This window comes from Plectropomus leopardus, chromosome 3 (assembly GCF_008729295.1).
Source record: "Plectropomus leopardus isolate mb chromosome 3, YSFRI_Pleo_2.0, whole genome shotgun sequence".
NCBI classification, from domain to species: Eukaryota; Metazoa; Chordata; class Actinopteri; order Perciformes; family Serranidae; genus Plectropomus; species Plectropomus leopardus.
The window spans coordinates 14687798-14804216 of record NC_056465.1 but is presented as its reverse complement, the minus strand read 5'-3'; the positions used below and the strand labels follow the sequence as shown (position 1 = coordinate 14804216).

Sequence of the window (116419 nt, the reverse complement as noted above, 5' to 3'; positions counted from 1 at the left end):
CATTGAGCCCCAGTCTTGCACTGGGTGACATTTTCCCCTATTACAATGAACATGGACAATGTATGTAAGTTTGAAGAGTTGATTCCACACACACTAACCAGTAACCAGAAATGCCAAAAATACTCTATAACAAAAGATACCACATTGGTGTACTGAACATTGTGTTAATGGATGAAAGCAGATTCAAAATAATATAGCACTGTGTACAGTATAAATTTAAAGTTTGTTCCTTATTTTGCGGCTCGTCTTTATCTGCAAGCTTAATTTCTGATATCAACCCAGTACAAGATCATATCAGCTGTTGCATCATCTTGTAAGACTGTTGCTTTTTAGTATCATAAATTTCAAGGGATTAGGGCTTATGTGAAATGGGTCCAGTATTGACTTCAGTGACGATTGGTAGAAAGAATCCGACATAATTTGTGCCCACGTTCACTTCTCCTGTCGGAATGAATAGACTGGACTGCTGCTAATCCCCTAAAAGCGCGGAGCAGTGGTAAAACCCACGTCATGTTACAGGAAATCGAAAGTGTGATCTCTCGGTTCATCAGTGGTCTCTGGAAATACATATGGAAAACTCTGGCAAGACTCTGTCTCTCTAGATGTGCCGCAGTGGAGCAGCGCTGCTCACGGCAGCACTGTGGCTGCTCTAACCTGTTAACAAGGGCGGCAATATACAAAAAACGACTCACGCAGGCAGTGTGGCCCTGGCATTGGCAGCTATGGGCAAGAGAGAAGACCCAAAAATATTCAGGGAATAATTTTTAATAAATCTCAGATTTATGAAATATATGTGGTAGGCGGTCCCTGCTGTGCCTCTCTTTTAAGACGTTGAAGAACCCAGGCCTAGAGTATCAAATGTATATTAATCTGCTGCTAAAAATAGTCCCCAACAAATGCACTATTTACTTCTGTTTGAGTCATGCTCCTGTTAAAGCTACAGTGCCCAGCTGTTAAGGGGAATTATTTAGCCTTTTTATAGGGGCATTTTGGTAAACCATATTCAAACATTTATATTTTTTAGGCAGAATAAATATGTACTTGTAGAGGTATAAAGGGTATAGGGAAATGTAAACATATTGAAAAATAGACAAACATATTGTTAGTTTTTGTTTTTTCATTGGATTTATTGACAAGAAGAAAACGTGAAATATCGAAAGCTCATTCTTTAACATTCATGTTGGTTTTTAAGTCCCCAAACTATCCCCAAACTACATTATTAACACAACATATCTTATTCTTTGGGAAGTGAAACACTATGAGCTGTGTTCCAGTATTCTGTCTTAAACCCTAAATCTTTTTTGTGATTTTTTATTTTATACTGTTAATATTTATACAGTTCCTTCTTGCCTTTTGTGCTTAAACACTCTTGAATTGAGCCAAATTTGATGCTAAATCAGATCAGTGACACCACTGTCCCTCAGGCACCAATGTCACTTTAAAAATGCCACGTGCCTACCAGGATCATTGTTCAGAGATTAGTGAACAAAAATGAAAACAAGCCCTCAATGAATATGTTACAGTAAAAGGGAATTTTTAAGTAGAATGTATAGTAAGCATTTTGCAAAAGACTCAAAAATATTTTATCATCTCATGGGGCATCTGGTGAGTATGCCTCCGCTGTCTCTGTATGTGTGTGTGTGTGTGTCTATGTGTGTATATGTGTGTGTGTTTTCCTCAAGTCTCAGAAATGGTAATGCCCTTAACCCCAATGCAGGGAAGACTTAACAGTTGGTATTGACTTTGTGAACATTTACCATTGAGGATTCAGACTATTCAATTCTATTTCAACTGAGGGCTGCAGACGGAGAGGGAGGAAGTCCCTAGGCTCCATGTTGCTCACACACAAACACACACACTCTCGCATACACAAGCACACAGCTGCACACACACTCAGACTGCGTGTTGAATGTGCTATTCTCCAGTGATATCGACTCAATCGGATTTTAACCCCTCTCTGCTGAAGCCGTACAGAGACAAACGCTCTCAACATAACAAAGGCTGTGTGTGTGTTTGTGTCTGTGTGTTTGTGTGTGTGTGTGTGTGTGTGTGTGTTCTGCCTGTATGTGTGTACTTTTTGAATTGTTGTTTTAGATGTGTAGCCCTTTGAATAGCCGCCACACAGGGGAGTACAAATGTGCCACTTCTGTCATCGTCATTCAAAATAAAATTATAATTACCTTAATTTTTACACCTTGAAATCCAGTCGGTCTGTTAAAGGAATGGTTCAGCATTTAGGAAAAATTTTATGGGTGGATTGATACCACTTTCATATCTATATCCATTAAATATATGGGTTTTGCCAGCAGCCTGCATAGTTAAGCTTAGCTTAACTTAGTTTAGCTTAGTTTAGCATAAAGAATAGAAATATTGGAAATGACCAACCTGGGTCTGCTGGACTACTTTGGGGGGGGATCAGTATTTTCCATGGATGTATAAAGAGACCTGGATACAGCACTGGAGGCAGGACACCATTCATTCCTATGAAAGTAGCTTAGCAGCACACAAAGCCAGAAAAGCTTAATCGCTGCGATGTGTAACTACTTGAATTTTCTGGGGCCAAGCGCACTCGAGACGAGCTGCAGCTGAGTGTCTAACTTCCAGTTTTGCACTCCACTAATCGCAATAAGAATTATTTAATCATGCATCGCTTCCAGACCTTAAAAATGTTATGGAACCACATGCATCAAATCCCGATAGTGAAACAAGTCATTTTGTGGAGGTTGTGACACAAGAAAAAAATGTAATCACTGATTCATACATGTCTCTTTCATGATGTAGTGGTCTACGGGGAAGGTGTTTTGGGCCCCAATGTATCATGTGGTGCACCCGGACATTGTAATTCTACATTTGGCAACTTTGTGATATTGGCTTCAAAGCCTGGTGCTGTCCCTGGGGGCTTGGTAACTTCCTGGAGCCTTCCTGATGGCAGCCGGTCCTGGCGAAGAAGAATATAACACTCTGTAAAATGGGTATGTTCTTTGTTTTTCATAGATAATTAAGCAGATTTTGTTTTCATTGGGCAGATAAATGTATCCTCATAAAACAATTCACATGATATACTACAAGAATGGTTCATATGTACAGGTTGTACATTTTTTTAAATTTATTTTTTAATTTTTTATTCTCCATGTATAGGAATATGTTGTTAAGATTTCACTTTATGTACTTTAAGTCCTTGTGAATTTGTTGTATATTAATATGCCATTTAAAATGGTTGAATAAGAGTATGGATAATGTTGATGCATATTATGTATGAGATCAAAAGATTGTTAGTTATACTTTTCTGATTTTTAGTTTTGTTTGTTTTGTCTGTAAGTGTCTACTCTATTATCATGTCGTTTATGTTTTGTGTGGACCCCAGGAAGAGTTGCTGAGGTTAAGCAAAACTTGATGGGGTTCCTAATAAAATTATTAATTTTATGGTATCCTACCAATTAGCACTCCATGTATCACATTAAGTTACTGTGGTTAGGTTTAGGAAAGAAACATGGTGATGGCATAACTTAAAATGACTCAAACAGTCACACAGTTCCAAACACTGGTCTCCTGGGGAAAGTCTCGTGTTTTGTGACTAATCCATCACCCCAACATGTCTCCTTACAAGACTGCTTCCCTCTTCATTTTTTTTTCTCCGTCAGTGCATTGGTCACATGATTGCAGCTTTCCAAAATATGTGGGTTTTACACGAATTACTGGCTCTAAATTATATGGGATATTTACAAATTTTGTTGCATTTCTTTCTGTTGGAAAACATATGAGTAGTCCATGGGAACAGCCTGTACAGATCCAGAGTAATGGATTCTCCCTGTTTCCAGACTTTGTGCTGAGCTAAGCTAATTGACTGAAGCCTAATATTGAAGTGTGAGAGTGCTGTAGCTTACTTCCCAGAAATCAAATGAGCATATTTCCTAAAATGTCAAAATATGTGTGACTAATTTTACTGTGCAACTATATTAATTTTTACACTTTCAAAGCTCCTTTAGCCATTCTGTCTTCTTTTTTTTCTTTTTTTTTGCTCCTCTCACTTTTCTCATAGTCGATACTGTGGTTTTCTGTTCTCAACCATTTTCCAGTCTCTTGCCTGGTTTTATACCCGTCCCAATCTCTCTGAGGATTGATTCCACACAGCCACACATCCTACTAGGACACCCCCCGTTCAGCCACCCACCCACATCATTTATACATGTGAGCATTAAGACTTGTCACAGCCTCTCAGTCAGGCCCTTTATCAGTGCAGGCCATAGATTCTCATTAAACGGGTGAATCCCCAGTCCCTGACACTTTAGCCATCACACGTCCACTCTGCCATCTCTCCACCACTGACCATTTGTCCAATCCAACTGGACACATATTAGCGGAAAGGCTGTGCAATTGTTTGCTTCTCAGAGTGCTAGTGTGGCATTTCTTCACCTCTATCATATCATGCTGGTAAGCATGCACTTTTAAACTGCTGCAAGCAAACCAATACCTCACATTCCAATATTAGTCAAAAATCCCATCTGGAGCCAAAAAAGTGTATTACATGTGCATCAGCGTATCTCTGCTTACTGTAACTTGACTGGATGATTGGCTAATCAGTTTAACCAGTGGTCAAACACGGTCAGGAGATATCCAGCGCTGTGTGGCCACTAGATAAGAGGCGCTACTCCTCGCAGGCTGGGCTAGCAACCTCGTTAGTGCTGGGTCAGTGAACTGCCGTTCAGATTTCTAAATGGCCACTCAGAGCCCAGAACTGGATTTTTGTGAGTGTGTGTGTGGGACCGGTGCTGTCTCTCTGGACTTTCTCACCGAAGGCTCACTGTTTACTGCAGTTAACCACGTCCCCTCAGCGTGTCTTCGCAGGGGGAAATGTTTAATAGGGATGTTTGTATACCTGTGCTGTTGCTGACTTGAGATTAGAGTTGAGCTGTTGAATTTTTCCCCCTACTGCTGGGGAGGCACACACACACACGCTCCTAAGGGGCTTTGTTGTAATATTGAAGCAGGTAAATATCAGCGGCATACAGTATTTAGTAGGCCTCTTCCAGCCCCTTGACCCTGCGTCTTTCTCTGCACGCACACACACACACACACACACACACACACACACACACATCTCCAGCCCCTGACCCCCACAACCGAGAGGCAATGAGGTCTGTACTGAGCTGCTGCTGGATTTGACTGGCAGTTCATGTGTCCATAGAGAGACAGAGCCTCTGTGTGTGTGTGTGTGTGTGTGTGTGTGTGTGTGTGTGTGTGTGTGTGCGTGTGCGTGCGTGCGTGCGTGCGTGCTATACAGGCCCAGTCTGGCAGCAGAAAGCAGGATCTCCTGGGAGGGCCGGATGTTGGGTCAGGAAAAGAGGAAAACAAGAGCGGAGGAAGAGAAGAGGGGTTGGAAGGAGATATACATGGAAGACATGAATGTGTGTGTGTGTGTGTGTGTGTGTGAAATGTAAAAAATGGATGCATCCTCCACCTAGTGCTGCATGAGGAATTTGTTTGGCATATGGGAATCTCTCCCAGCTACATACAAACATATAGCATATGTATGTACGTGGGGTGAATCCGCGGTACATTTTGATTTATACATACGTCTTCATGCTATATATATGTATTTGATATTATACATCAACATTTAATGGCAGCAGGAGGGCAGGATCCACCACATTTTTCCACCAAGGTTTGAATGCACCAGATCTGTCACCACACGGGGGGTAGAGAGAATGTCATGGAGGAGGTATGTCTTTCTTCATCGTATCCATCCACATAGTATTTTAATTGGGTTTTCTCCTCCGCCGAAAAAAAAGAAAGGGAACAGAGGTGAGAGGTGGAATGAATCATGAAGGGGTGGAGGGGAGGAGAAAACATGCTGCTCTGGGTTTCCATCTCACCTCCCAGCTATGCCGTCTCACCATTGTGGCCCTCACAATGACTACACACTGACACACACATCTGTGCGCATGCACTTCAGCTAGCCCTTGGTGGTGTTGCGTGGTGTTGTAATGCGTTTGTATTGAGCCTTATTGAACAATGGTGCAGCTGACATTCCTTCTGTGCTGGATAAGGCGGCCTCATAGAAACATAATAATACTGCTGAACCCAAACAGTCTCCCAGTGACTGTCAAACACTCCCTCAGCAATGGACAAACTGATTGAGCCGAGGAAATGGGACAGAGAATGTCTGCAGATAGTAAGCATGTGTGGATGGTGTGTGTGTGTATATAAATATGGGCGTGCATGAGTGTGTGCGTGCGTTGTATGTTGATGGTTGATGTACAGGCCTGGAGGGCAAACGCTCCAGGCTGCTCTCGTTAAGAACCTGTCAGTCATCGGCAGAGAGGAACCAAAAGCAGTCCAAATCGCAACACTGAGTGTGTGTGTATACGTGTTTGTGTGTGTATAAAATGCATTCAGCCACTTGGCTATTCCCAAAAACAAGTGAGGAGAGAAATGTGTGTGTGAAAAGGGGAACGGCTGTAGTGCAACATGAAGCCACACTGCCCTCCAGTGGCTCTCAGTTGCTTCACCACCACAGACGGGTTGTGACACTGGTGGTGGATTGTCGATAACACAACACAAGGCCTTCTGGTTCATGCTGGCGATTTGGGAATGATAAGAAATATGAAATATTGATCTGAGACAAAACTGAAAGGTTTAACTTCATGTAGCAGTGTAGCTAGTAAAGTGGATCTGTAAATAAAGCTGGATAGTGTTCAAGTGTCCAATGACGCACTGCAATACAGAGTGCAGACAGGAAGGAAAAAGAGGAAGTGTAAAAGAGGTTGTTCTCACTCTAATCTTTAACTCTCTTCACTGCCCTTCTGATGCATATGTAATATACATACGGGAGGTTTTATGTCTCCATTTAGTTCCACTAAAGATCTCATAGCAGAAATCAAAGGCCTGTGTGTCGATTTTGTTGTATGTTTTTCCAGATTTGTGACATGGGATGGTTTTGATTATTATGCAACTTACATTGAGAACTGACAATACATGTCACTCTCTCCATTTTTATCGTTTAACCCTTTGAAATCTGAGCAAATGGCTTGAGGAGGACAATGAGCAAGGAAAGAAAAAAACATATCAAAAAAATAGTGAACAAAACAAAACAACACAACACAAAACAAAAACAAGAAAATGACCTGAAAAAAGTACTTAAAAATTAAATTATTTTGTAATTAATTTTAAACATATATTCGTGATAATAATACATTCAGTTTTCCCCTACCTTTTTTTTCCTATACATATAGCTTTTTTGTTTTGTTTTTTTTTATTGTAAATCTACAAATGTCTTGCAATTTGAGGAACATTTCTTGCAAAGCTGCCCATTGACTTTTTTTTCCAATGTTGCTGAAAAACATTGCAAGTTTTTAATACTTGTGAAAGGCATCTGAGAGCACAAGAAAAATAATGTTGATGCAGGTTTTAAAGGGATAAGCATAAGTGGTATTTTAAAGACTGTGCTGGGGTTATGTGAATTTCAAGTGGCTTTTTGTACTGCATGTTTCTTGAATCAGTCAGAAGAGCCGGATATTCAGGGTTACCAGCAGTAATAACCACCAAAATCACGTGCAACCTTTGACATCACATGTTATCAGTGTTGGGAAGTTATGTGAATAAATTATAAAGTTTAATCTGTTGCAGTTACTGAAGAAGAAAAAGTTTTCTCTCACGTACAGTTACTTATCAAAATGTTGGCTCACAAAGAGGTTACATCTGAATATATTCCTTTCAGTGAAAAGCTAGTATGAAGAATATAATATTCATTTAGTTGCTTTGTAGCTTTTTGCCATATAAGAATGCTGGAGGTAACATCAAAATCTGTGATCCAGTGTCAGACTCCATCAAAAAATTGTTGAGTTTTGCGAGTTGCTGAGTGTTAAGGGTAAAGGGGCTGGGTTACTGATTCTGACAGGTCACAGATTTCAATATAATATCTTCTTTTTGCCTATATTTTGGGAAAATGTTCTGCTTTATTGCCTAGTTTAAAGCATTTGAAAAAAAAGTGATCAAAAATTAATAAAATGTCATAAGTAACATTACTTTGAAATAGCCATGTTAGTTATTCCATTTTTTTCCAGGGTAATCTGTAACTTATTACAGTTCAAAAGTAATCTCCCTCGTAAGTCTAGTCCAAACTTGTTTTCTTATAACAAAGGTTTGTTCATAAAAGATTGTATTCTAGGTTAACAGTGAAACACAGCAGAATTGCCATTGATTAAATTATAGTTGTTTCACATTTGGCTCCAGTCTCTACAATTTCCATAAAAGCTACTTTAAACAATATTTAAGGTGTTTAAACCTTTTCTTGAGCGAACAACAGGCACATGTTGATATGCAGAATTACAATACTTGAAACCAGTAACCCACATACAAAGTGTAGGTGCACAGTGCAAAGAGTGGGGGGAGAATTGCATGCATCTGAGTGTAGCGTGCACACACACATTAACAGGCAGAAGCATGCATTGTCTGCAATCCATTTTTATCACACCTCCATGTGGTCACAGCTGCGACTGCACAGAGGAACTAACTGCACAATCTTCAATAGATACTCTGCGACCTCCTCCGCTGTGCTCACTGGCTCTTGTAAGGAGCTTTAGTCACAAGAGGAAGCTGAATGAAACTTTTGAGTAGCAACCCAAAATTCTAGAAATTGAAGAAGAATAAAGAAATTGGGGAAGCTGTGACACAGTTTCTCATCCAAACCACACCCCTCTCCTCGGAGCCTACATAAACATCCAGATCTTGAAATAGACGACAGAGACACTTTCACTGTTAACACCAACAATTACATTAATACACATTAGGTAGTAGCTGGAAGTCAGTGAAAACTACCTGCCCTCACTCATGTGACATTTACATTAGATGTAGGCATGAGGAAGTTTCTGTTTTACTTTCAGCCTGATACTTTTTATGTCTTTACACACTTGTAATAGCATTGGGAATGTACCTAATCTAAGGTAATATCAGTATTTCCCCCTGAAGTCTTGCCAAACAAAGAGTTTGATATGTAGGAGGAAAGACATTGTCTAGTTTCCCTTCACCTCACAGGCTTGTGTCTGATGGATCTGAAACAGGGGGCTGCTTAAAGAGAGCTCATCTCAGACTAGCCTGGGTTACTGTAGGTCAAATAGACAATGTGAATAACAATAATAATGTAACATAGTATGAAAAGCTTGTTTTTTCTGAAGTGTAAGTTGTGATTCCGTCAGTTCATCGCAAACATGTATATGTTTTTATGGGTTTTCACCCTACCACATACTGAGGGGCTTTATGCAAAATTCACAGCATATGCACACTTTCTTGCCTTTTTCTTCTTTTTACTAAATTCTTGCTAATTTTTGGGTCTCTTCTTTCGTCGCTCTTGCATAATCAGTTTGCTCAGGATTCAAAGTTTTAATTTATGGTTATCACCACTGACTCTAGTCTGCAGAGCAGTTGCATCGTCATGAATAATTATCAAATGAAAGTTCTCGCTTTTGCATCTTATCTCTATTGTAATCTCTCTCTCTCTTTCTCTTAAAAATGTTTTAATGTCAGCATCATTAAATTCCCCTACAAAGCTGCTTTCACATTTACCTTATGAAGGTGGGGAAAGTTACATTAAATCTCAGTTTAGGATGAGCAGGATTTTGTGACATCACAACCACAATTTGGGAGCAAATCATGGTCCAATTAAGCAACATTACACAAGAGGGTGTGCTTTATCATTTCATTTGAGCAGGACATTGATGTTGTCAGGACCGAGGCACTGGTGCTGAGGTCTGCAAGCAAGCAAGCAGCTAGTAAGCTATGTTGGTAAAAAAGGTTTTTCGAGAGCGGTGAATCATAAACTAGTGTATAGTAATGAGGCAGGTGTGCTATCATGCAAATTTGAGCATGTTATAAATGTCTTGTGGACCAATCAGATTTCTTGGTTGTAGCTACTAGTTGTATTATTGAAAACTTGAAGCATCCAGCACACAAGCAGGAAACATCACATGTCTAGCAGTGAACAATATTTGCATTTTTGTAGATTCTGGGTTTTTCAGTGAAGGAAGAGGAGAAGATTTTAAGAAAAAAGATGCAACTGGTCACGAGAGCCTGGCATCGAAACCCAGGCCAACAGGAGGTTCTGCAACTCAACTAAAAGGCAATGCAAACCACTTGGTTAAAGTTTGGAAAAGATTATAAGATAACCACAACTTTTCCATCATCATGGAACATTATGGTCATTGTTGAATAATAAAATTGTCAAAAGTGACTAATAGTATGAGACAGAACGTAAACCCAAGCCACAAACGTTACAGACATATGCTTAGACACCCATGCACAGTGCCAAACTCCACATATGAACATCACACAGCACTGTCACCAAATAATGCAATGGAATGGTATTTGTGTATGAATGTAATTCATAGGAGGCTTGTGTTTAAAGTAAATGATGGGAGGATTTTTTTTCCTTTTTCTTTTTCAAGTTTGATTGACATTTTGATAAAATGTGGTAATGTGATGCAAACAAACCAAAGATTTCCTGATTCAGTAGATACTGAGGAGTCTTCAACTTGTACAGCATGACAGGGGCCATTTGTGTCACTCTATTTCTGTGTCTTTTTTTTTTTTTAATCTTTGCCAAATGACGCACAGCTAATACCCATATTCAGCTATTTCTAAAGAAAAATGATCTTAGTTTTAATTTAAGCAAACCACATAGTATGTGGAGATATAGCGGTTAGCTGACAGTGTCCAGCGAGTGAGTCATTTGTCAGGCTGTGTGACTTCTGTTTTCAATTTGTGGCTGGTTTGTGAAAAGATGGCGAGAGGCTCAAATGGGCAACATTGTGTCATTTTATTGTGTGATCCAGACCAAAGAAAAACTCTTTGATTCACTGTGTCAACTTGTGGTTGTTGTGGGGTATGATAACAACTAGTAATTATGCCCTAAACTCATGTTTGTGTTTTGAAATACAGTTTCCATGACAAAACCGTAAATCAGGAAATAATAATGTAGAAAAAAAGCAAACAAAAAATATATTTATGTTCACTATGTCATGGGGTTATGACCAGTTTCTCTGTTTGTCAGTGGCACATTTCTGTTCAGTTTGAGCTTGTTTTGTATGATGGAAACTGGGCAAAAGTCTGTAAATATTTGTGGTTGGCCTATATTTGTTATGGAGTGACTGTTACAGGAAGGGGTTACCTTGACACTAACCTTATACACTATTGTCACACACACACACACACACACACACACACACACACACACACACACACTCACACACACTGTCAGACTGTATGATCATATGACTTTGTTGGAGGAAACTTCCAATCATGGCGCTCTACATGAGAATAAAGGCTGATGAAAGACTGCAGTAGGAGGTTTTCAGTAATCATGTTATTTGGTAAAGTCATGACAGAAGATGTGTGATAGATAAAAAATTTCCTGGGGGAAATCCTGGCTAGTGATGGTTTGTATTTTAACTCAGTGGCATGCAAACAGACAAGTACTGTGACAACCAGCAGTGACAGATGGGCATGTGTTGTACTGTGTGGCATCGCAAAGTGACTGCACAAGACAGGATGAGATGAGATAAGATGAGATAAGCCTTTATTGATCCCCAGAGAGGTAATTCAGGTGCTGCTACAGCACAAGTACAAAAATAAGTACAGATACAGACAGAAAGTAAAAAAAAATCATACAAGTATAAGTTGAAATGTGTTGATATAGTATGAAGTGATATACAATATAGCACATCAATATAGCACAGAGATTAATGATAATAATAATAATCACAATAATAATAATTACAACCGCAATAGTAGTTTAATATCATTCTGGCATATCCCCTGATATTCTATCATTGCTTTATTGTAATCGCTCTGATAAAAACTTTTCTAAGCTGACATTTCTAAAGCCTCTCTTGAAGTGCTGGAAATTGAGCGGGTTCATTCTCTGGGGAGCATGCAAATTTTTACTGCAATGTGATTAAAATTTTTATATTTTTTGCATGCAAATGTTGGCCTGACTCTAGTGAAAGAGTAATCCCTGGGGACCATGATTATCCTTATTGAAAAATAATAAAATGTTGCCATTTTAGTCAATTATGAACCCCATCAATGATTGGTTAACAGCAGGTCTGGGCAGGTTCTTATTTCCTTTTTCTTTAGAAGTGATGCTAATGTAAACAATTTTCTTTTAGACATAACATTTAAGTTTTGATTGCTGTACACTCAAAAAAATTAACCAGGGTAGCCTTTGTGTTTGATGAGTAAATTGGAAATATGTTTGAATCAAAAGAATGAATTGTGTTTATGCTCATTAAATTATGGGTTCTTGTTTGATGTACATGTTTTTTTGTTTTTTTTTAAATCGGATTAATCAAATTCACACATACTGTATCAATCCAATGAGAATGAGGTTCATGGGGGCAATGACGCTCTTGACCGGATGCAGATGAGTAAGACGCGGGAGCAGAGACTTCTGGGAAGTATGTAGACCAAGACCACATTAACATTAAGGCAGTTTATATGTTATTTAAATAGCTATGCATGTTTTTTTTTCATTAAAATGGGGTGAGTGATAAATAGTAGTCATTAGACATTTGTGAGACAATTCACTGTTGGATAGTTTTCTCTCATTTAGAAAGTTAGGTCATGAAAGAAATGTTTTTCACAGTCAATGCTAGCTAGCACAGACTTTACTATGAATATGTATGTAGGCAGGTGTATAATTTGTCAGAATTGCTGTGTTTGTGCTTCATGTAAAAAACTCCTGCTACTGAAACGCAGTGAGGAAAAATGAACCTACAGCCATGCTTGTTAACAGCTTCGCCATGTGTGGGGGACAGTGATAGGGACTGCCAGCACATAGTCGTAGCCGCGGTGTCTCGGATGGTTAACATTAGCATCACTTTTGGTGAGTGTCCAGAGAAGCTCAAGCTGTAGCACAAGATTTATCGGCGGACTCTTGCTTTGTACACTGCCTGTTGTTTATCTAAGAGGGCGACGACATCTTTCTACCGGCGTTTGTGTTGTGTCGCTAAGTTTTCCATCACGTGACCAGGCTAAATAATGTTAGCTTAAAACCGGAAGACAGCGGTTTGGAGCTGCAGCTCTGGGAAGGTAAAGTTTTCGGGTAAAAGGGTAACATTAAATCCCGTTTTACGCCATCATGCCATGCAGACTCAACTGTTAATACATGTACAAACCTGATAGCTGCGGTTACTAAGTCATTGCAGACTAATGCGTGTTGTTTTTTTCAGGGGTAGCAGTAAGAAAAGTATGTAAAGTTAAAAACGTTAGCATGTGCCCTTTCTGCATCTGTAACATTACATGACTCCATGAATAGAATCTAGGCCATGATATTTGCTTTTTTTTCTGGCCAATTATAAAAATCATGCTTGCACGTACTGCCATACTGTTTATTCTGCTCTTTGCTCCTCTAAATGACAGTCAAGTAGCAAGTCTTTACAATTCAGTGCAGGATCCTAATTGAACTTTCTGACTCACTGGGCAAAGGTGGTGGATAGATGAAAAAGTCCACCGGTTAAGCTTTTTTTTTCACGGGCCAAGATAATAAATTGTGTTTTTGTGTCGCATCCACATTCCTTTGCGTACATTTTATTGACATAGTAGCTAGCAGCAGGGTAGCAGAGCCCCCTGTAGTAAACAGTGGTGGTGACTGCTGCTCCTGTGTGTCATTGTCGCCCAGCCCCGAAGCTCACTGCAGACAGCAGAGGAGAAGGAAGCTGCAGCTATACCTAAACCAAAACTCAATCATTATTTACGTGACTGTGTTTCCTAAAAACAATCACCCCCCATGTGGCAGATAGCCCTATGCATTTTACTGACCAAGTGGATAATGTATCTGCATTTGGTGCTTGGCGGGTGTTATTTTCAGACCCTGGTTCAGTGTATGTAATTAAAGATATTGAAATGCTTATTCACAATATAAATGTAACTTCTGTTGTATATGTTGGACATTTTAAAGCAAATTCTATTTTTTCGTATGTTTTACAGGAAATTGATCACAAAGCAGTGTCCCTATGCGCTGATATTTGTATGCACCCCCTCTACTATACATGGTAAGTTATTAATATTTTTGTTATGTTATTTATATGTTGTTTGTACATACATGTAAAATTTTAACTATTAGTGATTTAAAAATTAGATGAAGCCTATTGACGTCATCTAATATTTAAAAATGAATTGCAAAACATTGCACTTAATTGCAACATTAACATTGCAATTAATTAAAATTAAAATACATAAAATATATATATTATCCAATTCAAAATTTGTTTACTTGTTGGTACTCTACTTGAGGATACAGTAATTTGTACATGTAATTACATTATTCTTAAGGATGTTGTAATGCTAACAGCATTTTACAGCCTCAACTTATTTAAAACGGAGCTGACTGGCTTCAGAATATATTTTGGGTTGCATCATGCCACAATGAAGCACTTTCATGCTCCTATTCTTGTCACAGAAGCACATAGAGGCAGCAGCTAAAGGTGCAATCATGCTGCAATTTATCCTCCATTTCTGAATATACTGTCCGTCATTACAATAATAAGTTAGTAACAGTAGCAGTTAGGAAGCATCTTGGTAGCGTTAATCTTATCTATACTTAGTGGTGTCAAATCTGGCAACTTGACAGCATTTAAGCACAGTTACATGGTTGCGTGACTTATCTGCATTTATGAACTCACATATCAAACAGAAAAAAAGCCCAGTGAATAGAGTTTCAATTGGATTGCATTAGCATGATGCTGCTTGCTTAAGAACCACTTCCTGATTACGAGAATCTATACTCTCAGAAGTGGAAATAACCAAATACCATGTGTTTCACTGGTCTAGGAGGAAATCCATATTTAGATCTTCATGCTAAAAATGTGAGCTCTTTGTTGGAAACACAGGGCATTTCTGTTGGGTTTCAGGTTCAAACTTATTTCCACAGAAATATACTATAATTCAGAAAGAAAGCAACCATTGTGTGAGCGCATTAATCTCTTCAGAATAAACACAAATGTTATTCAAAAGTTTGACTCAGTTGATGTGTAGATATTCAAATCTTCCTTTCCATGCAAAATACAATTAAAGCTTCATCCACTGTAAATACAGGTTATTGAAAGCCTCTACAAGCTCTGTATCCTATCCGATAACTGTCTTAACTTGAAAATGGTCCGTCTTAGTTGTATTATTTTCATACAGCTGCATGAAATAGCTGACTATGTTTCATCCAGATTCACATCAGCTCACCACCCAGTGTGTGAGTCTCGCTCCCCGGAGAGTTTCTCTACTCCTCTTCTTCCTCTTTTATCCCCCATTTTCTTGTGTATGTAAACAGAAGTAAAGCATTTTGGGCTCCAAGGCAGAGCACGATGATCAAACACCGTGCACGATCAATGACTTTGAAGAGATCTAACATCCCTTATAAATGTATTTCACACAGAAGGAACAGCAGAAATGAAGAAATTCACTTCTGGAGCCAATGGCCACATGTTTTCTCTCTTAAGACTCAGAGAGAGGGGGAAAAAACGGAGAGCAAAGTTTAAGAAAGGAAAGAGTGCATCTTTTTTTCCCCTTGCACACTGCGTGCTAGCTCCTCGTGAGTTTTTGATTACATGGCCGAGCGACTGTAGGCCTGTGAGAGCAGGGAGGAGTCAGTGAGAAAGAAAAGGAGCTCTGAGAAGTTTCACTAGTGTATCTCAGATGTAAAATGTTCTTATCGTGTCAGATTTTGAAGAGAAGCCAATAAACAGAGGACAGTTGAAGCCTCAATGTGTCTTAACATCACTGTTTACTTTCATTTCTCTGTCTGTTGATGTGGAGGCTAAACTGTGGCTTTAAAAACAGTCATGTTTTAAGCATGTATCTAAAAATCCCAACATGTCAAAACACAAGCCTTAAGTTATACAGAAAAGCATTCACACTAAAGCTAAACTTCACTCCTTTTTTTCACAAGTCAGAGGGTTTTCACACTTGAGCAAAAGCAAGTGAAGATTAGATGAGAGAGGACTTCCTGTTCTTGGTGGCGTCGCTAAAATGAAGCTTCCTGTCATCAAACGTTAAGGTAAAGGCAGCCTCTTTCAGTGTGACATCACTGCCACTTGCTTGACTTGTAACCAGAGGCGAGGTTTAGGGTTTGGGGAACAAGTCCAGGAAGCTGCGTCCACTGATAAGACAGAAAACTTATGTAGTTTAAAATAAATTTTTACGTATTTCTCACTAAGAGTTGCGTTCAGAATTGGACAGCTTCAGTTTGGTGTGCGAGTATCTGCCTGTTGGTCCCTACTAGGACTATACTGTATGGTGTGCGGCTGTACACACCATAACTCCTGGATATGGCAGATCTCAAGATTCTGCTGCTCTGGGCTGGGATCATCAGTTTAGCCAGCTGTAAGTAACCATCTTTATCTTCTTTATGAAAGAAAGGAAAAGAAATAGTGTTTTCTGAAGTTGCGTCTTCGTGTCTGTCATCTAAAAGTCTTCTAGGTGGAAAAAACAATCTGTGAATGGTGCAAAAACACGAGCGATAGCCAACTGTAGGTGAAGAGGTCTCTTATTCTAAACTCCTAACTTAGCTGTTTTTGAAATGATAACATATGGTTGATCGTGTTTATGAGAAAAGGTGAAACACTTTCCTGCCTCAGATAGAGACATGAATCTGTCAGCGCAAAAGCTTGACAATTTACTTGTTGTTTTTTTTTTTTTACTGGAAAACATCAGCGCACAAAATAAAATCATTTAAAGTAAAAAACTGAGGGCAGAAATGACAAGCTACAGTATATCATGTCTTTGAGTTGCGCCTCCGTTTGTGCTACTTCACGTTTTTTAAACTTTCCAAACCCGAGAACACAAGACATTACACCGCACACTTGTGATGTGAGAAGCTGAAAAGTGACAGGTTTGTGAGCCCCTTTGGCAAAAGAATAAACAGTTATGTTCAATCAAAGACGGCTGTTAATAAGAAGACTCTTAAAAACGTGTTCTTTCATTTGGTACAAAGCAGTGGGAATTTTTGCAATCATGTTTCTGTTCTGCTTTGACATTGTGTGATGGTGCGAGTGTGTGTGGTGTGTGTGTGTGTGTGTGTGGTGGTATACATCTGTGTGTGTGTGTGTGTGTGTGTGTGGTGCATATGTGTGTGTGTGTGTGTTAAGTCAGACCCACCTTACCGCCTCTTGCATCAGTCAGAGTTCTGCTACTGTTCAGCACATCAAATAATTTCTGCTATTTTCAGCTCAGATGTCTGTACACACACGAGCTGAAATAAACCCTTCACTCTATTTATTTCACTCTGCCGTTTTTTTTTTTGGCAGTCTGGGTCAGTATTTGTCATTTGTCTCTAACATACAGTATCTCTCACGTCGCGTGCGAGGTGAGTCATCACGGGACACCGCATCAACAGTCATTTTTTATTTTTATATGTCTTCACTTTTCCATTGATCAAGCATCAGTTTTCATACAACATAGTGTATCAAGTATCAATTTAGTTATCTTCACCTTATAAATCTGCAGTAGATAGTAAGTAAGTACCGATACTCAACTACCATACTTTAGTGCTATCCTGATGTACCTTATTAGGTACAAATTTTCCTGTAAAATAGGGAAACTACCTGCAGCTAGTTGCCTACTGTTATTTATTTATTTTTTTTTAAAAGTTTTATTTATTATTCTTTATTCTAAATTACTTACAATGTATTACCCTTAATTTTATTATAGTAATTTACAGTAGATTGTGAGGTTTATATTGTTATTTTGGATCCAAATTGCAACAGGATTTATGGTGTTTTACTTTATTTTGGAGAAACTACATTCCTGTTAGAATTTGGCTGTAATTTTTACAGCAATTTTACAGTGTGGTACTTTATGTCTGAATGCTACTACAGTTGTAAGTTGCTTTGCAGATTAAAGCCTATATTGAGCACATAAAATTAAACAACCAGCAGTATACAAAAATGCATGCAATGAGCTCCAACTCAACCAACAACATTAAATCGCTATCTACAGTTAGTTTGCAAGTATTTTTTTATTTTTTGTGTCATGCCAAACATTTGGCCGATCCCACATGGGATTGCAAGACACCAATACTTTTAATACATATTGCACATATATAAAACATGCCCAGCTGGCATTGGACATCTATATGACATCAGAAAGACGTTGGACTGGGGCACTTGCTCATTTGGTAAAGCGGGCGTCCCATGTCCCAAGGTTGTGTCCTTGCTTCAGTGACCATGGGTTTGACTTCAATCTGCAGGTCTACATGTCTAAATAATAATAAGAAGAAGAAGAAGAAAAGAAAGACTTTGGACTCTTACATCAGACAGTCATTAAATTATTATTTGTAATCAAATCAGTTGATAATATTTTAAATATCTAATGATGTTTGATGTTGTGTAGACATTTATTTTATTTTGCAGATGTCAGGGTTTGTTCTCCGTACCTTTTTGACTAAATGTAATTTTTCAACATTAAGATGACATTGGCATGAGATGTTTGCATTCCGTTTTATTTAAGTTTCTTAACAACACCGCTTAAAATCAACAAAATATCAACAGCATCTGTCCTCAGTATTCAACATCAAATTGATGTTGGCATTAAACCTTTTCCTGACATAGGATTTTGGTCATCCAACATCATAATCTTAATCAAACTAAACATCGCCTAATGTTGTCTGATGCCTAGTGGAAAAGGAAAAAAATGAACACAGGCAAACTAAAAGCAAGCAAAAACAAAATCCTGAATGATCTGTTCACACAAGGAACTATGAAATATCTACAGATTATCCCCATACGGAGCTTTTTTCTCTTCTTCAAGGTTTTCTCCGGATAACTGTCTAATTAATACATTTCATAAGTGACCAGCCAACTGAGACTTCCACATTTATTAAACTGTTATCTTTGTTTATCTTTCTAAACAAATTACGACTAAAAAAAGGGAAAGTAGAAAACAAAATTGAACTTATTTTCTATATCATTTAGAAACACATGGAACACATCCGCTTTTCTTCTTCTCTATTTGCATGTGAATGCATCAATAATATCAAAAGTGTAATATACTGTGCTATAACAGAGGACATTCTGCCTGAAAATCATGTACTTTTATACTTTATGTAAATGTTACAGATAATGCTTCTACTTAGTTAGGCCTGCAGTTTTGAATGCGAAGTTTTTATTTGTAATGGAGGATTTTCACAGATATGGCTTTAGAATGGGAGCTTTAAATACTTAAATAAAAGTAGAGATACCGGAGTATGAAAATACTCCATTTTGTCCTACATTCAAAATCCTACTCAAGTAATAGTAAGTTTTATCAGCAAAATGTACTTAAATTTACAAAAGTCACAATAAATAAATAAAATAAAATACCGGTCCTACAGAAAAAAGCCCCCTCCGGGAAATATTGTTTATGAAAACAGTGAATATTACTCATATATATACTGTACTTTTGAAACATCAAAATAGCCCAAATGTGAGAGGAACTTTCTACCAACACACAAACTAGTCAAAATCAAATTGTCCTTCTTAACTATTTTTTCCTTATTATTGTTAAAGTGTCCTTGGATCCCATGAAATGCGCTATATCATTCCGAGCTACTATTAAAAATCACCAAATACATTTATTTAAACCAACTAGATGAGGGTGACTGTGCTCCATCAAAATGCAAAGTTGTCAAGTTTCCCTTAGTGGCAGCAGGACGGAGTTGTATGATCAAAACGTTGACCACTTCCGTGTTCCATTCTAAGCTGCCTTTATTTCCTGGCAGAGCCGAGCCGAGCACCACACTGACTGAGACAGAGCGCAAGTAGATGACTTGAGAATTCATGAAAAAAAGGGGAAGTGCAGTCTTCTAAAATGAAGAAGTGAGGTCAGAAATGTTAAGCACGCTGCTCGACTAAAGCTGTTTCTTGCAAGAGGGGGAGCGTGCTTGTCAATGCAAAATATGAGAAGAAAGTAGAGGCGGATGGAAAAAAAAGAACAACCTGATGATGTACAATGATAGAGAGAAGTGACACATGAGCAACAGGTTTCTTTACTGAAATGTTAGGCCAGTATTTGGATTTAGGGACAGGAGTGTGTGTGTGTGTGTGGGGGGGGGGGGCTCTAATTGTCACTGAAAAAGAAAGTACCCAAAAAAACCAAGGAGCCTTTGCTTAAAAACACATTATAAAAACAACGAAAAACTGCAATTACAATGCTGAATGCTGAAACAAACTTAGTCATGATAAAGCCAGTGTTTGGATAAAGTTTACTAATCAGCTACCTGAAACATTCATTGAGCAAAGTCATGTCTCTCCAACCTTTAACTGAAACAGTTCAAATCAGTCACCACAGAGCACAAAGTGGTGAAATGTCACTGCAGAGAGCATGCATCTCTGCTCGATATAGTGAAACAACAACGCGCCAAACCACATCCTGAGACTCATTGTTTGACTGCCCCCATCACCTCATCACTCTCTGCTCACTGCTATTTTATAAAGAACAAATGAACAAGACAGCCAAGACGTATTTACAGTAAATTCATTCTTAAATGAGAGATAAAGTGCAGCCAAACTTAATGCAGGAGCAGTGTTTTTAAAATTCCAGAACTAAAAACAATAAATGTGTGAGTCTGTATATGTATTTCCTGCATGAAGAATAAACAACATTAGAGGATGCTGTCATTTCTAATAACTAAGAATGAGGATATAAGAGAAACAGTCTGTTGTGAAAATCAGTTTGAGCTTCAATACGAGCTAGTTATCTCTCCAAACTGACACTAATTTTGTAAGTACGGGAGGTTCAGTGCAAAGCAGGAAATAGCGGTTTGCTTTCTGAAATAGCAAGTGTGGTTTTTGCCGCATTGCCATAGCAACCAGGTTGTACAGCGCTGCCTCATGCAGAACTTCAAATGAAAAATGGTCGCTTTCCTCTTTTTGACCTGATAATGCTTTTGGCCCTACAGGAAGAGTTTTATTTATCAGATAAGCAGAGACTTATATTTTTGTGTATATTACAGGCAATACACTGTACTGTTTTATGAAAAAAGCAGCAATGATTTACACATCTTTTGTCTTTTCCAGGTCAGAGTTCAGGTCCATCAAATGACAGTGAGTGGCAATCTATGTTTCCTATTATATAACTTTTAATTGTTATAAAATGAATGCAGTGTTCTAAATATGTTATCATCTGTGCTCTACCTTGTGAAATACCTTCACTTCAACCTCGCACTTTCCTTACGCTTCTCTTCATGGCCACAGCAGCGCCAATGCCAACAGAATGCCATGATATGAATATGCTCCTCAAATATAAAAAAATGTGCTCTATGTATAATGAGCGGCATATTTTCTTGCTCTTAGTTAGTGGTTTGGTTGGCATTGGCCTCCATTATAGTGACCTAGTCAACTAATTGTAGAAAGCATTAGTATTTGCTTGGTGGAGGAATGTCAGGACAGCAATTATTTTTACCTAGTTTGTGCTAATTTCAGAACATTTTGTTTTTCTAAAGCAGCATGAAACATTAGCAACTTATCTGTAATGGTGATTTTCATTCACATTCAAGTCTAGTGCAAGACTTAGTGCAACATATATATAAAGTGGTTCATGGAAAAGAAAAGGCCCCTTTCAGGTCACCCTTTAGTCATATGTATATGCCCTTTAATTTCTTCTAAATGGCTTGCTTTTAAGATGAGCTAAAGCAAACTAACAATAACTGTCTGCATGGTATCTAATATATAAAAGTACTCTGGTGAGGCTGTGTTTATGCATATCATATTCATAAATTATTGTTATGATCCATTGCTTGCTTACACAGTGAAGTATTTTGACATTTTTTCTTTCTCGTATGATGTGGCTGCAAAGTGAGTTACGAGCATGTCGGATTTCTATATTTATTATTTATTTTTATTTTCCAAGCTGTCTGATACTTATTCTCCAATAAATGGAGTCTGGAGAATTCACAGCATAAGAGTTATGCTGCGTTCCATTGCAAGTCGGAAGTCAATAATTCCATGTCGGTTTTTCCGACTTCCGATCTAAATGCGTTCCTGTGCATCTACTCGGGAAAACATGGAAGCATGCAGGAAAGTCATGTTTCTTTACGTTGCTATTGAACATCAGAAGCATGTACTGAGGATCTACATGAGCTACCACAGCACCAGACACCCCACCACCCATCGAAAACTTTTTGGTGATTTTTAGATCTTATGTAGATTTGTTGATGTAGGTAGCTAACAGAAACAGGAGGAGCAGGCTTGGAGGCTACTAAATGCCGTCATTCAAACACAAATAAACTAAGTGGAAATTGAAATGCCACAACAAAGTTGTTATAGCAATTTTTACAACACAAACACACCATGTAAGTTAAAATTGACGACCAGGTAATTCTGATCTCCATTCACTGTGTGTGCTGCCATATCGCTGTGACATAATTTCTACGCACTTGGTCTACATGGATCTTGCCTGAGTGTCCATCTTGGAATCCCGACTTGCATGACCGCTCCATTCCGATTCGGAGGTCGTTTTTTTCCCGAGTTCCGAGTACAATGGAATGCAGCATTAGAATCAGAGAACAGCAGTTCTGTGTCGAGTGTTGTTAGGATTTAGATGAGTCAAACTTTTCAAGTGCTCGGCATGGTGCGGATGCAATTTTTTATTTTTTCCAATATAGTCACTTTTTATCAGCCAGTGAAACATGAATCCTAATATATACTAATAGTGTGTGTTCTGCAGTCATCAGTGATGGGTAAAATAATTCATTTGAATTGTGACATTGTCTGAAAAATTCTAAAAACAACTTGTTTCCATCTTATCCACTGATCCTGACTTTCTGGTAATGAATTGTGAGAGTTTATGCAACAGTTTCTCAGAAAACTTTAGAAACTTGTCATCAGAGTTGAGGTAAAACTTCAAATCAGACTTCTGTTCAACTCTGTTTTAATAATTGATTATTACAAACTTAATTTGTGAAGAAGCTACGCTAGCTGGCTGTTGATGCAATGTAATGCCTCTGCATCACTGCTGACACAGCCCTGTTACCACTCCAGTGTGTAAGATTTAGAGGACTTTTGGAGACATCTAGTGGTGAGGATTGCGGATTGCAACCAGCTGAAACTGACTCCCGGTTAGGATTCCTTCATCATCTCTATGTAGTGTTCCCGAAAGCGTCCTTGGGTCCCATGAAAGGCGCTATATAAATCCAAGCTATTATTATTATTATTATTATTCATTCTGAGGTAACAAGAACACTACGAGTCTTATTTTCAGGTGATTATACACCAAAGAAAACATACTATTACACTGTTTTCTATTTCTGCCAATATATCCCCCTAAATCCTACACACTGGATGATTAAAGTTAGCCACCTTTAATTTACCTTTTTAGTGTTTTTCCAAAGGAAGACAGCATAAAGTCCAAAAACAGGAAGTATTTGAACTCACAGCTACACTGTTTCCACTGTTGTATCTGTAAAGACCTACTGACACGTCATACTGCCACTTCACCTCTAAACATACATTTGCTCTTGCGTAGTGCTACTATGTTCTTTTATCACATCTTCTTTTCTAATTAAAACAAATGTGTGGTGAGAGTAAATGAGAGGAATGACTGATGAGTAGCAACATCATCTCTGTAACAAGAGGAAACAGAAGTTATGTGTGTTACATGAAGCACCTTTTAAGACAGTCAGAACTCGCAATGTGATTTAGTGCTTGGCCTGATTTTTGTTTCCTTGGAACGCAGATATTTCAACTCCCTTACCTCCACGCACTGCCACAAATTCCAATTTACCTCCAGGAACTGGTTTATCTGTCACCACCTCAACTCCACGCACCATGACAGTCGCCACTGTCATGCCTTCAGACAGGCCAACAACTCCACGCACCATGACAGTCGCCACTGTCATGCCTTCAGACAGGCCAACAACTCCACGCACCATGACAGTCGCCACTGTCAAGCCTTCAGACACCCAAAAAACTACCCACAAACTTCCACTCACTTCGCCATCAAACTCCCCAATTACAGCACTCAGTTCAACTACCATATCTGGTAATGTATTCAGCTGCAGTTTACAAGTTGTTTTTTTTTTTTTATGTGTGTGTGTGCGTGTGTGTGTGTGTGTGTGTGTGGGTGGGGGGGGGCATTAATGTTGCATTCAGGCTTGCTGATATGTGAATCATATAAGGTAAGACTGTTGGCAGAACATATTTCTTCTTGAAAGTGACCTCCACCATGCTCTTCATTCGACAGCCACTCCTGCAAGCACCCCACCCTCAAACGCAATCAGCAATCAACAAGACTCTCAGACAAACACCTCTCAAAACCAGACTCAACCTCCAATCACCACACCCACTACCACAATGAGCCTCACTACCAACGGTTGGAACATTCACCTTTATAAGTCATCTATTCTTTCTTAGACAGGACTGAGATAAAGCTGTTTTTAACACCAGCACTGCTGCTGCTCCCAGCTGCCACCAGAAATCACTATGACGTCAAGAACACATTGGCTTCTTAATCAAATTGGGGTTACAATATTTTAAATGTCTAATGATGTTAGAATTTCACATTGTGTGGATGTTACCATTTTACCATACGACTAAATATCGTCAACGATAACATTGGCATAAGATGTGTGGAAGACACACACTTCAGTTACTTAAACCCAACAAAATATGAACGCCATCTGTGTTCGGCATTCTACATTAAGTTGACATTAACGTCAGATGTTAATCTTAAGATCCTTAAGTGCACAGTAAGGGGGATGCTAAGGGTGCTGCAGAATCCGCTTTTGACAAGGAATGCATCAACACTGTATATAGCTGGCTATTTTACGGTAACTAATGGGCCATCTGTACATTTGTTTTACATTTTGAAGCAAACCACGGCTATTTAATATTTTACCTCACTATGTAGTGGATATGTTGAAACTACTTGTATATGTATCAAAAATGCTGTGTTTACCGTGGTTACGTTTAGGCACAAAATCACTTGTTATTGCTAGAAAAGTAAGTGTTATGGCCTAAAATACCCCCCATTGTGGCAAAATCACAGCTGGACATGCCACCAATGTCTTGCTAAAAACCACCCGCTTATGGTAACACGGTACGTGCTGTACATGCAGCTGATGTGACGCTAAAAAACAACATGCTTCGTTGTTTGTTGGTGTCAAACAATGGTCTGCAGCTGGCAGCCGTAAGTGCATGCACATACACAGACATGCACACACCTTTACTGTGCAGCAGCCCTTAACAAAAATGACTTCCCAAGCACATGTTGGCCTGGATTTTGAATATTGGTCACCTGATATCACAACATAAATTCAACCAAATATCAATGTGTAGCAATGTCTGGTGCCAGCTTGGTTGCTATGGAAAATTATTTCAAAGTTTTATAATCATATATTAATAATTTGTTGTTTCCTTTTCTAATCCAATTTGAATCTGCTCTCCAGCCTCAACACAAGGTCCCTCATCTGGAAAGTGTGAGTATTTAACTTTTTTTTAAAAATTTGTTCAGTTCAATTTTATTTATAAAGTCTATTATCACAAATCAAAATTTGCCTCAGAGGACTTTACAGCATACGACATCCCTCTGTCTCATGGACCCTCAGAGTGACTAAGGAAAAACTCCTTCAAAAAAAAAACCTTTAACAATATAATACATGTCACCTTTACATGTGTGTTAATTATTTTGGTTTCCAGTATTTTTCTCCGTCTATTAAGGTAATTTATACAGTGAATGTATACAGTGTTTGGATTCTCAGCAGCACATTCAGTGTCTGCATGAACAAACTGTCTGAGATTTAAAGGTGGTTTATATTTAATATGAGATTGTAAAACTGTTGATTTCATTTTGCAGGTTCTTACACTGTCACACCCATAAAGACTGGCTTCGGGATTAAGATGATAAACTTTACTGATGGCAACTACATCATAAAGTATAACGAAAAGGGACAAAGCAAATCAACCCGGCAGAACTTCAGTGAAAGCTCTTATGAGATTAAACACCTGAAGCCGTGCACTGAATATGAGCTTAGTGTTGCGTTTATTAACACTACTAACAACGAGGCGTCTTGTATTAGTAGCGCTGAGAGTAAAAATAGGACAACTGGAATAAGTGAGTAATAATCATTCACACTGTTCATTTCCATCTGACTATCTTTTAATTTAAGAAATGAGACAGACTGATTCATGCATTTCATTTCACTTGTGTATTTCAGGTAAAGATGACATTACAGAAGTTGACTGCATGCGTGGATATGTTTGTTACCAGAGTGATTGGGACATCAGCTCTTCCCTGTCAATATCTAATAATATCTCAGCTGAACCTTGTAAAAGTGACAAGAAGAAAGTCTGCTTTAAACCTGGTTACAACGACATTTGCACGACTTTGACTGCAACCTTCACTTCAGAAAACTGTACTGATCCATTTAGCGTCTCCAGTAAAATCACTGTTGGTATGTACAGTCCTTGTGCAGTTTGAATTGAATGTGGTGTGGACCTTATTTCATCATGTTTAATTTATGTGCTGTTTTCTTTATTCAGCAAAGTTTTTAAATCCAAGCGAAATACCTCAGACAGCTCCAACTGGACTTCCTTCAAAAATACAAAGACAATTACCGCCAAAGTGCAGCAATCTCACTATTGATTACACCTGTCGGGGTAAGTGGAAAGACTAGAAGTAAAGAGACTTTGTCTGTTAACAACATTATGAATGAATCGTCATGGAAATTGATGGAGGCAGTGTGCCACATTACATTCTCACACGGCAGTAAAACAAAAATCACACTGAAAATCATTTCAATTTGAAACTGAATCTGAATTATCTTTTGGTGTGAGAGGAAGTCGAAGTATTTCTTTGTGTATTTTGTGAATCAGTTCTGAATATAGTATTTAATTGTTTAATGTGAATGTGTCCACATTTGAATCTAAGTGCTTATTTTGCACTAACATACAAACTGTTGAAGAAATGCTGTCATCCTTGTGTCTCCTCAAAAGCTGAACTCAGTAACACCAAGAATGACACCAAGCTGGAGCCCTTCACAAAATACAACTGTACGGGTCAGATCAAGAAAAACGATGTCCTCATTAATCTCAACACCAGTATCGAGGTCGAGATTGTCTGTGGTATGTTGGTAATCATTGTAGCTCAGTGCATTGATAAGAACAAAACGCCTGTATCCTCAGATAATCATGGAGAAAAGAGCAGCTTCAGATGCTCAGCTCAGTGTTACAGATGTCTGATGTGTTTCAACAGATTTTGAAATAAATATCATCAACGCAACTCCAACCAACACCTCCATTAATCTGACATGGACCAACAGCAGCAAGAACTGTCCAGGTCTTTCTGAACTTCCACAGTTTTCATATGACTGCAGTTGTTCCCCCGAAGACAAATCCACACACAAACGCGCTGGTAAGTAAATGTAATTACATCAAATCTCTCATTTTACAGATTTTACAGGACTGCACTTTTGAAAGTCTGTGGGGATTTGTTTACTGGTCAGTTTATCTAAAGAGTGAAATGTAAATACATATAAATATACTATACCAACAAAACAGTTGTATATTCCTGTTATTTAGTCTTTGTTGTTATTTGGTCAAACACAACACAGTTAATGAAACTATTTTACAGGTTCAGCTACCAGTACTCCAACAGGAGGAAGCTGTCACATTGAAGGACTGAAACCGTACATCGACTATACTTGTGAAGTCCAACCAAAATACAACAACAAGAACGTTGGCTCACACAATCCAGTTACACAAAAGACTGAACCTGGAAGTAAGTGTCCAAAACTGTATCATTTGGAGAAGGTTATAGTCAACACCTGTAAGAAACAAAAAAATGGACTATTTGTCTTTGACATTTATTTTGCATGTTGTTGAATATCCAGTAAAGATAATTCTGTGACATTAAAAGTAAATATCTTTTTGAAAGACTGTCTTTAGATCACACAGCATTAAAACTGTATATGAGAAAACTCATGGGACACACTTTGACACTTATAAGAAATAAAGTACTTTAATGACTGTTTTAATTTGGAATATCAACACAAGATTTAGTATTATCAATTATTTTTTTCAAATATTATTTAAGCTAATTACAATAGTTAAAATTCTTAGTCAAATGCAGTCCATTAATATCATTATATTATATAATCGAGTGATTTAACTGAGTCTTTTTCCTGTAATTCCCTGTTATTAATACCAATATACACTGTGTGTTTAAGACATGATAATATGCAGCACATTGTAACTCCAAAAGTGAAGTACAGTGCTTATTTTCAGTGTTATTCTCTATGAAATCTAACCACAACGCTGCCAAAAGTCAGTTCTGACCTCCTCATTTATTACAGGTGGTGAAAGTCCAGAGTCATAATAGACTTCAGTGTTAAATTGTAATGTATTAGTACAATGATAATTGTGTTTTTTAAAAAACAAAACATTTATGTTGTTTAGTTGAATTTATATTCCTTTTAAAGATATGTGTTTTTGGGCTTTTTCAATGCCTTTAATTCATAGGACAGATATAGCGTGAAAGGGGGAGAGAGAAGGGATGACATGCAGCAAAGGGCTGAAATCGGATTCCAACCTGCGCCGCTGCGGCGAGGACACAGCCTCTGTACATGGGGTGCCTGCTCTACCAACTGAACCACCAGGCGCCCCAAATTTATATTCACTTTAAATGCTGTTTTTAGACGATTAAGTGAAAAAGCAATCTTTAATTCAAGTTGAACAAGTTTTTTAAAAAGTGCTTTGCTTCCTATCATATGCCGTGCCATGATTCATTTCCTGCTCTATGCCTACAGTTACTATTTCGTGATGGCGTTATTCTAAAAACAACTCTGTTTAATGTAAACATATTAGGTCCAATCTACCAACCAATCGCTCTCATAACATCACAGCTGTGTGGGGAAAAATGGAATAAGTAAAAAGTTGAATTTCCTATTGAATTTCTAATTTTAAGTTTTTTTCCTTTGCGTTATAATAAATTGCTTTGTTCACACTAATGATGCTAATCGTGTAAAAACTGCTGTTAGAGCAAACTCAAATATCACCTTAGCCGTGAGTAAACGTATTGTTGTATCTGAAGGAAAGTGTGGTGTCTTTTTTCTTTGTTTTACAGAACCAGATGATGTTACTAATCTGAAAGGGATTATTATAGACAATAATGTCATTAGAGTAACCTGTACTCAAAAAGAGTTTAATGGACCTGACGGGAAAATCGAAGCAAGCCTTTATTATAATGGTAAACCTCAGGAGAATAAGCCTGAAAAACCAGACCCATGCACTTTTGAATTTAAAGACCTGAGCTACTTAACAACATATGAAGTGGAGGTTTGTATAATCCTAATTTTCTTCTTTCACAAAATCATTTCAGATTTATTCTCATATTACTTTGAATGCTGTGATTCCTGATGAAGGGATGTTCTGTGCTTACAGGTGATTGCTTACAACGGACATTTTATCAGCAACCCGAAGAGAATAACTGTTGTCACTTCATGTACGTGCTGTTTGATTCAAGCCACACATTTTCTCACCTTGCTCGGTTAAATACTTTGACACATTTTCTTTTGAGATGCAAACATCAGCTTTTAGATATTGTGTCTTTAACAGAAATGCCAGCACTTTGATATTGTTTTTTTCCTTTCCTTTGCAGATAATGACAAAGCTCTCATTGGGTTTCTGGTCTTCCTCATCATCCTCACGTCTGTCGCTCTGGTTTTGGTCATCTACAAGATTTACGTTCTGAAGCGCAGGAATTCCCAGTAAGGGTCATTCTGTCATCTATTCATCCATTCATCACGTTGCTTTTTGGTTTTTATTTATTTGTGGGACTCTCTGGTTTTCCAAAAATACACCAACAGGTTTTTGGTTGATAAGGCGATATATTTTCATGTGCAGTACACGAATAATATTGTTGCATTTGGATTGCATTTTTGTCAGGAACATCATTACTGTTATTCTATGCATTCACTTCATTCTTAATGCCATACCTCATATCATTTAAAGACTTTAAAGCCAACCTTGGGTGTTTTCGTTTGTTTGTTTTCTTGCAGTAACCATGGTGAAGACATAATGCTTATAACAAAAGGCAAGTGACTGGACTTTCTTGTTCTTTTCCTGGATTTTCACTCAAACCAGATGATTACAGTAAATGTAACTCATCTGTAGCAGCTGCTGTTGATTTCATGAACGTTAGTAACAATCCAAATGTACTGATGTCATACTTTAATCCTTGTTGGATAATGTAGAAGCAAGAGAAATAATTCATTAAAATCACAGTACTGTAAGTTGTAGTGATAGCTAGTGATTAGTTAGTGTTATTATAGTATTGAGTTGTTTCTGTTTCTTATCTGCTGGATTTTTGCTGTTGCAGATGATGAGGAGAACCTGATGTTTGTCGAGCCGATTGCAGCAGAGGAGCTGCTGGAAGCCTACAAGAGGAAGCTCGCAGATGAGGGAAGACTTTTCCTGGCTGAGTTTCAGGTACATTTATAACTGTGATGGTTTACAGTAAAAGTCCAAGACTGAACTTGAACCAAGGACGTTGGATGGGCATACTGATGGCCCTGGGCAAATATAGATTAGAGAGAATGTGAAAAGTACTCTAGTATTGCTGCTTGGTTTTTGGTAAATGACCTGATTTTGTTTCTGCTTTCAGAGCATCCCCAGAATCTTCTCAAGGTTCACTGTCAAAGAGGCCAAAAAGCCCTGCAATGCCCCCAAGAACCGCTATGTGGACATCCTGCCATGTGAGTCTGTCCAACAACACATGCAGCTTTTTAAACAGAAGAGATCAAATCTCAGATGTTTAATGTGTAATATTCTTTTAAGATTCACCTACAAAGAGTACACGACTACGATCAGTTACTATAGCACCCTGTAACTTGGTTTGTCTATTCTCAGATGTTGCCATACTGGATATACAGCTACTTTAATATTTCTAGATGTATTACAACTATTGTGGGAAAAGTTCTGCTCAAATCAATGAGCAGAACTTTGTTGCAAAGTTGACTTCACAGGTTTGTACATCAGTGTGAGATAAACGTATTACCTTTCAGGTTATATCTCCATAAAGATCCCCTTAATTGAATTTCCAGAGAATGTATTCACACACATTGTTTAGGGTTGTTTTAAGGTTGTTAAGGTATCTTCTGTGATATTTTGATAAAATCCATTTATGTCTGTCTTCAACCAGATGATCATAACCGTGTCCAGCTGACCACTGGGAACGGAGAGGCAGGATGTGACTACATCAATGCAAGCTTCATTGATGTATGAAAAACACCCAGATCATACTCTTACAACTTTTACTGCTTTTGCTGCAGTCCTAAAAATTATGCAGCTTTATCAGACCACTTACAAATTTTAAAACTTTTGTAAGAATATTTGTGTTAAAGGAACACTTCAAAATGATCTTTTTATGGTGAATTGCTCACCAGTATTGCAATGAATTTGTGAGGAAAATGTGTATCTCGCATGCCTCCATGGTAAACAAAGAATCCAAAAATAAAGAAAATTCTTGATGAAGGGGAGTAAAAGGGGGCCGTCTTTTATAACAGCAAAAATATATCAAAACATCCGTTTACAAACTGTCACACAACTCATGCTGTATAATGCAAGTCTCCATTGAAAACACTTTAGCGTCTGAGTAGCGCTTCTGGGCAAGCATGCGTGTGGATGTGTTTTGTGTTTGGGCAGTTCTAATCATGCAACTGGATAAACGTATTATATGGCACAAGTTGTGCAAATAAATATTCTGATATAGTTTTGCTGTATTAAACGTGGCCCCCTTTTATTCCAATTCATTAAGAATTTTTTTTTTATTCTTCATCCATCATGGAGGCATGAGAGAAAAACAAAGTTTTCTTCACAAATTCAATGTAACGGGTTGATTAATCAATATACGGATGATCTTTTTGTTGGTGAAATATTCCTTGAAGGGTTAAATTTTGGCTTTATCCATCTTTCTGACAATACACACCTTATTAATTGTCTTTGTTTTCTTCCTGCAGGGGTACAAGGAATCCAAAAAGTACATTGCAGCTCAAGGTAAAGTTCTCATGTTGTTTAAACACTCAGTCACTGCACCTTTGCTCTTGTTTCTGGCTGATTCATCAAGTGTCTGCCTGTGTGTATACAGTATATACATCCTGCGTGTCTTGTAGGGCCTAAGGATGAGACTGTGAGTGACTTCTGGAGGATGGTCTGGGAGCAGCAGTCCTCTATCATCGTCATGGTAACGCGCTGTGAAGAGGGAAACAGGGTAAGTACAGGACTAACTAATTGTCTCATAACTGACTGACTTGAGTCAGTCTGTCACTTTATCACCCCCGCATCATAGCTACTCTGCCACACATACGCAGTATCTGATATAATCAAGCCTAAAATTCACACTTATGCGCACACTGAGGTCTCATTTTGTTGGAGAATGTTGTCTTCTTGTTTAAGCTATTGCAGTCTTTCAACATACATTGACTGCGTATTTGACTTTTAGGTTTTTTCAGTAGTGTTACTGATGTGCTGCTGATAAGCAAACTTGTTTTATCACTCACTCCTTTCCTCTCACATGTATCACAGGCAAAGTGTGCCCAGTACTGGCCGTCTCCAGAACGAGAGACAGAGATCTTTGAGGAGTTTATAGTGAAGCTGAGCTCAGAGGACTGCTGTCCAGATTACACCATCCGCCACCTCAGCCTAACTAATGTGAGTCCCCATCAAATGTTTTATAGATAAAACAGTTGAAATGTACAAGGTTGTAGGCTTTGTTTCAACATTAAGGAGAACACATATGAAATGAGAGTTTGGGGAGTCCTCAGCCAGAACATTTGGCGCATCAAACACTAAATTTCCTGCATTGTGATGATTTTTATGCACCAATTTGTGTCTTTTCTACATCAATTCATCATGAAAATGCCTTAATTTTTGCCAAAATAAAGTCATCTACTATTTTAGTGTTTGGGGAGACAAATGCATATGTTCTAAATATTGAGGGTTTTGTAACTTTTAACTTGTGTGTGTATACATGTGTCTGTGTATATGTGACAGCCAGTGTATCTTTACTGTATATCAATAAATATATTTGATTAAATGTTAATTGTTGCACAACAATCTTTATTTGTCTGCAGAAGAGGGAGAAGAACTCAGAGAGGGAGGTGACCCACATCCAGTTCATGAGTTGGCCAGACCACGGTGTCCCTGGGGAGCCTCATCTCCTCCTGAAGCTGAGGCGGCGTGTGAATGCCTTCAAGAATTTCTTCAGCGGCCCCATCGTCATTCACTGCAGGTAAACACAAGCTCTCATTCAGGCTCAGTTAACATTTTCCTCTGTTTGTTCCAAATATAAAAAAGAACAGGACTTTAATCTGCTAATAGTGGGAGAAAATTGTGCATTTGGTTTGCAAAGAGTACAAGCGTATTGTTTTATTCATTTTGTGTGTATCACAGTCATAACCCCTTTTACTATTACTACCTTTTAATTTATTGTTTATTCTGTACCTTTGTTTATCTGTATATAAAAGTGTTTATCTTTATGAACGTCCGCTACTGTTGCATCTGGTTAATTAGTTCAGTTTTTCTTACTGTGTGCAATGACACCAAAGTTCACTTTAATAAAGCCAAACTGGACTCTTTACTGGGGAAAATCTTACTGCATCACTTAACCAAAGTCCTTAAACCTTTTAGTGCACTCAGTAGGTTTGTTCAAGTGTGTTTTCAGTCAGGCCTCTGAACTTTCATTGCTTCTATGACTTGCAACTGATAGATATGTATGCGCAAATATTAACACTGTGTTATTATCTCGTGTGTAGTGCGGGAGTCGGCAGGACAGGCACCTACATTGGCATCGATGCCATGATGGAAGGCCTGGAGGCGGAGGGCAGAGTGGACATCTACGGTTACGTAGTCAGGCTCCGCAGACAGAGGTGTCTCATGGTTCAAGTAGAGGTAAAGTATAAAATATCAATCTATATTGTATTTTAGACATAGTGTGTGCATAGTCTGCGAAGGGGAGATGAAAATTAGGTGATGCCGTGACAGCAAATTTACATGCCTGTGTGTGTGCGCCTGTGCATGCGGGTCTCATTACGTTAATTGGCTGAGTATGTTGACCCCTACAGGGAATTTGACTCCAGTTTTCATTGTGCGTACTGACAGGAAGTAAAGCATCGTGAACATGTAGCTAAACAAAGATCAGTAAACAAGACAAGGTTATATAAGCTGTAATGTACAGCAAACAGCCAGAAGAAAGAAAACAAACATACTGTGTAAATGGAGGTTAAATGACTTGATTCAATTTTGAAATTCAATTATGAATTCATCCATTAAGACAAAATATGGAAATTAAATAATGAATTGGACAACACAATCTTTTTTCCTCTTGTTCATTTATTAATGTAGTATTTAAAAGCAAACGTAATTGATAAATTTGCCTTTTATAATCAATGTATTGATTGATTATAACAACACACTGAAAGTGTTTAGTCATGTTTGTGGCGCACTTCAGGTTCTATCTTTCTATTGTTTATTAGCAGCCTTTTCACAATACATTTTGAATGTGTTTCGCTATGATAAAGTGAAACTATCCAGCATATAATATACATGACTGTTATGGATTGTGAGGTGAAACGTTGCGCTCTCTAGCACCTACCAGAATGTGTTATTTGTACAGTGAGTGCACAACACATTTGACATGCTAACTCTTTTCATGAAGAGCAGCTGGTTAAGTTAACACAGAACAAAAGCAGAATTGTGTTTATTAAATCTAAACCAGCCACAGAGAAAGAGGCAGAGGTAACAAGTTGTGGATGAATTAGATTTAAAGGGATTTGTAATTGTGGAGAAATATGAGACATTGATTGCGTAGCTCAATAGCAGTTTGTCTTATGTGCACCTGTTCTAACCCCAAACTATATATCCTTTCCTAATTCAGCGCATTTGTCCTTATGCAGGCGCAGTACATCCTGATTCACCAGGCACTGCTGGAGCACAATCAGTTCGGAGAAACTGAGGTCATGCTGTCTGAGCTCCACAGCACACTGAGCACTCTCACTGAGAAAACCTCCAGCAGTGAACCCACCCTGATGGAGGAGGAGTTTCAGGTAAAGCACTTCACACCATAAGTTTTTCTGATCCCTTTCAGATGTATGTAAAAATATAGTCTTGTCCTCTCCCTCTTACTCCTGCACACCTCTTTTTGATTAACGTGGAAGAAAGCACAGGCCCTCAATGTGTTTATCTATAATGAAAAGTATCTGTCTTGTAATTCAGAGACTCCCCAGCTATAAAAACTGGAGGACATCGAACACCGGGATCACAGAGGAGAACAAGAAGAAGAATCGCTCCTCATCTGTCATCCCATGTGAGCATCATCCTAAAACACGGACAAATTTCATTTTACACTACAGAATGGAAGCTGTAATATATTAGTGTATGAGCACTGTGTTTGTATGTGAATAATAGTGTGCGTATATTCATAAACCAGTATGGACAGATTATGACACAATGGACCCCTGGGCACAGATATGCAAAAGGTCACATCACCTCTCCTACATAGGACAAGACACACAGACTTTGTTTTGATTTTGTGTGTCTTTCGATTCTTTTTGCAGAAGTGGTCTGCGTCTTTTTGGTCATTTTGTGGCTCTTCAAGGTCATTTTGCATGCCCTTGTGTCTTTTCTGGTTAATTTTGAGTCTCCTTGTGGCTCAGTGTGTTTTTGTAGTCATTTTGTGTCTCTTTGCGATTTTTTTCAATCTTTGAGGTATTTTTTTCTTTTTGAGGTAATTTTGTGGCTCTTTCAGATAATTTTGTATCTTTCTTGGTTGTTTTGTGTGCCCCCTCAGTAATCTATCCATGTACACAAGAGTAAATATGTTTCCATTTCCCTCCTGCCTCAGATGACTACAACCGAGTGTTGCTGAAGCTCGATGAAGGACGTAGTCACGATAGTGACCCCGATGAGGAGGAAGAAGAAGACTCATCAGATGAGGAGGATGAGGAGTCCACTAAATACATCAATGCCAGCCATATAGATGTGCGTTACTCCACTGACACTTTTTAGCTTATTTACTAACCTGTTTTTGTGCGACTCCAACATTAACCCAGACACCAGGACAAAAATAAGTGTTTTGTTTGATTTAAGCATAAAAAACTGTGCTCCTGTTGCCATCCTTCCCGATGTAGCAGGTGTTATCTCATTAACTCTGAATGAATTCCATCTTTCATGCAGCCAGCTGAATTTTAAAACCAGTCTAATTAAATTTACAAACATCCCATTTGTTTGGATTGTGTACAACAATAGACGGATGTGTTTCTTGCCCACACAGGGATACTGGGGCCCACGCACCTTAATCGCAGCACAAACTCCAGTGCCAGACACCATGGCTGATTTCTGGACGATGGTTTACCAGAAGAGAGTATCTGCTATTGTCATGCTCTCAGACTGCAGTGAAGGAGACAAGGTAAAGTAATGTGCACATGTGATAATATATAATGTATGTAACCTTACATATAGAATACGCTATACAGGCTCTTGGCACGTACAGTAATACACTTGTTTTCTTGTGTGTCTTCTTGGTCACAGGAGTCAGACTGTGTCTACTGGGATAATGACAAGAAAACATTTGGAGATTTTGAGGTGGAGGTAGCAAGCACGGACACCTCCCCAACTTTCATCATCCGCAACATGCTGATCCGCCACGTTAAAGTAAACACTTCTAACTACCACAAACTCTGCTCTCTTCCCATATTTATCACCATCGGCCTTTGTTGTGACTGGTCATTTCAACGTCCAAAGCCGTTTTAACCCCACACATCACTTTCTGTCAACAGAGGAAAGAGAGTCGGCCGGTGAAACAGTTCCAGTTCCTGAAGTGGGCGAGCGGGGAGCTGCCGGAGAAACCTCAAGATTTCACAGACATGATCAAGGACATAAAGCACAGCAGTGGCAGCAGCAAAGCACAGAGGAACACGCCTGTTGTGGTCCACTGCAAGTAAGACAGCCCCACAGAAAATGTCCCCTAGAATCTTAAAGGGGAAGTACTTATATAGCCATAACATAATCATTTTGTTCTTGAAGAGATTTCAGAGCTCAATTTCAAGCCTTTAATTTCTTTTGAAAGACAAAGCCTTCCCAATGATGTGAGTTTTGGTGCAGTTGTAAGCTGTGATTCCGACAAGGTGCATCTACTTTAGTTTATTAAAGTAGATGCACTTTACTTTACTTTTTTTTTTTTTTAAATTAAAGTGTAAAGTAAAGAAAAATGCTATCATAATTGTGATTTTAACCCCTAAAATTTATCAGATCATAGTAGGGGACATCAGGCTTGTTTCATTTGAAGATCATCAATCTCTTAACAACCTTTTTCTTTGTAAATACAATATCTTCCTAAAAATATGCTTTATCTGAGTAGCACATGGTTTATGTTGTGCCTCATTACATGGAGGATTTGGATATGATTCTTTTCTGTGTGGAGTTTGCATTTATTTTAGACTACAGACACTAAGTCATTTATAGGTGTTAACATGACTGTATAATTGAGCCCATATTTCTCAAACGTCTTAGAAATACACTCAGGGATGCTTTAAAAAGCAGACTTTGGAGTAAAAAAAATGTGCAACAATTATGAGGCGCTTTTATGGTGAATCACGTGGATAAACAGAATGGGAATAGCCAATCAACATTTCAATCAGTGATGTTTTTCTGCAAAATAGTATCTTTTTGCAAGTTTATTTTTGTGAAATCATTAACATATCCAGTAACAATTACAGCAATCTTACATAGTCTAGTAATAATTAACATTGGGATGATGCTGCAGTCCACTATGACCTAGAACAAGTGTATTTAAAGGGTTTAGTGGGGAAATGATTAAGTGCAATCTTTGTTATGTATGTGTGCTCCCTCTCCCCAGTGATGGCTCATCCCGTTCAGGGGTTTTCTGCGCGCTGTGGAACCTGCTAGACAGTGCTGAGACCGAGAAGCTGGTGGATGTTTTCCAGGTGGTCAAAACCCTTCGCAAAGAGAGACAGGGCATGCTCTCCAATCTGGTAAGTAAGAGGAACTCATTATCTGTCAGCACATAGTTTCAAGGCTTCAACTACCAGCAGCACTTGGCTGACAAGTGATGATGCTCTTTATTTACCTCCTAGTATCTGTTTATAGGTCTACCATGGCTGCTTTTACCAAGAGGTAAAGGTGCTGTCAGTGTATTTGGCTAACGCCACACTTTGGCCTTGATGACTTTGAATGCTGTAGAAAATAATCTCTCCTTCAGTTTCAGTTTCTTCGCTTATGATGTTGTTTTGAAGAACTGAAGGATAAGTGAGCTTTTTAGTGAGTATTAACAGCAGCAGGGACAGTGTATGTGTGATCGACTCAAAATAGAGCTCCCATGTTCATCATAATGGGAACGTGTCAAGCAGTGAAACAGTGACTCATTAATCATTTTTTAAAATTTTATTTTGGACAGCAGTGGAGGTTTATTGACAAAGAAGAATCTGTTACAATGTATTTGGCTTTGGCAACACTGGAAATAATGTCAGATCAATTCATTGTTAACAACAACATATATATAGAATATCACCAGATGTACCGTTTAAAGCTGCTATCTGGTGCTCATATGTGTTTGTTGATTAGAAAAATGCATGATAGGGTGAGTTTAAAGTTTACTGTCATTAGAGGCTACAGCACAGCAACTTATATTTATGTTTCCACTCAAATCTATCTGTGTCTCTTAAAGGAACAGTACCAGTTCTTGTATAATGCCCTGGAGGGAGTCTTCCCTGTCCAGAATGGGGAAGTGAAAGCAGCACACGCCCCTGCAGCCGACTCCATTCAAGTGGTCAATGAAACCAACGCAGCAGAGGAAGAGGCTGAGCAGCCAGCCAGCACTACCAGTAACAACCAGCAGGGGGCGGCAGCAGAGAGCACTCCTCTGGTGGCTGATGGAGAGAAGGAAAATAAAAAAGAGGAGCCTGAAAAAGTTTCCAGTCCCACAGAGACGACACCGTTGGAGGGCAGCGACAACAGTGCCACTGTCACTGTGGAGGTGTGAGGGCCCTGGAAGGTGGATGTCTGTCTTTTACAGTTGAGAATAAGCGCTTTGGTTAAATGCTTTTCTTTTAATTATTTTATGATTGTATGAACATTGTAAAGCTTTAACATGGTGTTATTTTTGGTTGAGATTTGTCAGAGAATTTGAGCAAATATTTTGATGTCAATTTCCAAAAAGAAATATCTGATTTTTACTAAGTTATAAATATTTTAGAATTAAAAGTGTATGGATACAAATACTTTTTGAACTGCAGTTTACAAGACATGCTGTTGTCAAACTAGGTGCCATGGTGAGAGACTCAATTTTAAACAGATGCCTTCTTGTTTTGTATTCTTCTATGAGTGCATGTTGAGTTTTCATTAGTTTCAGTATTCTTTCTCCCTTAATAAACAGATGATGTCATCTACATTTATATACCCATGGCATATTTTTATAATTAAGTTGTTAAGTTCAAAATTTGTGAGACAGTGTCTTTTCATTAAAATGGACTTATATTGAGAGTCTTTTTTACACTGAGTATTTGCTTTTTAACGTTGTCACTTTAAAGTATTTATTTTTAGCATAGATGATTTTCCTAAATGTTAACATCTTCAACTGCCCCCCAGAAGCCCATTTTCTTAATCAGTTTCTCACTCTACACAACGGGCTCCTACTTAAACATTTTCTGCTAGTTTCACTGGCATTTCCTCACCAATCATTATTAATGGCAATATTTTAGTCAAATTCTGATGACAGTTGTGGGTTTGTTAGCAGTGATGGAAAAAGTATATAGCTCTTTTACCTAAGCATAAGTTGCAATACTACAGTCCTCAGCACTGCATAGGTGCCAATTTCGTTTGCTGAGCATTACTAAAAGTATTTGTGAGTACTGATGACTTTACTTGCTTATTTAGTGATTTTGTTTTGGTCAACACCCATTCTACTCTAAAGACACTGTAGCTGAGCATGCCAGTGCTTTTCTTTGACAAGTAAAATTACTGCATTCAAACTCTTACTTACATAAAAATACTCAGTTTGCAGAATGGACCATTTCAGAATCACATGCATTATATAACTGGATTAGTGTTAGTACTGGTGATGCATTAATGTGTTCATTAGTTTAATGTTGCAGCTGGAGCTGATTTTAATTACTCTATATACTGTAGCTTAATCCATAATAAATCATTCATTATTTATTTATTTTTATTTTGTATTAGTGATCTGAATCTACAAAGAATATAAAGCTTTAAAATAAATATATGGAGTAAAAAGCACAATATTTGTCTCAAGAATTTAGCAGGTAATAGTTTGAATTAGTATAAGATGAAATACTTCAGTAGTACATGCACATCAGAACTGTACTTGAAGTTCTTGTGTAAATCAACAAACACTACAGTGTTTATCAAAGATGTGACAGGAAGGAAAAAAGTGCAGTAAAGTTAAAAAGGAGGGCCTCTGGTCAAAGGTTGTGTGTTAAGTCCCTTGAGCAAAGGAGTTAACACACAGCTGCTACCAGACTGTGTTTCACCTGATAACCAGATGTTCAGCTGTTTCTGACAAAAAGAGGTCAAACTCAGGAAACCACTCCAGCCAAATAAAGGTTGAAATATTTATTAATTTTTTCCCCCCGTAACCGTGTAGGGGTCACAGGGGTGCTGGAGGCTTTCCCAGCAGACACTGGGTGAGAGGCGGGGCACACCCTAAACAGGTCGCTAGACTGTCACACGGCTGACACATAGAGACAGACAACCATTCACACCTACAAAGTTGAAACAAAATGTGTGAAAATGTCACTGAAAAGTTAACCAATTAAAGTTTAAACATTACAAAAAAATAATATAAAAGACAGAAGACGTAACTTGAAAGCTCTCAATAATTTACTTTGATACATTTTTAAATCGGCAGTTTATATAATCATTGTCAAAGGCAAACAGTTAGAAAATTTAAGACACAAGATACAACATTTCCCATAAATTCAGGACAATCATAATCAAATCCTCCATATACGCCACATGGAAATGAGCTTTTGTGAGCTCAAGTCTAAATACAAATCCGACACATTTCTCCGAACAGAGCTGCATCTTTAGCTGAGTCAGTGAATTCCCTGCTACAGTTTCTTTTGAATCTCTAAATATTCATCACAAATAGAAATACAACATATAAAAAGAGTAATCTATGTATAAAAAAACCATCAGATACTGCTGAGTCAGATCAAATCTGTACTTCATTCACACCGTTATACAAATCAAACTTCTAATTCAGCGTTCGGGGCTCAGAGGTTTGTGATCTATTGCAACGCAGACAACATGTTGGCTAAGGTTGAAACATATACACATTATTGTTGTGGTCAAAAAAACAGTCACAAAGGGTTTTAATAGCTTCCTCTGCTGCTGGCTGTCTGCACTGTTACAGAGTTACAGCTCTGACGTTAAACAGAAACAGTGTTCTGATATGATGATGATGATGATGATGCAGTCAAAGCATTGTGCATACATCAACTCAACAATACTGAAAGATATGTTAAAATGCTGTTTTTTTGGAATATGCTAATTTATTAGAGCTTAGCTTCACTTGTCCGGATACGAAACATTGAAAATGGCATAGTTTTGGTGATAAATAAATGCCCAACATTTATTTGTAACAATGAAAAAAATCTATTCAAATCTTCTAGCAGAGACAGTCTGCTATCCTGAAATTTGTGCAGAAAATACCACATGGAAGTTAATCATCCAGTATGTCTGGGACTTTCAGTCAGTCATTGTCATAATAAGGATTTGAATTATTACAGGTGCTATAGTATAGCACATGGCTACATGTTAAAAGGATATCTTCAAATGTTCAAATGTTCAAATGGTACTAAACACACTGTGGTGTGATGGGGTGAATTTCTGTTGACATATTTCCATGATGCATCTCAATACAAGTCTAAGTTTGTGATTTATTGCTGAGCTTCAGCTATTGCCACATTAAGCTGGACACACTTGACTGAACGCACATTTCCCTGGATTCTGGGAAGCAACACATTTACTTTCACTTCTGTCTTTAACATTCTTCCCGTTAGGCTTCACAACTCAGTCACTCACAACACACCCTTTTCTGTTTAACACTAGAGGCGGCTAGTTCAATTTCATAACTAGGGCGAGCGCTGTCAAGCTTCTTCTAATGCACTGTGCAAAAAAATAATATTCTGGCACACCTCTTAGAGGAAGAACGTAATCAATGGCCAAAATACTGAATGTACATTTTTGATCAAGAATCACTCTGTTTTCAGTGCCATTTTGTGTGTACCATTAAACACTGTGCTCATTTAAACACCTCGCTTCTACAAGGGGTGAGGTTTGAAATCTACCGTTATGTACAATAGAAAAATCGAGCTACAAAACACCCACTGACACACAGACAGACGTTTCGCAGCTTGAGCAGCATGTCGCAGTTCGACATTAAACCTCAAGTAGGCGAATAAATTAGGCTAATTTACCCTCCAGTTAGTGTCCATGAGGTTCAGGCTCTGCTGCAGCGTAGTACAGAGTCATCCTGGAGCATGTTTCGTACCAGCCCATCAAGTGTTATCTTTTCTACAATGAAACGGTCAATGAGGCAGTTTACACTTTCTTATTGGTCCACAAAAGTCAATTGTAGTACTTTTGCAGCTTGAGAACTTGACTATTTCCCCCCTCAACCTCATGGCTATATGGTACCATTTAAGCCTTTTGCCCCGCCTATCCCATCATCACCACCCTTAACTTAAAGGCACAGCTACATCTGCTCCGCTGTGTGTTAAGGAGCTGTCATCTGAAGAATAGACCTTCAGGATCCTTTAGTGGAGCTCCTTTTTCCTCTGCCCTTCAGCTCGACAGCTGATATAACCGCACTCAGACTTGAGTTTTCTGCATTGTGTCACATCATCACCTCTCCAGCATTCAGCTGGATCATTTCAGATAAACTGGCTCTATTTGGCTCAGCATCAGGTTCAGCATGTACGACTGGCTCAGATGATAAGGACCCCAGTGCACGGCCAGACGTGATATCGTGCGTTATCCCCTGGAAGCTTAAATGTTAAGTCATTTCTTGGCCTTGCTGTCTGGCCTCTCGACTGAGGTCTGCCTCGCCGTTGCAGGTCGGACCTTGGTGGGGTCAGATGTAGCCTTGGTGTTGTCACATTGGGCTTTGGCAGTTTCTGGACGTGCTTTGGAGTCTTTCTTTGGCGGTGGAGGGGCGGCCGGCTCCCAGAGGATGAACTCGTGCAGGAGTGTGTTGACAGCGTCGGGACACTCCATCATGATCATGTGACTGCCGTCCTCCAGGACCTTCAGAAAGGCCATTAGTAGGATCTGACAGAGAGTTGAGAGCAAAAAGTTAGATACAATTTCGAACAAATCACTGACACTTTGTTTTGTGACAAGGAACTGTCCTGCTCCCAGACCTCTGAATCATGGCCCACATCCACAACTTTTTCAGTGATTAAAAATATAAATATAAAATCGTATTGCAGACATTTTAAAACCTAAAGTGCCGATTACTGAATTTCAAACTTTTTAAGAAACAGCGGATCCCCTCTTCTCATAAAATAGGACCTTTAAAAATATATGTATTTTATTATTTTATAGACCCATTACAATCACACAACAGACCACTAGGGGTCCTCGGACCCCAGTTGAGAAAAAGCCTTCACCACAGTCCCTAGAGCTCAGGTAGTTGTAGGTTGTTGCAATGTTTAATCCATTAACTACAACTTTGCCATACTTAACACAACTGTTGACCATTGATATCCTAAGCTCACCTTAAACCTGCATAACATTTTGATCAATGGGTGGCTGCAGAAACAAGCTGCAAAAACAACACTGACCTACAGTATCACCATATACAGTTTATGTGACAACCTTCTCAGCACACGTTTGCTTTTTTCCACACACACAACACACAGATGTGTTTCATTGTTCTCCTTTTAGCTCAGTTTTGGTCTCCACAAACTGCTGCAGGAAATATATGGCTTTTCAGCACTACATGCTCCACAATGTTCACAAGCTAGTAGCTTATTTTGTCTGTGTGCTGCTTGGCGCCTTGCAGGGAGCGTGCAATGGATCACAGCTGAAAACAGCTGCCCTCTTCATCTGAATCCAACATGGAAGAGAGCAGAGACAGTGATCCACAACAGGCCATAGAACCATTTCACTGTTTAAATTTACACATAGTTCTCATTATGATCCATTATTAATTGTTAATAATTTTTTAATGCATTTTCTTAATTGAAAAAGAACATATATCTTCTGGGAGGTATTCCAAAGTTTGTGAAAAGATCAAATTAATTTAACTATCCAAAAATGTAAATGTCTTTGTTCCATTTTATAATTAATTCTCATGATGTGGACAAAAAACCCATGACTCATTTTGAACGTCTGGTTCTCTCAGTTCACTCTAGCTAAACTTTTGGCTCACAGTATGACAGCAGTGTATTTAGTAGGGTCAGTTTCCCAGTTTGAATCCTGGAGTTTGGAGGTCAAAGAGGCCCACTCACCTCGGCCATGCGCTGGTCTTCTTCGACAGGGACGAACTTGTCGTGCATGCCGTGAACTAGCAGGATGGGCACTGTGAGTTCAGCATGGTAGACCTCGTCTCCCTCAGGCCAGTACTGTCCACTCATCATGGCTCGCAGCACAAAGGATGACACGTTGAAGGCATTGTTGTCTTTCAGCAGCTGCTTCTCCTTGGCGCCCTGTCGAGCAAAGCCAGCCCTGAAGGGGGCAGAGCAGAAGAGATTTACCTGAATTACAAATGGCTTAAAAACACAAAAACAGGATTGTGAAGACAAATCACACTCAACTGTAGCCAGCAACATAAACGTTTGGTTATCTCAGTTGGACCAGTTCTTATTTGTTTGATTACCGCTGTGAGGTTTGTTTAGCAGGTTAAAGATCTCCTTCACATATTTCACTTTGACATAGAGAACAGAGTGATCTAGGGATAACGTTTTTCTGTTGGCCAAACCAGAAGCTAATGTTACCCTGGTTCTCTCATCAAAAAAGCCTATGGGACTTTTTCCATTGGATTCTGGATCACTGCAGAAAATAAGCTCTGTGGTAAACAAACGTCTCATTAAGCCACTTATTAGCAACCACCTTTTTAAGACACATAAACGCTTCAAAGTTTGCTAGTGGGGTGTTCATTTTATGCCACAGACCTTATTTCAGGGTTCTAAACAAAAGCCCATTCAAAAAACCTAATGACTGAGATGCGGGAACCAGAGGTGCTGAAATGCTAATTAAATTCTGGGTGTTAGAACTCATTAATGTGGTTCGCTATACTACAGCATGTTTATGATGCTCACTGTTCATTTTTGTACTCCAAATAAAATGATTTATCTCCATTACCTCTAAATAAATGTTAATCCATGAGAGCTACCTGCTGCAGCTTTAAGTTACATTAAACTATATTTCATAACACCCTAGAACAACCTATTATGCAATATTCTGATAAGACTCTGCACAAAAAATTGCAAAGGAGGGCGATTATATGATTTTAGGGAAATCAATGGTAAAATTGTTAATGTTGCTGTTGTAATGTTGTCTGTCTTACTTGAGAAAGCTCCAGGCGAGCAGTGGGGAGAGGCAGTGGAGCACACAGGTGGGCAGATTGAAGATGGAGCAGAGGCTGGGCTCCAGAGCTGTGGGACCTCCTCCATTGATCATCACCATCTTGTGGATCTGATCCGGATACTCATGGGCCAAGAAGGTACAGAACGACACACTAGGAGAACAGAAAAGACAGCTAATTACAGGCAGTGTTGGGAAGTAACAAGTTACATGAAGGAAATTACAATAAAATGTAAATGTAATCAGTTACGGAAAAAAATGTAATTAAATGGCAGTTACTAATCAGAAATGTTTGTGACTACAAAGGGGTTACACACTAGAACTTTCACTCTGTTGCTTTGCATCTTTTTGGCATGTAAGAATGCATTCTTTTGGCAGAGCCTATTTTCAGATATTATCCTGCTTTATTGTCCAGTTTGAAACATTTGTTAGAAAGTTACTAGAAAAGTAACAAGTTACATTAGTTTAATGAGGTAATTAAAATAGTTACGTTACCTGTTAAGTTTTTAACAGGGTAACTAGTAATCTGTGACCTCTTGCATTTCAAAAGTTACCTTCATCAATGATCACAGGACAGGCTTGAGGAATCTGTGTAACCATGCTGTTTGTTTTGTGGTTGTTGACTTTAGTTACAATGTTCACATCATGGAAAGTGTTTGGGGACTGACAATTCTGGTATTTCAGCATGCAGGTTTTTGGAGAATATAAAATAAAAGCACTGTAACACTATGTTTAATAGATGTAAAGTCGACTAGTTCAGGTAAGTAACACATCTGTCAATTAAGTTGATCACATTAATCAAATTTTTTTCAGTCTATATGATGTCAGACATAGTACAAATACACATCAACAAAGAAGTAACTTCTCAAAATTCCTTGATTTATGTGACCAACAGAAAACCTCAAGCAACTGTAGCTTTTGGAAAACTGATCACTGTGGCTACTAGTTGCACCTATGAGACGATGGTCAATTCTAAAACGAAAGAAATTTGTTACATATCACCATCTGTCTAAACATTAGCCACCATAAGATATTGTACATATCACACCAAGTGCAGCTATAAAGGCAAAACTTCTAAATGAGTTAAAATGAGCAATGTTGCATCTCATTGTGTATCAGTCCAAATTTTCATTTGGAAAAGAGGGAGATTGTGTTATTTCTTCTTTTAAATCTTAAATAGTCTCCCTTTATGTCAATATATATTTAAACAATCATAAGCAACTGAAAAGGCAGCAAATGACCTTGAGAAGTTTTTGACACTTTGATAATTAAATTACCCAAATGATTAATTGATTTAATTAATAATCAAACTTAAAACTGCAATAAACTATGTCAATCTTAAGTTCACTGATACTGTACGTGATGTAATCACATGATATGTAACTGACAAACGCTGACATGCTCACACTGCTTGTCTGGGCCTCCCTCTTGTTCTTGTTAGTTATGAGGGTGGGGGGTTGATTAAGCTTGCCTATAGGGTGCTGCATGTGCTAGATCCGGCACTGCATAGATACATATGTAGTTAGGTGGCTTTTGCTTTCACACTTTTTTCCACTTATAATCCTCCTCTCTTTCAATATAGCTGTGTGTTACATGAAAGCTGAGATCTTATATTTACCCATAAGAATGTCCTATGAGAATATTCCTCTTGCGTGCATATCTCTTGAAGATAAGTCTCATGTCCTCTGCCAGGGCGTAGAAAGTGTACGCAGCAGCTATCTGTGGTGCTGAGCTGGCTCCGTGACCTGCCAGGTCCGGAGCGATCACCTCATAGCCCAGCCTGGAAAAGAAATCCAACTGGCTTCCCCATATGTCCAGTGAGCCTCCCACTCCATGGATGAAGAACAGAGCCACATCTGCATGTGTCCCTTTGCAGGCTGTTATCTTCCTCTCACAGTCGATCACCACTGTGCGCTTGGGCCTCCGCCTGCGCTTTCTTGGTTGCTGCGACTGGTCAGTCTGTCCAGGAGCAGGTGCCTCTCCTCCTGCTCCTGTCTCAGCTGTCCCATCTTTTACAGCGGTGACAGAGTCAGACCTGGGCTCAGGGATGCTGACGGGCGGTGAGGAGTTACCACAGTCTGTCAGTTCAACCTCTACACTGATGTTTGGCTCTGTCTCCCCATTCTGGCAGTTTTTCAGCTCTGCGCTCGCCCTGTCACCCAAGTTCTCAATGAATAGCTGTCCATTACGGTATACTGTGATCTTTCGCTTGCAGCTGACGCTCCCACCTGGTCCAGTGGGTTCCTCCACCACCGGCCGGTCAGGGATAATATGTCGAACCCGCAGAACTCGGCCTGGTTTTACCTCCACAAACTCGTAGCCGTCAGCTGGTTCTGAGGTTTCTACAGGAACCACGATGTTTGCCGACTTTGAGGTCAGGCAGCAGAGAAGACCCTCCATAAAGCTGGTCAGCATGGCTGCCAGTCTGTAGGGAATACGTTCATACACATGTAAATCAGCACACATGCAAACATGAATAAGTAAGGTCACAGGCACATAAATTCTAAAAGGAACCACAAGCAAGTACTTCACTTATATAGACTATAAGGTCAGTAAAAACCACTAAAAAATATCTTTAAGTGAAGTAAAACAATCTAGATGAGCTATATAAATCAACTGTATTTCTATTAATTATTAAGCCTAAATCAGATCTAAATACATCAACACCCTCATTCACTGGTAAAGTGAATTTTTGTATCTTGGAGACCCACTAACAGATATACTGTATCTAAGATCTCTTATCAATGACCAGTATTGGCATATCACAAAAATATCAAAATGTATTGCGGCTACCCTTGTAATCTTTGCATGCATTATATCAAAACGAATTGAAGTTGAAGCACATTTAGACTAAAGACGACTAAAGACAATACAGAGAACAATCAAGTTGCAGTGACTGTTTACATATATGTCTGACTCATATATAGCCATAACAGATGACAGTACTTCAAGTATGTATGTTGTTGCAAGAAGCTACAAATACTTTAACATGGATGCTTCACAAACATCTTCAACCCAGCAGCAAAGAAGATCTATACAATCAGCACAGTTTCAAGTTGGACAACAAAGATAAGGGGCATCAATTCAGTATCTGACCAAATGTCTCCCCTTCTTTTCCTGAGGTATGACATGAAAAGTGTTTTTGCAGAACATTTTGATGTCACAGTGAAGTTAACCTTTGACCCTTTGGATATAAAATGTCATCATTTCAACCTACTCAATATTTTTTTGTGAATTTGTGACATAATTACCATATGTATCCTTGAGTTATGGCCAAAACACGTTTTTTGAGGTCACAGTGACCTTCACCAAAATCTACACAGTTCATCGTAGAGTCCTAGAGGACATTTGTACCAAATTTGAAGAAATTCTCTCAAGGTGTTCTTGAGCTATCACATTCACGATAATGAGACAGATACAAGGTCACAGTGACTGTGACCTTTGATGACCAAAATCTAATCAGTTCATCCCTGAGTTCAATTGCACATTTGTGCCAAATTTGAAGTTATTACCTCAAGGCGCTCTTGAGATAAGGTGCTCACAAGAATGAGACAGAGAACCCAGCTGAAGCATAAAAATTAGTGATACGTGAAATTTTAAAATATCGGCAATATGTATCAGAACTCGTGTTAATCAATATGCAGTTTAGCCGATGATGGAATCTTTCCAGAGGAAGAGAAGTTGATATTGTACTTACCTTTGTTGTAATTCCTTGATAACACAACCAGTGAGATTTTTAAATTGGGTCAAGTTGGGACAAGTTTTACATTATACTACAGTATTTACACTTATTTTAATAAGAAGACCACAAAATACATTGTTGCCACAATGTTCTCACTCCCAAATATCAGTGTAAGCATCTGCTCCATAATTTTCACTCTATTGTCATGTGCCATTTTTAACATGTTTTCTTATTTATCTTCAGAAATCTTTACATCTCTACACCAACGGAGCACCTGGAAACCTTAAATGCACCATTCAAAGAGGTAAACAAGCTCCTCTGCCTTTACAATCTGTCGTCTAATTACCACTGAAACCCTTGAGACTTTCTGTCAGACGTAACTGAACAGCATCCTCCCTCAGTGCAGACTTTCAGGGTATTAATAGCCGGGACCAGTAATAGCTCCCTGAGTTAAAGCTGTCCACCATGTGATCACTCTGCACCAATGTATACTGCCATACTGCCTGTCAAAACCACAAAAACACCAACAGTGGCACTTTTTTATTAAGTGTTTCAAGGAGAGAAGGGTTAGATTTCTTTGGTGTAGAAACATTTAAACGCATGTACACACACATTCAAATGATCAAAGTCACTGCAGTCTTCACATGTTATGATAATGCAGAGAAATAGTAAATATGCACATTAAAAGTTAAGTATTTAATAAGTACTCCATATTGCAACAACTTACAAAAACAAATTGGCTTCTTCATGATGAGCTCCAAACGTTTCAACGAAGCTTGAACAATTTACTATCAGCAATAAATATCCAAAAAATAGATGAAACTCTGTATAATGCATGCCCCATACACACTACAGATACAGTATACAGTGCATGTTAGTTTTATCAACCATTGCAACAGCACAGCAGCCGAGCAGGGTCTGCAAGTCTCTCCTCTGGTGGCATTATCCTATCGCCCTGTTGCTCCCCTCCCTGCTAGAGAGGATTATACTCTCTGTCTGTCTAAGTCCAAACAACACAATCTGTTTATCTCCTCTCTTGGTGAAAACAGTGACACTGTGTGGCAACACTATTACCTTCTGTGTGATTTGTTGCATCTTTTTCTGCTCTTGCAACTCATCAGTGACCGCTTTCATCTGGGGATTATGGACACAATGCAATACAGCATTCCTGCTTCGCTGGCTATTCCCGTGCCCTTTCTGCTTATACTTGCACATCCTTTATCCCAACTGCAGTTCTGTACAGTGCTGTGAGCAGACTGAGTGGAGGAGACTGAGCAGGCCGTTATTAGAGGGACACATTTGTCTCTAATATTTTTTTTTCACATCAAAGAGCATCCATTATCCAGGCACAATATGTGTCCTGTCATATGAAATTGGTTTTTTTTAATGCTGCTCTTTTACTGACAGCTTTTGACTTAGTGTCTATGTAAATAAAACATTGATACTAGAATAGACATAGGCTATCTTTTACTGTTATGGACTAAACAAATCCAAAAACCTTTCCCACCATTAAAACATAAAAACTCCCATTCATTCACCAAGCCCCCTTTTGAAAGTTGCAGATTCCCCTCATCTACATTAGATATTGGACCTCAACTTTAAGAGCATTTTTTTTTTCATCACAGTCTCCCCTTCTCATTGTAATCTAGCCTATGTGATGTACATTATTTGATGGGCAGAGCATAGATGGTACTGGTTTTCATAAGGAAAAACTAGCACAAGCACCTGTGAGAAAACATCAGTGACTGAAAAATAACTGAGCAAAAGACTCTTCAATATAGCAGCAAAATCTGTCCGATTTGTCCATTAACCCTTTGAAACCTGGATTGACATCCCTTTTCTTGAGCTGCATTTAGACACCTTTCACAAGTATTTAAACCTTTTAGGCCTGAGCAGATTGGTTGGTTCAAAAGTTGAAAAAGGATAGTTATACACACATCGCATAGGTGCAAGGCTATAAAAAACAACTTTCATGAGGGCAAAAAGGGTACGCCTGCACACTTACTCCATGCCACACAAGTCTGTTGAAGACAACGTTTTGATCCTGCCTGGATCTTCGTCAGGTCAAATGTTTGAAAAGATGTTTGAAAAGTTGTTCAAACATTGTCTTCAACAAACTTGTGTGGTATGGAGTAAGTGTGCAGGCGTTACCTTGAATTCTTTCAAAAACATGGGAGGAAAAGGCAACCAGCAACTTGGCAAGAAATGAGTGAGAAATAAGAGGATTTAGAAATTTATTTTTAAAAAGTAAGAGGAAAATTTCCAGAGAACAACTTTTATACAAATAATAACTAGATATTTTAAATTATTTTACAGAATTATTATGATTTTACAAAGTTTTATTTATTCTCTTCTTTGTTTTTTACTTTCACATTTCTTGTTTTTGTCTTTGATTTTAAACTAATTACCAGGAAATTTTCTAGTACTTTTATCTAATTTCTTGCTAATTTCTGAGTAATTACCTCTAAAGTTGCTCATTTTTTGAAATAAATTAAGCCAATTTGCCCAGGTTTTGAAAGGTAAATTGATGCTATGAGAAAAGAGCATGGTAAACATGTATGATTCACTTCTCATGTGTAGTGCATATCATAATTTGTTTAGTTTGGTGGAATTCACATACTTTAAACATATCTGTGATAGTAGTGATCACAAAGCACATTATATCTGGTACAGCATTAGGGACTCCCTCGAAAGAAGGGCACTGTCACTTTGCTCTTTATAAGCAAAGTTACAATCACACCTGAGCGTGCCTGCCCAGTCATACCTCTTTCTACTGTTGGTCACCAGAGCAGTCAGATGTTATCTGCTTTATAAAACGACAACTCATGACAGTAAGGAGTGAAATTCAAGAGCCACTATTTTACCTGCGTCCAGTTTATCAAGCTGACCACCTCACAGTCACAATAGTGTTCCCTAATGGATGGAACAGACTGTTATATTATGGTGGGGAAAGCACTTTATTACAGTATGTCCCAGTGTTGTGTCTTATTAGTGTTTGTGCATGATTTCTTGTGCTTGATCCATTTGGACATATTGCATGATGAAGCACTGCAGTGTGTTCCTCTTGTGGTCACTACTGTAGGTGGCCTCTGTTGACTGCAGGAGGGTGTTATATAACGATTTACGCAGGTCAGACACACACAGTGGGGACTGGTGCCAAGAAAACAGCAGAGACTGTCATAGGGATTAAAAACAACTACAGTAGGTTCACCCCATGAATTCTGATCCTTAAAGCTTTCCATCATGGGCCACAATTTCATCAATAAATAGTGATTTTTTTTTTTATCTTTAGTATATATCTTTCTTATGTACTTATGTAATTTATGTCTGCAAGACAAATGATCAAAGTAAAACTAAAGAGAAACTCAGTAATAATGTTCAGAAAATTAGAATAAATTAAAAAATAAACATAGTTTGAGTCATTTGTGTATGTTTTCCCTTTTCCAAGTCGGACAGTTAAAACACTATTGGCCTTAGAGCAAGAACATCTCTTTCTCATATTGATTGAGCGGGTCATGATTTTACACCAGTTTGAGCAACAAGAAAAATAACTGGTCACACAATAGATACCATGAAGGCGTCATTGCATAGCTTTTGCGGGTGTTAGTGTAATAAAAATGTTTACAGGGTGTTTAGTGAAGCTAATGGTTCCCATCTATTCACTAATAAAAACAGAGCGTTTTGAGTAGGCCAAATATGCAGCAAATAAGGCGTGTGTTAGAGCGTTTTTTCCCCTTTTAGCCAACTCTATCGATAAATAAAATGTATTAGAAGAATTTTATGACACTAATTTAGCCGTTTTTCTCGGTTAACTGCAACGCCACTTGAAATGCAGCGCCCTCTCTCTGGTGTGATGGATTTATATAAAGTATGGGCTAATATAACAAAATACAGACCAAGTAAAAAGAGAAGTGGGTGATATGAAAAAACAAACGCTTACCTTTATTTTCCCAAAAACTCCGCGTGAAATATGATCAGATTAATGTGGTTTTCTTTTGAAGCATCGAAGAAGTAGGAGAGCTGTAATCTGTTGCAGTCAATCCAATAATCTAATTTATTTGGATTGTGTTGTCCTGTAGGTAGCCTCCACATGGCGGACAGTATTAGCCTACTGACAGCATATTTCTCCGTATTGCTCACAGGTAAATCCAATACATGTGCGTCTTCCAGCACTCCACTAACATTTCCATGGTGAAATATTGGTGACGGCGCTTTGGAGGCGCGCCGGAGCTGCGCGGCAGGATAGCCGACTGTTTTTAATCCATCAACTGTCAGTGCGACTGAACCACTGAAACCTTCTGCTTCACTTTGTGGATGTGAGGAGCTGCCCCCTGCCGCGTGACGTGAGACAACCAGCGGATACATTCCTGAATAAAAACAACAAAAATCACAGTATAAAAATGTAAATCTAACTTTTATGGTTTAACAGTTGTCTAATTTATTCATTTTATTTCATTTTTTATTGAAAGCAACTTTTGCCTTATCCAAAATAATCTTTCTCTATGTTCACTAATACCAATAGACCGAAGGACTATTTGTTATTTTAAGGTATATATAAATATAAATATTTAAATATGCATTATAAATTTCCTCTGATTTTACTTTGCAACTAAGATGCTTAGGGGAAATGCAATAGAGTAAAAGTAAACATTTTATTTAGGAAATGTAGTGGAGGGAAGGTTGAAAGAAACTCACACAAAATACTTAAGTGGTGTGACAAAGTATTATTACTTAACACCACTAGTCAATATTACACATACATAAACAGATCATTTGTGCTACTATCCTCTAACATGGTTTTAAAGCTATTGTTATCCACTTTCAGATGGTTGTTTACACCCCCCCCCCCCCCCCCCCCCCCCCCCAGGAAAGCTCAGTTTTTTTTTTTGGACCTCCGTATTTCTAAAACCCTGCATCCGGCCCTGTCCCAGTCCACCCCTGCTTGTGAGCAGTGTTGTGTTGAGAAAGTTACTTGTAACTAGTTACAGTATTTAAATTACAAAATAAATATAATTGTGATCAGTTACAGTTACTGAGATAATATATGTAATTCAATTATAGTTACTAATCAAAATTTTGGTGATTACAAAGGGGTTAGGCTACATAGCCTGTTTAAAAATATATATATTTTCAGTAAAAAGTTTAAATGTTAACTAACATTCATTCTGTTGTTTTGCATCTTTTTGCCATGCCCGCTTTTGGCATATTTTTGGACAATGCCAGGCAGCATAGCCGTTGAGACAAATTTGAGTGCAGCATTTATGCACTTATGTCTTTTTAGCTGTATTGCCGTGTTTAATACATTTGTTAGAAAAGTAATCAAAAAGTGATTTTAATAAGTTGCATTATCTTGATAGAGTAATTTAAAAAGTTACAAAACATATTACATTTTAACAGGGTAACTATCTGTAACCTATTACATTTCCGAGTAACCTTTTCAACACTGTTTGTGGGAGGGGAGGGGTGATGAAAAAAAACATAAAATAAAATTTTAAGCACTGTGGAGGAACTTTTTTTTAAAATTTGTCTTAGGGGAGGGAAATTCAACTTTATATGGTTGTATTTATTCTAAATACCCCCATAACCTCAAAACCTGCAAGATCACAGCATTTATCATGGCTGGAAAATGTGAAATATTGTTATTTATGGTAAATGGAGGGTTCCAATCACTCAGGGAGGCTTCAGGGAAAATATTTATTAGCTCTGGAGAGGGTCATGACAAAAAACAAAAAATAAAAAAAGGGAGTCACACCCCAGCCCCTTCCCTACTCTAATAGGTCTAAATAAAGCTATTCAAATAATGGCAGAATCCTATCAGATGGTTGTTTACATATTTCAAGTTTGTAAACTGATTAACTGTTCCACCAGTTATTTTTATTGGCTTTCACTCATGTAATGTCTAGATGTGTAATAGGCTACCTAAATGGGATGTAGGCCTGACACTTAAAGTTGTTTCACAGATGATCTCCATCAGCGCCACAACCAACCTGAGGAAATCGAGTTAGCAACTGCAAGCCACTTATTTCCTTTAGATTTGCTTGGCTTGTTAAATATGTTAAGTCTGGTTAAATCTGTTATACCAAATACTTATTCATTTTCATTATTTTAATACTTTAAAAAGTAGGCTGTTGACATTTGACTGTTCATTCATTTTGGCACTATTCTGAATTTCAAAATGTCCCCAAGTTACCATTGAAAAATATTCCACAATAGCAAAGAATATTTCCTCCATCTTATCAATATCCAGCTCTCCAGCACCATAAGGAGCTGATGCTGTGGCTGTTTCCATGGCTGTTGTTGCTAGGTAACTAAGGAGTCCAAGAGGCAGGTGCCAGTGAGGTGTGAGGAGGACCACACAAATCAAGACCCAGCAAACCCACTGAGCTAATTATAATGTAGGTCTCCCTCAGCTGTTACAAACAAGGGCTGATGCAAAGATATACTATATCTCTTCATATGCTGATGGACAAAAAGCAGGATATAGTATTGTAGTATTGTGTTTCAAGAGACGCTAAAAAGCACACACCTGGGCACCAAAAAACATCAAAGAAGTATAGATTCACTCCGTTAGAAAGGACCAAAGCATTATTGCAGCTTTAACCACGTTAAAGTAGACCAAAAGCTTGAAACTGCAAGAATGTCTCTCAATACTTTTTTTTTTAAAACAGACTTCAACTCTTTTTTTTTTAATAACCTGGTACTGACTGAGATTATATTTCATCCAGCTGTATCTTTTATAGGTATATTTTATAAATAAACTAAAAGTGGATAATAGGATAGTTAACTGCCCCATGGGTGTCACTGTCCACAGATAAAGATCAGCACATATAAGAACACATGTACTTAAATTATGGATGTATTAAGGAGGACCATGGAGATGTTATTTGTGTGAACACATCGGCAATCCGTGTGTTAGGCTAATATATAATCTGTAAATGTAAAACACCTTCCAAACACACACACACACACACACACACACACACACAATTTTAACTGACAAAACTATTTTGCAAATATAAAATGCTCTAATAAATACACTACAAATTACGCAACTAAAAAAAGTATCTATGAATCGATTTGATCAATTTACAAATTTCTCATTTATAGCTTTTGAACAGATATTTGTGAATCAAGTTTTATTTGTAAATATAAGTTCTGTGTTTGTGGAATTGCATTTTATGCACAGTGATTCTTTTCTTTACTTTTCTTTCATTTTTTCCCCTTTTTTTGCGTATATGCAGCTCTGTTTTATATTTGAAAAATATTTTTGTGAATTCAAAAATCTCTTTTTGTATTTGTAGAAGGTGTTTTATATTTACAGATTACACATTTACACAGGGACTGACAAACTACTCACAGTGGTAATACTGACACAAATCTATCTCTGTAGAGAACTACATACTCTGTTGGGTGAATGTCTGGTGATGTTTTTGATAATGAAGCTCATCATGTGGGAAAGCAGGATTTCCCAGTCAATGTTTTAGGGAGGGGCTTAACGCCTTTGTGTTTATTGATTGGCTGTTATGTCAAGCTATGACCACGTGGGAGCAACAGTAGGCCAATAGGCGCTTTGGGGGCGTGGCTAAGAAAGCATCGCTATCATCCAACCATCATGCTAGCTGAAGAAGTCCAGTGCAACTAGCCTTGCTAAATCATGCAATGATATGTTGGGTTATTTTACCCGTGTGTTGTATTATTTCTTTATGGACACTGGGGTCTAGAATGGAATCAACAACTGGTGTGTGAAGGTCGTTGTTTTTTTTTGCCAGGAGGACTCAAAAGGACAGGCGTCTCGGTTGACTAACGCTAGCCTGTTAGCTAGCACGGCTAACCGTAGCATACTCACACTGCCTGCCATCACGACCAGCACAAGCCAAGTCCACGAGTCGGCGTTTCAACGTTGGAAATTACTATCATCATGGAGAAGGTACTTATTTCACATACGCCATGCTAGCGTTAGCTTAAGCTGCTCTACAGTCCTCAGAGGGCATGTGGTAATACCGAGCTAGTAACAGATAGCTGTTAGCCACCCCTGCTTCCCCTGTTGGCATTCATTCACCGAGGCCAAGCCGGCTGTTTTGTGCTCTGGAGTTCTGACTTGCTAATTTGAAACCACTTGCTGTACACTATCAGATATCATCACCTTCAGTTGGGAGGTTGCTGGGGACATTGCAGGGAGAGGAGGCCCGTTAGCGTGCACGGGCTGCAAAAATGAGGGAACGCCCAGCACTGACTCAGTGACTGATGGCCTGATCTACTGTCATTTACAAGGACTCCTCAGCTGTGTTTTCGACCCTCTCTGCACATCTAACATCTGTACTAGAAGACCCTTGACACACACTGATGCCAATCAAAAATTTGGACTGTAATGAAATGCCACAGGTGAACGACTGGACTGCTAAAAGTAGAATATTTGTGGGCAGATAGACAGATGACTTGCAGTGCTCAGGGTCAGATTAAATGCAAGATGAAAGACATTCACTAAACCAGAGCTGTAGGGTATAATCATCACCTCACCTTCTTCCCACAGGCTGATTTCTTGAAAGGACTTCCTGTCTACAATAAGAGTAACTTCAGCAGGTTCCATGCAGACTCTGTTTGTAAAGCGTCTGTAAGTAGCCTATTATATTATCTATGTTGTCACTATTATTTCTAATCACAATTCAATATGGATAAGTTGCATAACAGTTTAAAATATTTGCTCTAACATGGTCAAAATTCTTGGGTTGTTCCTTAACTAAAATAAATACACAACTCTCATTTTCTAACCTTTTCTGTCCATCATTACAGAATCGGAGGCCCTCTGTGTACCTTCCAACACGAGAATACCCATCTGAACAGAGTAAGCAACAAACTCACAGCATAGTCAAAACTCTGGGCGAAACACAAAGATGAGGGAGTAGAAGCGATGCTGGGTCTTTGAAATGGGCATTAATAGGTGGTCTTTGGATAATTCAGGTGTACTTTGTTTATTCCATCTTGTGAAGGTCCCATTGCATGGGTGAAGTATACTCTCAATCCAAAAATGTAAAATGCATGTCTCAAAAACAAGCCAAGGCACACTGTAAGGTTTGTTCAAAAATTAAAATGTCTTATGGGAGAAACATCTTTGAACAAACAGAAACAAGCAGCTTTGAACGTAACTTTTCAGTAATGTGCTGACTGTGTTTGCTCTACAGTTATTGTAACAGAGAAAACCAACATCCTTTTGCGTTATCTCCATCAGCAGTGGGACAAAAAGGTGAGTGTGTGCAGTTCTTTGGAGTTAATTTCAGCAATTTGGCATCACTTATTGATTGTCTGAGTCTTTGTTAGATCTTGCTTAATCATGAGCCTCATAATATTTGGTAGCTTGATTATTATTATTATTATTATTAAAAAGACACTGTTTGATTTTACTGACTTTGGTGTAATCCTTTATGTCACACAGAATGCAGCAAAGAAAAGGGAACAGGAGCAAGGTGAGGGTGACAGTCCGGCACCCCCAAGGAAGATCGCTAGGACAGATAGCCAAGAGATGAACGAGGACTCATAAGTTTGTGTATATTTGTGTGTGTGTTTGAGAGAGTGTGAATGAATGTGTGTGTGTTTGCATATACAGGGTATAGCCAGCATAAACTAACAAAACTGAGGATAATCCAACCTGAATAAATACTTCTGGTCATTCTGCATTATGGCAGAATGACCAGAAATGACTTCTAAAACTTGGAAATGAGTTGGCATTTTTGCCCTCCCTGCTCCCTCATCTTGAAGTCAATGAGTCTATTGAAATTTTTTTGATTCACACACACTTAAAGGTACACTGTGCAGGTTTTTCAGTTACTGTTTGCAAACATGCTCACCACCAAAAGTGAAAGTAAAAGCCAGATTCGTTTAAGTTTATCATTTCACCTCACTATTTGCACTTTTTCAGCACTCTGTCTCTTGGATGCTCGTTGCTAATGTTATTACTCCTGGTTGTCACCTTTTTATAAAGCCCCGACCTCACCTGAGCGCCATTGGGGGTTCATACCCATAAATATCCCAAACAAAAAAAATAAGAGGAAAAATAGAGGCAGAGGGCAGAGGCTCTGCAGAAAAATACACCGTCACACATTTCTAATAGGCCAAAAGCGATGATTGAGATGGATCACTTTTGTGTGAGTCTTTACACTGTTAAATCCCTCATAATATATCTTAAAAATTAAAAAATTTCATGTTTTGCTCTCTGACATAAAATACATCAGTAATTTCCCACTTTGAATTTTCATGCTTTTGTCTAAAAAAAATCATTATTAACAAGTGGCTAAATGTGATAGAAGTTGGCGACTTTGAACATCCTTGCGCAGCACACGCCTTTTACAGCCTCATTATGATTGTGATGTTGAAGTCATGGGACTGTGGTGTACTTTGTTTGTAGTCTAATATTAGTGTTTTACATTTGCTGATTGCAATTACGCTCCAAATGTCCGAAGATTATCTTGCTAAACAAGTTATGCAAGTGTCATAAACTTTTGTTTGTCGCAGTATTTTCTGAAAAGTACTTGATTTTTATCGAGGGAACCACAGCGACGTAAACGTTTGGGCTGGCATACAGAAAAACTTCATCCCTGCAACACTCAATTTTGTTACTCTTATATATGTTGCCTATTCCCTGTGTAGGTTAGCAACCGTGTATATGTATGCATGCTGAGGTGTGAGTGTGTGTTGTACTGTGTGTGTGCAGTGAATGAATAGTTGAAAAAGTGTAGATTTAAGATCAGAGGGACTTGACACATAAAGTCAGACACTACCCTTAAAAACAGTCTCATAAACTGGTACATGACTTGTGTAGCCTTCTTCTGCCACCCAGAGAGTCTGTCCTGATTTGTGCAAAGATACATTTTTGTTACTGTTTTAACTTTATTATAACTATTATTTTTTATGTATGGCAATGAGCTTCCTGCCAGCCACAGTGCCCACCCTCTCAGTTTCACTGCCCACTCTGCAACCACATGGGGGCATTGCGACATTTCTCCACACTGTTTGAATCAAGAGAATCAAGTCTGCACTGTGAAGAACAGCACAACGTAGAGGCAACTCTTCCAGAATCCCCCGTAGATGTGTATTTATGGTGAATATGCATATCTCCATTCTATTCTGGGACTTGTGCTTTTAGGATAAATGTGGTGTTGGTGTTTCTGAGAAATATTTTTTGCATCTAGCACCACCTGCTGGCTGATCCAGGCTTGTAAGAATGAGTAAGGTTTAGCTGATCTTTATCAAAGGATGTACAAGACAAAAAGAACAAAAAACATGACCTTAAATATGGAGATTTTGATGTTGGATTTTCAGGTGCACAACAGGGTAACAGCACAGATAGTGAAGAAAAAAATGTAATGTCTGGAAAAGGGAAAAAAAAAAAAAATTATGATATGTGTAAATAATTGCCAGTACCACAATTAGTTCATCCAATGGAGTATCTTTGTGTCTGCCTTTTTGTAAAATAATACTTACCCATGGATACGATAGAAAATGACCCTTGGGACAGTAAAGAAAGAGCCCTGGTGCCCAGTGGATGTTGCCTTGCATGTTGATGTTTTCACAGCTGGGTGTTATGTTCCTGGCCCATTAATACAACGTAAGGGGTGTTGGGGTTGTGGTGTTATCTTGTGTGACTGGAAGGTTTTAGCCTAGAGGCCTTACAACCCGTCATCATGGTTCGGACCCTTTCGCTCCCCCAGGTCAGGGCCCGGGCAGCTGTACTGTTCTCCCTGTCTTTGTGACAGTGCTGAATGGTTTGTGTCTGAGAGCTGGCTTAGATGAACACGGGGGTTTAAAGCGGTGTTATAATTTCAGCCATAGAATGCACAATAAGCATGCACAGCAAAGTGCAGTTGCCATCCTGCCTTGTTCCTGAGATTCAGTTTGTATTGGTGTCATATACTGTACAACACTGATTAAAGCTTTTTTCTTCTTTTTTAATATCACTGCCCAGCAGTCACGTCAAACCCTCCAGCCCCTCTTGTCTTTTTTTTTTCAGTCAATGCTGCAATGTTGGTTGACAGTGTGGTCAGTCATCTTTTGACCCACAGTGTAAATACTGTCTGTTTCTGAAGTGTAATACCACATTATACTTCTGCTCGGATAGACTGTTGTACAACACCCTAAGCCTTGCCCCATCTCATGTGTGTTAGATCAAATGTTCTTTTTAGCTTTGCAGAAATAAAACTGGATTAAAAATGTTTTTTTGTCATGTGGTACTTTTGATAGATGATTTTGTGTCCTTGTGTTAAAGGAACAGTGTGAGATTTAAGGGGGATTTAGTGGCATCTAGTGGACCGCAGATTGCAGCCAGCTTAAATGTCTCCCAGTTACAATTTCTTCAGGGTTCTTTGTCCAGGAGGTTCTTTGTTCAGGAATGATTTACTGGGGTCCCTTCGTTTCCAAAACAAACAAGCCTGGTGATTAAAACCGATAGAAACACTGAATAAGCAGTTTTCTATTAAAAATCACTGTTTCTCCTATGCTGTTTGGCACATCATATACTGGCAGTTTCAGCACTTGCTAATGTGTGTTCCCCTTTTTTCTTTGATTACTTAATATATGCTCACCTTACTTTTGACGGTGAGGATGTATTTACCAGTAACTGACTTATCAGCAGAGGTCTCGTCCTCCTCCATTAAACAAATGTAAACAGTGATTTAAATCGGTAAAAACACTGAATGAAACAGTTTCATGCTAAAAAATCTGTTTTTCATATGCACACATTTCAGGGGGGAGTTAACTGTGATGACTGATGCAAAAGATGAATGGCCCCATCTGGAGACACGGTCTGTTTTATCCATTCTGGGCTACTGTAGAAACATGGCGGTGCTCTATGGTTATGTCCATGGACAAGGACCCACTCCCTGTGTAAATATTAACGGCTCACTCTAAAGGAAAACAAAACACGATTGTCATTTTCAGGCGATTACAAACCAAAGAAAATTTTATATCCCATTTTATATCCCATTTACAATCAGTACTTTCCTCTAAATCTTACACATTGATTTTGACCCCTAGTATTGAAATCAGCATTAGTGAGAAAGTGCAGTTGTCAATTAGCAGGAAAAAGATTATCAGAACACATCAAATGCATTTGAAATAGTTTTATTAACTATTTTTCAGGTCTTACAAAAATATGACAAAATAAATTAAAAGAAATAAATAATCCCATTTCCCAGTATTTCTCTTTAAAAGATCTTTTTTTTGTACAGTGGTACATTGGAAGAGCATATGATGTTCAGTAAGTGAGGCTTCCATGAGGATGTCTTATCTTAAACTCTTAAAGTTAGAGTCGGGTTTCAATGTAGCTGTGGTGAGAACCTCACCTGTTCACATCCACCTTTAAAAATCCAAAAGAAGACAGTACATTTACTAAACTTAGTCCTCTCATACTGGTTTCACATTAGAGTGTCTAGATAAGCCCAAATCCTTTAAAGAACCGCTGTTGCTTTATTAGTGAATTACAGACGGCTGATGAGCTGTCTGAGCTGCTGTCCTTACACAAGGGACGCCTGTGCTTGGCGTGGTGCTGTCTGGGTGATGAAGCTTTCCATGATATCTGTTAGTTTACTTCAACCAGTGCTTATTTAAAAACCTCCATATTAACAATGTGCTGAATTTGATGCTGCTGCTAAGAGTGCAAGGATAAAACATGTTGGTTAATGCTATCCATTTCTATCAAATGAACTGTGAGTTTTCCCTGAATAAGGAGGAACTACATACATGGAGGCATGCCCTAAACTGTTGCTGTTATCTCTGCCTTCTAATCTTTGAAACTGGTTTCTCATTTTCTACAGAAGCTTTCAAATGACAATATGAGGACTCTATTGCATCATGGTGTCACTCATCCCTGAAATCCAAATGCTGCAAGGATTTGATGAGACTGAGCTCAGCTACACTTACCATCCTGATCTCTATCATGTGTCCTGCTAACAATGACCACCCTGTGATACACAAAGACACCAAAGATATTAAATTCCCCTCAGCCCTGCACTTCTCATTTTACATTTATAATGAACAATGACTTCCAAATACATAAAAAAGGACAGACTGTAGGTTGACAGTCAAACAAAACCGTGACCACACAATTTGATATCCTGTCCATACCCTTATTGCGTTTAATGTCAGAAAGTTATTTTGCCGGAAGTACATTTTTGTGTTTTCTTTAGTAATGTGACTGAAAGGAGGAAATATTGTGAGATTCTCACAATTTGACACATGAAAGCAGCAACCAAATATATAAAAAAAAAATCCTGTTTGAAGCTCAATGTCATCGTCACCCCTAGAATAGACAGATTCTGTCAACACAAAGCGAAAGATGGATGACATTATTGTTATTTTAATTGTGCGTCAGGGGAGATTCCTAACATTAAATGTGAGACGGGAAAGAGCTGACATTGAAAACTGAGCTAACACAAAGGAAAGATACATAGAGTCTTGCAGGGGATAATGCAGTAGGATGGGTGCTGCAGGTGGAGGAGTAAGTGTCGACTTATAGTGATACATGTAAGCTTCCTACAACTCTGTTATTGCCAAAATCCTTGCCAGGGGTGATGATGTGAAAATGCATAGTTAATGTTTCTGTCTCTCAACCTTCAGTGTGATGGCTCTGAACTTTCAATCATTACTTGTGAACATGAGCCATGATGTCACTGGGTGTAAAGTCCAGGGCTGCTGCAAGACAATGACCGAAGCCTGATTTTTTAGGGGGGATGTTTTGAATGAATGTTTGTCTGCTTCTTTTAATACCCAACTGAGCTTTATTCTTTTGTAATATTCTCAGTTCTGAAACAGCAAATGTACCCATAACCCATAACTCAGAGCATTCCCCTCAGGACTCTCAGTGTCATCTGGTGGATCATGGTCCAAAAGTGGATAGTTGGTCAATTCTGAATGGACCACAAGTGACACGTGAACTTTGTGTGTTTTGAAGTGCAGTGAATTTCTGGCACAGTGCTATTATTTTGAAGTGCCGATTCTATTTATTCTTGCAATATGTTTTATTTCTTTGTGTTCTAAGCCAACGTGTTGTTTGCATTTTGTGAAATAAAATTGAATATGTGGTAATTCATGGCCCTTATACTTATGACAAAGGAGAAATCTGTACCCCATGACTGGACCACTGAGAAACCACTAACCGAGAACATGTTTTACAATTCACCGTCTACAGAGTAGCTCCAGACTTTCTACCCAGTGACATCACAAGGTTGAGTTTAGTACTCTTGTTTCACGTTTACTAATGTTTTTGGACTGTCTTAGATCATGAGAACATTATGGGTGAATTTTGAAAATGGGCATAGTTCCTCTGTAAGGATCCGTCAGACCAAGCTGTTCAAAAACACATTTTTCTGTGCAAAGTATCTCTGGCGCCACCTTCTGTAGACCCCAAAGAAGTATAATGGTATATGATGGGCTTGTTTACAAGAGTAGCATAATGTATACCCTAAACAGCGCTGATGTAGATAACAAACAGAACAAACAGTACTTAAATTTTGAGTTAACAGTTTTATCCAAAAAATACCAATTTGGTTAAAAAAAGGAAATCCCCATCATGAGCACTGCAGTAACGCAATGCAGTAAATGGTGCATATAAAAAGATATGGAGCTCAACACAAATAAGAGCAACTATTGTTAAAAGAAAATCTGAATATTTAGGAAATCTCATGTTTACTGAGTGCAGGGGCAGGTGAGTAGACGGCATGTACTGTGTAAGACAACCCAGCTTTTGCATAATGTCATGAGGCAGGCTGGTGTCGCTCCTCTCTCCTGCAGAGGGAGATATGTTTCTATGGAGGGCGTCAGGGTTTTAGTGCAAATGTTACTTCTTTAACTCTATACTTGTTTGCCAAGTCTGGTTAGAGTGTGTGGAATGAAGCACCATCTGTGTTTACATGGCGCTCTACGGGCTTGGATGGAGAACAGCACATGATAGCCTCCCATGCTCCATTTTCTCCAAATCACCTTTATCTACTTGTTTTTTTTTGCTTTTTCTTGTCTCTCTTCCACTTGCTCCCTCGGGGAAAATACTGGTACGTGACAGCTCGACTCACTAAGCTCTTTTACTTCCTTTTTTTCCAACCAAATCTGCTACTGTCACAGAAGAAGAAGAAGTGTTCAAAGCTCAGACGTCACCTCTGCTTTGAAAATAAAGCTGGTGATACATCAGGGATGCTGATTAATCGAGGGGGGTTTTGTGTGATGATTGATAATTAAAACACTGATTGATATTGCTTTTCCATTTTTCCCACTTCAGTATAAAAGTGAAGGGCCCAAGAATTCCTCACAGTTAAAAATGAGACAATATCTAATGATCACTTGTGTTGTGACGGCTAAAAACACTCTCGGAAGTTATTTGATGTACAACCTGTGATCCTTTCATACCACTGTATACATTTTTTTTTTGAAAGTCTTTTTCCTCCATGACAGGCTGTTCTGTCCTAGTCGGAGGCCAACAAGATGCTTACAATTTATGACTAGAAGAAATCAAGAAACACAGCTCTCTGCTTTAAAGGCTTAAAAATATTAGAAACGCAGCTCATGCATTTCTTTATGTATTGCAGACAAGGAAGGATTTGTATGTGTGTGTGTGTGTGTGTGTGTGTGTGTGTGTGTGTGTGTAAGGGTGTGTGTTTTTATTCATGATAAGAGGGCTTACGTCTTTCTTATAAAGCCTGTTTTTTGTCTCTCAGCAAAAAAGCAAACCAAAACAACAGTCACCTCTCATCAGTTTCTCCTCTCTCTGCTTCAAGTACTTCTACACACAGCCTGTGATAGCACAGAAGGTAGGTCAGGCCTCTCCCCACAGTAAGCACATCGCTTCTTCGGTTGAGATGTAACCAACAGCAAGTTTCTCTATGGAGCTACTAGACTTTAGAGCCGGCCGGGTCCAAGTCTGTTGCATGTCCGTTCTCTGAGCCTTCCCCTCCAGGCGAGGGGATCTCGTCTGGAACGCCGTTCAGGTCAGACCTGGATGGTTGTCTATCTGACGTCTGTGATGAGGATCCTTCCCCGGGTCTGGGCAGCGGAGCCCCGTTCACACATGTCCCCCCCTCAGATTTCCCAAAGTTAAAGAGTTTCCCAGGGTTGAAGGCTTTGCTGGGTGACTGAGAACGCTCCTGAGAGCTGCTACCTGATGATGAAGATGATGATGATGCTGTCGCTGTGGCATTAGTGGCTGTGGAGGCAGCCGCAGAGGCCGCAGCACCTTCCTTCTTATTCTCAGGTGACTTGAGGAATTTGAAGCTCAGAAACCCGGGCAACTTGGGCTCACTTCCAGTGGGCGACTGAGGAGAGCGGGCACCGCTCGAGGAAAACTTGCTCTGCAGCGGGATGATCTGTTTGAGCTTCATCACGTTGTTGTTGGCCAGCAGAGAGCTGGGCCTCTTGGGTTTGTCCGACCCGCTGCCCCCTCCTCCTCCTCCACTCCCGGGACGTGATTTGCTGCTGTGACTTTTGTCGTGGTGGTGATCCCCAGAAGAGTCGCCCTTGCTGTCATCCCGCTCCCTTTCCCTGCGGGCCATGTGCTCCACCTGCCTCTGCCTCTCCTCCTCCTCCCTCTTCCTCCTCTGCAGCTGCTGGTAATGCTGCTGCGCCTGCCGCTCATGCTTCTGCAGAGGAAGGGAAACATTTGCACAATGTATTTACTAGAATCAGCTAACCATTCCAATACTGCAGTGTTACCCATCGAACAAATTCCTGACTAAGAACACTGCATTGGTTCTGCAGCCTAATCTCATTTCTATGCTCTACAAATTGTGTTTCTCAAAAGTATCACCTCTCAAATATCATCAGGAGTTTAAAAGAAGCTATTTAGCCCCAAGAAGAAAGCTGCAGTGTAGCAGTACAGCTTTTTTTGCAGCAGCAGAAAGTTCAGCTTCTCTGATGGCTAGTTACTATATTACAGTACTCTACATATCACAAGGTAGTAGATAGTGAAGTGGGTTTGTATGGGGTACTTACCCATAGTTAGTATATGAACTACAGTAGATGGGAGTCAGTACTCCCAGTTTGGAGAAGCAGGCTATAGTCAAACACAGAAGCTAAGCAATGTACTAATGTGGAGGGGTTTTCAACAAAACATATTTCAGCCACCGAAATATTTTGAATATTTTTGCTGCTTTAACAAGGCTGAACACAAGAGCTTCTGGCCTACCACTGCTTCAAACAGTTATTTTGTTAAGTTATTGTGTGACTTTGGCATTTAAAAGGGTTAGTTTAGATTCACCAAAGAAATGCATTAACACTTAAAAACTAACTAATCGCAGCAGTCATAGACCAGCAGCTCCTGTGTTTGGTGAGCTAAAATGACTTGTTTTGTCAGTGGAGTTTGGTGGCTTTGACAGGAGCATAGATCAAAAACTGAAACTTCTCTCTCAAAACTGGCTGTCTGATGGAAAGGTAAAGCTGTAAAATACTTTTAGTATTGCTTACACTTAAAGTGATATTGATATGTTTAGGTGGGACTTTTTTTCAGGTGATAAAATTTTTTAAAAAATTGCATCCCCATCCACAGCAGTATATTGCTTAGCTTAGCTGTGTTGGACTCCAGCGTGCTTCTTCAAACTGGGGGCATGTCGACTGACATCTGCTGTATGTCATATACTGACTATGGATAAATACCTCATACAACCCCACTTCAAAAATGTTGAACTTTCCCTTTAAACCACCTGAATACTTATTGAACTTCATCCATCTCATGCAGCTTCTCCATGACAAACAACATTATCTCACGCTGTCATGATTTACCTTAAAGGCCTCCCTGCGCTGATAATCCAGTTTAGCCATCTCCTCTCGGACCCATGTAGGAATGTCAGGGATGGCCACATGGATGACGTACTTCAGGAGGATGGCAAAATGCTGCAGGTGGTTAGGGATGAAACAAAAATAATTCACTAAAAGTACAATTCTAATCAGATATAAGGCACAAAGCTTCAGAGCACCCTTTAGGGGTATGTTACTCGAACTAATTCTTGCACATCATCTAGGCCGTGAAATCTTCCTCCTGATAGGCCTGACTTCTTTATCAGGCCAAGACAGAGCTGCAGGCTGTTTACCTTTTTCCGAATCTAGGCAGGCATAGAGTGCAGAGCTAACAGAACAGCTATTAAAATATGTTGCAAGTAACAGGAGGACCATGAGAAGAGCTTCAGCTCATGTATTTATGCAATGTTGTTGTGCTTCTTTCATCATAAATAGCCATAGACACCTTTCTGTCTGGACCTCACAACTGCAGAGGGACACAACACAATATGTGTGGTATACGTACATAGTATTTCCAACCACTACATCTTCCTCTAAACTATATCTTTCATCTCCTGGGTCACTATATAATTACAATGTGTTCTGTAATTATTATAGAGTAACATGTTTCTTTGCAAACATCTTTGAATGCATATTCTGCCAAACCCTTCAAGGTCTCTGCAGGTAGAGAGATACAGACAGTAGTAAACTTGTTTGCAGCTTAAATTTCTGGCACATTTTCTGATTACCATACATTTTGTGCTAGGTCACAAAATACTGGCGACTCGAGAAAAAGTTTGAAAAAGCACTGCTCTAAGCACTTCAGACAGACCCTCAGGAATGAGCTGCGGTACCTCGAGGATGACGATGGAGATGATGGCCATCTCGGGGCTGAGCCATGGGAACAGACGCTGTAGCTGACCGCACTGACCAATCAGGTAGCAATTCACTATGATGGCAATCAGGCCCATGGCTTCCATCGCAGTCTGTGAAGGAAAAGAAAAAAAAGGGAAACTTGGTGGTTTCTTAACACTAGCGTTGTTTCTTTGAATCACTTCAATTCAGCTCAATTCAGTTCTATTCAGCTATTCCATCCAGTTATTAGTAATAATTCAATTTAATGTGATTACTACACAGTTACATATCATCAACTTTCTGAATGTTTGTTAAATGTGACACCATTTCTTTAATTCTTTCATTGACCCTGTCTTCAGGTGACAATGAATTTGATTACAACCACAGTAGAAAAACCTCATGAGCTCCTTTTAACTTTAACTAGATTGTATTTCTGACCTGCCATTGGCCGATGCTCTCCACTCTGATTCCAAAGGGCCTCTGCAGACCGGTGCAGAGCTTAAAGGCATCGCTGCGGATCTCAATGATGTTGTTGATGAGAGCGCACATGGCAGCCAGAGGGAAGGCCGAGGAGAAGAGCACCACGTAGCCAAACTGGACAAACATCTCTTGGTAGTCCTGAAAGGTGTCCTGAGAGAGGCAGAGTGAATCATTAAACCACAGCTCTATCATTTAAGTGCAGTCTAAATGCTACTATTTAGCAGTGACAAAACAAAAGTGCATTTCTGTAGAACAAATCAATGGTACTAAATAACAAAGGAAGTTAATATGTCCCTGTTTTAATAAATAATAAATACATACATTAAAAAAAGAAAAGAAAAATTAAAAAACATATTTAAAAAATAATAATCTCTCTCCACATGAACGGGCTTTCTCCCAGTGGCTCTAGAGGCTGATCAGGATGGACGAAGGGGCAACAAAATACAGCCAGCTTCCTCTGTAGGGCTGAGTGGTGGCTAAAGAAAGGTATGCAACTTTACTAGCAAAGTGAAAATAAAAAACATAAGCACACACAGGAGCCTACACAACGGACTGCCCTCCTCCTTGGCAAACACACATACACCCTTAACCATAAGACCTAATATTGCGCTTTATTTATTTTGACTGGTTTGTTTGTTTGAGGTTCTGTCATATCACCAAATGTATTGAATCCTGTCTTTGTCTAGTCTCACCGCTCGTGTCTTGCAGAAAAAAAGAAGATGTTGTTAGCTTTGATAAGCCATCATATGATCAGTTATGACCTTTTGGAACATCACCCAGCGTTATTCACAGCACACTCAGGATGAGTCCGGGGTGTCGTGTAACTGTGAAGGCTGAGGGATCGGATCCATGTTGCAGTGCTTGTTTATCAAATGCATGAAACCTGAGCTAAGTATGAGGAACATGAGTGGAGAGGGGAGTTGAGGCTGAAACATGTATACTATGTACACTGTACTATATGGCTAAGTCGGTTACCTGCTGTGACACAACATTTTACAGTTATTTTCTATCTATTTGTTTTGAATGAAACTGCAACCGTTGTAAATTATTCTACGGAGGGAGGAACTTTTCATGATCTTAGTTTCATGGAAAACCTCAAAGAGAATTTTGGCAACATGGGTCTTAGTTTCATGTTTTTGTCTGTTTTTCAATAATGATAAAAATCTACTCATCCACTGTAGAGATTTGAAAAAGAAGAATTCCTGCAACAATGATGTCAATCAGGATAATGATGAATGAGTCACCTACAGCTTTCCAAATCACAGAAATAATCTCAAATACATTTTTGAACACAGAGAGTCTCTAGCTGTTGCAGTAAGCTTCACATAGAGGTGGATTTACTTCCTGGTCAGCTTGTCTGCGGATATATTTATGCACACATGCCAGTTTATCTGACAAGAGTGCAAAGGTCGTGGCTCAGTTTCTATTTAGCTGGTGTGCAGACTAGAGAGGAAGTAGCAAATGGAGATGGTTTGCAAGTTTTTGAATCCATAAAAATAAAATGACATGTTGCACATCGCTCAGTTTTATTTGTCTGCCACTTAACAATATAGAGATGCTCCAGCTGGCTAACTGCTTTACAGACTCAAAGATGTGTTTTGGTTGAACTGAAGTTTTTTTTGGAAAGCTGTAGGATGACATCATTCTTTCCTGAGTTCACACATCTCAAATCTCTACAACAGACCAGTAAACAAATGCTCGTGATAACCATTAGACATACTATGAGAATAATACAACCCAATGTGACAAGCTCTTAATTTGCCTTTAAATGTTTGAAAGGATGCAAAGTGCCATCCTTTAGAACTGTGTGCAGAATTAGAGAGTGAGTTCAGTATACAGTCCTACTTACAGCATAAGTTTGCATGCAGCTCTCCATCTCAGCCTGAGTGAGTGTGTTGCTCTCTCTATCCTCAGGGGGGTCAATCCATGATTCCCTTTTTGTTCTCGGCTCGGGTCTCTCGGTGCTCCTGCCTCTTCTTCTGTGTCGCAGTGACGTGCTGCTCTCAGACCCAGAGGGCAGCGGGGCGGCGCTGGCAGCAGCACCAGCCGCAGCACCAGTCGTAGCATTAATTCCCTCTGCCACACCTGTCGCTCCCCCAACTGACTCCTTCACATCATGGATGCCATTATCGTCGTCATCATCACACATCTCAAACACAGAGGCAGGGTCCATTCCTTTTTCCACCATAGTGGGACTTCCCTCTTCCAGGAAACTGGTGTCCATGGGGGGCCCACTGCAGACTGGCCTTCTGTCCACCTTAACATCAACAATACAGATGAGTACTTCAGCATCAACTTACAGCAATACTTCACCCAAAATGTGATCATGTGTATATCAGTTTTTCACCCTGTGTTACATTGAATTCATGAAGAACATGCCTCCAAAATGAATCCAAAACAGAGAAAAATCTTCATGAATTGGAGTGATAGGGGGCCATATTTAACTACAGGAAAACTTTATCAGAATGTCCATTTACAAACTCTCACACAACTCACAACAAGTCTCAGTGCTTCCCAAACACATGCACTTCTACTAAAATCTTACTGTTTAAAATATGAGTGGTAAACCTGGCAGGTGTGTACATTTACTCAGTGGAATGCAAAGTTCAAACACACATGCATGCCAAGGTACCCTACTCATATGCGCAAGTGTTAGTAAGTAGGAATGTTTTAGCAACAATGCATGTGTTTAGGAAGTTCTGAGCATATGACTGGATAAATGAGACTTGGATTATACTGGAAAAGTTGTGTGACAGTTTGTAAATAGATATTTTGGCATAGTTCTGCTGTTGTTAAATGCAGCCACCACTGACTGCACTTCATCAAGAATTTTTGTCCATTTTTGGATTCTTTGTTAACCTTGGAAGCATGTCAGAAAAGCAAAAGTTTTCAAGACCAATTCAGCCTACCGTGGGGTGAGTTAAACTAGTCATCATTTTGTCGGTGAGGTATTCCTTTTACTCTTCATAAATTAACATTATCACACAGCGTATACCTTTTCTATGAAGCTGACTTTCCTCAGCTTCAAACCGCAGTCGATCAGACTTTCCTCCTCCGTCTCTCCTTCACTGAACCTCCCGCTGTCAGCCTCGTCCCTCTCACCTCCCTCCTCCTCATCAGGCACCCCGCATCCTCCGTTCAAACACTTCTTTTCCCTGAGAGAAGTTGAAGGAACAGATAGACATCAGACAAAATGTGTGTGTGTGTGTGTGTGTGTTTTACTGCTCACAGTGGTGTTCTGTCCATTTCCTCAGTGTCCGACTGGCATGAATCATTACCGCACGCAGTGTTCAGACAGTGTCAAGTGCAGATAAAGTGGCTTTTAATTTGAACCCGAGCGCGTCTGTTTGTTGTGACTAATACTTTGAGTGTTGGTGTGGATGACAACTACAAACACTTAAACGTCACTCTTCATCACCCTGATCTTGTGATAAAGTGTCAGTTTCTCTTACTGCATACTTCAAATTGCACTGGTGAAAGATTCATTTCAATCCTTTTTTTGGCATCCCAGTGTTAATACTTGAAAATGCATGTTACTGCAATAACTGATTGAATAAGAGATCCAATAATGAGTTTGACCTTCTGTCTGGTTGCCCCAGCCCAGGCCTGGTGCCCCTCAGTCCAGGTCCTGGCATGGCCTGGTCCGTGGGAGAGGCCTGAGCTTTTCCAGCTGCCAGCCGGGCATATTTCAGCAGCACAGACTGCAGCAGGTCCCACACAGCTCGCAACGTGAGCTCGCCCAGCTTGTGGCGCTCATACAGGTAAGGCTGCAGAACCTCCTTCACATTTTGAAGGAACTGGCGTATGATGAGCAGAGTGGCCAGCATCTGACAAGGACAGACAGAAACATTTGGAAAAAATGAAGCTGCCCCATCGGGTGAACAAACTGTGAATAAACTGTCCAACTAATAACAGCATTTATATGCAAGGGGGATGGAAATGGTTGGGCAGAGACAAAGAGGACCAGCAAGATGGAAGGAGGCATAGTAACAGGCTGAGAAAGCAGTGGGATAAACCCTCATGGAACAAATGCACAAATCAATCACAACACGATGTATGCAGACTTTATCATCAAGCAAAATAAACAAGGCAGAAAACTGTTGCTGAACAGCTCTTTATAAATTAAAAACAGCATCTGTCACTGACTGGGGTCCAAAGTGTTTGAAAGAACCAACAAGGAGCAGTGCAGCCGCAGTTTTCCAAACCATGTGATCCACTGTGGATGTGCACTTTATGATCATCGAAACATTTCAATGATGTTCAGAGGCCAAAGACTGTTGAACACTTGAGGCCTTTCAGTAATACTCATACCAAACACACCAAACAAATCCAAATCATATGCAACAGCAAGTACAAATTGTCCTGACTTTAAGGATAATTCAGGTTTGTCACAACTTGATTTAGACTTTGTTACTATATTCCTGTACAGTGTACTCAACAAGTTAATCACGGATGTGAGATCACAGTGTTATCATTAAAGAGAGGTCCAACAGGGCAAGTAACTTAAGCAGTCAGACCATCATACAGGTTTTAAACATGCCCTCAGGATAGCAAAACTTACTTTTTTTCGAAAAAAGTATATAAATAAATAAAGGGTAATATTTGAAAAAAAGTATATAAATAAATAAAGGGTTATATTAGGCCTACTATAATCAAACTTACTTTTTGTTGTGCAATAAAGAATTATTCCCACAATTTTGAGGAGGCTGATTCTATTTTTTATGTCGAAATAAAGAGCTGTTGATTTCTATAACCTCTGTGACTGTCTCACTTTAGGCTGGGCAACTGGCCTATGTTGAAAATCAAATTGCTTATTCTTTATCATATATTATTTATGATAATATTATGATATTTTTGAACAAAAACCTCGATATTGATAGTGCGACAATATTGCAGGGTTCACTATCAGTGCTATCCAGAATATTTACTCAATGGGATTTTTTTATTAACAACTATTAATGAAGAAGTAGGTAAAGGCAAATAATTGAACAGATAGAACATTTTGGTAAGTTCAAAATTTTTCTTTAGTTAGTTAGTTTAGGTTTTTTTTTAAAAAAACTGAAATACAGATTTCAAAACAAAGCCAATACTTACAATATTACAATATCCAAAAATAAAAAATATTTCTTATCTCATATTAAGATTTGAATAGATTATAATATCGATATATTGTCATGCAGCACCCCCGACTGACAATGTAACAACGCAGGCTGTTTATAGTTGGCTATTTTTTTCATAACTTCTAATATATATATATTTTTTTTTTACAGTATAAGGTGCTGGTAAAAAGATATATGCAAAAAGACATTTAAAATGTGCGAATTAAATGAACCCCTCTCTTCTCTGGCGTGACGTCATTACGTCAGGTCAAAGCGCAAAGGTCAGGGTTAGCTCATGGTGCAGCTAGCTAAACTTCGTGAGAGGCTAACGGAAGCGGGGGCTCCTCAGCGTGCACAGACTGACCAGGCGAAGAAAGACCAGAAACTTTGACGCTGCTCTTTCAATCAGTGAACATGTTGGACACGAGGGACTTCCACTGCAGGGGCAAAAACGCTGGGATGCAGCTGGTTTTCAAGCAGCTAATAATGGTGTGAACGATGTAACCCAAGGGGACGTGAGTGGCTTCAGTGGACAGACAAGTGGATGTCCGACACCGACACAGTTCAAAAGGAAATATCAGACATCTTGGCTCATCCAGTCTACAAAGAAATTGTGTCTTAAGGCGAGGAAGGGTGTTTTCTTTGGACTAATGGAGCCACTGATGTAAGTAACATGATGTCTGTGCAGTTTTCCTGCAGCTTATCAAGCTAAATGCGAGAATGTTTATTTGTATGTATCTGCAATCCTTCAGAATATGTTGCATTATTAGGTATTTTGATACTTTACGTTTTAATAATATTGTGGTTAACTTGTGGTTATGTTATGCTCAAAAATCACTTGGTTATGTGCAGGAGGAAATCATGTTTTGGCCTAAAATACCCACTTTAGGGGGCACAGGTACGGCCGACGTTTCGCTAAAAACATCCGGTACTGGTAGCATAGTCTCCGTTGTAAAAGCCGCAGATATCTCTTTTACATTTTTGTTTATGTGCTGGCTTTGAACAGTGATCTGCAGCTGCCTGGTTGCACAAACATAATCATTCGCTTATATTTATGCTGCGCAGCACCACTCAGCGAAAATACTTTCCTGGTATTGCCCTGTTAAAGTCTATGACATTGCCACATAGACACATCTATATCTATGTATTACCCAGCCCCAGCCTTACTGCTCGTTTCCTGATCTATCAAACTTTACTGCAGTAATGTTACTTTGTTTTCAGATCTCAGCCAAGAAAACTATAAAATCTATAAATAGTCATAATTTCCTTGATCTCAGCAAGTAGGATAGCTTATTTTCAAAATGTCTTGAAATATTGGCCCAAACTATTAAAATTAAACTCAAGTTGTAAGAAATCAGAATTATACTTTAAAACACTCTAAACCAAGCAGGGAGCATGTCTTCAGCCTTTTAATATTATACAACCAGAGAAACTCATGCTAAGAATTGCAGCATCTCAATCTGCTATTGGTTTTTATCTAAATGCAATTGTTTCCAAGTCAAATAATGCTGATGCACAATATCTTATAGCCGCTAGCTGCAGCACAGAATGCAAACACAAAGCCACAAAGACTTCCTGACAAGAACATGGACAGAATGTTATTTTCAGTCAATGATGGGAGACCTCAGAAATGCAGAAAATGAGATACTGTTCTTCCACTGTTACCTACGTGAACAGTCTGCACAGATCCGTCAGAGTCAGACACTGGCAGAATCAAGCTGACAACACCAGATGGTTTTCATTTCAGACACTTAAAGGTTTTTGCATGTTTTCGCCATTTTTTCTATTCATTTCACTACCGTATGAAAATTAATTAAAACATATTATTTAATGTTATTTTACGTGTGTTGTAATGAAGTTGTGGGTTGAATGATTGTCTCGGCACAAAAGTAAATATAGTGTGACCAATATTTGCAGAAGTTCGTCTGTACTGGCTTGTAATCATAAATGGGAAAACAAATAAAGTCAGGTGATGTTGACAAAATATGACAAGCTCAATGAGGTGGCACTCCGGCTGAGATTGTAACAGAAACTGACAGACGGAGTGAGAAATTGAGGTACGAGTGGTGAGAGTTGTATCGGAAAAACAATTCACACTAACTGCATGGAAGGAAATGGCCAATATAAGAATCCACATTGACTCCACATCCCCATGTTGAGAAATAAAACGGCAAAACCACACAACTATTGAAACCAGGAATGATGCTCATAGATGCAGGTGAAGAGGCACCATTCCTGACTTGATGAGTCAGAAATAAAAACACCAATCATTTAAACATCATCTTCTGTCTACATTTTAAATTCTCCACCACATGAAACCGCTCATCTGTCTCTGTCTGGTGAAAGCCACGTGTCTCCGAAACTTAACAAAAACATAAAATAGATTTTGAATTTTTTTGCTAGGTTTTCACCAGACAAGCACAATCAAAACAAACACACAGTCGGTCAAAAATGGACCTTTGACCTCTCGCCCAGACAGTGGATGTACAGGGAGCATACTTTGGACCTGAGTAAAGCCCTGAAGAACCAGGGAACAGAGACCACAAGCATCTGGATCTTGAGGAAGAGGGAGGGCAGCACATTGACCCGGACCTGCCGCTGCAGACTCCTTAACAGAGACAACACCAGCAGCATCTTCCACAGATGGACAAATGGATGAGATGTGTGGATGGATGGTTATGGAAATCAATGCATGTAAGCAGAGAGAGCAAGCATTTAAGGATGGGAGAACGACAGACGTTGGAGGCCAAATGAATTACTGGAGCTAATGCGTGACGGAGGAGCATTAGAGCTGGGGTTTTGCTTACCTCTTTCAGACGCTCCATGTCTTTGAGGTAGAATCCAATGTAAAAAAGGCTGAGATAAGAATTTACAAACTGAAACTGCAAGAGAAAAAATGCTATTAAGGAAAAGTTGCGCAGAAAGGACTGTTTAAAAAAAAGAGACATTAAATTACTTAGATAAGATGTAATGAAAAGCAACTCACAAGAACCATTTTGATGATGAGATTTTTCTCATAGGCACTCTGGAGTCTATAGTTTTCTGTAGAAAAACAAGACAAATCATCCCTTATCCTGTATAAAAAATGGAATACACTGTACTGTAAAATTGTAATTCAGCTAATTACAGCTTTCACGGTATTTTGGTTTTCTGTAAATTGGTTTTGTGTTGCAAGTCTGCTGCATGTTTCTTGTATGTAATTTTTTTATGCTGCTTGTTTTAACTTTTTGCTGTTTTGTTTTTAGTTTTTTTGTATATCAAACTTTAAACTGGGCATACACTATACGATTTGAGCCAATTTCTGACCCAAGTTTTGAGCCGCACAACTCATAATCTGACAGAATTTCAGCTTTGTGGAAAGTCGTTTCCCTTGCAGCGTAAACAGGGAGGCGAGGACCGACCAACTGCTGCCACCAGCTGTTGGATGTCTGGATGAATTTTTGACATGTCAGATATTTTGGCCAGCCGTTTTTTTAGCACTCGATCAATTGTACAGCTAGTTTGTTGGTGTTGCTTACGTTCTAACTTATGTGTGAGAGATCGAGAGAAAGAGAGAGGGGGGGTGGATCCAGAGAAGGAAGGGAATCAAAACCAGGACTGACTGTTTTTTGCAAAAGTGGACTTTTATGGGTTTTTTTGGGATGTCTGTCTCGATATTATTGTGAATCGTTCCAAACTAGCAAACAAACTTCTGCCTGTCCGCAGTCCTGGAGCTTGTAAATCTTTGTCTTTATTTACAATCATTGCTAGTCAGGACAGTCCACAGAGACCGACAGGCTGTTTTATTTTCCAGTTTACAAGTACAGTGCAAGCACTCAGGTTGTGGTTTGAAAATTGGACCACACGTTGTCTGCACATAAATCTTGAGCTTTGGTTTTACAACAGAGATGACTTGCTCGTACAGTGGGAGTTGGAATTAAACAACAACATTTCTAAAAACAGGCTGAACTCGTACAGTGTATGCCCATTTTTAGGCTGCTGTTTTGACTCCCTACCAGAGGAGATGTTGGATCTCAATGAGAATATTCCTGGTAAAATAAAGGTAAAAAACAATACTAAAAATCAAAGAGGAGTGTTAAAGAATGTTAGAAGAAGCATTTTTATTTGACGCTCTGCTCGCGGCGTGAATGTAGATCAGAAAAATCTGGAAGATGGACTCTCACCCATGTCATTGAGCCAGCAGGCGATTTTCCTGTACACCTCGTCACATGCAGTCACAGTGATAGCCAGCATGATTTTGGGGATGAAGCGAGCTAACCGAGGCATTTCCTTGATCCCCATCACAAACTCCTGCAGAGACACAATCACGGCTCTTTACTTGTCACAGCCATCAAAAAATGTTGACGCTTACCAGGCTTGCTGCATCATTACATCCACCGTTAAAATGAATTCAACGAAACTAAAGACTGAGGAGGAGTGAGGAGAATTTTTTTATCCAAAACTATTATTGCGACATTTATACAAGCGGATCTAAAACATAGATGCTGACAGATGACTGACCTGCAGCTCAAAGCAGATGAGCATGACCAGGAAGACAAAGCAGAGACAGAGGAGACAGATGGGCAAGCTGACCAGCCACCTGAATACACGCCTCCGCCACGGAGGGTAGTAAAACTCCTCACATCCTGTTATGGGACTGCAGCGCTTTACTCCCTGCCAAGAGAGAGAGAAAGAGCATGAAACGGCCCGAAAGAAGAGAGAAGAGAAGAAGATGGAAGGAGTGAGGGTTTTTGTTTCTCTCACTCGGAACTGAGGCCGCGGTTCCTCCAGGGATTCAGACGGCGTATCCAGTGTTCCCCACTTGAATGCCAGCTCAGCCCCCCTCCTCTTCCACCGCTCCAGAAACAGAGTGGCCCACACCACGTTGAACAGTGCAAACACCACACAGCAGATGTCACGGCTCGTCTGAAACATACCAAAAACACAAACGGGCAGACTATGATGACCATTTTCTCAACTGCGTGATTTAAGTTGTTCTAGGCTATAACAGCTTCTCTCTTCACCTGATCTGACTCAGTGAGCATCCACAGCACGAAGCCGATCACAGCAGGATATAACATAGAAGTGGTGTAAAATCCCAGCCAGGCAAAATACATGGCAATCTTCACGCCAAAGTAGTCACAGATGTCATCTGTAAAAAATAACAGTGAAGAAGAAGGATAATATGACACAGTTATAATGACTGTTAGACAGCGATGGAAGAAGTATTTAAGTAAAAGTAGCAATACCACCTTGCAGAAATACTCTTTTCCAAGTAAATGTACTGAAGTACAAAAGTATTAGCACCAAAATATACTTAAAGTACAAAAAGTAAAAGTACTCTCTGTGCAGAATGGCCAGTTTCACAATAATACAAACATGACTGGATTGTAATTACTGATGCAAAAATGTCTTCATCACCTAAATGTTGCAGCTGGTAAAGGTGGCACTCATTTTAATTATTTTATATACAGCTGGCTACCTTAACATATGACAATATCTTATCATGTATCAGTTGATTTATATTTTGCATTAACATTATGAATCCACAAGGTAACTAATAACTTAACCCGTCAAAAAATTGAAGGTGTTTCCCATATATTTCTGTGTTAATTTATTCCTCTTATCCACAATATTGTTTCCAGTAGATTTTATTTCCAAAGTCTAGTTTTGACTTTTTTTTTTTCAGTTCACTGAAATGTTTAGTTTTAGTTAACTATGTTAACTTTGCTTTCTTGTGGTGTTACTTTTGTGTTATGTATACAGATATCTATGTAATTCTATTCTTCCACTGACCTAGGGGCTGTTTTTCACAAACTGCCTGAACCCAAGACTTCATCAGCTGACTGAGGATCCTCTGCTCATGGAGAGGAAATACCTGCTGGATCACACCTCGCGCACTCAGCTCTGGGACTGCAGAGAAAAAAAAAAGCAAAAAGTAAGTTAAAATTTCTGTACTTTAAATTTGGGAGAGATAGGAACATAGAAACATAGGAGATGATAAACTATCTGCTACAGTAAACCATCAAATCCATCACAATTAAGCCTCTAATAATTTTAAACCCAAAGCAACTGAGGGATTATTTCCAAAGCCTGCCAAAGAACTGCCTTCTCTTTAATGAAGACAAATATCACAGCCCGTTTAGCAACACCATGCCTATAAATGATGCAGCTTACTGATTGGCTGGCCCTCCAGAAAGTTGATATTATGGAGCACCTCCCCATGTTTGGCACGTAGATTGTCCAGCCAGTATTTAATGATGCTCTGCCTCTCCTGCAGCGAACATGAGGAAGGGAAAGTAAAATCAGGTGATGCCACAACAGCAGGTTTACATGCATATGTGTGTGATTGTGTGCTCGCTGACACTGACCTGTGAAGTAAAGAAACACAGCTCGCTCTCGATGTTCTCGTAGATGTAGTCCTCCTCACAGGAGAAATTTCGTGTTCCTCCACCAAACTCGGGCTTCACCGCTTTCCTCAGTCCCATCTCCTCAGCACCTCGCAACAAACTGAAGGACCACAAAGAGTATAATGTGCCTAACAGAGTATTATATCGTCTTCTCGCAGTATGATTGTTGAACGTTGGTGCAAAACGTTTAATTTTTAATAACCTTGTTCTTTCACAATGAGGGACGCGTACCTAAAGATCCACACGCACCAAACCAACATCAAAGCCACAAAGCAGACTGATGCATGTGTGAACTTGAACACACTGCAAAGACTACAATCAACGACCAACCAGTACGTACATTATATGCATGCGCGAATGGAAATACTCGCCATAACAACACATGGTGGAATTAGGTAATTGCCAAAGCAAAGATATTTACCCTGCACCAGTGACAATAACACAAACCATCAGGAAACATTTCTGCTAAAGATCTCAGTGGCTAAAGAAAAACAATCGGACCTTATAAAACCAGTTTGTTCGATTTTACTCCCTCTTGCTTTAGCTCGTTTTTCACGTTCCTTACTTCTGTTTCTCTTCTTGCGCTCTGACCTGAACAGCCAATCAGAGTGATTCCATTTTCCAATGTGCTGTGGCGTCACGGACACGAATTCAACATGCCAAACTGGCAGAAATAAAGCTGAAAACGGTCGATGAGGTCCAGCTGTGCAGGACATACCACAGCAACTAGGGTGACAGAAGCTCACCAAGCGTCAGGATCTGAAAAACCTGACATTTCCTTTATAATGTTCTTTTTTATCAACAATAATTTGCTAATTGATTAAGTAATTTATTCAGCAAAAATGCCAGATCTTCTGTAGGTCCAGCTGCGTAACTGTAGGATTTGCTCCTTTTCTCTGTTGTAAATCACAATTAATTAAATCCTTTTGGCTCTTGAACTGTTACAAGCAATTGGAAGATTAAACTTTTTTGCTCTAGAAAATTGTCATCTTTCACAATTTTTGGACAGTTGACAGAATACAAATAGATGAAACAATAATGAAAATGATACTTAGTTGCAGTCCTATTGTGGATAGCTCAACAAATTTCAACGAAACTCCATTTAGGCTGCATAAACAAACATTTTACTGGAAATGACCACAGTGAATTTGGCAAGTTTTTTAATGGGATTACAAAAAACAACCGCAAACAATAACATTAGCAGAGATGGATTGTCCTTCATAGTGTTAAAGTCATGTGAACTCTCCTCTAATGCTTTAACCTCATCAATCTCTCTCATCATCTCATTTCCCATCAGCCCTTCCTCTACGTCGCCACTCTTTCTCCCTCCTCCTCCTTTCCACTCTGTCTACTCTCCCCTCCTCTTTCCAGCCACCTTTCTCTCTTCATCCTTTTATCTCCCAGTCCTCTCCTTTGCCCCCCCCCCCCCCCTTCCTTTATCCCATCATCCCCTTCTCCTCTTCCTTCTGTCCTTCCCGACGGCTTTGTGCTGAAATCGTAGTAACAATGCAGCACTACGCCCTCTGTTCCCTCCAGGCAGGCAGCTCACCTCTGCTTGTCACATGTACATGTATCTATAGTTTATACACACACATACAGGAGCACAGCGTAGGTGGGCCTGTAACATCCATCCATCATGCAGCTCCGGGCACTTTGCAGAGCAGTCCAGTGAAGTACGCTCAGCACCATGATGGATTACAGCAGAAATGTGAGGTGTAAGCTTCTGTATCACCGCTGAATACTGCTTAGTGTGCAGCATCATCACAATAAAGGTCCTTGTCTAAGAAAAAAAGGGCTGTATCTATTTAAACCAACTGTTTAGTAATCGAAGCCAATGACTGCAAGGCCTTTCAGAGGTGCGCAGCTCCTGCTGCTGCCAGGAATCCTGATGAGAATCCCCCCTTTTAATTAATCAGAAACATTATTGCCTTTTACACTCTTTCTCCCAAATACAAGGAGTCTTAATTTAGAGACATAGTCAAAGGGAATGCGTGGACGAAGCTAACCTTGTATAAGAACAGAATACTGCTGAGGGAGAGCACTGCACGTACGGTTTATGCTAATATAGCAAATATCTATCAGACGTAATGTAGAAGCTCAGCAGAACAGGACAGCATGCTATAAAATTGCCCAGTCAGAGCTGTGAAATGAGTAATGGTTGGTATGTCAGCTATGAAAAGGGGAGGAGGAGGAGGACATTTACTGTACGTCTCACTGAGTATGTTAATTGCATCAATTGCACTTTCTGCCAGGGGTTGTTGTGTCTTTCAAAGCTAAATTTTAGAAAAACTGCCATAGTGAAAAGAACAAAGCGCCATCAGAACAGCAAAATCTGTATTTGTATTTATCAAAAGCCCTGCAACATGCAACATCATAGCACTACATTTTGTGCAGTCTTGGTAAAGGAGTTAACATTTGCCTATATCAGAAAAAAAGTGCTTGCAGGATTCTTTAGGCGAGTGTTACTCAATCTATAGCCTGCAGGCCAAATCTAGTCCGTGATAGGATGCCAGGTCTCCCCAACCATTTTAAGACCACAATAAAGTTAAAGTGAAATAGATTGGGGATTTTTTTATACTGTTAATGTAAACAAGGTACCATAGTTTATTAAAAAAACATCTAGATAGAGCTTGTTTATTGATAACTGTGCCAGGGAAGGATCCCCCCCTCCCAAAAACAGAGGTCGTCAAATCCCAGAAACACCCCTGCATACACCTGACCTGAAAACTGTAAACAGTTAAAAAAAAAAGGTTATTATTTTTAAAAATCAATACATTTTCACAAAACAAAATATCATGATACTTAAGTGTGTTTATGTCTTTTTTTACAACCCTACTTTATGCTTAAATTGCTTTCCAAGTTATAAATGTAGATTTTCTAAAAAAAAAAAAAAAAAAGCACAAATAACAGCACCGAATCTGTGACCCCAGCTGTTTTGATCTCCTAACCAGATTTTTTACACTGGTAACCCCTCTCTTTAAACACAAACACGAAGCAGAAAGAGCAGTGCCATTTCAGTTGACAGAATGATATAAAACAAGCAAAGTTGACAAAAAGCACGCCAGGAGCTCTCAGCCAATGTTCTCACATAGGAGGAGATGAAAGGAAAATTCTCACCGCTTTAGTATGTAAAGAGAATGACTGTTCAAGGTTAGTTTGAGAGGATGAGATACTTTCTGGGTTATTACTTCTATCACATGAAATGTAGGTCAATGTATCTAACAGCAGGTACGTGTGCAGAGAGAGAGGAGAGTGCACTTCATGTCACACAGCAATCATTTTCCTTGAGCATTTCATCTAAAACCCACTGGCACACATTCAGAAAGCACTCTCTCCATCCTCCTACTACATTAACCTCCCTGTTGTTTTCTCTTTGTCTTTCTGCTTCACTCCCTTCTCTGTTTCTCTTGTTCTCTCTTTGCATCTGTCTCTATCAGGCTCTCTTTCTTCATTACTCACGGCCATCTGTCTATTCCCATTCCATTCATCGGTAAAAGGTTTGGTTGAGACTCTGAGGGTTTTTCTTTTTTTTCGAGGAGCTCGTTGTCAAATGCACAGTCAGCAAAAGGACTCTCCATTTGTCAAGAGGTGAAATGCAGTATGGAACAGCGAGTGCCACCCTGATCTCCTGGATTATATTTCTCAAATGACCCTGTGCTTATTCCCAACTGCCCTAAAGATATTTTCAAAGCGAGAGACTTTGTCTGTGCAGTGTAATCAGAGCGAATACAATCTATACTGTTTAGTCTGACTACAACCTTCTGCGAAACTTTAAATAACCTGCAGCCAGAGGCAGAGCAGCGGTGCTGATACAGGAAACCAGGCATCACTAATGATTCGCTGTGTATGAGCTAAACTGCTGTGCCTACTATAGCTGCAGCTAAATATAATACCACAGTAAATGAAGGGACAATTTTACACCAGCACAGAACTGCAGGGATATTTTTGTCATTAACATCCCAACTCCAGTTGCTTTAAAAATAACTAAATAAACTAAACCTCAAACTACCAGAGGAAGCAGTGATATATACTGTATTATTCATCTGGCAGTTTGTTCATTTCCTGTCTCTGTCGAGAAAGTCACCGCGGTGTTTTCTTGTCTGGTCTGTTTTCTTTCTACAGTGACTAATTCACACAGCTACAATAACAAGAACAGTAACAGCACTCTGTACCTGTAACATGACAGCAAGAATGAAATTACACAGAAGGCTTGTATACAGATTTGTTCCTCAGCAAAGTTGGAAAATTGTTCAGTTAAAGAAAGTATCTTCATAAATGTGGTAAAATTCAATAGAGCTTGAAGTAATAATATGAAATTAGGGAAACACGGTATTCATTTACATTCTTGCCAAGAGTTTGATGAGAGGACCGATGTACCACTCTCATATCCGAGGGTGTAGGTTTCAATTCAGCATTGGAGGAGACACATATGCAATGTGTGCATATCTGTATGCGAAATATGAAAGAACAGAAGCCAAGTTGGAAGTTTTTGTAGAGATTAAAGAAATAAATAATTTGTCAAATAGTGAGTTTTAGGCCGAGTTTGTTAACTGCAGTAAGAGCTGAGCCGAACAGCATCGGAACACATTGATTTTTAGCGTGTACTGTTTTATCATGTATTAGCATGTGCTAGGCAAACAGCCCCTCTGCGACAAGCTGAACAGAAATTGTGATTTGTAACATGAAATTGCTTTATTTAGTGTTTTTACCTGTTTAAATTACCCGGTCCATTTGTTTTACAGAGGAAGAAACCTCTGTGAATAATTTTGTTCCTGGTAAAAAACCTCCTGAACAGTGAACTCTGAAGTAATTCTAATTAGAAGAAGTTTCAGATGTTAGCAATCTGTAGTCTTCACAGCTAGATGCCACTAAATCCCCCTAAATCCCATTAAATCTTGCACACTAAACCTTTAAATGAGAGTCAGTACATGCCAGTGACCCTTGGCTGTCAAATGGAGGTCAAAACTATTTGGCAAATTAGTCTGTCGACAGAAAATTAACTGGTGACAATTTTGGCTAATTAATCATTGTTTTGAGTCATTTATCAGGTAAAAATTACAAACAAACTTGTTCAGGCTTGTCCAATATGAATATTTTCTGCTTTCTCTGTTTTGTGGCATTTTATAGACAAAAGAAATTATCAATAATGAAAATTTTCTTCAGATAAATCCATGCTGTCAATAAAAAGCACACACGAAATGAATGACTAAATACACTCCTACAAAAATGCGTTGCTAACAATAGACAACCTTTATGATAGTCCTTACTTTTCATATGTAGCAGTGACAAAGAATGCGTAGACTCGTGTGTGCTTGTGATGTCGTATTTGGATGATGAGCTCTGGGATTCCCAGCCGGATGTGGTTCAGTAGCCATAGCAACGTGTGGTCATCTGTAGTGTCTGTGGCAGGAAATGAAAAACAGAAATACATTTTCAACCGTACCCACGCATCACTGTACACGGAGCTGCCGGGAGTACTCCCACAGTCTTATACTATTTATTGCTGAGCAGCAGCTGGAGGTTAAGAGTCGTACTAACAAACACTTGAGAATGACTCTTCTTCTCTGCTTTCTTAGTTGGTCATAAAAAGGTTTCTTCGACCTTCAGGCTATGGCTTAGAAAGTTAAATGAGGTAGAATGATCAATGTAACAGTCACGAACCTCATCTTTACTATCAGCAGTATGTAACTGTATTGATTCCTGCTGTTTCAGAGACTATTCTCTGCTGCTCAGTGGTAGGCTGGGATCTCTGTGTTCTTTAAAAGGCAAATAATAGTCTAAAATGAATTGAAATGGGATGAACAAAAAGGAATAAAAGAAAATTGTTTTCTTCCTTTCCTGGAGAATATCAGCATAAATTTACAGCTTGGTATTTATAGCACTATTTCAGAATTAAATTATGGATTAAAATCACATTTTGAATTTTTTTTTTTTGGAGCGGCAGTGAAAGCTGGTGCGTTGAAATAAAATTAAATGAAATAAAATTTTTGTTATCACATAATGAAAATGTGTGTGCTCTTGTACTTTTATGTGAGGACCAGTATCTGGATCTTTAAAATGAAGACACTGTAAAGTTAGGACATTACAGTCCATCCTTACTCTTTCAAAGGGCCATTTGAGGGTTAAGACTTGGTGTTATGGTTTAGTAGATATGAAATTATTAGCTGATTAGACAGAAGATAATTTGGCAGTTATTTTGTATAATGTATAAACTGTTTGAGTCACCTTTTTAAGCAAAAATACCAAACATTTTCTGGTTCCAGGTTCTCAAAAGTGAGGATTTGCTGCTTTTCTTTGTCTCATATGATAGTATATTGAATATCTTTTTTTGTTTTGCACAGTTAATTGTACAAAACAAACAATCTGAATTTATTACTTTGGGAAAATGATAAATATCTGTTAGTTGCCCATACCTATAGGTGAGGGATGACCTGAGGCATGTTGTTGAGATGGTGAAGGTCAGGAATATTTCACAAACAAAATGATCACTGATATATCAATTCCTCTCCTTGTGTTACATTGACTTTGTGAAGACATTCGTTGTTTTTTACTTGTATGCCTCCACACTGAACAAGAATCAGAAAACCAAAAACTTCTTATGAATTTGAGTAAAAGGGAGCCGCATTCAAAAACAGCAAAACTATATCAAAACATCAGTTTACAAACTCTTACACAACTAATGCACTATAATCCAAGTCTCATATATATCGAGTCCTATGCTTAGTACTTGCCATAATCATTGATTTTAACTAAAACACCGTAGCATTTAAACGGTTGAGCAAGTGTGTTCATTTTAACTGTGCTCATGTATTTCATTGCGCACCGTTGACTTCAAACTTACCTGCTTGCTCAGGCATATTATTCATCTGTGAGTTAAACTGTTTAACCGAAAGTTTTTTTAAATAATAACCCTCAGTGGAAATGCATGTGTTTGGGAAGTACTGATCATATGACTAGATAAATGAGACATGGATTACACTGCACGAATTGTGTCGAGTTCTGTAATCAATAGTTCTGATATGGTTTTGCTGTTGTTAAACTTGGTCTCACATGACTTCAGTCCATTTTTCTGCATTTTTGGGTTCTTTGTTTTCCATGAAAGAAAAACAGTTTTCTTCAGGATTTCAAAGTAAAACGTGGTGACTGAAAAGGTGGTTAATTGATAAATAAATGATAATTTCGTGGGTGAAGTATTGCTTTAAGGTAAGCGTTGCATTATGTCAACGAGGTTCCTCACAAAAATAGAACTACAAACGTAAGCATGTGTGAGCACCTGACCTGCAAATGTCATGAGGACGTCACAGTTCTCCGTGGGCACCGTCTTCATCCAAGACTTATGAGACATGATGTGTCTCCCAGCCTGCAGCAGCCGCTTTCCAAACAACTTATCTGAGAGACAGACAGACAGAGGGGGACAGGAAGAGAGAGAGACAGTCACCTTTTCAAAGTGAAACAGTGTAAGGAGCAATGACATTTCTAACATTCTCGGCAACCCCCCTCCAAAACTCTTACCCTGCTGCCCCAACACACACACAGACACACAAAAAAATGGACCTTCTTGACAGGAACGATTTAAATGTCACGCTGCCCCTTTGCCTCACAACATGAGACTGACAGAGCTCATCCTGCCCTGCCAAGACCAGAGGCCACACATTGTCCACACTCTCTGAATTGTTCCATACGCACACAGACACTCCTTTCAGTCAACTCAACACGTGGACGTGCGGCTATCTTTCACTCTTGTCGTATGTCCTAAGTGTCGTGGACACCCACATCGGCGTTGCATAATAAAAGAACACGGTATGTAGAGATTTTGGGGTTACCTTATCTCTATCCCTGAAGTTACCAGTGCACCACAAATAGCTCTCCTGCAGCCAAACAGTTATGTCACATCACAACACAGTCGCCTTTAATGCAGCATTTTCTAAAGGAAAATACCACACCATATATATTTCTTCTAGGCTGAACAGACACTGTTTCATCTTGGAAACATTTTTAGATTAACAGCAGTCCAGTCTCAAATGAAACTTATCTTTGGCACCTCATTTATCTGTCATTGACCCACTAGATTCTCATATTCCCACTGATATATTCATCAGATGGCCAGCAGTGCCAAGCGACTCTGTAACCAGTTTAACCCCAGTCACTGCTCAGTTGTCAGAGGACAGTTTGTGAAAATCATTTCCCGGGTCCTGAATAATAATGACAGCAGCCTGGAGAGAATGCCCGTCCAACAACACCATGATCACTGAGGCATGGAGTGTCAGAGAAGTGGGGCACTTTCCAGAGATTACACACAGGCAAGTTTAGTATTGCAACATTTATCCAAGATTATTTGCTTATCCTTATGTATTTGAAAGCCAAAATATGAAAGCTGCATATCATCTTAAACACGTACATCCTATCCAACTATTTTGCTCTCATGGTTACAAAAGTGAATGCACACACATGCACTCTTACAAAGGTCAAGGTCATAGCAGGCTGTAAATTTAACCATGATATCACCACCAAGAGCATGACGCTTTAAATCACACTGTAGCTCTTACTGTTCTGTGGATCCAATAAACACCTGTCACATAAAAACGTCATTGTGCTGCTGGTTGGTGTGTCCCTCTCATTCCTGGAACAGAGGGACACACAGAGTGTCTTCCCAGAAACAAGCCTCATGGTCTTTTCTAAAGACTATATTTGCTTTTTGTGTTTACAGTAGGCTACTTTCACAGTAAGCGCTGCTCCAACATGTAGTGTGCTGGCATAGGTCCTGCTATTACAGCTGCCCTAATCAATATTTTTATATAACCAATGGGGCAAATTATTACATGTAATTAGGTTAGGTTAGAAATGATTAGAATTACCTAAAGGACAGGTCTCAGTAATCTATAGTGCTTTATTAGAACACACACACAACCTCCGATGAGTTGGAATAAAATCTGCTTCGAATCATCAATAGATTGGACTAGAGTTCGGTGAAATGTATCCTGTTCTTCACAAAGCTTAAATCATAAATTAACAAATCTCAATTTTATTTACAAAACATATGTGACCCCAAAGCGACGATATATAATGAATATTTCTATTTCTCCAAATTGTACCCTGTGTGATTTAAATCAGTTAGGGACTTTCTTGCATATCATGTGGGAGTGTCCTTTAGTTAAAATTTTTTGGGAACAAATTACAAATCATCTATGTGGAACTTTGGGTGTAAAAACGGGTGATTGTTCTCCAGTATGTCTGCTGCTCAATAATTATTCAAAATAGACCTTTAACTGTACTCAAAGGCTCCTATGGTTATCTGCATGCACTGCTGCTAAAAAGATGTTGGTGGTCCGGTGGCAACCACCACACAATCTTTCTGTTCAACAGTGGATTTATTCTTTAATTGAGATTTTATCTCTGGAGCTCTCTGTTGCTAGGATGGATGGTGCTGGACATGGTATGCTTGATGCAAGGGAGGAGGCACTCAGCTTAGCTAGAAATATGCTTTTCTTCACACTTTGGTGCTTAAAGCACCAGAAGCCGAGTGCCATCCGTTATATTAAAGAGAAGGCAGACATCTTTACGCCGGATATCTCCAGCACTCGGCAAATCATAGCAAAACAATTGAGATGAATAAATAGCACTACAGGTAAGAGGAATAATATGTAGTTTGATTTGAGGTTGAACTGTTCCTTTAAGAGCCAGATATTTCCCTCAGGAGTTTGTGGAGACCAAACCGGAGCCACAGTAAAAGAGGAGCGAAATTTGACAAGAAGCACGACCCAAAATTAATGCAAATGTTGTCTGCCTGCTGGATAAGCAGATATTAATAGGCAATAGGCAGTTCACAGCTCACAAATCAACCAAGACAATTTTATTTTGTGATGATGTGTTAGTGCTGTGTTTTGCTGCTCCTAAATGAAAAAAACCCAGCTTAAATATTTGCCTCAAAACCCATTTGTGTAAATTTGCTTAATAGCTTTTTTGGGCCTCAGATATTGCATTACTCCAGACTAAATGAGAAATTAATATTTTAGCATCTTCTTTAACTCAGTTTTTATTGTTTAGTCTGTGGCAAAGTTATAGTACTGCTGTTAATAATATTTATTATACTTTTTTTGTGATTTTGATATACTGTTTTATAATCCGTTTTTAGCATTCCTATCTCCCCATCTTGTCGTTCTTTTTGTTCCCTAGGTCGTCTGTGGAAAACACCTTCACCTAAAGATTTAATATAAATTAAAAAAAAGTACAAAAATGAAGTAGAGCCATTAGAGACATGGAGAGCTTGCTGGCAAAATAGCTTTTGGTAAATCTAAGGACTTGTCTACAAACTCTTAAAATTCAACCTAACTTATTTTGCAGAAAGGGATATTCCCTGTCAAGATAAATCAAAACGTATCAAAGTTACACCCTAGTAGCAGCTAACAGACACTGACCTAGAGGTAGCATTACTATTTAAAGGATCCCTCTTCAGTACTTACAAAGGGGTTCTGACAACTTAATCTGGTTCCACACCGCTCTTCCCCTCTGAAGAACATTTGCAAACATCATAACCGCCCGAACAGGAAACAGAGTGAGGTATTTCTGACTTTTTAATCTCGAGTGGTGCTCCTGGATACTGAAATCTGACTGGCCGCTCCACTGTGCTTAAGATGAAATGCTGCAGGCAGAGCTGCGACATGACAGCAATTCTAATGAGTCCTGTATTCATCGCTGAGGGCAACACACACACACGCACGCACGCACGCACGCACGCACGCACGCACACACACACACACACACACTCACTCTCTCTCTCTCTCTCTCTCTCTCCCTCCTGAAACAGCCAGCAGATTGGTTTCAGCACTTCCACAAAGCTTCAATTTATAAGCCCTGATTTTGAGCATGTGTTTAGGTGGTTTTCGTGCATTTGTGTGTTTGTTCCTCGGTCACACATGGACAGTTATTCATACATCGGCCATCGAGGCGTCACTGCACAGACTTGGCCAGTCTGACAGGTTTGTGTCTGCATGTGTTTTTGGACTATGCAAACAAACCACCTCTGAAGTGCCATGGAAAAGGTTTTTGTCACTCTGAGTGAAGTAGCTCCCTGAAAGCAGCACACCTGAGACCACAGCCAGCTGAGCAGAGCACTAGGTTGTTTAGCAACATGATCAGCACAACTTTTCTGGGTAACCATTAATTAAAACAAGGGTCAGATATTTGAGGTAAAGTTTTAAAGATAAAATTTGTAACTTTTTTTGCATTCAAATGTCTACTAACAACTAGACCAATGTTATTTTGTTGAGTTGCGTACTTACATTATCTCCAATGTTTCCAGCAATGTTCAAACCTAGGGAAATCTGTAATCAAAAATGGACCCAGTGCATGTTTGTTGGTTGATGTTGCCTGTCAGTGGCATCGTATTTCCTTTACGCATGCATCAGGGTTGTGGGTGTCTGCCAGAAGTTGTCCTGAATATCCTTTTTATCCAAAAAAGTGGTATAAGGGATAGTTGATTTTTTTTTTTTTACTGTATTACAAATCTGCATTTGAAACACATATATATTTATATCACCACTAATGTTTGTTGCTGCTTAAGAGAAGCAGAAACAGACAAATTATCAAATTTTAAGTTGATATGGCAATTAACAATGATTTTGCAATATTTTTGCTGATAATGCTATTTTTTAAACACATCCAAACAACATCAGCAATCATCTGGAATTCTGTTCCTGTACATGTCATTAATATAATCTGATATTCACTCTCTTTTAGCTCTGTTTTTGGTCTTCACAATCTCCTAGAGGAAATATCTGGTTCTTTAGATGCAAAATGCTCCATTATGTTGCTCTCTACCTGCGTCTGTCTGCTGTTTGGAGCTGGAGTTAGCAGAGCCTTTCTGATAAAAATGGTGACCTGCTGCGGCTGAAAAAACCTCATAGAGCTGGTGATAATTCTCTCATGGATTGTCACTTAAAAAAAAACCCAACTTATTTTTATTGCATGTATGCTACATGAATTCATTGAATACACAAAATATCAGGGACCTAGCTATCTTGATTATAAGTCAGTCCATTATTTATTATTCTGTCCCCCCTTTAAACTCATTTGTGTCTCATTGTCTCCATCACCCCCTCTGTTGACTGATTTAACAAGGGCAATCAATTGACACTGTTGACCTTTAACCAGTTCTACCTCATCATTGTACTTCATTAATTAAATAGGTGGCACAGATATTGTGTAAATGCATGTAAATAAGTGTTGGTTTTAGCAGTTAAATTACTGTTAAAGTTTAGTAAGAAGTTTAAAACAGTTTTTAAAAAGCACCCAGTTTTCTAAATATTTTAATTACAGCTCAACAATGTAATCCTCAAATAATATACTAGCAATTACATAACAAGATGATCCCAAAAGTCATTTCTGTTGGCAAAATAAAAGAAGTTCTGCGTTTAAAAGCCCCTTTTGGCCCTGTAGCAGAAACCAGAGCACTGTTGAGCAGGTTGGCCCTGGATGAGCAGTGATACAGATGAAGCCTTATTACTCACGGCCTTCACAATGAGACGGCTGTTTCGGGGCTAACGCTTATCAGACAGCAGCCAGGCAGGTGTAACAAGCAGGGTGTCTTTCTGTCATCTGAGTTGCTCTCTGAAGCATTTCTGTGGGGTGTTAATGTGTGTGTGCGTGTCTGTGTGAGTGTTTTCCACACAAGTGTTTGTCTGTGTGCATGTGTGAGCCTGAGATATAAAGTGCCAGATTAATGGGGTGTAAGTCAGTTATGAAACTGAGTCAAAGCTCTAAAATGAAGGTCACAGACACTGAAGGAAACACCTGATGATGCATTCACTGTCTTCGCTGCCTGTGTAAGTTTGATAACTCACCGGTCTTAACACTGAACTGGAAGCCAACGTTGAAGATTTCCCTCAGTCATATAGGGGTAAATGTTTTTGGGTCAGTCTTTCAGCAGTTGGAACAAAAGTTTGGGTCAACACAAAGAAGAAGACACAAAAATACGTACAGTAAAAGAGATAGTAATCAGGTCACTGGGTAAACAGTGTAGTTGAGGATTTAGACTTGACATATAGTTCCCTTTCTTGTTTAACTAAGTATGCAATCAAGAGACAGTAACATGTTTGCTCAGTCACCATCAATCGTCTATAGTCACAGGTGTGATCAGGTGATTGTTTTACCTGATGAAAGCCTGTCAGTTATTGTATAAACAGCATTACTGTGAGGGAAACTAGAAGTACCACCTCACTGTTGTATGCCTCCAACAACCAGTCAAGTTGCAGTTTACATCCATGTCTGTCCAGACTCATAATATATGTAGTGAAGAATTTAAAGGAATTTAACAAAGGGTATTATATTCTTGGGAAAATGTGAATGTTTCACACACATCTTCAGCTAGAAAGCACAGATAATCTATACAGTAGGCAAAGTTTCAAGGTGGGCTTGTAGTGTCATCACTTCAGCATCTTCCCAAATGTCTCCCCGTCTGTTGCTGAGTTTTGACGTTGGCCAGAAAAGAACATTATTATGTCACAGTGAAACTTACATTTGACCTTTTGGATATAAAATACCATTACTTTATTATTTTATTCTCTAAGACATTTGTAAGGAATTTTGTCATAATTGGCAAGTTATGGTCAAAAAACATGTTTTGTAGGGTCACAGTGATCTTTGACTAGGGCTGTGACATTGTGGATTTTTTTCTTACCATGGTGAAAAAACAATGTATCACCACAGTTTGGTGGTTGATATTTAAAAATAATAACATTAAAATATCTGCTGTCTTACATTTGACGCACAGTTCAGAATCTGCATGCTAACTGGAGCAGCTCCAGTCTGTGTTCTTTGCTGTCTTTGGCATGGCGGCCCTCAGTGTTGGTAGGCTATTACTTGTGACATGTAATCAATCAGATAGTGCTGTGGGTGGAACATAAAGCAAAGCTACACAGTTGTGACTGCACAGAGAGAATCTGCATCAGAGCCAAGTAGCTCATTTTTTAGATGAATTTGTTATATCAGCTCAAAAATAGTATGTTGATGATGGCGAAGACCTCATCACCACGCTAGTGTCACATGCTTCAGTTACTGTCACAGCCTTACCTTTGACAGTAGACCAACAATAGAACAATTTTAAGTTTATCATTGAGTCTAAGTGTACATTTTTGCCAGATGTAATGAAATTCCCTCCAGGTGTTCCTGAGACATCACATTCATGAGAATGGGACAAACCTGAGTTCACAGTGACCTTGAACTTTGACCTTTGATTACTCAAATCTCATCTGTTCAGAGTCCAAGTAGACGTTGAAGAAATTTCATCAATGTGTCCTTGAGTTATTGGGTTCACAAGAAGGACGGATTGACAGCCCAATAACACAATGCCTTTGTTACTGTTGCCAGTGCAGAGCATTAAAGAGAACGCAAAAGAAGTATGTGGGTAGAACAAGAGACATGGAATTGATTTTTACTTCCACTTGGGTTTACATCACATAAAAAAATACTTTTCCTGTGTTGCCTGCCGTAGACCAGCTGTTAACGGCTTAATGCCTACCTGCAGCTGGCATCATTTAGTAAGTAAATGTTCTTCCTTTCTCACTTTTTGGGCCTATGGAGCAGATTTACCGCACTGAGGTGATGCTGGGGAATTGTACTTTCAAATGCACCTCTAGAAGAAGATGCCTTTGCTAAATATGCCTGGCAACAGAGTGTATTTCCTAGGAGGCTGGAGGGTAGGGCAGGATTTATATTTTCTTAGCAGCAAGTCATTTCTACTCTTATATAGCCAGTCTAGAAGTTAGATAGACAGATGCAAACATAATGTAATAAAAGGCAGAGATACTGAGCTTCAAGGAGACTCAGAGGGAATGTAGCAAACAAAATGAGAAGGCAGAAAACATTTCTGTTGTCACATCTGCTAAGTGTGTGAATGAAACAAATGACCCTATTAGAACGATTACAGCAGTAAGTGGGACAGAGAGCCTAATCCAATTCAAACATCCAATAATTTCCTTGATTAGAATCCTTTCCATTCCTGATTCTGTTTGTTGCCATCCTGTGCAAACAAGTCCACACCCAGCCAGACTGGATCATAAAGCAGCATTACTCTGAGACAGCACGCTCTCAAACCTGTTTCCAACTCGTCACACACACACACACGCGTTAATAGGGGCGGTAAAATACACACAGACAAGGCCCAAAAAAAACATCACATTTCTGCGTATGTACATACAGAGAAGTGAAACAATGCCATGCACACTGAGTCATCAAATCATGCATCTGAAATAAATGCCAAATCAGACCATTCTACCTGTGAAAATTATGTGAATCAAGCTGTGGAATCTGCATCTGCAGCCTACATGTCTTGAGGGAAAGCGGCAAATCATAATAACCCACCTCTTCTCCTATATGTCCCTTTTTCTGTCTTCCACTTCTCCCTCCCTCCTGCTTTCTCCTACTTCTAAACACTGACTTGCTCTATTGCTTGTCGCAACAGCCACCTCACCAGAACCTTGCACCCTCTCAGTGCAAGGTACACAGTCTGCATACATTTTGGCACCAATTACACAAACACTCCCAATTCCACATTACATCTTTCTTCTCCACTGGCAGCAGCACACACAGATGTGTTTTAGATGATATGAAAGCCCCCTCTTCCCGTTGCAGCAGAGCACTCCCCCTCTCTTTTCTTTCACCTCAGTCTGCTCCTCTCTTCCAAAACATGGAACTCTCTCTCTCCTCTCTATATCTTTTTGTTGCTACTATCCCTGCCTCCTCCTCTCATCCAAATCCTCTCTCTTAGCCCCCCTGGGCAAAATCTCTCAGTCCATCCTTCTCTTCATGCCTTCACTTTATCTCTCTCTCTCAGCTCTCCTGCCTTTCCTCTCACTCAGGCTGTCTCAGGAGGTATTTGTCATCTTCGTGTACATGGAGCTCCTATAGATGATGCCTTCAAACTAGGCGAGGGAAATAGTGATAGTGATACAAACCTGAGTAAACAAGGTGCAGATGCTTTGGTGGCCAAGCACTTGCAAAAGTTTAATTTCTGCAATTAGCAGTAACATGACCGAACCGATCTCTCATCACTCAGTAAATATCAACACTAAAAAGGACTGAGAGAACATAGAGTAAAGCGTGCTGCAAGTTTCCTTTCAAAGACAAGTGACAGCCACTAGTTGAAACAGCATTTAATGAAAACTGGTTTCCTGTAAGTTTCAAAGCTGTACTGCTATCAGACTGTAGTCCGGCCTGCTGCTAATTAACAAACTTCTTTTTAAGCCATTAATAAATACTGCTGACACAGTCTTAGCATCTCATTTATCCCAATTACAACAGACACAGGACAGCTACAGCATAGTCCAAAGGAAACTTTTAAATTTAGAACTGTAAAAGAAAGGGAAACAAGACTATAGCTGTGCTAAAACTGCTGACCTTAATCTATTTTTGGTATATCCATTTTGCATTTCATCTGAACGCGAGTTTGAACGACTAAAAAATCACATGAAATGCGATTTTTGCAAATCCAAAGCACATTTGGAGGTGGTTTGAAAGCAGTTCCAATCGGATTTAAACATGAAAAACACTGATTGGCCATTCAGCTCAGCTCATGAGAAGACCAATGTAAGGTTAGCCTGTCAACAAACAGCTAAAGTTAAGGGGGAGGTAAGTCAAAACAGACTTGTTTAGATTGTTTTTCTTAAACCATTGAGCACTTAACAGAAATGTTTCCTGATGGGTTTTGTTCAGTGGCGCACGGTAAATATGCTTCGTTCTGTCAGAATTGGGTTGTGTTGTTAATGTGCTAACTGGCTATATAGCATCATGGCTGTGTTTTGGTTTCCTGTTTTGAATGACTATTACAGACGATCGCTGTCTGCTGGTATAGAGGGGTATCCTCTTGTGCAGGCGCAGAATGTACGTGCTGGTTGGCAGTTGGATTGATGTGTTTTTGTGCAACTGTTTGGCCAAGACACGGCAACATGAGGGCCACGCAGCAGGGGGCTTTTGTTGATGCTAGTTCTCTAATGTCAGCTTGGTGTGTCATAGCCTTAACATTTATCCTGAGGGTGACGTGCATGTCTGTACAAAATAATAGCTGTCCTGACATTTTACTCAAAAACAAAATGTCAACCTCATGGGGGAGAAACAAACAGTCAGGGGATCACCAAAGTCATCCTCTGGGGATCATGACTGCCAATGCATCAAGGTCTGAGAGTATTTTAGTCTGGACCAAACTGTGGTCATACCTTGAGCCATGCTGCTAGAGTGGCTAAAAACATAGCTGTACTATAACTAATGTGGATATGATGTAACTGAGATAAGGACTGTCTGTCATCAGGAGGGAGACAGAAGGTGTCTTTTCCACCTTTGTGATAAATGGGATGAAGATGTCAGTGCTGGTGGATGTCACAACTCTGGTTTCCTCATTAACAGCAGGAGGGAGGATAATAGGGACTCGTCCTTGGCTTCAAAATAACAATGATTACATGTGATACTGGAGCCACCCGTGGCTGCGGGCCAAGAGAACATTGAGGCAAGACCATGTAGGAGAAAAAAGCCACGCAGCAGAATAGCTGAAGTATCACTTTTCCCCCATCCCATCTTCTCTCCCCTATGTACATTACATCACTTTTTGTCTCTGCTTCTCACATAATCTGCCTCCTTCATTACCCACTCTCACTCTCTTTCTGCCAAGTCGGCTAATCATTAGTTCATTCTGGGTTAGCTGGTCAATTTGGATGAGCTACTGTTTGTCAGTGAAGAGGAACAGAAGCAGGGATTGAGCTACTGTATCTGTTATAGAGTTGGGGTTAAATGAGGAAAATGATGCAGTCTACTATTCAGTCAGGTAACAATCATGAACGAGAGCCAGCGTTGAATTGCTTTCATGCCTGGTTGATGCAGACTACTTCATCAGACAACCACAGACTGGTTATCTAACGGGCTGAATTGAGCATTGTCAAGGGGGGATTACGAATTATGAATAAGCGAGTGGTGATGATGAATATAGTGGAGTGAATGGCAGCCTTTGTGGAGCAAACAGACCTCCTTGTTGAGTAGTAGGCAACTGCCAGAGTGGAGGAAGGGCTTTCTGATTAACACACAGAACAAAGGAACATGGATTACACACAGCAACAATGCAAACACACATTAGTGGTCAATTCTGTGTTTTGGGGAGATGGTTGAGAGTCACTGCAGCACAATGGCATTTTTTGACGTTACCAGGATGGGTGTTAGGAATCAGCGTGGCGAAATACCTTTGAGTAAATTGAAATGAAGATTGAATTTAAAAAATGGTTTTAAAGACATACTTGAGGCTTATTTGCTTCTTTGCCGACAATTAGATGAGAAGATTAATACCGCCTCAGGTCTAGATTTCAGGGTGGGAATTAGAAGACATGTCCCCCTCATTAAATAAAATATGCATTTGTCTCCCCCCAGTAACACCCTGAAATTAACCGAGGACTGTAATTTTGACAAAATTAAAGACATTTACACTAGGGTTGGGGATCACCAAAGACCCCATGGTATGGTATTATCACAATACTTATGTCACATTACAATATTATTGGGATTTTAAATGTGTTGTGACATGCTGAGTATTGTTATAACATATGATTGCATATATTACATTGGTGCACGGCAATGCAGTTTTAATCACCAGGACACAAACATGTTTCTTATTCAGAGCACACACAGGGTCATATGGAGGACCTAACAACTCAGGCGTTCAGAGAAAACAAGCTCATACATTTTTAAGGAGCTTTAACACAAGGCATTAGTGTCTAATGTAGGCTTGTTACTGTACATCTGACTGACTATGCCAGACTCAAACCTGGCAACGTTCATCCAGAAAGTTCTTTAATGGAGATTAATTGAATTATGGGAAGAAATATAGAAATTGAGAGGATTCACTTTGTGCCAGCGTCTCAGGAGGTCATTCATAATTATAATCATTCAGGCAGTCCGGTGTAGAGAGAGACGTTCCAGTAAGCGTCAGGAAAACTGGGTATTTCTATTCACATCAGAAATTATGCTGGGCACTATGGCATTAGAAGAAGAAAGGATAATAAAAGAGTGAATTTAGAGGAGAGATTCTGTAGCAGTGAGGCAGTCTAATGGCTTATCTGTATGATGGTGCGATAATCTATTCCTGGACAGGAAAGATGGGAGGGAGGCTTCAAGTCTGATCAATACCCAGAGGAACCAGTGATTACTGTACATTACTACACCATTCCTCCTATTTCCTTTCCAGTTCAATGACAAGCAGTGAAAGACATCTTTAATGACCGACACAGTCGGGTTTGATTTCTAATGTCTGTCAAAAAAGAGGTTGAGGAAGATCTGTGCAGCATTTCGTTCTGATTTAGGTAGCTTTGTGTCTATAGAGGGATGTTACAGAAGTGTTGCACTGTAGAAGCAGCATAGGAAGTGTAAGATGGTTGTTTGATTAAAATACATAATGACTGGTTAATCGAAAGCTAATGGGAATTGAGCAAATTAGATGCATATTTTAGTTTGCGAAGCCTCCTCAGTTTAAAAAAGAAGCAAATTAATTACTCCTCTGTATGTGCTTGGAGACCGCCATACTCAAAGACCTTCATACAAACAACAGGCTGTTGACTCGCATGCTTCAATAAACACTGATCAGGAGGAAAGCGAAAAACTGGAGATATTTCACTCTCAAATGCAAATATGCATGTTACAGTAGTGGCAATGCTGTTTATTTTCCTTGACAGCCAATTTCTTCAGGCATCATCAGAAACACTGCAATCGCAGCCTTCCTGTGGCACTTTTCTAAAGGAAATGACAGGAGTAAACGCTGTAGCAAGCAGAAAACAGTGCACCAGAATCATGATTCTCTGACCATATGAGAAAAATATGTGTCGCCAACAAAACAGGCATGTTTCTGCAGATGGCACATAGAGTATATGTTCTTAAATATGTGATAGCGAGGGCTGAACAGTAAAATAAAAGGCAAAGCGTAAACAGAAAATAGAGGGGTAAATTCAAAGGAAATGTATGGGAATGAAGCTTGATGAAAGTCTGTAGTTTACAATTGACAGCTTTCGTCAGTCAGCATTGACAATGTGCAAATATATGAGCTAGAACAGAATGTCACCCGTCAGCTGTGAAAAGACTGTTTACCACATTCAAACTTGTACTAAAGGCACGGGCCAGAATCTGCCTGGACTTTTCACACAAGGAACAAAAGATGCAAAACTAAACAAAAAGGAGAGGGCTGAAAATTACCTCAGTACTCATCATACACTTCAAACTCTTGAAACCCACTGACCCTTCAGTGGACCCCTCAGTGGAGCAGCAATGCTTTGTTTACACCAGCACAAAGCTTCCAGAAATGTCAGGTGTAATTTTGAAAACTGTGTATAAAATGATGCTCAAGACATTATGAATATTTACACTGAATAGAGTGGTGCAGTCTTGGGTTTAAATACTTCATTCTATGTAAATAGCAAGTGGCTTCAAAGAAGGGCTGGAACAAGCCTATGCAGAATTTATCTGTAATACTGTTAGACAGTTGGGAATTTTTTTTTTCCAAACTAAAAGCTACTTCATGGTAATGAAAAAAATCAACTAGAATTTATGGGGTTAACCTTAAGTGTAGCAAACTCCTTAAAGCTTTTAGCAGCATCCCTCATGTCAGTTCTCAAAGTAGCTTTAACATAATAAAAATGTAAAACTTGTATTTTAAAGTGGCTATAATTAATATTTCCATAGTAATAATAATAGGGCAACATGAAAACAATGTGACAATGTAAAAAGTGACATACACATGACATAAAACCCTCTAACACCTGGCTTTGTACTTATTGAAAAGTTCACTCACTCCCAGGAAAGATGACTGCGATAGTCACAGGTATTTATCAGTTCCGGCTCCAATCGGCTCCAATCAGCAGTAATGGAAATACAACACACAAGCTGACGCACTGATTTTTGCCCCTTTTCCAGCACAAGGTAATGACTGCCTGCCACAAAGTGTCTTTCAATCAACACTGAAACATTGTTTCAAATTAACATAGCTCTGACTCAGAAGATGTATAAATTGAGTAACAACTGTAACATTTTCACTGGCCCCCATGCTGCTTTCTACTGTTTACTAAACTTTTTTTCTGGTCTGTCTGTGTGCAAAAAAACAAAAAGGCATATTCTTCTGCTACAGAGTTGTGCACTGACTGGTCTACTAGCATTGGAAAAGTAGCGTGTCACCTATTTATAGTGGGTTTTCCATGTGCCAAAAATCCACATACACACTCTAGTTTTTGTGGCAAAAGGGTAATAGTATAGTTTTTGGCTGCAGCAGGCAGCTGTTTCCAGTGAAAAAGCTCTAAAAACTCACAATAGCAGCAAAGTGGTTGACACAAGCCGCATTTCCATCAAGAAGCTTTGGTATAGTAACTTCAGCATCCGATGTCACCCATATGGACATGTACCTAGACCCTTGATCAGTGTAGAGTTTTCACTGCAGACAGTACTGAGGCCAAATTTTCCTCAGGAGTTAGAAGAGACCAAAAACAAAGTTAAAACATAGACAATATTGGACTTAAGTTTATAAGGTGGCCAGAAAGATATACATTTAATATAAGATTTTACTGTCATTTAAGGTATTGATACTTGATGTAATAGCTCAAACAATCAGATGCTCGGTCCTTGGCTCTACAGCCATTTTTTCAAGGTCAATGGCACTGGCATTACAGATAGCCCAACAAAGGCTTACAAAAATAATGCTGTGCCCCGGTGACAGATGTTGCTTCTGGCAAGCATCAAAATGAACATTGTGTGAAAAGTGATTCTCTTAAATCTACCTTCTGCATCATCAAGGGAAACTGATTAAAAAGGAAGGACAGAAAAGGGAAAATACTTAATTTTCAAAGGAGATTTACTGAGGTGAAATCTCAGCGGAGAAGCCTCTGCCAAGCTCTTATCTGTGATCTACAGCTGTGGGCTCTATGCTAATGTCTGAGCAGAAAGTGTTGTTCCCCCCTGTTACAAAGCTGCACACAAGTTACTCTCTCAACACTTCAGTCGATGATAAACGGTAGAGGCTGACGAGCAGTGATTCTGTTCCTCATATGCACTAAACAAGCTCCCCTCCTGCCCTACACCATTACTAAACAGGAACAAAATACAGAGCCACACAGGAAAAGGGTAATATTAGCTAAAACAGAAAACTGAGTGTCTTCTGAGATGTAGTCATTATCAGAGGATGCACGAGTGCTCAGCAGCAGTTTTGAGTGTGCATTATTTCGAGCAAACATTTAATGAGGTTGAGGTTAAGATGATGAGGATTGACTGCGCCTCTATACCCACACCAAACTAATTTAAAAGTATAGCAGCTAAATAAAACAAGTCACAGGAGGGAGTTCAGGGGGTAAACAAGAATGATAGAGAGGACGAAGACCGGCTGAGCTTTAAGATTCCCTTGCTTCTCATTGACTGGCTCTGTGCTAACACTGACATGGATAATATGTCTAGTTATTAGCTGCAGGAGAAAGAGCCTTTCTCCCCCATGTGCTGTATGTTACACTTTCACAGCCCTTTAGCCTTCTCTAGAGGCTGCAGAGTGGCTAATGTGGAGCAATTCCCCACAACTGAGGCTAAAAATGGCATTCTTCACCATTGTTATTGTATTTCTCCTGGCTTTGCTTAGCAACTACAAAAACTAAAAAAGTTAAATCTAGACCTGGTCTCTACCGGCACAGAGGATAAAGGACAGGGTGACCGAATGCACATCAATCCTAGTTTTTCCTTTAGGAATGCAATATCAGTTACACACAGAAGGAGGCTGGTTATTGACTCTGCTTTGATCTGAGAGAATGGAGCCTAAACTCCCTGATAAGGTCTCTGCGACATGCCATTGCTTCCACAGAAGGCAGGCGACACCGGCAGCACTCTCTCTGTGCTTAGAGTGCATTAAGCTCTGGAGTGTGCATTATCATTTTCCGCTTACAGTTTGATAATCTTTACAGCTATAAATGGAAAAGTGTAAATTTCCAGAAAGCATGAATGAGGATTTAGAAGTTGGTTGGCTAGAAGCAAAGATGCATTATGGGTGATATGATTAAGCCATTAAAAACTTGAGAATCTAGGGCAAGTGAATCACCACTGGCAAGACAGATGGTTTATCACAACCCTGGGACAGAAACTTCCTAAAACATACCCATATCTAATGGCTCTTGATGCAGGTAACTTAACAGCAGTTACAGGGTGATGTTGTAACCTGAAGGAATCTGATCATGCATGTGGGATCATCTCTGCAATTAGAAAACCAGGCCAACAAGAGTCAAGTAACATAAAGGCACAGAGAGCTGTTGGTCAGAGGGTGCGGCCACACTGATCCATCACTAAACGGATATAAATTCAACAGAGCATGTCGCTCTCGGTTTGTTTAAGAGTTATTTGTTGCAAGAAACAGTTAGGGTTGGGATTCGAGAACGGGTTTCAGTTGAGAACCAGTTTTAAATTGTCCGAGCCATCTTACCCATATGCTTCCAAGTTTGTCAGTTCCTTTTTATCGATGCCAGCATGTTTTTCTGACAATTGCGCATTGCAAACAATGACATCAAACTCACAGTTCTGCACCGCTGGAACCGTGCAACAGAACAGTCATAGGGGAGAAAAAATAACAGTCCAAAGTGTGGCTTCATTTCATGAAGAAAGATGACAACAGTGCTGCTTGTAATTTCTGTAAAATAATAATTTCAAGTAAGTGTGGAAACACTAGCAATATGCTAAAACATATTTTTAAGCTACATGGGTTTTAAGTCCAGGAAAGCCATTTATCTGACATTCTACGCACAAATGCCACTGCTTTCCAGCTGAGCAGCACGCCTGTTCCTGAGGGTAAATATCCTGTTATAATAACATTAGTGCCATGCAGGCAGGCTTAGCATATATATAACTTTGACTAAGCAAACCTAAATGAAAACAAATGCAAATGTATGTGCAGATATTCTCAATTTCAGCAGTGTGTTCAGACTCAGAGATAAGAAAACAGGTGCGTTGCGATGCTGAAAACATGGGAAGGCCTACTTTTTTCCACACAAAAAATTGATCAGGCATTTATAAATAATCTGGCCCATAAGAAGAATCAGTTAAGGTACAGGCATCAATAAAGTCATATCAATTCCCCACCCCAACTCAACTTTGAAACACATGAATTATTTTCAAAACTGTTCTTTTACTGAACATATTCCAGAAATGTGAAGAGGTGGCATATCCCAAAGTTTTAGGACTAGGGGGACAAAAACCTCACACTTCACTTGTTTAATTGCCTTTAAGTACACAGAATCAATTCAGTAATATTCACAAAGGCAGAGTCAATATATGCAGCTGGAAGGTGGACCCAATTATTAAGGGACCAATCACATGTCTTCTTCCAAGGTTAAAGACACAGGGACCAATCACAAAATAGTTAAATCTTATCTAGATCCCATTCCATACAATATGGAGATTCAAAAAACACTGCTGGTGGCATCATCACCAGCTCTGTCCAACAAACACACCCTCAGTGAAAAAAAAGATATTAAACTGACAGACAAAAAAGGTCAACCAACATAACCTTTCCTTTTCAAAAAAGCCTTTCTGAGAGGAAAAAAAGTTGTTTTCACCTAATATTGATTCTGATGCCTTTACGCAGGGTCCCTGCAGAGATGCTATCTTTTCTAAAAATTTAAAATCTGAATACCTCACAGCATGTCGCATGTCACTTATTAGAGAGTTTTTTGTGACAGTAAAAACTGAGTCAACTGCACACCATGACTGCATGATTGTTACTGATACCAGAAATAGTGAAATTTGCTAATGATAAAGAAACTGCATTAAAAGACATATTTTACTGCTGAAAAGATTATCTTTTCATAAAACCAAGCTTTGTATGCAGTAGAGAGATGCAAGTACTTGTGAAATTAGTGCTACGTGACCAGAGAAAAATGAAGAAAAAGGACTGTTGCATTTGCTTTTGCTTAAGAGGTAGAAAACCTACAACTACCAGGATGCACTGTGCTGCACTGGAACAATAAACACTCTCGCTGGTAGGTAACATAGTGCGAGCTTGTCTGTTTTCATAGGAAACAATGTGGTGGTTGGCTAAAAAACAAACAATCTCGTAACAGTTAAATGGTAGGCTAAAATATGTTTCTGAAAACATAAGGTGAGAAACACGTAAAGCAGTATTAGAATCTGGAAAGGGTATGGTGGCCACTTCCTGTTCACTTATTCTTGTATTACAACAAAACAATGCACTAAAATATGATTCTGAAGACATTTTAGGTGATCAGCATTTCCTAGTTTTTATCAAAATTTGAGAGAAAGGGCGGGTCTCTCTCTCGATCCGCCTCTGTACTCTCTTTGTGTGTGTTGTAGTGGGCACATGAAAATGCAAGTACAATCTGTGGTTTGAGCAGCAGCCCTAGAGCCAGTGAAATTCATATTTTCAAATGACCAGGGAGATCATGGTGTTGGTCAGATGGAGGAAAGTTTTCCACAGAACATTTGCAAATGCTACCCACATTTTTAAGATACGAAGCTGGTTAAAAAATCGGCAGAATGGAAAGTGTCCCTTTAATATGGATCAGACACATCATGGCTGATTTAATATGGTCAGTATCGGATTGTTGCGTCCCTAATCCTCACAGGAACATGAGGTGATGAATGCTGTGTTTCTTGCAGCGGAAATATGAGTTTGGGTAGTATGCATGAGCAGATGAAGCCGCTGTGCCTGGAAATAGACCATGAAACAAGGACCAGCCTCACAAACTAATCTATTAAAATTATTGCTGCACTACAACTGCTGTGTTTACCTTCATCTGACCAGCAGCTACTTCACTGTAATGATCTTAATTATAAGGCAAGCTGCTCGTTATAAATATGAAGTGTTATCACAGCAAGGAGCCAGCCACTTAATTTTTATAGTTAGCCTAATGGCCTGCTTAATTCTATCAAGAAATGTCTTCCCCCAAAGAAATCTGTCAGTTCTGTTTTTGACTGATCAGGTTAAGGTTAATACATCTCCAATGCTACTACCAGCAAGGTCACCCCACATAGACGTGATTCTCCTTGCTCGCAAATGCAGCTAATGTGCAGCTTATTCTGGAGGAGAGAGGAAGAACAGCAAATATATCTCTGTGGAGCATGCAGCGAGTAAGAGTGAGATGAGCAACGAGATGCAGAGAGAGAGGCATTAAGTTCGGAATCATTAGGCACAACACACTGCTGTCATTATATCATACTGCATTACATTCATCAGCTCCTTCATTAATGAAGCTGTGGGAGGCACAAAACCAGTGGCTCAGTCTGTCTGCCGCTGTGCAGAACAGCTCTTCTTTAGGGATGTTCAGTGTGATGCTTCTTCCTCTTGACACTGCGCTGCCTCATACTGCTGTATTTAAAGCAACCTGTGTGACACTGAACCTGACTAAATCTGTCTGAAGCAAAGCTGAGGTATTCTACTTGCCTAAGAGCCAGTGAGAAGAGCACAGGCCTGGCCAAGAGTCTATGGATAAGTGCAGATCCCGGCTTAATGCATTTTTTTCTCATGCATTTTGCAGTCTGTAAAGTGCATGTATTAACGCCAGGCATCAAGGATGGAGTTAAACAAGTTTACATAGCTGAAAATGGACCGACCAGATCTCACCACTGCTTCAGAAAAGACCTTCACTATAAGATCAGAACACGGGGGAAAAATGGGTTTCAAATTATCATTTTATAACAGCTTTACTTGCTAAACCTGCACACTTTCTTATACAGTGGAATCATGGGTATGTTACATAACCGGACTACCGAGCCGAGGCATAGGGGCTCTAAGCCAGAGCCTCTGCGCAAAGTTGTTGTTATTAACTTGCAACACACTTTCATCCAAACTCATCAAACACTGCCACTTTATTAGCAGACCTTTACGTCTAAATATGACTTACTTGGTACCGTCCTCTGTCTGTTTTGGATGTTCTGGGACAGCGTGTTCATTTATGCTTGTTAAATGCATTGTGTCTTTTCAAAATACACTTTGTTTTCACAGGAAACGTAGTTTCTTGATGTGACATGCTTAGAGTCTTTTTTCAGCATACACTTACAGTGTAGGTAAAACACATTTTTTTCATACGTTACATTTATTCCTTAGGTTTTGGTAACAAAAGCATGTGTTTTAAAATCTTCATGGTTTTGCTTAACTGCCACACCAGAAGCAAATGGCTGGCTCCCGGGTGAAGGTCCAGGGTTTGTTGGACCAATCCACTCAATACGGACTTTGTAGGTCTTTTTGTGGGTAGTTTTTTTGTTATCTACTGTAATTTTATTGTTCTTTATGACATCTATTGCATGTCTGTCCATTCTGGAAGAGGGATTCCTCCTCAATTTCTCTTCCCGAGGTTTCTAGCTTTTTTTTCCCCTCGTTAAAGGTTTTCTTTTGGTGGAGGGGTTCCTTAGTAGCTATGAGGGACAAGGACAGTAGGTTGTCGTATGCTGTAATGCCCTCTGAGGCAAATTATGATTTGTGACAATGGGATTTATAAATAAAATTTAATTGAATTGAAATAGTTGCTGGCGGCATTTCAAACTCACATGCAGGTGTATATCATACCACCACATAAGGTGCCTCTCTGTGTCAGTATCTGATGGCGCCATCACTGACAAAGTGGCGGTATTTGTCAAGTTGGAAATGACAATTAGCTGTAACTTCGAAATTCTTGTCAAAGGGCTTAGCCATCATGTCAATAAGAGAGCCCCAGAAATCCTAAAAAAACAAGGGAAAAAAAAAGAAGTAATAGCACTTAACATTTTGAACACTTTTAAGATGTCACAAGAGAAAAACCATCATGATACATTTCAGGACAGTGTTTCTATCCCCTCATTTTATCTACAGGACTTTAGATGTGCTGTGTACTCTATGTAATTTGGACCTCGTGTAGGGAGAAACAACAGCATGTTGTGCATGCCCAAGGGGCAGTTGGGGGGGCATGACATGCAGCAAAGGGCCATGCACTCGCCGACCCGCAGTCGTTGTGGCCAGGATATTGTTTTTGTATGTTGGGTGCCCACACTACCCACTAACCTACCGGACACCCCAGTGAAGCAATTTTTAAAAAGCTAAGAAATAAACTTAATGATGCAGACTGTCCTGGAATAGTGTGATATACATTTATTTGTATTCCTACATATTTTAAAATGGGCAATTAAGAGCTATTGTCACAGCCGTTTTAAAGGATACCCATGCATGTCGCTATAATACATTAATTACTGAAGTATTTTTGGACTCTGTCCTGATGAGAGAGACAACTCAGTTGTCATCTCATTAAGCCCAAAGTTTAAGCAGGCCAAAACAAAAAAACACTCAGCATGAATTAAAACTTAAGATAAATTAAAGTACAAAAAAATGTTGTTAATAGTCAAAATATAGAGTTAAAATCACACAGATCTTCGAGTATGTTTTCGGCGACTCAAGATTTCAAGCTGCAACCTGTCATCAAAATGTCTTTTTCCAAAGTGAGAATGAATCTCACCCTATGTCCTAACAATGTCCTAAATCCTAAACCTCTGTGCCGGCTGATTGGGCGAACACAAATTACATGACCTGATTTCCACAACACAGAATCTTATCAACACTGGCCGCTGAGGGAACACAAACTAATTGGTGCGACTTTAACGTTGCGTTTTCTAATGATGGGCGCTTAATTAATCTTTGAAACGCCGGCTTGTGAGTGTTGGCGGCTTGGCGCTACAAAGGGAGATGGCTGAGAGGATCAAAGTCATTCCAGTCTACTGTGGAGGGATTAGGAAAATGTGGTTGAGGCATGGAGACAATCGAGCATCAAGCCTCCAGTGAGAAAAATCCTTCCCGGCTGCAACCAAAATCTCAACTGGAGAAATCACCCTGACTTGCGGCTGTGCTAGCTGACTGACACTGACACGTGTGAGGGTGGTTATGTGATATCACGGTAATCCCATTGAAGTCCACAAACCCAATCCTTCTGCTCATGACCCACGCTATGAAATATACAGACAAGAGGGGGCAAGAGGTTTACAGAGGGAAAGACTGTCACTTCTCTTAATATTTCAACTTCAAGTCCAACATTTGATACCTTTTAACAACAAACTGATGTGTTCTTTTGGTTTATTGTTGTCTGGAATGCATGTCAGTACAAATTTAGGCATTTTCCCATCCCTAAGGCATTCATGCATACAATGTCAAACATAATATTCTCCAAAAAGGAAAACACAGGGAGGAGTTGCTACTTGGATTTGACAGCAATTTAACACAAAGCAGGTGGTCCTCATGCACGGGGAGGCTGATACTCTCCACACAAAAAAGAAAATTGATTCCCTTGGTGGCAACAGAATTTTGGAATGCACGATATTGGATTTTTTTTTCAGTTTACGATGTATAACAACTCATTTGGCTGATAACCGATACCACTATCAATACATCCACTTTTTACCCCACCTAGTTTTAGTGATCAAGTGTCTTCTGTGGTGGAATTAAAATCATATACTTTTGTCCTGATAGCCCACCACCAGACATAAAATACAATGGTTTTTAATGTATGTAATATTTATTCATTGTGCAAAATAAATAAATAAATGTGTGTGTGTATATATATATATATATACACATATATTTTTTTTCATTAATAATTTGCAGTGTAAAATAAATAGTCAAACAAATATTACTACACCTTCATAAGAAACAATGGAATGAGGAGATCTGGAGTAAGCCAAAACTCAGAAAATATGTTCAAATTAAAGAAGACTACTACAATGAACCTTATTTGAAGCTTATTTTACATTAAACTTAAGGAGGGGACAGAGGTCCCTGTGTGCTCAGTTAAGATCTGGTACCTTGCCTCTGGCGAAAGAAGTCGGTAGATATAAAGGTATTCCTGAAGAGCAGAGTATGTGTGTTTTGTGTGATGTTGAAGTTGTTGAGGATGCATTTCATTTTTTGTTCTTCTGCCCTCTGTATAGTGATCTGAGAAAGCAGTTGTTTAAAAAAGTTCAGGTGAAGAACCCTGACTTATTTCAGTTGGCTGAGTGTGATATGTTGAGTTGGCTCTTTAAGGAGCAGTTTTATGCCTTAGCCAGATTCATAAGAATTGCATGGACATTACACCAGAAAACTCTGTGTCTGTGTATAATTGTCTATTATTGGTTTGTATATAATGAAATGCTCCTTGTATAATATATATTTTGTATTGTGGATGTATTAGAAAAGGCTATGGGACCATATGTATCTTTTGTATAGTTATCGTCAGTGTCTTATAAACCCATGGGGGCTAGGCACAATTAAGTGCATGACACTTACATAAACTAATCAATCAATTGGCCAATTCAATATTTCATTTTAATACCAATATCTGCCAATAACGATGACATGCCAGTATTATACCGCACCCCTAGAAAAAGAAAGCATTAAGAAATATAGAAATAATGTATTCCAAACATCATTTATGAGGTGGTTAATTTACCTGCAGAAAATCTGCCTTCTGCCTGTATTTTATTATTTTCTGTGTCCGGGATGTTTATGGGCATGTAACCAAACCTCTAAGGTCAGGTTGGGGCTTTATAAAAAAGTCCTGACCAAGTGCCAGACCATAATCAGCAGGCATCCAAGAGACACAGAGCTGAAAATACAAAAATATAATCAGGCAAAATGCCAAACAAAAGTGAATGACTGACGTTTGCTGGCTAGCATGTTTACAAACTAACCGACAATCCCTTGTAGTATACCTTTAATATTAGCTATATTTTTTTGGTGTGGGATCTTTAACTTGTATTACTGTTGCAAGACAACCTATGTCTTTATTTGTTTATAACTATTATCTGTGACATATTGTTCACAATGAGGGAGCAGCATGTGGCTGTGAAAATTCTCATGAGTGATTAAATCTTGTATTTAAATACTTAAATACTTGGCTGAGTATAATTGCTCAACCCTGCAGTCAATGTGCACTCATTGATCTTGTTTGTAATAATTGATTTACCATGATAGAGGCTTTTTAAGTTTAGTACTTCTGATGGGGAATTCATTCCCTCTCTTGTGGGCCCAATAACTTAGCGGTGGGCTATAAAACACAGTCTCTCGAACCAATTCATACCAAAGAACCCAAGAAGAAACATTTTATTCAGGGCTGAGTATCTACTGAAATTCTGCAATGACACAATTCTTGAGTTTTCAGTTCTGATAGCCAGACAGTTCCTTATTGATACCCTTCTCACGGAAACATGTTTTTTCTATATACCCTTTTCTTCCTTTAACAAAAGAGGCCAAAGTTCTCAAGTGTTTTCTAAATGTCTGAACACATGCAGACCATTGCGTATTAGGGACCGCAGTGGTATAGGTGTGATAGTTGACAGATATCATACCATGTACATTTGCTTATATACAGTATAGAAAAAGGCAACCAGATGGAGAATCTCAAAGAAATTATTTCTGTTTTCATTCCTTTAAGGGTCATTGTTGTTAAAAACAACAATAACTGTGTAATATTGTATACCATGTTAGCACAAAACAATGATATTTTCTGAGATGATTATCGTACCATAGAAATGCAACCCTTGTGCCCAAATACAATCTGCAAACTAGTATAAGGAGATAAAATTACATATCTGACCAGGCATTTGATGCCAACTTTCCGTACCTGACAATTTTGGATACTTATTGCCACAGATACATTTCAGTCAGTAACAAAAAAATGTATCGATACTAATGTTTTGATACTCAGCCGAACACATTTTAGACCACTCACCACCATTTATTAAGAGGTTGAGTATTGTAAACTCTTATGTGTGAAGATGTTTGCTCTCTGCCTCTACCTGTGCCGGTTTAGACTCCCAGTTCTTCTCTTTATGCCCAGTGCTGCTTCCAGCTAACAGTAAAACTGAACTAATATTCACTTAGCTGGCCCTGCTGCAGCCTATTCAAGGACCCACGGTGGCACCGCTGGGTGCCTCAGGCTGCTCTTTCAGTCAGCAGCAGCCTGCTCATGTTACCTCGACCAAGTGTTGAAGGGAGCGCTCATCGGCTGACAGCCCACTGCTCCACTGCATCACTCTGCAGCAGTACTCGCAGGCAGCACAGAAGCAGTCTCTGCAGCCCGCACACAGCAAAACAACCCTGGCTCGGCAGCTGAGGCTCTCTACCCGGGCTAATATTGTGTCTCTGTTCCAAAAATAGCCTCACTTGCAATTCTAGCAACAAGACAACTATGATTTGGTCTATTTCAATCCACTATCAGTGTCATGGAGTGTAAACAGGAAACATATCCTTTAGAGGATATTATTTTAAGACTCCCTGAAGAATAATACGGGGTGAGCACTGGGGTATAAACCACATCACTGTCACAAATTATGGGAATATTATTGTGAGAATTGCAGCCTTTATGGCTTAACCCTCGTTAAAATAACAAAACATGCACCTGCCCTATCTTGGCACTGACACTGAGGCAACATGTATATACACCAAAGCAGTCTGTTCTAGTCTAGTCAGGCTACACTAGTTTAGAAATCCCTGGATGACATCATTAAGTTAATAAACATTTTGTTACCTGGCAGATCTCATAATACAGAACTGAGCGGAAACCCCATAAATAAAAACTAGCAGCCAATCGCAGCCTACTAGCAGCCTGTAAGGATGCAGTGGAAAAAACTATAGCAGCAATTACTACAAGTAGGCTCCCCATGGGGATACTGTAGAAATAGGTTTGTCATAACAGGAGGTAACCGAGAATAAGGTCAAAGGCAGGCACGAGGATGTGCAAAAATGTAGCCATTTTCCTTAAGAGGGAATATAATATCAGAAGGCTAATTTAAAAAGCAGCTGCTATACTAGTCAAAACCATTATTTACAGGCCCGTAGTCTAATCAAGTGGTAATTTTGGGACACCCTCGTGCAGACAAAAGAACGGTGCCGCGAGGTGTATGATGGTGCGGCGCTCGTCTAGTTTCCCAACATCACGTCCACCTGTCCTCACTTCCCTTTCTGCGCTCCCTAACCGCATAGTCCGAAGCGGAAGACTTGACTCACCCAGGACCCCGGAGGAGCCTTGTGACGGGGCAGCGCCCGGCTCCGGCCTCTCCGCGTCCCCCTGCTGCGCTCGGTGTCGGTGCCGGGAGCTCTCGGTGCCGTCGCCGGCGGTGGCCGCGCCACTGGCGGCCGCCGCGGCTGCAGCGCCTGCTGCCGCTGCCGTCCCCGGGTCGGGCATGCTCTCTATCAGCGAGGAGCGACGGAAGATGAAGATATTCTCCGGGAAATTGTACAATGGTATCGCATCTCAGGAGGAGGGCAAAGCATGGGTGTAGCGCGGCGGTCGGCGGGGGTCCAAGTGAAGGGTTAAATGAGTGTGAAAGTGAAGTGAAGGTTGTCGGTGTCGGTGCAGCGGCGGATCATCCTGGTGGTGCTCTGGAGCAGGATGCGCGGCTAGATGGAGAGCGCTCCTCCGACGACTAGAGAGGAGGGACAAAGAGAGGGAGAGCGGGGGGAGGGGGGCTGGCTGCCGCACGCAAACACAGAACGCACGCACACACACACACACACACACTCTTTACAAAAATTCACTATGATTTTATGAGTATTGCCCCAGATAGTCTCAGCAAAATTTGAAAAGGAATTCCTTCATGAGAAAAGAAAATATAAAGTTAGGTTATGTAACTAATATAACAAACTCACTTCATGAACAACTCACTGTAACCCTTTAAATCTTGAGCAAATTGGTGTGATTTTTTTTTTCAAACATGGGAGGGTGACTAGCAACTTAACAAGAAATGGCAAAAAAAACCCCAAAAAACAAAAGATTACAAAAAAGAAAATTACCCGAAAAGAAGAAAAAAATAATCGAAAAAGGAAAGATAAGGACATTCTAGTATATAAAAATAAAAATTATTTATTCTGTAACAAAAAAATTCAGATCATGGGGATCATTGTCACCTTTAACATTTTTTTTTGCAGTTTGCAGGACATTTGTGGTCAAGTTGCTCATTTTGTTTTTCCCACATTTTTGCGAGAAATCAAACCAATTTTCTTAGATTTCAGAGGTTTAAATGCCAGTAAAAGGTGTCTGAATGCAGCACAAGAAAACTGATATTGATACAGATGTTATAGGGCTGAGACTTTAAAATCCTACAAAAAGATTTTAAGAACATTATTGCGATTTTTGTTTTCATGCATGCATGTCTGTACAGTCTTGTTGTCCTTGAGGAGAAATTCATATGTTTTTTATTTTCAGATTTTAGGCAAGGCAAGGCAGCTTTATTGTTATAGCACATTTCATACAACACAGCAATTCAAAGTGCTTTACAGAGCAATCAAATATAAAGAAACATAATAAAGGATACAGGTTTACAATAAAAGACTAAATAGATAAGATATTAAAGGTAAAATTAATTACTAAGTGATTTCAAAATTCTAAAATAAAAATCACCATTAAAAATAGCAAAAGTTTAGACAAGAGGTGCAAAGATAAAATGAGTATTTAAAATGATTTGAAATCAAGTTTAAAATAAGTTTGCAGTATTGCCCCAGGCTGTCTCAGCAGAATTATAAAAGGAATTCTTTCATGAGAAATAAAAATGTAAAGCTAGGTTTATGCAACTATTATAACAAACTCACTTCATGAACAGCTAACTTTCAGATTTTATAATCCTGCACAAATATTTTAAGAGCATTATTGTGATTTTTGTTTTCATGCATGCATATCTGTGCAGTTTTGTCATCCTCCAGGAGAAATTTATATGTATCGCCCCACAGTGACCTCTGCCAGCAGCCAGGCTTCGAATTGATGCCAGAAATAGAATCTGCTTGGCAAAACCCAGACAAGCAAAATACATGGCTTATATTGATGATAACATCACTCATGTGATCACTAGGCCTGTAATGCTGTTAATTGTTGTGCTCTTTTAGAGATTTATGCACGCACCTTATAATCATTCCAGCAGCAGGTCTCTCAGACGGGCAGGTGGTTTCTGCAGTCCAGCAGGTAGACTACTGCTCCTCTGTGAGAATGCACTACCCTGTCCTGGAAGATTAAATAGTCTATGACTTATTTATAAATGCAAAAAATACCTTCATAGATTAAATTTTTAGTGACACTCAGGTGAAGGGACAAGTAACGTCACTTCACTTTAGTCCACAGGACACTCTACATCCCACACACACTGTCTGCAGCTTTTTAATATCTATTTTTATTGCATAAACTGCTTCGTAATCTATTTGCATTTCATCACTTTACTGTACACATCAACAGACTAAAAGCCCAAATGTCTTCAAAGAAAATTGTGTTGTCAGGTCAGCTCACAGTTGTCATACGGCAAACAGTTGTCAGCCTATACCAAAACAGGCCTACACCCAAAAACAAACACTGATGGTGCAGACTCAGTCAGGTGGTAAAACATACATGCATATATCTGTCACAAATAGCCACGGTTTGCAGTTTTACAACCAGTGGCATTGTTGTTTAACTGTGTGTATTGCGTGTGTGTGTGAAAGGAGAGTCGGGGTAAATTATTCCTAACAAAGAGAATTTAGTCATCTTTAATAACATCCATGGTCTGATTAACAGTCTTTTTAGTCGGAATAGACAAAGATGTTTTTGTATTGAATGCGCTCAACAGCTGTGTGGTGGCAGCTGT

The 116419-nt window shown here is 39.3% G+C and overlaps 4 protein-coding genes across 8 annotated transcripts; 2 read left to right on the top strand and 2 right to left on the bottom strand.

The window, feature by feature from the left end:
- The first annotated feature begins 16083 nt into the window (after positions 1-16083).
- ptprc (protein tyrosine phosphatase receptor type C) lies at positions 16084-39506 on the top strand. 3 transcript variants are annotated; one of them, XM_042515091.1, is made up of 31 exons: positions 16084-16365; positions 21036-21062; positions 23692-23997; positions 24199-24327; positions 25403-25432; positions 25810-26067; positions 26171-26407; positions 26496-26612; positions 26949-27077; positions 27208-27366; positions 27586-27732; positions 29077-29288; positions 29394-29454; positions 29611-29719; positions 30011-30045; positions 30331-30440; positions 30616-30706; positions 31153-31229; positions 31970-32006; positions 32123-32220; positions 32535-32660; positions 33083-33240; positions 33764-33899; positions 34904-35053; positions 35223-35313; positions 35851-35987; positions 36280-36414; positions 36537-36659; positions 36785-36945; positions 37864-37999; positions 38692-39506. In XM_042515091.1, the coding sequence occupies exons 1-31, from the start codon at positions 16311-16313 to the stop codon at positions 39004-39006; spliced, it is 4092 nt and encodes a 1363-aa protein (XP_042371025.1). In that variant the 5' UTR covers positions 16084-16310; the 3' UTR covers positions 39007-39506. The 3 variants fall into 3 exon arrangements, with proteins under 3 accessions (XP_042371025.1, XP_042371030.1, XP_042371038.1); XM_042515096.1 differs by lacking the exon at positions 23692-23997; XM_042515104.1 differs by lacking the exons at positions 23692-23997; positions 24199-24327.
- A 3540-nt stretch (positions 39507-43046) lies between these two features.
- abhd8b (abhydrolase domain containing 8b) lies at positions 43047-47990 on the bottom strand. Its single transcript, XM_042484186.1, has 4 exons — positions 47194-47990; positions 45559-45729; positions 44501-44717; positions 43047-43316 (listed from the first exon to the last, which is right to left on the bottom strand). The coding sequence occupies exons 1-4, from the start codon at positions 47988-47990 to the stop codon at positions 43047-43049; spliced, it is 1455 nt and encodes a 484-aa protein (XP_042340120.1).
- An 8863-nt stretch (positions 47991-56853) lies between these two features.
- On the top strand, positions 56854-61460 carry dda1 (DET1 and DDB1 associated 1). Its single transcript, XM_042484030.1, has 5 exons — positions 56854-57184; positions 57788-57868; positions 58048-58099; positions 58437-58498; positions 58688-61460. Exons 1-5 carry the CDS (start codon positions 57176-57178, stop codon positions 58790-58792), a joined length of 309 nt encoding a protein of 102 aa, XP_042339964.1. The 5' UTR covers positions 56854-57175; the 3' UTR covers positions 58793-61460.
- A 2805-nt stretch (positions 61461-64265) lies between these two features.
- On the bottom strand, positions 64266-113997 carry ano8b (anoctamin 8b). Of its 3 annotated transcripts, none has more exons than XM_042483988.1 (20): positions 113820-113997; positions 88103-88213; positions 86092-86224; positions 80786-80924; positions 80592-80688; positions 80211-80327; positions 79439-79566; positions 79179-79340; positions 78936-79088; positions 78599-78725; positions 77422-77477; positions 77243-77317; positions 76935-77069; positions 72916-73163; positions 72332-72491; positions 71186-71593; positions 69295-69486; positions 68856-68987; positions 68008-68118; positions 64266-66869 (listed from the first exon to the last, which is right to left on the bottom strand). In XM_042483988.1, exons 1-20 carry the CDS (start codon positions 113995-113997, stop codon positions 66126-66128), a joined length of 3606 nt encoding a protein of 1201 aa, XP_042339922.1. In that variant the 3' UTR covers positions 64266-66125. The 3 variants fall into 3 exon arrangements, with proteins under 3 accessions (XP_042339922.1, XP_042339923.1, XP_042339924.1); XM_042483989.1 differs by lacking the exon at positions 113820-113997 and adding an exon at positions 91285-91380; XM_042483990.1 differs by lacking the exons at positions 76935-77069; positions 113820-113997 and adding an exon at positions 91285-91380.
- Between the last annotated feature and the right edge of the window lie 2422 nt (positions 113998-116419).

Coding starts and splice junctions, on each gene's coding strand:
- ptprc (XM_042515091.1), top strand. CDS start 16,311: ATGGCAGATCTCAAGATTCTGCTGCTCTGGGCTGGGATCATCAGTTTA. Junction 35,314..35,850: donor CTCCTCATCTGTCATCCCAT/GTGAGCATCATC, acceptor CTCCTGCCTCAG/ATGACTACAACCGAGTGTTG. Junction 36,660..36,784: donor TGCTGATCCGCCACGTTAAA/GTAAACACTTCT, acceptor TTCTGTCAACAG/AGGAAAGAGAGTCGGCCGGT.
- ano8b (XM_042483988.1), bottom strand. CDS start 113,997: ATGCCCGACCCGGGGACGGCAGCGGCAGCAGGCGCTGCAGCCGCGGCG. Junction 80,925..86,091: donor GTCACTGCTACATATGAAAA/GTAAGGACTATC, acceptor GTGGTCCTTCAG/TTTGTTGCGAGGTGCTGAGG. Junction 66,870..68,007: donor AGCGCAGGGAGGCCTTTAAG/GTAAATCATGAC, acceptor CTTCCTCTGCAG/AAGCATGAGCGGCAGGCGCA.
- dda1 (XM_042484030.1), top strand. Junction 57,869..58,047: donor ACTCTGTTTGTAAAGCGTCT/GTAAGTAGCCTA, acceptor CCATCATTACAG/AATCGGAGGCCCTCTGTGTA. Junction 58,100..58,436: donor AGAATACCCATCTGAACAGA/GTAAGCAACAAA, acceptor TTTGCTCTACAG/TTATTGTAACAGAGAAAACC.
- abhd8b (XM_042484186.1), bottom strand. CDS start 47,990: ATGCTGACCAGCTTTATGGAGGGTCTTCTCTGCTGCCTGACCTCAAAG. Junction 45,730..47,193: donor CTCATAGGACATTCTTATGG/GTAAATATAAGA, acceptor CTGTTCTCCTAG/TGTGTCGTTCTGTACCTTCT. Junction 44,718..45,558: donor CTCGCCTGGAGCTTTCTCAA/GTAAGACAGACA, acceptor TGCCCCCTTCAG/GGCTGGCTTTGCTCGACAGG.